Genomic DNA, 123,741 nt, shown 5'->3' with positions numbered 1-123,741 from the left:
GGATGGAATCTTAAATTATCTACATTTCCCAGGAGAACATGGAAAACTCCATTTGCTGTAGAAACTCATGAGATAGGATCCAAAGGTTAAAATTAAGTTCACAATAACACTGGATCCCTTCCTGTTGATGGCCCCTCCCACACATATGATTGACATTTGTTTTCTGATGTGAACAATCTGTTTAGAAACTGGGATACAGCTGTATAACTCTCCCAGAGAACACAAAAAAGACAAGAGCAGCATCATTGATGTTCCGACTTCATGGCTCATGATGCAGGACGTGTAAGGCAATTGTGTTTTCCCCCTACAGCTGGATGACGTTGTTTTACTCCAGTTAACACTGCAGACTTACTGTAGCCCAGGATACAGAAACTTGAGCCGGAAGTTTGTGCCGGATACAAGCAATGAACTGATGCATCCAATGAACTTTCTGAGGCTAAAACTAACATGTGACTCAAAAAGGTATGTCGATATAATGACATGTAAAATGTACAATAATATGACAGTTTACAAAATTAAGGAAAAGTAAATAATTATTTATCATGCATTTCTTTTCTATCACTAATTTTGGGAATGTTATGCATAATTGATAGCAGAAGATGGTAGGTATTAAAGATCTTGGGGACGCTGTTACCCACGTTTACTGCTGGTTGAGCCACAGAGTTTGGATTTTCACCCGTGTCTGCAGGTTTCTTTTATTCAGGTACTGCAGCTTCCTCCCACAGTCCACCGACTAGTGATTTATACGTCGAGGGGAGCTGAAGCCAATCCCTGCAGACGTTGGTCTTGAGGTGAATTACATCCTGGACAGGTGGCCAGTGTATCGCAGTGTAACCCTCACTGTTCGCACTCATGTTCACATGCACATTCAAGCTGAAAATCAATTATCCAATTAACCTAACGCCAACCTGCAAGTCAGTCAGGTTATTGGAAACTTTAAATAGTCCGTAGGTCTGAACGTCAGCAGGAATCTAATGGCGACCTCTCTTCTCTGTTTCGATCCTTGCATGAGAACTGCAGTATGTAAAGTGTTTGGAGCAAACATTATATTTAGGGAAGTGGAGGAGGGCAGTTGGGATGAGGGGATGGGAGACAGGATTAGGGGCGTGGAAGGATGGGAGAGGTGAAGGGGGTTAACAGGGTGAAGGGAGGTGAGCAGTTGTCTTTCTCTTCTCCTTCTTCGCCTCCTTCTCTCTTTGCTTTTTCTCTCTCTTCTCCTGCTCCTTCTTCTCTTTCAGCTCCTTCTTCAGTCTCTTTTCTTCCTCCTTCTGAGCTTTTCTTTCATCCTTTCTTCTTCTGGCCTTGTCGCTGTCTGACATGAGGGCCAGCTCCTGAAAAGACAGAGATGACACGTGTTTCATTATTTTCACTCTCAAAGTCTAAATCTGAAACAAACTCACAATCCAACAAGGTATTGTTCAAATAAAACTGAGCTGATCAGGTCACTTACCTGAAGCTTAATAGTCTTCACAATGAGGAACTTGATATCCTCATCCATCTTCTGAGATTTGATTTGTGAGTCTTCCTGCAAATTGAGCAACTTCTTCTCCGTGGCTTTAACCAGACTCTTCAGCTCCTTGATTTTTTGAAGGCAGGTCTCTTGCTCCACCTGCTCACTCCTGAGCTGATCCTCCAGAGTGTTGACTTTAAGGTCCCAGTCAGACTTAAGCTGATGGATCTGAGTCTGCATGGCCGTCAGTTTTTCCGTGAACTCAACATTCTTTTGCAAGTCCTCCTGCATGTTGAGCCACTTCTTCTCTGTGGTTTCTACCAGACCCTCCAGCTCCTTTATTCTTTGAACGCAGACGTCTTTCTCCAACTGCTCACTCCCTAGCTGATTCTCCAAAGCGTTGACTTTGAGGTTACAGTCAGTCTCGCTCTGGAGGATCTGAGTCTGTGTGGTCTTCAGTTTGGCCATGAGCTCATCATTCTTATCGCCCAGCGCGGTCTTTTCACTTTGGAAAGTGGCAATTACTTCATCTTTTTCCCTGTCGACATCCTCAACCTTCTGCTTGTACTCACGTAACTCCTCTGTTATCCTCTGAATGACAGCCTGTGGCTCTTCGGGGGGATTGTTTAGGAACTGTATATCTTTGTCCTTCACGATCAACCTCTTGTTCATTTCCCTCAGCTCGGACTCTAGTCCTCTCTGTACCAACTTGGCATTCTTCAATTTACTCTCCAATGACGCAATCCCAGCCTGCATCCGTGTCTTGTCCTTATTCCATTCACTGTCCTTGCTGTTCATCAGCACCTTAAGAGCTTTGTTCTCCAGCGACAGCTTCATATTCTTTAACTCTGAGACTTCCAGTTGTTGCAGGAGGCCTTCCATTGTTTTCTCTGAGTTTGGCTCTGTGTTGCTGTTGGAGCAGTTGTCTTGTAGACTTATGATTCTCTCAGCTGTTGACTGATCGAGTTTTCGTTGTGGTCTCGGTGTCGGACTTGTAGAGCAGTCTTGATCTTTTGTTCTGTTGCACTCTTTGATCCAACTGATAAGTGTCTTTTCAGTTGTCAGTTAAGTAGCCTGCTGATTAAAGTTGGCTTTAATGTCTTTGATCTCACTATTCAACAACAAAGGACTCTGTGTTTTACTGTGTTGCTGTTGCCTGGAAACATTAACCAAAATTGTCACACAACTCATGTGACATACTCCCTTCAAGTCTTTTTATATTAATATATTATTAAACTATATTATTATAACATTTAATCTAATAATAAACTATATAACTAAATAATGTTTTTATTCCAACCATTGACACAACTAAAAGTTATACAGATTTTTACAGATTACATGAATGCCTCAAAAATATATATTTCTGAAAACAAGTACGTCTCAGACCTCAGCAAATGATCCTGCCCATTCCCCAACACTCCAAATGGAACCATAATTAACAAAATGTACATCAGGCTGATATGTGAATCGTTTTTCAGTGATTTCAATATTTGTATTGATTATTATTTTAAGTGAGGACACATACAAGTTTGTGTGGAGTGGGGGGTAGGGAAGTGGAGGAGGGCAGTTGGGATGAGGGGATGGGAGACAGGATTAGGGGCGTGGAAGGATGGGAGAGGTGAAGGGGGTTAATAGGGTGAAGGGAGGTGAGAAGTTGTCTTTCTCTTCTCCTTCTTCGCCTCCTTCTCTCTTTGCTTTTTCTCTCTCTTCTCCTGCTCCTTCTTCTCTTTCAGCTCCTTCAATCCCATCCCATCCTTCCACGCCCCAACCTCTTGTTCATTTCCCTCAGCTCGGACTCTAGTCCTCTGTACCACCTTGGCATTCTTCAATTTACTCTCCAATGACGCAATCCCAGCCTGCATCCGTGTCTTGTCCTTATTCCATTTGCTGTCCTTGCTGTTCATCAGCACCTTAAGAGCTTTGTTCTCCAGCGACAGCTTCATATTCTTTAACTCTGAGACTTCCAGTTGTTGCAGGAGGCCTTCCATTGTTTTCTCTGAGTTTGGCTCTGTGTTGCTGTTGGAGCAGTTGTCTTGTAGACTTATGATTCTCTCAGCTGTTGACTGATCGAGTTTTCGTTGTGGTCTCTGTGTCGGACTTGTAGAGCAGTCTTGATCTTTTGTTCTGTTGCACTCTTTGATCCAACTGATAAGTGTCTTTTCAGTTGTCAGTTAAGTAGCCTGCTGATTAAAGTTGGCTTTAATGTCTTTGATCTCACTATTCAACAACAAAGGACTCTGTGTTTTATTATTAGGGCCCGAGCACCGAACAGAGTGGGAGGCCGTATTGAAATTGTAAGGATTATTATTATTTTTTTTTTTTCAGGCAAATTAATTGGCTTTTTGAGGGCTTTAACATGCTCAAATTCATACCAAAATTTGCAGAAAATTAGAAAGTGGTGAAAATCTACGTATTCTGGAGTAATTTTAAATGGGCGTGGCAAAATGGCTCAACAGCGCCCTCTGGAACGCAGCCCCTAGGTTTCCCTTTGACCGATCTTCACAAAAATCGTAGCCCAGGTGTATCATGACCAGACAAACAAAAAAGTCTCAAGGGGCATTATGGAAAACGCAACAGGAAGCCCGCCATTTTGCATTTAGTGGCCATTTTGGCCATATTCCACATTTTTACTTTGAGGTACTTGTACCAGGGCTTACATCAGATCAACTTCAAATTGAGATTAGTGTCATCTCAACAAGATGGAGATATAAACTTTCAATAATCACATTCATTTCGTATGATTTTTTTCTACGATACCTGAAATAATAGCTCGACAACTTCACACATTAGTATTAAAAAGACAGCATCACTCATCAAGTCAATCAATCAAAGTTTATTTGCATTGCTCAAATTCACAAATGTGATTTCTCTCTGTGGGGTTTACAAATCTTTCTTAAAGGACAAACATATTCACATAATACACCACTCACAACACAAATTTGGCTGTAAAACTTTCTGACACTTGTCTACTACAAAATCAGTAGTATCTGAGTAGACATAGTGATAGTGATGTGTAGGTTGAAACTCTCTCTCCATCTCAGCGTCCGCACCAGATGAATCCTTCACTGTCCCCAGCTCCACCGCTTGTCAATTCCCAGGGCACTCCCTTGCCCAAGGTCCAATTTTGCCACATTTGTAACAGGCGTCAGTTCTTCCCCGTCCCCTTCCTCTCCATCCGTGACCATTCCCTTCCCCGCTAACTTGGTTTTGATTCGCCGCCAGCTGTGCCATTTGCAGTTTCTCTGTCAATTGCGCACTCCTTCTCTTTTTCTTGTTGTTCAAGAGTTTTTCAGCACGGATAGCATGTAATTCAACTGTCCCAAGATTTGCAGACTCCCAAGCAATGCAGCTTGCTTGCACCATCTCACTGATCTCCATCTTCATCAGCAGTCTCTGCAGTTCAGAAAAGCTTCAAATTGCCCTGCTTTCTGCACTCGCCCCACTCAACACTTGTGAATGTGTGAACAATTCACGTGTGAATGATTCTTCCTTATCAGTGAATGTCAATGTTCTGCAAATCTGCTGAGTTGTTTCATCTTGGTTGTATTTAGGCCATGAATTGTCCTTTTTCCATTTTGCCGTGGAATATGGGCTGCCACATATGGAGTGGTGTATGCTGGAAGCCTGTCCACATCCTCCGCTGCAACAAGGTCGGAGTCTGGATAGAGGTTAGGGACGGCTGGAGCTGCTGCCTGCGCCCTCTGCTGCGGTAGCAGCTGAGTGTCCGACTGGTCACATCAGGCTGCACCACTGCTGGTTATGGTTGTTCTCTTGGTGGAGCTGAGTCCAGATCAGGGTGTAGTCGGAGACACTGAGACTTGGAGATTAGTTCAGTCCCTGATATTCACTTCAGTTAAACAACATTCATACGCTCCCCAATCCGGCACATTGCAGTTTAGTTTTGAGTTGCTATATCTGATTTAAACTCAGACTTCCCATGCTCGGAAAAACCACAGTCATCCTCTCTATTCTTAAACCTATTTTCTCAAATAGGTTGTCTCAGCAGTTGTGAACCCGACTCTTATTTTTTATCAATTTAAACTCTGGTTTGTTCAGCAGAATACGAAATTTGGGGAATAAATTTCTGCTGATATGGGAAAAGAACTTAAATGTTTCTTAAAACTTCTATTTTTAACCAATTCTTTTCTATTTCTTAAAATGTCTATTTTAGAATTAGTTTTCAGGTTGTTATTTTTACTTTTGCTATTAGCCTCAATGCAAACACCTACAGCTGTTCTAAACCAATGTCCCTGTCTATCGAGCTAGATGTAAAAGAACATTCAATCCCCTCCTGGTCACTAAAATATGTTGGCGAAACTACAGTTTCTATGTCATAACATGTTATTTTTATATAGATATGGTCAATTAATTCACCATCTTCTCAGTTGTTGCTTGAGTGACATATTGGATATATCCTTTGTCTGCCATAAAGTTAGAAGTATTAGAAGATTTGAAAATATTATCATTGAAATCTCCTATTACAGCAACTGTGGTACTTATCGGATCTAACCAATCAATTAACTTGGTCAGATTGTCTTTGAATTGAGACATAGGATATGATGGCAGCCGATAAATGACTGCTATCAGTATCCTGGATGTTGTGTAGTTGTACACTAAACATTCCAAACTCAAATGTGGTACTTTGATGACCTCATATGGTGAACTATCTAAACTATACATGCCAACTCCACCATGTTGTTGTTCTTGTATGTTTGCCAATGTGTGGTTACTGCTACTATAAGATGAAGTACGTGGCTGGTTTTGAAAGCTGTAACCTTGAATCTTTACAGATTCGCTTGAGAAAGCTTCTGGCAGCCATGTTTCTGTAACAGCAATACAGTTAAACTGCAAATGCTTTGTACATGACACCAAATCTGTAATATGTCGGCTTAAATTTTGTACATTCATCAAAAACAATGTGAAACTATGTGTGTTTGCATTTGTAAAGCTTGGCCTTGAAATACTTTCGACCAAGAAGGGAGGCATATTTATAATTGCATCTTTGATGTCATCCTTGCAATATATGACCCTGTCTTCAAAATCCTGTATAACCAACCCTGACAAACTTGTAACACGGCTTAATGCCACATATGCCTGTCCAGGTGCAAAGATTATTTTGAGACACACTACAGCCTCATCAACAGTTAAACCCTGTACTTTATGTACAGTACAAGCCCAAGCAAGTTTCAGTGGAAATTGCCGGCGCAAACCGCCCTTATTGGTTACTCTTTCCTCCTCTGGTCTAATACCAGTAGAGCCCATCTCAACTGCTACAGAATATGCACAACATTTCCTAATCTCTGCACCGACTTCATTGTCATCAAACTTGACATACACTGTGTCAGGAAACCTTTTATTATTACTCGGGTAAACAATATGTGTTACAATGCCACATACTCCATTTACCAGACCGTCTGCTACATCTACATTCTTAATAAGCATAACACGAGCATCAATACCCAAAGCCAGTGATTCATCCAAACACGTATTCTGTACTCGTGAATGATGACCACTCATCAACTTCAACTTGCCTGTTCTCTTACAATTTACAAAATCTTGAGCCTTTATCTCAACAAAATCAGGACCAGTCTTTGCAAGTTGGACAACATTATGCTCATTTACCTGTTTGTTAGTAGAAAATATGTGTAAAGCTGAGCTGACTTCACCAGTTTCACACCATTTCAAAATCTCAATGTCACCAGCTAACATTGGGGTCCCTTTTGAACGAGTTCTAACTCTGTTCAACAACTGGGCAAACGCGTCATCTTTTTGCCTTATAACTGTTTTTAACTCTACAACCTTAAATATAGTAGACCACAAATCAATACCTACATTATCTATATACAGCGGTTTCCCTCTAACAGGAGGCAACTGAAAAAAATCTCCAACCACAACAACACTCACATTACCAAATGGAGCAAAATCACGACTTTGTTTTATCTGACGTAATCTTCCATGGATATAAGCCAACAGGTTATGACTCACCATGGAAATGTCATCAATGATCAAAATCTTCAAACTACTATATTTAGTTTGTTGTTGAATCCTTTGATGCTGATAATGCAGGAGTGGAGTTGTTTGTTGACGGCTCAGCATCAAAGGATTCATGGTCCATGTATGTCCGAGATACAGAACCTCGTGTTTTGATGGCGTGTAATCAAACCTTGACGCCACGCCACGCACCGCGGTCACACCGTGTGACGAAAAATCGATCTTTGAGGTAGTTTTTATCTCTATCTTGTTTAGATGACATCTCAATTTGAAGTTGATCTGATGAAAGCCCTGGGACAAGTTCGCCAAAGTAAAAATGTGAAAAATGCAAAATGGCGGGCTTCCTGTTGCTTTTTTCAAAGTGCACCTCTAGAGTTTTTTGTTTGTCTGGTCATGATACACCTGTGTATCGATTTTTGTCAAGATCGGTCAATGTGAACGCGTTCCAGGGGGCGCGGGGGGCGCTGTTGAGCCATTTTGCCACGCCCATTTAAAATTACTCCAGAATATGTACATTTTCACCACTTTCAAATTTTCTGCAAACTTTGGTAATTATTTGAGCATGTTAAAGCCCTCAAAAAGCCAATTCATTTGCCTGAAAAAAAAAAAATAATCCTTACAATTTCAATAGGGCCTCCCACTCTGTTCGGTGCTCGGGCCCTAATAATAAAACACAGAGTCCTTTGTTGTTGAATAGTGAGATCAAAGACATTAAAGCCAACTTTTATCAGCAGGCTACTTAACTGACAACTGAAAAGACACTTATCAGTTGGATCAAAGAGTGCAACAGAACAAAAGATCAAGACTGCTCTACAAGTCCGACACAGAGACCACAACGAAAACTTGATCAGTCAACAGCTGAGAGAATCATAAGTCTACAAGACAAGTCTCCTACAAGTCTCCTACTGTTCGGTGCTCGGGCCCTAATTAACAAATTGCATTGTATTTCCTCAGCATACTGGCTTTAATTGTTTTTTTAAAATATAATTTTTTCTGTTTTAGATTCTTTGGTTTCTTTGTTGAGATTGTTCCATAAACTGTATATCTGTATGAATATCATGTTCAATTTAAGAAATTGAATCGAGTAAACAACATTTCTTCTTTAATGCTCTATTTTTAATTTTCTGGCAAAAACGCAACCCTGGAGTCAAACGACCCTCTCCTCTTGCCGTAGTGACGTCGCACCCAAACAAGCCCCAGTCAGCTGGTGGTTTCTGTCGGATGGTGCGAACCAGCTGGATTCTCTCATCCTAAACCACCTTTATCACAATGTCTCAGGATCTGTGGTACGTGCTGAGTTAAACGGCTGTGATACAGAAACTCGACTGTCATATGTGCGACTTAAAAAGACGTTCACAGCCCTGGTAGCTACTCTTTCTGTCGCCTGTTAGCAAGCAGGAGCTAGCTCTTCCCCATAGACATTAACGCTAACGTTAGCCTAATACAACGACTTCCAGCTTCAACAAGACATGACACACTCATCTTTGTATGTGTTGTAATGGACCGGGGCAAAGGGAAGCTTTTATTTCTTCTCTTCGTGTTCAAACTTAGTAACGTTACTAGAGTCGAAGGAGAATAATGGAGCAATGCTACAACTGTCACATGATGAATGGGACGCAACATTATCTCTCCGGTGCTTAAGGAAGTGTTGCTTAACAAAATGGAGCTAGAGGGGATTTACAGCATTAGGTTCAAGATGAAATACATTTCTGGTATTTATAGGTTGCACAGTATTAGGCAACACACACGTCTTCCCCTTATACAAATCCATTGGCCAGAGATTCACTCCTTTGTTTTCTTCATCGCCACATGAATCACCTTCTTGCCTCCTGAGTTATTATTGTGTTTGCTTGTCAGACAGCGATGGCTCTGTTTTCACGACCCCTCTGGCCCTTTCATTCACTTGTAGGTTACAGAACTACGATGCCACTTGTCGCCTGGCGCAGGAAATCGCAGAAAACATCCATGAGCGGAACAGGCAACAGAGAACAGGGGGAAACCCCGCAAAGGTGAGGTGTTTCGTTCACAGACAAAGTTCAACTGAAAATACCATTGTCTTCAAATTTCTCCTGAAATAGTCAGGTTTGTCATTAAGCCAGTCAGTGTCAATGTCTTGTCTTTGCAGATCAACATGACGCTACGGGCGTCACTGCAGAAGCTGAAACAGAATATTGCCCAGCTCAAAGAGGGCTTGTTGCGAGCTTCCTCATCTCGACGCATGTATCCTTTTTTCTAAAAAAGTGGTGGAGGTCATGAGACCATGGCTGCAGAATGGCTTATTTTGCTGAGGAAGTTTTCTGACCCAGTGAAATGACCCCAGAGTTATTTAAGTCACAGCCATGATTAAAGCTGGTTGAAATCTTTAAATGATAAGGAAAGAAGCTTCAATGCTTCATATCTTATAACTATTAGCATAGGATACACTGGATCATCCTTAATAAAAGCAAAGGAGAACATTCCTTTAAAATTTAAGGGAATGCACTATTTTACTTTCAGCAGGGAAGATGCAGTCCAACTATACTTGTGACATGACTCCAAAACTGATGAAATTGGCTGAGCTTTCCACAATTATCTACAAATATAGATTTATTCTCATGTAATCAGTTGAAAACAAGCATATTTAATTTCTTGTTCATCATTACCATAACAACAATATAGAGGCTACATATATATTGTGTCACTCTCACAATCTCCATATTGTGGAATGGAAAAAAAAATTCAGTACCTAACAAATGTCTTAGAAAGGTAAAAAACACCCATGCCAGGAGACTCAGTATACTTATGTTTGAATATAGTTTCATACAGTATTCGAATTAGTCTTTTTTATTTCATTCTTATTTTAATGGCTTGACTTGATCTACTTGTTTATTTCTTTAATGTTATTATATTATTTCAACATCTTAATCCTGTTTGGTTGTTTTGTTCTATTTTATTGTCAACAATCTTTCTTTCCCGGTATGTAATTAATGGTAAAGGCTTCCTTTTGACTTGGGAGGTGTGATTCTGTTTTGGCCAGTCAACCTTGACATTGAATTTAGGCCTTCAGCATTAAGTGTTATAGATAAACTGATTTTAAAGCAAAGAGATTTTATTAGCGCTGCAGTTGTCATCTCCTAGATTCTTTAAAATTCTCCTTTATATGTTTCTTTGACCTCTTGACTTTTTCTTTCGAGGTCAATTTGGTAAGGAAGAAAGATTCTCTGACTTTTCAACTGCAGACCATAATTACATGTTGGGATGGAGGTTTCTCTCACTTGCAGTAGCAGTTGTATTCCTATAGAGTGCATCAGAGTGTTTTAGAACATGTCTACACCCCAACACCTGAACAGTTTCCTCTTAGGAAGGTTTTGTAAGTGATGTTGACCCTTTGCATGACCTTAACACGACCTCTTCAGAATGCAGTCAGAAGCTGACAGGAGGCAGAACCTCGTCGATGACCTGCTAACCAGAGAGAAGCAGGTCAATGCCACCTTCAAGGGAGACATCGCAGAGCCAGAACCTTCCAGGTATTTAAATATAGGCAGAACATTTTATCTTAAATAAGAGGAACAACCAGTATGTACAGATCTCACAAAGCATTATCTGCTGTTATGATTCAGATTGCACCAAGGACTATATTTTTTCATTTAAACAGTTTGAAAAGTTTAAATCTCAACATAATTATCAATGTAGCACTTGACTTTCAATTCATACTCATAGTTCGCTTTTCCATCTCCTTGTAGAAGGTAGGAACTTGGTGAGTTATGCACAGAAACCAAGCCAAGCCAAGTTGCAGTCTGAAATTGTGCACATAGACAGAAGTTTGTCAAAAAAAGCAATGGGCTTTAATGACAAGCTTTTTGTTTAATTGGCCCATATATGTCACTGTTGAACAGTATTTCCTGTCTGAGATCTTCTTTTAAAATTTTTAAATCTAGCACTGATTGCCCAATTAAAAATAATGAATCCTCATTCTCTTGTCTATCTCCTTGACCAGAAAGGTCATAGGCTTTGTTTTCTGCCAGTGTTCACCAACTTCGTGTGAAAGTCTTTGCACATCCGGTCTGACCCATGTGCCATGACCTCTCCCTGTGCTATCACTTGGAAGGAAGTCTGTCTGTCTGCCATTTTGACAAGGCGCTTAACTTCATAGCTAATTCTTCATGAAGAGATTTGTTCGCTTTGCACTGTTGATCACACATTTGGCCCCTACACACCAACACACACACACACACACACAGACACACCACATGCACGTGCGCATATTTATGTCAATGTAAATTACTCATGTTGTGGGGAGTCTGTAGTCAAATTTTCCACCCTAAGCAAGTCTCCATAACTTAAACTGTTAAGTTTCAAATGGAGACATATAGTTTGACACAAGTTTGGACTTAGGTTAACTTGAGTTATAGTTTGGTTTAGGCAAGTTGTAGTCATAGTTAAGGCCAGAGTTAGTCTCCTGGAAATAAATATAACTCAACGTAATGCTTTCTGAAGTCATGGAGCCATGACTCTTTGTATGTGTGCTAATGAACAGGGATGGAAGGAGTGATTTTACAGTTTGTATCTCTCCCCTGAGCATTTGTTCTATAGAACCTGTTGACCAATGACTGTATATAAAGAAGGACGACGCGTCTCCACTTCCTTCCACTGTATAAAAACGAAGCCAAAATGTCTTGAATACGGGTGCTGCCACCTTGCACTGGTGATGTCATTTTTACTCCGTGCAGTAATGGTCATGAAGTGGAGCCACATTATTAAGGTGACACGGATGCACATGTTCAAATCAAACTCTGCTGTTAATCATGAATTCTCAGCCCCTTTTTATTGCATCAAATAACAAATTAGAAATCAAACATAAAGAATAAACACTTGTCTGTACATCAGTGTGATAAGAATGACCTACAATGACAGAAACCTTTTTTAAAAAAAATTGTATTACACGTGCAATAATGGCCCTTGTCCAAACTGATAACTTGGAGGAGGCAGGGTTTATGACATTAACCGCAGCCAGCCGCCTAAGGGTGATTGAGATGTTTGGCTTCAATTTTGGGATCTGTCATGTCATCCATCTTTATATACAGTCATTGTTATAGATGTGACCAAGGAGCTGGATGCCACAACTGTAACCCTCCTCATCATGTTATGATTGTTATGATTGGGTACCAGCTTTAAAGAACCTCTGGCAGCAGACAATCATTACTTTGTGTGTGGTTTGACCGTGAGCTGGCTAGGTGATATTTGTTTAGACAGGAAGAGGAAATGATGTCATGTTTTTTACTTTAAATCTTACTCTGGGTTACTATGCCTGTTTCCTGCTATAAATGAGTGTAAAGTTTTTTCAATGCAGAGACAGAAAAACCTGCTTCATGGCCATAGATTATTTTAAAGCAGTAACTGAAATGACAGTAGAACTACACCAAGCGGTTTGATCCGATCAGCCGAGTGTAGTGCACCACTTTCATTGAGGCCTTGAAACGAGACTGCCTTCCTGATATCTTTCACGAGCTTTGGTTTTGGGATTGATCTGCTTAGCTGTGTTTTGCACAGACTTTCATCTTTTTACAGACCACACACCCGATTACATAAAAGGCTCTTTAGAAAGAAAAAAAAAATCTCAGATGATATCTGCTAATAAATTAGCTTGGCACACTGTAATTATGTGGTCGTATGGTTTTTAGTTTGCTCATTGTGACCTAAATTTAATATTGATATGTGGTGGGTAATTTAGATTTGTGGGTAGGACCCATTCCCACTGTGTGGTCTTTGTGTGCTCTGTTTTTGACAGAATGCTTGATGGGGGTGGATTGGCCATGCTTGGATAATCTAAGCTGCTCTCTTATTTTGTGAGGAAAAGAGATGGAGGTAGCAGAGGGGACTTTAATCTAACCTGAAAACAATGTGTTTTAAGCATCTCCATTTCAGATTAAGTAAAATGAACATGGCGCCGAGATTTGAAGGCTCCGTTCACCCTGTCGCTCCTCTGACCAACCTTTCCTCAGTTATTCACTAACCTATCCTTTGTATTTGATTGCAGTGAAAATAGTTGTAATTAGTTAAATCTCGCCTGTCCAAGTCACTCAGTCAGGACCCGGCTGCTCAGGCTCCGGTGGCGGCAGTCTAGTGCTTTGTGGCTGCCAAGAGATGTGCCTGACTGGTTTTGGCACTCCCCACTCACTGGTTAATTGGATCTTCACACACTGGGAACTTGCATAGAGGAAGTGGAGGCCTGGCACACAGCGTCATAGTAATCAAACATGTCAGAGAGATTACACCGAACGCCTTGTACACCTACTCCTCTGATGGTATCAGGCTCAGCCAGCTTTGTGCATGGTTTCACAATGCTTTACTGACCACTTCAAAAGCAGCGTGAAGTAGTATTCACACTGTGAGATGCAGGAGTTGGGCTGAGCTAAAAGTTGTATCATGCAAAAAAAGACAGGAGCTAAGCAAAAGAACAACATTCAAAAGCTTTTAGGTTTTCAATTTGAAGTAGTGTGTTTTATATCACTGATCTATGCAAGCTGGATATTGTAACTCAAGCAACCTACTTAAAGTAGTGTTATTTAATGTTATTTCTAGGGTAGCAGGTTTGCATGTTCTCCTGTGTTATCTATATACTGCTGCTTCCTTCCACAGTCCAAGGACAGGCAGGTTAGATTAACTGGTGACTTCAAATTGCCTGTAGGCAGTAGGCGATTAGTTCATTCCTACCGGGGGGGGGTGGGGAGTGGTTCCCGAAGATACAGATTGGAGCTGATGGGTTGGGGGTGTGGGGGTGCTGAATCCTGACTGCCTGCTGAATAGTAAAATCTTTATGGATGGCCACCAACCACCGGCCACTGCTGCGGGTAGGATTTCTCTTGGTGCTGCCGCTGTTCAGTCTGACTGTGACAGACACAGATTTCCTCCCCTCAACCCTCTATAAAGGTTTAAGTGGTAAAGTTAATGGATGAATAAATTGATAATTACTTCGATAGTCACTGATAAGACTTCTGCGGCTCTGGTCACTCTTCCTCCCCTTCCCTCTCAGCCGACATGGTTAAATCCAGCCCTACAGAGAAACCCTGAACTCATCACCGCCAGACAGCCGCAGGAGGGGGTCAGAAGCACAGCTTTAAGCTATTAGGAGAAGAATAGTTTTAAAACCACACAGCAGTGATTAGCACTTCACAGCGCAGTGCAGAGAGTTCTCTGGTCTGTCACTTCGTCAGAGCGAAACCTCCGCAGCAGCCCACGTTCCTGTGACAGATTTACATCCACTGTTTACACTCTGCGCCAGCTAACCTGGTAACTTTCAATCATTCACAAACTTAAAAGACAAAATGAGCAAATAAATAGTTTGTCTGTGATCTGAAGGCATTTGTTGATATAAAAGAGTACAATATTGAAAAAGGGAACATGCTCCATACAGATGTGTTTGCTGTATGAGTTACACAGATGTGTATTTTACCCCAATCGCAGCCAGACATATTGACTGTGTTTACTTCTACAGCCAAATCTAACTGATGCATGATGAGTGTTTTAGACTTGTGCATTGGAATGGTGATTGACAGACAAAGAGAGCACTTTTAAAATCTACTTTCAGCTGCGGTGCACTGTTGGGTGATTTGTCTTTGAAACTTTAACAGCATTTGCTCTGCATTTTAAGTAGGAATAATAATTTCATGCTCTCCAATATAAAGTTAAATTTTAGTCTGTACTTTAGAAAAAATACTTAATGAGCTGTGGGAAACATTTGTGAAACAAAGTCTTGATATGATGATGTTTCAAAGGTCAACGTTGATGGCTGGAGGGGCAGGAGCCAGTGGGGGTGTTACAGCCAACCCCTGGCTGGTCAACGAATCAGAAGAGACCAGAGGGCTGTCGTTTGGGGAAATCAAACATCATCAACAACGAATCATTGAAGGTAATGACAAATTGTTTCATACCAGCCAAAATTTATATTATTTTCTGGCATCTTCCTTAATCAACATTAAACAGCAAATATTTATATGGCAACCATCTATAGCTCTAACATTATCCTGCATCAGTGGGGTAATATTTGTATCCCATATTTGCCCTTAAACAGCATGTATGTCATCAATATATACAGCATAAAAGCCCTATCATAAATGAATGTAACAGATAGAGTATACCACCTTTAAGGGCACATATTCAAGGGGAATTCCAGTATTTTTGTTTCTCAGTAAATTCCCAGAATAACAATGAAAGCCTTTTATTGGACGTACCATGGACTGTCACAGTTGCCCCATAAGATTACATCATAGCCAATGCCGCTGTGTCGCGGCAGCAGCCAGAAGCGTTTTAGTTTTATCACTACCACTCATTTACACACCCACATTTATAAACATAGGGCCCAGGTTGAAAAATACTGGACCTTAAAGACAGATGATGTAAAATAAACCTCACAGGAGGAGTTGATAAGCTACAACAGATATAAATAGTGTCTTGTACACCAGACATGAACTCAGCTGTATTGGCTTTGCAGATCTATGCTAACATATAAAAGGTGATCATCTAGAAGACATACTGTAAGCCCTTGTCTACTTTTTCCTTTTCTCATACTCTGACATGAGTTGAACATCCAGACGTTAGTTCACCTGTCTCCATGTGACACTTCATTGCTATGTCTCCGCTATGACTCTGGTTACTGTCGGTTTGGGATCAGAGATTCCTGTCAAGACAGTGAAACTGAACCACACTGATTTTGAGTCCCCTGTGGGACTTCTGGGGGAGTTGGGTAATGGTGAGTGCCCGGACCTGTGGTCGTAAAAAGATCCTGTGGTAGAGAGTGTGTCAAACTTGGAAACCTACAGACAGAGGCCGCAGCTTTTCTTTTCTCTCCTCTCCTGTTTTTCCTCTCCACCTTGGTCTACCACAGTTATAATAACAGGAGTAAGTCTGAGTGGGGTAAAGTACTGAATGACTCACATGTGGCACTGAGCTGGACCCCAACAGCCTGTCATCCCTATTTCCTAAGTAGTTGCTTCATTATATCACCAGCAGAGTATGCTGTAATTGCTCCCTTCTTGCAGTTGAATAAAAAAAAAAGAGGGTTGCAGCATTACTTACTACTAAATCTTTAACTGATTCTTGTGCAAATAAGTCTTTTGGTCGTCACGTTGACTATTTTCTTTGAATATTTTTCTCTGTGTTGTTTTCTGGCATTACATAATTTCTGTCACTGTGTCCAAGTCAAACGTGTGATTTAAAAAAAAAAAATTTTCCCTCTCTTCTCAGCCCAGGATGCAGGCCTGGATGCACTAGCAGCTGTCATCAGTCGACAGAAGATAATGGGCCAGGAGATTGGCAATGAGCTGGAGGAACAGAATGGTAAAGTTTTAATGTGCATGTGTGTCTGAACACATTGGTCAAAAACATTCCAGACCCATTACATACGGTAGTGTGAAAGCAATCAGACGTTTTTGTCCTGCAATGGAACGTCTTGCCTCATGTAACTTTGCTGAACAGTGATACACCCTCAAACCCTGACAAAATTGGTACCACACACACACACACACACACACACACACACACACACACACACACACACACACACACACACACACACACACACACACACACACACACACACACACACACATTACCATAAGTAGAGCAAGTGACCTCACATTTCTGTCACGACCATGTCCAGTACCAGTTATCCTTTGTCATACTTCCCGCAAAACAAAGTGATACTTCATGCCTCTAAAATTCATGGAATTTTGCAGAGTTAGAGTTTTGTGTTCTGGAAACTGAATCTACTCCGGGCTAATGGCGTTGTGACTTATTTCTGGCTAAATGCCTCTCACTAGTCCATTAATAGCCTCCATCACAGATACAAAGTGCTACATAGAACGCCGTGCATCATTCCAGACGGTTTTCCTGCTCAAAAGGCTGCTACTTGAGACGTTACACTTGTGTACGATCATTTGTCAACCGGTGAACAATTAGATCCTTTAATGCATCGCTCTCAGAAGAGAAGTGAGAGAAAGTGACACATTCACTAAGGTCGGAGGTGTCACTCATTGTCCGCAATGTTAGAGAAAGTCATAGGAAATTCATGGATCTGCCCCTTTGTCAGGATTAGTACCAGAATGTAATTTCCTGTCCCATGTTCCATCCTTCCACCAAGTTTCGTAGAAATCTGTTTTGTAGTTTGAACGTAATTCTGCTGAAAAACAAACAAGCCAACCGACAAATAAATAGATAGGGGTATAAACATGACTTCCTTGCTAGAGGGCAAAGAAGTGGTGAGGCTGACATTAGAGGACTTGTGATGGTTTCACACACGCACTTCAGAATGAGGGGCTAGACGCTACACTTGATATTTCTCCCTCCATGGTCAGTCAACTTCAACCCAGAATACACAGCTCAGAGCTTCAGTCATGAGTGGGCCAATTAAATCTGCTATTCTGAGCGAAAGAGCAACAAAGTTATACATTTCAACAGAGGGATTATTAAAGTGAAAATGGTTTTATTGGCATCGAAACCTCATCTGGATTTTCTCATATACCAGTTATTGTCTGTTTCTATCCTGGCGACCAGCTTCCAGTCGGGAGAAGAAGGTGTTGCACTCTCTTGTAATATCCTGTCTGAGCAGTTGTACCCAACCAAGTCCAGAGGTTGTATAACGGAGCGATCTCGCCGTGGAAACAGACAACCTTCCCTTCTGCTGGGAAAGGACGGCAGATGTTTGATTTTGGTCGACGCCAAGTGGAGAAAGGAGGAGAAAGTGAAGAAAGCTGATTGTTTTAGCCCGCTCTCCTGTTACTGTATTGAACTGGAGACGGATCATTGCTCTAATGCTCCGACCGGCGTGTTTTTCTTCTTGTTTTTTCAGCTTGATGTCAGTGTTTCCAATAATAAGAACCTGAGTGGGTGATGGGAGAACTGTAACTGAGAGTTAGACCAGCCTCACTGCAAGTAAGCAAGAAGGGAAATGATTTTGGCCCTGTCTGTCACTACTCCTCAACTCTTTAGGATAAATCTGATGAGCACACAACACTTTATCTCTATAGTGGCCTTAAACTAAATCTATGCCACCTGTTGTTATTGTAATCGGCTCTATAATTCATAATCTGCAATTTGTGGGTAAGCTTCAGCTTCAATAGACCGACTGACACCAGGTCATGAATCACAGGGCGTACAGGGCTCTTCCACAGCTTGTCTTTACCTCCCTGTCTTATCTCATGCCGTTTTTTCTTCTGTGCCTTTCTTCATCAGTCCTTATTTTTAGAATATCTTTCCTATTTATTTCGTATTCTGTCCCTCTCTATACCCTGTACTGTTGAGTAGTGTCAGAGATATTGGATCCCTAGTGTTTAAAAAGGCAGAAAATAAGGAAATAAAACATGTGCCGGTATAGATTCTTAAACTGCAGATATACCTTTGGCTTAAATGTAGCTGGAAAGCAGAGGCCCTAAACTGAACTATGCAAGCTTTTAATCAACTCTCAAATATTTCTTGTTACTCTTTATAGGGGCCAATCAGGAAATTTATTGAATAACAATTACAAAATAGTAGTAATATTCTTTTTTATATTTCTGTATCAGACTATATTTTTTTAGAGTCTGTTTGTCAGGCGAATGTTATCCTGCCTTGTTTGTTTTTTTCTTTCCAATCCTAAATATAGTCTATTGCTTCAGCTCTGCACTTTCACTGTTGTTTTTCCTACTTTGAAAAATCATATGCCTCAAACACGCTGATAGAACATATTGATTCTTAATATATACTACAGTGAATTACAAATACTTCAAAAATACCAATTAGAAACTGATTTGATTTGACATTTCAGTAAAGAATACTCGTACTATGCCAGTTGTTTTTACTACAAAATGAGACTTTGTGTGATGGATCTGTTTAGGGTCTGCTGCTCTATACACCCAGAAGGTCACCTATGTTCTCTTTTTATTAGTTAATCCAGTTTTTGTGTTTTAAGTTATTGGAGGATATAGTTCTATGAATTGATGTCCTCTGATGATTATTGATTCATACAGCTTTGTATGTGCTTTGTTTCTTACTTGTATTAAATGTCCAAATCTACAAAGTAAAAAGAGGACATTCTAATGTGTGAGTCAGAGAAAAGTTATTAGTTATAAAGCAGGAAAAAATGTTCCTTGCTGACCTTGACAGTTGAAGCGTAACCTTGGCGTCCATCCGCTTTCCGTCTTGCGGGGTTCCTTTTTCCCCCCCGATCACTGTTCTGTAGCGGTGTTTTCCTATAAATAGTTTAAGCTCTTTGTAGTTTGGCTGCTCAAGTGGAGCTCATGACCCAAGTGCAGTGGAGGTTGCAGTCATTTCCTTTTTCGGGAGACAATTCCGGCTGAGGTCAGCAAGGAAGATGACCCTTTTCAGAGGTTTAGAGACGAACCCAAAGCCCCCAGTCACTCCCCTCTCAATCTTAACTGCATCACAATGGACTGAAATGTAGAAATAAGTAAGCAGACCTGGGTTTGCAGTATCTTCCAATCCTACTTGCCAGCGAAAACAAATTCCGCCATTATGGATAAAATTAGCTCGACAATGTTCTGTCATCAGGTTTTTTATAATTCTTACATTATGTTCCCAGAGATTAGTATATTTTCATTTCCACGTTAAATGTTGCAGAAAATACTCCAGCACATACCGACTGAAATGACTTGTATCTGGAGTTTTCTTCCTCCCCACCATGAAAAGTCAACATTATTTCACTTTATTGCTGTTGATATTTCTCAGATTAGAACATGACATCAGTCCATGTCTTGTACTTGTGGGTGACAGACAGCGTCTAGCTTGTTAAAACTGCTTTTGAAAGAGGCGTCAAGAGTTTGAGGCAGATTTTTAAGGGCTTCATCTGAATTGTTGTTGACTTGTTGAATTCTTGGCCGATGTCCTTCCTCCAAGTTTGGTGGAAATCTTTCGAGCAGATTTAGCATAATCCTGCTGATAAACAAACAGACAATGGTGAAAACACAACAGCCTTTGTAGAGGCAAATATGGAATAAATCAGTTTTGTATATCGATGTTCTCACAGCCTCATCAGGTGTGATGTGCTTTGGCGGGATCAATAGAATAAACAAAGTTCAGCAGGAGTTTCTGGATGAACTAAATTAGCTCCTCAGAGTTCATTAACAATTCAAATGACTTAAGACCATTCATTCCATGTCCACATCCAGACCTCTGACAGCTCTAGCAGATGTGTTCTCAGGTGCACTAACACAACTGCGGCCTTTTCCATGTCCTGACCTCTTTTTTCCTATACTTGATAAAAAATACTTCTGGCCGCTTGGTATTTCTCCAATCTTCACGGAGAACACAGTCACAGCCACATAATTTGTATATCCGCGACTGGAGAGAAACAGACCTTCATTGGGATTTGAAACGAGGGTCTGGAACAAATTGTAGATGGATCCAAGAGATGTTTTCATTTAGGGACTGCAACAGGTCTGACCACATGTGCACTCTGGTTTTGTCTGAGACTTGGAGCTCAGAAGAGTGGATCTCTGTTTTTGGTGTGACATTGAATAATAATAATACATTTTATTTCACGGTGCCTTTCACCCAAGGACATTGTACAATGCATCATATGTGAAAACATGAATAACAAAAGTTGCACCAAAGGCTCAAATCAATTCTTATTTTGACAAACTTTACCTCCACTATTATCTAATGTAATACAGCATGAGTGAAAAATACTGTATACACTATGTATATATGCAATAAGTGAAACTTGTACCTATAGTGGTGATTTTCATTCCCATGTGCATACATAGTATCAACAAAAGGCATCTATGAAGTGAAATTAATTGTGATGTTTACCTTCTCTTTAAAGCTAAATGTTTGCTTCTCCCCTATCTCTGCCAATAATAAATAATGACAACAAACTTTATTTAGCATATATATAGAGTTTAAATAAATTTCAATGGGAGCTTCTGTTGCATAAAGGAAAGCCTGATACTTTTATCAGGCTATTTTTTTTCTTCGTAGTTGTCATTTGTGTTGTTTCCATTGTTTTGCTCTTTAGGGATTTAAGGTGTCATTCATGCAGCCTTTATACATGAAAAACTGGCTGTTGCATTGCCTCAGTTAGTGACCTTTTGGTAATGGGAGTGTTTTCACTGCACCTTGTGTTCCAGCCTGATTATTCACAGGTAATTGTGTGTTAGTTGCCAATCATTGTCTGACTTTTTAAGCCAGCTGCTAAAAAAAACAAAATAGGCTTCGCTTCCATAATGGGTCTTCGTTTCTGGTTAATAATTAGATCAGTGATTTGATTCTGCATCAGCGGGGGCCAAGCTGGGCAGCACTAATGACTTCCAAATAAACAGCAGAGCTGAGAGGAGCAGGGCACTTACTGCTGCAACGCAGTGACATCAGCAGTTTCACCGCAGAGCTCAGCCCCCTGCCTGCTGCTGCTTTCAGAAACAGCTCAGTGAGCAAATAAACCGTACTAATGATGACACTCAGCAGAAAGTCAGCGTGGTCGCAGTTGTGGATTGATTTATTGTTTGTTTGATTTGCTCTGTTTGAGATTGAGGCTGGCAGTAGTGAGTAGTGTTTTCCAGAGTCATGATGTGATGTTCAAGTGAGTATTGTGTCACCAGAGGAATGAGACCATCGTCTTGTCGTGTGACCACCAGATTAGCTGAGTGATGTTTGACGTTGTGAATGATTGAGAACGATAGATGATGGAGGGATAACTCCTTACGCTTTCAGTGATGGTCTTTGGTCTTGCTGCTCTTTAAGTAGAGTAAAGGCGATGTTTCCTTAAACCTACTATTTACATATAGGTATGTCATATGTCCTTATCTTTTTGTTTAAGTTTGGCTGCAACTAAAATAAATTTGGTTTTATCAGAAATAAAAAACAGCTGTATGTCAAAAAGTCAGTGAGTCAGACCCAGTTTTTGGTTGGATTTAGCATTTTTCACTTGTGATTATTAACTAAAGTTTAATATGATCAAGGTTTGCTATTCCAGACTCATGTGCACGGTGTTCAGACTGAAATCACAACAGAAATTTTCAGGGTACATTTAAAAAGTGACTTATTAACAGGTGATCATTACTGATGAATGACAGCACAGGACAGAACAGCTTTTTTAAAGATTATTTGGGGGGTATTTTATGGTTTTATTTGAAAGTAACAGGAAGTGTCCCGGGAGTCAGAACCGGGGTCTTGCTGCTCACTGCACTAACCAAGCAACTATCAGGTCGTGGAAGATCAACATCTCTACTTGTTATGGCCCAGCGACTTCTGCTGCATACTATTGATGACATCACGCATTGAAATGAAGATTCTTTTCAACTGCCTGTCAAAACAAAAGTATATTCTCATTTGCATCTACTCTTTAATATTTATTGAATGATTTTATATACAGCACCAGTAATATGTACATTGATTACAGTTCATGCCGTTGCGTTTGAGGTGTACAAAGGCAACTGGACTTGCTTGTGTTTTCTTGAGGACGTTTCACATCTCACCCAAGAGGCTTCTTCAGTTCTGACGTCTTCAGAAAACACAAGAAAGCTGAGTTGCCGACATACACTTTTACTTTTGGAAATACCATGATCTGGATGACTGAGAGTCTTCTCAGACTTAAGGTTATCACAGTTTCATCGACAATATTGACTCATTTCTAGACATTTTTCTGTCTGTTGTGTAAGGGGATATCAGGGTACATTAAGAATCCTCTACCCCACTGCTCAGTGGATCAAATGATCCTGACTCTGCATGTTTGCGGGAGCTTATGTTTCTTTGGGGTGATTTTAGCTCGAAGTGGTAAAGGAGAAAGTTTGATCGACTCAAGTTTTGCCTGTTTAGCACAACATTGGCGCCAACACACGCAAAGCTGTTTTTCTTTTGTTTTTAATCAAGCACCGTTTGCATCTAATTTTCAAGGTGGAAGGCACAGGGTAGTTTTGAAGTTGGTTTTGATGGAGATAGATGGATATTTCCTTGAAAATTCCTGATGTCAGTGTAGCAAAGTCTAAACTGCACCCTTTCTCCTTGAAGTAGCAGCCATGTCATCCTAGAGTGGAAATAGATCAATAATGAATTACATCAAAATAAATGTTTTGAATCCAGAGATAACAATTTTAAGCGATCCTGCTTCGCCAATGACGGGTCGTATAGGAGACGCCTTTGTGAACACACGCACTCGTTCACCCACCGCAGACTATGTGTTTGATAGAGCACCTTGAGAAGTCCAGTATGATGCAGGAGAGAGGTGTGGTCCGTTCTGCTCTGCTCATCTGCAGACCCGGATCACATCCAGATGTCCACCGACAGGGCCGCGCAGAGACTGGGCGAGGTTGTTTCCTTTCCACTCCCTGCGCCACATGTCCTCAACAACATGCATGGCCACCAAACTGGCAGTTTATCACAAGCTATCAATTGAGCAGTATCCCTGAAAATATGTACTCTAATAAGGAGGGGGGAGAAAAATACGGGAAGGTATGATTTCACTGGTTCTTTCCCACCACTGTCTGTAAAGCTAGATGACACAACACTTGGAAACAATCACTTTATAGACTGTGTGTGTTCTTTGAAGGGATTGGTCTTATTACTGTCTTTTATACAGTTATGGGTTTATTAAGGGTTTTTGTGTGATGCTCTCTGACCTCAGATTCCCTAATATCATACAACTTATTATTACCTCCAACAAGGAGGTTATGATTTCGTCTACATTTATTTGTTAGCAGGATTATACAAAAACTACAAATTTTCTACTACTCAGGATTATGCAAAAACTAAGTTTGTGAAAGGTTGGAAGAAGGAAGAACTCATAAAGTTTTGGTGTTTTCATTCTTTCATTAATTTCTTAGAGAATAATTAATGGATTTTGATTTAAAAGAATCCGACTTGTTTAGGGGACTTGTATTTTAGAGTGTGTGAAATTTGGTGCAGATCCAAGTAAAATTCTAGATCTGATGAATTCATATGTGGTTTCATAAGGGGGCTGTTGGGCCTTGGCGGAGCTATACACTCTACTGAGAGCCATTCTAGTTATTAATTGCATTGATCTTTACATAATTACATCATGTTTTTATTGGATGCAAGATATATTGTATATTTAACACTACATAAAGACATTTATTTAAACAAAGGCAAAATGAGTGCCGTAACTAAAGTCAACTATGGAGTCATGAAACTTAATATTTAGTTCATACATGTGCTCCATGTTCTGGTCATTTGTAGCTGCAGCACTTTGCAAGGTGTAAAGCCAAAACCTCATTTAATACAATATATTATATAAATGTCAACTCTAACTATTTTGAAAAACGGTTTATAATTATTATTAACCTTAATATTGTGTGATTACAGTTTTGTCTTCTTTAATGTAAATCCTATGTCATATATTAAATGCTAATAAAGTTTTGTCCTGCAGCTAATAATACATAATGAAATGACAGATGTAGTCATTGAAAGCAGCCTTTTACATAACTCTTACTATGGTCATGCGCATGAGAATTATGTGGAAAATCCTACATTATAACTGTAAAAGGAACAGGAGCACGAGGTGACAGTGTGTAGAAATAGTTCATAAATCATTTGAAGTATCAGCCATTATGTAGCTGTTACTGTGACCACTGTTCAGTATTACCTCACTGGATTACCTGCTCTAAAGGAGGATGTTGAGATTTGTCTACATTTTGTTTGCACAGCCAAGGCGCTGCTATATTTTGGGAGAATGGCCTAGTGCGTGTGGTATGTGTACAATTTAACGGCAAAGTGATGTTGATACTGTGCTGTAATTTTTCCCCAGAGAGCTCTTGTGGGCAGATTGTCCAGGGGAAGCACATTAGCCATATGTGTTGGTGGTATTGGTGGTTGGGAACCTCTGCAATTTCAGCTGCCAGTTCCTTTGGCTCCGGGCGAAGGATTCCCTGCCATTTAATGGTACCTTACACTGACTCAGGCTTGGCTCGGCAGGTTGCTTTTTGGCTAACGCAAGTGACGGCGGGAACAAATCTCCCCCTGTGTTTATTTAATTGCTAACCGCTCCGGTTTGGAGGCCACGTTCAAAGGGCCGACGAGCAGAGAGCTGCCTTGCGTTCCCCTCAGCCTCAGGGTAGCATGGGTCATCCCAAATAATGAGTGGAAGGACTTACTTTACCAAGTCTACCTCAACCCAAATGTGGTTCCCATTTAAGCGCAGGGGGAAGATTGCACCTTCATCCGCTGAGTGTTTTTATGTGTTTATGTGTGTGGACATACATCTGTTCTTTAGCAGCATACACACTAGTCTCAGGGCACGCACACAACTCTGTGTGTGTGTGTGTAAGTGCACCAAAGTGAGTGTGTATATTTGAGAGTGTAAGTGCCTTGTCTGAGTGTGAGATCATTGTGTTTGTACTGAAAGTGTATTCCATATGTCCAGCACATGTTGTCAGGTTGTGATTGGCACACCGGCCACATTTATATCTGCATGAGGAGCATGGAGGCCACTGGCCAGTCTGTGATGGGATGGAGTTTTAGGTTGTCATTAGTGCAGGACCTCACACACACACACACAAACTGACAGAACACACTTTTGTGCTTGAGAGCAGGGTGGGCTAATCTTACAGATGCACTGTACAAAGACAGTTCGGCGAAGGAGGGTAAGATTTCCCAATTTGAGTGAGGGAATGAGACGGAAAGAGGTCGAGGGAAAGAAGTAACGATCTAGAGTCTGAGAAGGTGGGTTAGATAAATGAAAAGTCACTCAACTCACTTATGAGGAACTCAATTAAAGATTTAGAATAAGAATGAACACGTGAAATTGTTAAAGATGGAAATAATATTTATTTATCGACCATTTTTCAACATCCAGGTAATAAAGTGCTTCAGACTTGGCAGCGAATATCATAATTGTCAAGAAAAACTTCAACAGTTTGTGCTGGCTGTGTTTACACATGCATTTGTGTTGATTGTGTTGATTATTATTATTAGCATTGTTTTGACTACATTGACTGTTTTGATTTGTCTGCTTTACACAAGCTGATCTCAGATTACATTTTTTAAAGAGTTTCTTTAATGATAACGCTGGGCTTTTATATATTGATGTTTGTCATTGATGCTTTATACTAAATTATTTGCACAGGCAGCTCTAGACATAACATGTACATTGTTATTACACTGAAGAGGTTTTTAAAGGAAGTGTATTGAAGACATTTCTTGACCTCACCCACCTAACCTTCAAAGTGATTCTGCTGGAAACTGTTGCGAGTCTTTAATCTTGCTGTAAAAACGTGTCACCTTTCAAGTTGGAAATACTTTACACCCGTTCCATTTATTCTGTCATCTGATAACCCAGCATGTGTGCAGTCAGACGCAATCTACAGACCAAACAGAGGATGAGACTCACCCGAGACAAAAGGCGAAAAAACACAAACAACGACCCGGGTTTGACTCACAAGTAAAACAAGAGGCTCTTTATTGGCCTCTTTTTTGTGTAAAATGTTTTATGTGTTATAAGCGCTTCATAGATGAACAAACACGTGCCCCTTAAAAGGCTTTTGATCTGTTATCTAATCATTCTCATCTGTTTCACTCTTGGCTTAATACCAGTCTCCCGTTTGGTTTCCAACCTTCTGTTGTTACACATTTCGGAGGGAATCTGCTCTAAGTGGTTTGACACACACACACACACACACACACACACACACACACACACACACACACACACACACACACACACACACACACACACACACACACACACACACACACACACACACAGTTTATTAAAAATATCTAATATAATTTTGCAGATTTTGTTTTGTATTGTATTATAGAATAAAATGGAATAGAATAGAACTTTATTCTCCACCCAAGTGGAAAATTTTCTTCGTGTACCAATAAACAAACAATTATAAAAACTTTCAACAATGACAAACACAGTCATTAAAACAAGTGACAACATAAAACAACATAATAATAAGAATGGGCAGTCAGTAAATGACAGATGACACATGACAGATCAATGTTTAGTGACCATGTAAACACTATAACCATTCCTTCTTTTAAACCTTCAGCAGTAACACACAAATCTGCAGATGTCCTGCAAGAGATTTATTTTTAAACCTAACATTAGATTAGAAAATTGATCAAATAAATGATAATAACAAAAGCGTTCTTGCTGCTGCTGCACTTAAACATTCGAGTCAATCTCTGTCACAATCTTTTTATATTAAATTCAAATAGGAGGAATCGTAAGTCAGAATCCAGAGCCATCTCTCTCCTTCATGCAGCCCACACATGAAGCCACTAGTGGGCAGTAGAGGCCCTGACCAGTTGTGAACCTCAGTGAAAACACTCATGCTTACAACTACCTAGTGAAATGATTCATGGCTTTGTGCTTTTTCATCTGTGGGATAGATGTGTTGTGGTGGTGGAAAGATGCAAGTTTGCATGGTGGGTAACCAGGAAGTTGTAGGATCTTACACAGGGTTTGTAAATTAGTTTGACTTCCTTTGAGGAGGTTTCTTTTTTCTACCTCCACCGTTCAGCGTCATCTCCTTTTCGCTCATCAGCTGGAGAAGCTGGGCAATTCCATGACGGCTGTAGGTGCAGCTGTTCAAATGGCTGCAGTACATGAGATTTTTGCTGTGCTGTTAGTGTGTGTTATTCATTCATGGGTATTGTCCGTATGCATGTGGTTTTACTCTCTGTGTCGAAGGGTCAGTGCACGTGGCCCAAAGTGGAGCATGTGCTCCCTGCATCATATTTTGGCTGTTTGCTCAGTGCCCTGCACCACTCCTGGCTGTCCACGAGCGATGTGGGAGGCTGTTTCCTCTCAGGATGGGAAGTTGTTTCAGCCGTGCTATTGGCCAAACATTTACTCTGGCCTCCATCTGCAGAGCGAAATTACCCTAAATACACCACATGCTCGCAAAGATTTGCAGCAATTATTTGCATCTCGTCTGTACCCCCCCCCAGGCCTGTCAAGTGTTTCCCACCTCAGTCTTCACTAATTTCTTATTCAGATATGTGTCACTGGTGTTTTCAAGCGTATCGTCATTCTTGTTTTATTATGAGAAAATACGATTGGCGTGGCAGGTACGCAAAATTGTGCACAACTGACAGAGATAAAAACAGTTGTTGGATGCATATGTAATGCTGGGATTTGTATTTACTGCCATGTTCTCTGATTTCAACAATGTGCTTCTTCACATTTCCTACTATGCTATTTCTGTCACTTACAATTACACTATAAGAATAGTTGTCACTGAGAGCCTTGTTTCTTCTTGCTTAGGGACACTTTTACATGTTGCCGTTCAGCTGCAAGTGTTGTAATCTTGTGCGGCTTCAAAACAGTTTGATATCTGCATAAAACTATACTGCCATGCCTTAATGTGATGATTTTCGAATCCATCATAACACTTGAACTTCATTTGAAGCAAGCTTTAAGAGGTTTTAGTGCATCGTGTCGGCGAATGCAAGTGGCCAGAGGCATTATGTTTTCAGGTTGTCTGTCCGTCTGTCACATTTGTGTGAACACAATATCTCAGGAACGCCTTGAGGACATTCAGTTTGACTCAAAGATGAAGATATACGATTTTGGTTCTCAATGGTCACTTGGGTTAGGGTCTCAAAAAACATGTTTTCATTGTGAATGCAATAATCCCAAGAACACCTCTAGGGAATCCTTCTAAATTTGTGACAAACATTCACTTGGAGTCGAAGAGGAATCGGTTTGATTTTGTTGACCAAAGGTCATATGTCAAGGTCATGGTGACCTCATGTTGTTGTTTTCACTAGTACTCAGAGATTAATTGATTATATTTCACTGGTCAAAGGTCACGATGACCTCATATGAATCTCGAAATAAAACGTGTATTTATAGACTGAAACTGCACTGGTTGGCGGAGGCATCATACAACCACAGGATGGTAGTTGTTACACCTGCTTGTTATCTTGCTATAATCTACTCCTTATTGTTTTCAAGCTCCTAATAGACCTCTCTATCAGAGGCACCACTGATTAGGACTTTGAATTTAAGATCCACATTGAAGGAGTCTTCTAAAGGAAGCTCATGCATAGTGCATGATCCAAAGTAAAGTCCAGATTTCATCCCACCTTATCTGAGAATTTTCCAGGCTGAACAACAACATGGTGATGTTTCATGTTCCGTGTCCCCACTGATCTTCAGCAGATAAATACCAGCTGGCCCTGAACTCTGTTTTTCCACAATAAAACATCTGTACCAGGGGTGATACAGCTCTGTATCTGTTCCTGCTCCTGTTCCCCCTCTGAACAGCGCGTGGGTTAACACTGTCTGGGACACAAATGCTTGTCGGAAGCGTGTCATATCCGGGAAGCGTGAGCGTGTGCCTTCCACTATTCGGGGTGTGCCTGTCTGCGTAACGCTCTCAGACCAGAGTGTGTATACATGTGCGTTTGTGTCAGCGTCTGTGCGTGAGAGCATACGTGTCTCCATGCGTGTGAGTGCATTATGAGTGAAACAGGGTCTGGCATGAAGATCAAAGTCCCTCCATAACTCCTTAGTCAGTCAGTCCGCTGGCAGGCCAGCTAACGTGTTGCTGGGAAGCTCCACTCACCACAGGGGAGGTTGAGTTATTAGACTCAGATCATTTCCATTAACACAAAGTTGTTCAGTGACACTATTTTCTTGGTCTCTCTCCTTTTTGTGTTTATGAAAATATGTTTACAGCTTGGTCTTAATTAATGAAACTAATATGTAATATTTTTGAAATATGCCTTTGATACTTAAGTACAAACACAACAGAGTAGATTCAATCTTGCAACGTTAAAGAAAGTGAAAATAGATCCTGGATCTGCCTCCTGACCTGGATCCGAACCAAAGTTTTATCCATTCTTTCTTGACCCATACCTTCCACAGAATTTCGTTGGAAATACAGTTGTTTTTGTGTAATCTTGCTGATAAACCAACAAACATACAAATGGACAGGGCTAAAAACAACCTCCTGGGTGGAGGTAAAAACCTACAATTGTCACTGTCTTACTGAAAAATCATAAATCTGACTTAAAGATTCAGTGTAAGATTTAGGTGAGAGGAATCTATTGGCTGAAATTGTTGCCATCATTTTTACAGTAACCCAAACTGGACAAACTAAACACCTTGTGAGTTTTTATGACAACTGAAGGCTACCGCATGTTCTCTTTCATGGTTGGAAGGGGAGGGTGAGATAACGAGTATTCAGCTGCAAAATGACACTTTACCACTAGATGTCACTAAATTCTGCACACTGAGCCTTTAATATTAATTATACCTTTTATTTATTGGCTGTGCAATCTACGGGTTTGTTTGAGAGAAGTCCTGGTAAAGGTGTATTTTAAACGACTGCAGTTTCCGTTTGCAACCATAAAATCACTCACTGTCATAAAATGAACTGGAAAAAGAAAGAAACTTGAAAATTTACTTTTCTCATCACATGGATGTCTGAAATTACTTTTACCAGACTTTGTGTTGGTACATTACAGATGAAGTCATATTAAAGCAGGTGAAATGCTAATGCTTTGAATGTATTATAATTTAAAGGAGAATGCAATTACCAGATTGCTCAGTACATACAGCGACAACTGTGTGTGAGTCCTGAAAGAACTTAACTGTTCTCACGTTCTATGAACCTCTTTCAATCAAACTTCTTCTGTTTCAGATATTTCATTAGCTCCAAGCATCTCAATATGCCCTCTTGGGTGTCCTTGCTAATGACGTGTGATGGTAGTGATGAAGTGTAACAGCAGCTGGTTTGGAGGTGCTCTGCCAGTGACAGGGTGGTCCCTGCCTCACACTGCTGCCTCCGCCTCTGCCGCAGCCGACACCGCCGTTGCTGCTGCTGCTGCTGCTGCTGCTGCTGCTAATGCTAATGCTGCCGCTGCTGGCACCCTCATGCTCATCATGCACACATTGTTCAGTGGCACCTGGCCATAAGAGGGGAAATGGCAGAAAGCCTAGTGATGATCAGACTTCTCCCCATCACTTCTGTTGCTCTTTGCACTGTTTTTAAACCCTTATCATTAATCCTCAAAATGGCAGATCACATTGCTGATTATGTATTGATTTTTTAATGCAGCGGTATAAGATCAGTACTCGATCAAGTCCAGGTACTGGAATTGGTGTCACGAAGTGAAAAATTAAAAATGGTATCTGAACATCTCATGCACGGCAACGAGCTCATAATTGCAAACCTTATTTCACTCAACACATCTCTAAGAGTCCTGACAACATGTCCTATTCTGCTGATGAGGTTTTGTTTTCATTCAGCCGGTATGATAAAATGACAGCTTGACTCCCTTGTTTTTTCTGTTTATGTGCACAGGGCTGATCATTTCCAGTGTTTGCTGACTTGAAGTATAGCCAGGTTGTTTAAAAGATGATTCAGTGGTGTTGTAGCCATGCTGTTCTCCCGAAAGCCCCAGATTTCCTCTGTTCAAGGATACATTGTGTTGTTCTATTGATGCATCACAGAATGGGCAACTATTGGAAGAAAGGAATATAGAAAATACATAATGAAAAAACAAATACTGTCAAATGACTCCATAGTTATGCAAAATTTGAAGTGATGGAATATAGACAAGCGTCATGTCAGGGTGAAAGAATATGGATAATGTTATTGCTGCCAAGAAGCCTATGTTTTAGTCAGTGTTGTTGTTTAGCAGGATTACACAAAAACTTCTTAACTGATGGAGGGGTATAAGGCATGAACGAAGGAAGAACCCATCAAGCTTTGATGCAGATCTAGTTCAGGGCGTGGATCCAGTATTTCATTTTTCACCTTTAATATTGTGAGATATGCAATTTGAAATTTGGTGCTGATCCAAATAAAAGTCCTGATCTTGTGAATTTAAATTTGGTTTCTTGAGGGGACTATTGGACCTTGATGGAGGTATGCACTCTACAAGGAGCCAGTCTAGTTATTAGTTCATTTTAAGGGAATGACTCTGTTGACTGAGCTTATGCCTTTAAAACCATGTCTAAAATATGTATGTACAAAAAGTGTACACAGAACTTTTGTAGACTGTAATTTACTTATCTTTGTCTCTTAGCCAGTACAACCTCCATTGGCTGTATGTGCTACGATTTGAACGAGTGTAGTTTTTTCTCAATTTTTCTTCAAATAGAGGTTCAGCTTTGAGAAAGTCATTCATCAGCTGGTCATTCTTTTTGGTGTCCATCATTCTCAATGATGGATCTTATAGCAGGGTTATAGAGGTGAAACTCTCTGTGGACACACAGCCGGTTTCAATTTCATAATCGCCACACAAATGGTTAGTATTAAGGCTGGAAATGTGGAGGTCGTATATGTAATGGCTATCAAAGTGGTCAGTCACTACTGTTCCAGCTATTTGATACTGATATCCTTAAAAGCCCTGCTCTGGTTTGGTTTGGATTGTTTTGAGTAATTTGTCATTTTTATACTTGATTCTGATTTGTTGGAGAGTGTGCAGTCAGATATTATAATAACTGCTTTGTTTTGCGGTAACAGCATCAGTTATATTCTAAATGAATATTCAGAGGTGGAAGACTACTTCTTGCAGCTGTCAGTGGGCTAAGACTGCTCCTGCTGGAGTAGTAAAGTTACATTTATTCAACCTTGACAAAGACAGTGCCAACACAAAGTTTTCATTGAAAGAGTGTTTTGCCACACAATATGAATAACAACATTTCGATTCATTTGGATGGACTATGAGATTCATTGGGGCCGGGGGCGGCTGATGATGTCCAGCGGTGAGACTAATCTGTACACATGTGGCTCTGCACTTCAGAAGGCCAGATGTTTGGAGGCTAGATTGCGTGTACGGTGTTGTCCTCACAAACCCCACCAGCACATGTGCACACAAAATACACACAAAACAAGATTGATGCCAAGAAGACACACTACATACTCCAGAGCGAGGTCTATACCATTATTCACATAAAGCATGGATCAGTGTATTGTGAGATGGAGTCCGTGTTTACGTATGCGCTGCCAGTTTGTTCTGATTTTAGGATATTACCTCCTCTATTTCTAAGGGAGTTGTATAAAGTAGGCAATTAAAAGTTTAGCAACATTATTAGCCACATTTCCCATCTTGTTTGGTTCACGTTTTGCATCTCGCCAACAAAAGCCTGTGATTGGCGCTAGATTGGCAGTCGCCAATCCCAATGTATGAGCTCCTCGAAGACGCGATTTGAGTCTTGCATATGCGTCATAGACTCCAATCAAATTTCCAGCCTATTGGAAATCTAGTCGGAGTTGGCGACAGCTCGGGCTAAACCCATTAAATCAGAGTGCAGAAGTGGGAGAAGGTGGTCATGGTACATGTATTGGTGAGATGCCATCTGAACTTTTATGCAGCACATGTCTGTAATTGGGGAAAACAAGCCTTAAACATGCATGTGAGGAACGGGGTGACACCAACTCAGTGCAGCTACATCGGGTTCGGGTCGGGTGCAGACTGTGCTAGGTTTAGACAGAACTGATGGCCACTGGACCGTTTTACCTCTCATCCAGCTTGATTTACCATTCTGTAGGATGTAGGATGACACATAGCAGGAGGATCAGTCAAACTCACAGTATCACTTTCCATGTGTATTTGGAAACCAGACATATGAGTGGGGGGTTTCTCCTGATGTGTAGTATGTGACCCTCACCGCCATTCAATCCTCTCAGAACGACTCAAGACAGCTACAAGTGTGAACTCTGCTTAAGTGAGCTTTTCAGTGCATCATATTCTTTTTGTGTCAGAGAAATGTGACTTAATATTCACTGATTTCTAATGAATCTCATTTTGAGTGGTTGGCCCCTTGTTGAAATGTAGTGGCTTTTTTGAGACTATTGGTGTTGGACACCAGAGAAGAAATCAAGTCATTAACTATCCATCACCAGTGTGAATATTCAAACAACAACAGGAGGCCCAGTGTGAATAAATAAACTGACATTTTTATTGGCATGCTAAAGGAAGAAAGTGGCTGTGTTTATACTCCTCACTCCTAACATATCCGATTGGCCAAAAACATTATTAGGACTGTTTCTATACTCCGGCTTGTCCTTCACAGACAGAAATCACACAGTTCAGTTTCAGAGATTGAAATATTTGTTGGCCTTTGCCCTCAGTTTAAAAACTGGTTTAACTCTACGATTTTGTCTGAAACTCCACCTAATCCTAACTTACCAAAGGCCTTCAGGTTGAGTAACAATAAGCAACTCCGAGCAAATGAAGAAGAAAAAAAGAGAAATAAGTTGAAAGAACCTTTTCCAAGACTGTGCAACTTCTTGTAAATACCATAATTGCCCTGAGTTGTATTATCATGCTGAGTGCCTCTGGGTTCGCCAAGTGAAGTTCCAGTTACATCCAGAGATGTGTGTGTTTTGGTTGGCAACAGAGCACTACCCTCTATACACAGTCAGTCACACCAGCGCCAATTGGTAACAGTTGTGGTCAGCCCCCCTCTGCACTACAACAACGGATAGAAGAGGTGGGTTGTGTGGGGAAAAAACTGTCTGTCTTTACTTTCCTCTTTCTGCATATCCTCGGGAGAAATCATCTCCTGAATAAGCACAACAGAATTAGCCCCACTGAGTCAGATTGCATTTAAATCGCCGAGAGAAAACAAGCATTTTCTCTGTTCACTATGCCCGCTCTGGGAATGAGTCCTACAATAACACACAGAGTTAATACAGCACATCCTGGAGCCACACTGGGGTGTCACTGTTTATGGTAGTGCCTCCACCACATGCGCACATACACACAAACCAAAACCGCCGCTGCTGCAGCCTTTGCAAATACGCCCCAGCAAATCAGAGGCCCGAGGCGGGTATGGATGCGGGATGCGGGAATTTAATAATTAAAATAGAGACCTGCTCCCAAACATCCCAAGTGTCGTATTTGCTGTCTGACTAAGTAAGGTTTTATAATATTATGTGATTTGCTTTGAAATGGATGTTTTTGGACTCTAGCAAGAGTTGATTAGTGAGGATCCTTTACTGTCATGGTTGCGTACTCGCAGAGATTGCAGTGCTGCATGGCTCTGGATCCAGGCTGAATCACTTCCTAAAAGATGAGACCAGAGGAAATTCTACACACGATGCTTCATTTCTGAATCCTTGAACCTCAACCTTGAACGTGCACTCACACACAAGCTCTGTGTTTCTTTCTCTGTTTAGTTCTTTCCCTCTGCATCTTCGCAGGCCTGTCATCACCACTCTCATCTATTTATTGAACGATAATTAAAACCCAATGAGCAACATTCATTCACAAATACTATCTGGGTCTGTTTGTTGTCCGTGCTGTCACCTGACAATTCGTTTTTTTCCATTGCCCTTATCCCCCACTTGACTTTGTCGGTCTGGAAAATGTATTGCAGCTCTGCAGTTCTTTAATGACCTTGGACCTAGCTTGTTTTGTTGTTTGCTAAATTGAATCAGACAACTTACTAAATGCTAAGAGATGTGGATTATGATTATTATAAAGGGTGCTTGGAGGGGATAACACATTCAGATATTAGCACCAGATAGTACATAAACCATAATACTTCAATGATGGCAAAAGGTAAATGAAATAATATTTGAAGTAAATCAAAGATTGACTAAAAACACAGCACTTCTCACTTTCTTTTACGTCACTTTTATTTTCTCAGGCCAAGTATGATAAACAGTGACCTCTTGTCACATTATTTTTGGATATGACCATGACCTACTATATGTAGCAACCGGCAGATATGAATAGCAAGCTTATTGCAAGATGACAGTATTTCTTCCAAATATCTAGCCACACTTTATATTAGTAGTCAGTATATTTTCTGGGGTGGTGGTTTCTATTTTTAAGAGGACTCCGGCTGACCGTCAAACCTCTGGTTCAATTAAAATTCCCTTCTGGTCTGAGATCAGTCTAGTCTGGGTCCTGAGAGTTTGCCCATTTAGTCTGTGGGTGGACTTGAAGAAGGCTTATGACCCTGAGTCATTTGGTCCTTGTATAACGGGAAAGACAGCTGCAGTGACGTCATCTGTAGGAAGTATGCCATAATCTCATTGAACATTGGGCTGTGCTTTGTCATAGATTCTGTAGGTGACTTTTTTTCAATAGAATCTCTGGGTGACGCTGAGATTTCATCTGTCTTTATAGGTGACATGGTTATGATGTCTTTTTCAGACCATAACCTTCATTCCATACTCAATGTAAAACAGAGGGAACCAGAGTCAGAAAATGGTTTATTCCATCCTATGTGTTAGAGGTGAGTCAATGCTCCACGTGAAAGGGAGAAGTATCTTGGGCTTTTGGGCTTACACTACAAAGGGCAATAATTTTGTTGGTTTGTGAACATAGCATTAATCCATGCTGTTAGGGAAATATGAACAATCAAAGTTTAATGTTAAGTTTCAAAACATTAATAAGAGGATATAGAATATAACAATCTCTACGTTATGCTTGAATGCTTGATCACTCATCCCTAGTGAAGAGGGAGCTGAGCCTGAAACACCTCGTTTTACTGGTTTATCATCTTTCCAAACTTCCTGTATGCTCATAAAACTTGGGTAACAACTAAAAGAGAAATATACAAAAAAATTCAAAACAGTGCATTACAAGAGCTAAGCCAAGAAGAGACAGCAGCTGGCAGGGCTATTGTGTCTATGTAGCACATTCAGTCCAACTATGAGGGTGGTGATTGGCCAAGCTATGAACACCCAGAAATGAAGTGAGGATGCTACATCTGCCTGTCTAAGGACGAGTGGTATCCTTAAACCGCATGTGACTCAAAACAAAAAAAACATCCAGTTTGTACCTTGGAAACAAAATAATCAATTAGACTAGACCGTAGCAGTCGATCCTTAGGAAAGTAGGTATCTATGTTTCCGCTGACATGTATGGAAACAGAGCTGTTTGCTAGTCAGCCTCTAGAGAGCAGGATGCTCACAGAGAATGGGGGTTTATATAAAAGCTGCAAAGTATTGGAGCTGAGATGAAATGGCGCTGAGATTACGCAGGAAGATAGCAGCATGAGTAGGTGACGTCATATGAGAGCAACATCTGTCTCCTATTGGTGTGAGCGCTCCAGGGTCCTTGCAGAAGGAACCTGAACACAGAAGTACAAAGAAGGGCATGGTTTTATGCACATTGTTTCTGGTCTGAGTAAAAAGCTCTGCTAGTAATAGAAACACTGAGTAGAGATCTGGTTTTCCTGTCTCTTTCTGCTTAAGTATCCGTATTCTAGCAGAGGATCATGTACCCTGGTAAAAGCTGTTATCTCAGTCTTTCATACTGTGTTGTAGGATGATTATAAAATGTAATTTAAAAGCTAATTGTTGCTTATGACTGCCTGAAGTCTTTGTAGACATCAGTAGACACCTTGTATTTTTCCGGGTGATGCAGCCTCCTTCAGCTCTTGCTTGTTGTGGGGTCTCTTCTTCTCAGTTGGACTCAGATTAAAGCCACTGCCTTGTTTGACAGATGAGTTGGTGGCTTTGGATCATGAACTGTTTCTTTTTTTCTTGAACAATTTCCTCTTATAATTTAATTTTTGTGAAGTCATGGAAGTGGCGAGCATTTTAGAAGTTGTTTCTTCGAGTGATTTTCATTATGTTAGTGTTTCATTTATGTAACACTTACATCATTTTTGCTATTGACATGATATACTCAAAGTTTTTTCAGTAGTGCACGTCAGTCACCAAAATATAATGGTGGCCATGAAAATAATCAAAACTTTATTCTCAACATTTCAAAATAATCAGGACTTGTAAATTAGCATTTAAAGGGAGGGAACATATTGTCCATTGTGCAATACAGGGAAAATATGCTCATTGAAATGCATCCCAATGCAACAGGCAAACAGGAAAAATGAAATGTTTGTGTGTCTTTGAAGGGTTATCCAGTGTAATAGCATTATAAATAAACAATTCTTGCCTGGAACAGGCCCTTCTTTGTGGTCTGGCAGATCCAAGCCAGGGCCAGCAGCTGTCACACATGAAAACAAAAGTGGGAAATTGGAAATTATTTTGTTAGAAATATAACATGATAACAAGGGGACTTTAATGACTATTGATGTGAAAAGACTACAATTCCTAAAAAATTATTCAGCATTTCATTGCAGCTCTACTCAAAGCTCACGTCGAGCACTGCCGCATTTCGGCATGGTTGGGAATTCCTCAATGAATTGAATGCAGGGTCAGACCTGATTCTAGAAACCAAAAACATCCTTTATAACTATAGTTGGCACCAATGGTTGTGTCTACACCCGTCCCCTGCCAGCGAAGGACTTTCATCCTTCTAAATCGTTGCCTGATGCATAGATGGTGATGTGGGAGTCTCCGAGGTCTCTGTAAATACGGCCCTCTCACGTCTCCCATCTCCTTGTCCTCTCAAACTCTGGCCCTCCAAACTGACTCGTTTTACTTTCTTTCCTGGAATTATTCATGCAACTTAATTATCTTGTCAAGCAGTGATGGCTCTAAGTTGAGGAAACAGGTTTTCCCACCATTCCAATTGGAAGGCAACACGAGCTGAAGACAGTGGCGCTCACAAAGACAAAAACTTGAAACGACCCCAATCGCCGACCTGTGGGAATCTGGTCACATAACCGATTACTTTGAGAGCCGCCCCAAAAAAAATCTCTCACAGATTTTATTTTATTTGACCATATTGCAGAAGCAAGAAGAAATAAAAGGTACCACCCTCATTTTCCACTCTTTGCAAAACTTGTCAGAGGCTGATAAGAGTCTGTGAGGAGTTCCCTTTTCTTTGACTCTGTCCTGGCTTCTGTTTCACTGGCTTTTTTTTATCGTTCAGCCACTTTATTCGGTTTTGTTTCGTCTTTTTCAGTTGAAAAGGAAATTGGACAGGACCTATAACTCCTGTTTGAGTCGGAAAAAAGGCCTAAAAAGAGACACATCGAGGAAAATAAGATATTTTCTGTCAAAGGTTGTGTTATGCCTACCTTGATGTGCTTGTGAAGACTGTGTAAGTCATGGGTTGCCATTTGCCTTTTGTGACTGGGCTTTGATTCAAAGCTTAAATTCTATTTCAATACAATCTCTACCCAGCATCACTTTGTAATGCCTTAATAAATCAAGAGTTGGGAAATCTTTCAGCAGTTATCTGTTTTTGTTGTTGGGCCAGACCTCTGGAGATGACATGTCAACACAGTTGCTTGTACTAACAAATCACACAGGCTTCCATCTGGACAACCTTCAAGTCAGGAACTCCTGCAGAAGGACCTCAGCCACAGTGCCAGACACACACATCACACACATACACACACACACACTCACAAAACACACACTTTCTTTCTTTGGACTCCCAGGCATAGTCCCTGAAGCCTGGGCCTTCGTCTTTAAAACACATGAACAATAAGGACCTGATTAAATCCAGAATGGATTCAGGAAGTAGTGAAACCATTTGAAAGGGGCGAGGAGGGTTTTCACACAGCCCACTCCCTTCATCACCGCCACTCATGTCTGTGTGTTGGCTGCCTCTGCCGTTTGAAGTTGTTGACTGCTCTGATGTCAGGTTCTGCACAATTTCTGTCACTTTATAATTTAGTGTAATTTATTCCGCAAAACATATTGGGAGGTCTTTTATGTAAGAAAATGAAAGAGAAAAAACACAATGAAGTCTTAATAATGGCAGATAACAACATAATACAAAGCAGAAATTAACTCTATTGACCTTCTCTTCCCTCCCTTTTTCTTTCTCTTTCTTCGTCTCTCAGAAATCATCGATGACGTTGCTAATCTCGTGGACAAAACAGACGACAGGATTCGAAATGAGACGCGAAGGGTGAAGCTGGTGGAGACAAAGTCAGCTTCCTGTGGTGAGACTTCTTTGTTTTTCTTTACCATCCACCATAGTGGGACCAAATCAGATCAACTGAATGAATGAATGATTTCCAAGCATCAGGGTTTTTTTTCCTTTCTGCAGGTCACAGAGCAGGTGGTAATAGACTACTTGGTTTTTAGAGGGGGAATCTCTGTGATAAGATTACATGTTATTTGGGTGCATCGAATTTATAGCTATACAAAGTCATCATTTGCCATCCAAAAATCTGAAGTAACATTCAGCAACGTTGGAGCTATTGCTGCCTCGAACTTCATCTCCAGATAGAATGGGTCTTCTATGGTGATGTGGACAAGCCACTTTGGCACAGATCATGTGGGAGTTGAATGGTGGGTGGATTGGCTCACGCCTGATAACATGCATTTTAAATCTCTCGTACTAGTCCTTTGAGGAATCTTCAAACGTCTGGAGAGGGATGCAAATCTGTCCCCAAGTCATCATTCTCTGTTGTCTCAGCTTCACATTTACGTGAGTTGAGTCCCTGAAAGGCTTAAGGAAATGCGTGACCCTCCCTCGCCATTACCACAGATCTGTGTGTTTAACTTTAGTTTTTTTATTGATGAAAAGATTGGGCTTCTCTTTTCTTCTCAGTGGGTATTGCTTTTTCTGAGGAACATGACTGCCATGAGAGGCGGGGCAGCTGGCTCAAGCCAACCTATGGAATGTGGGAGCGTGAGCCAGGCTGAGTTCGCCCAGTGAATTGCCAGACAAAATTGCTATGGCAAAGTCTGTATTGTTGTGCTTAGGAGACCCATTTAACAGGCGGTTGTGGACAGAGGCAGAGCAGGCAGTGGGGAGGTCAGCCCCCCAGAATACTTCCTTCTGTTGGTTGTGTCCCCATGGTGCCCGAGCGTGAGTTTGTTTGAAGATCCCAGAGCTTATATTGTGTAGGAATCAGGACTCCTTCTTTCTGTCGGTCTTTTTTGTTTAACGTCTTTTGCCAACATACCTCCCTCCTCCCTCACCTCAGTTCCAGGCTGAAGAATATTCATGTTGCATGAGTGTGTATCTGTTCGTGAGCAGTCAGGTGATACTGTGTGCACCTGTGTATGTGCAACTGTGCATGGTGCATGTATTTTGGAAGGCATCTGTCAATTTTAAATTAATGCATTATTTGCAAAGTATGTTCTTGTGCGTATGTGTGTGTGTGTGCCCTAACCCCACACACACACACACACACACACACACACACACACACACACACACACACACACACACACACACACACACACACACACACACAAGATGGAAAATTCCCTTATGGTCCTCTTCACTCTCACCTCAATGCTCTCTTTCTTTTTTTTCCATTCCTCTCTGTCATCTCCCTGTTCGTCTCCCCAGTTGTTTGACACTCGTCTTTGTGTCAAGCAGAGAAAGAATTGAAAATACTACATGCCACAAATTGTTTGGAGGTGCTTTTCCTCTTTCTCCATGGCAGTGTGTTTGCAATTCCTCAGCTTTAAGGCTTTATTTATTTTGAAACCACGTCTCATCCAAAGCCGGCATTTGATGTTATGTCTTAGCCGGGTCCTTGTTCAGTTAGGAACGTCTGGCTTCTGCCAGCCGAGAGCATACTTCACATAACTTGTAGAAGAGGCATCTTAATACTTACAAAACAAAGTTGTACTAAAAACTGGAAACTTTTCCAGAAATGTGAAAAATCTCTGACAATGTAAAACGATCAATATTAATCATCAGTCATCTGAACTCTTGAGTTAGGGGCAAAACCAGAGATCTCAATAAGCCGTTGAAAGTTGGAAAAAGAGAAATTTGAGCTACAAGAAGGGTCAACTTGAACGTGGTTCCTGTGGCATAATGAGCGTAACTGGTGCCTGTAGTGTTGTGAAACATCTATTGTGTAGAATCATACTGGATTCAAGTACCAGATGTTTGTCTTCTACTTGAGTAATTTGCCTCAATTAAAGGAGTTGCCAAGTTGAAATGCCACATTACTTTATACTTGGCAATAGTAACAAAGGCTCTTATAAAAAATATGATTTTATATCTTTTAGTGGGGATGAACTGGGCAGAAGGTGAAAGCAAAACAAACACCAAACTTATGTTGCAATTTCTCCAACAGTGAAAGGACAAAAGGTCTGATTCCTTTTTTAATAATAACAAATATTTCTTTGTTCTATGCATTAATATCATTTTAAACCAACTAAATGTATTCTATTTCTACATACATATACATTCATTTATACAGTATATACATTTTGCACACATGTATATAGTGGGATCCAAGTGGGGAAGTGGTCTTAGACTTTTGACCCACTAGACTATAAAGATGGATAACATGACGGCTCTCATATAGTGGAGCCAAAGCATGTTGTTCACCTGCTGGTGGCTGGCTGCAGTGCAGATCATAACCCCCACCTCCTCCCTGTTTGTGGATGGGACATGGACCAAATCAATTTTTTTTTTTTTCATCAAGGATGGTTTCTGTCATTTTAGGTGGTTCTTCTCAATTTGGTGTTTGTTCAAGTGGTAAGTTTTGTTTTAATTAGTTATTTAATGCTATAAATCAGCAAGTTGGCGGCTTTGGTATCTGGGGTATAAATATATATATATATATATATTAATATACAAACATAGTTTTTATGTTGCTTCAATGCTATGACTAAAATCAGATAAACTTGATTCACAAGTCAATTCCAGTGAATGCAGCTGATGTTGATGGGAATTGAGGAGTAGAGGCTTTTAGTTTGGTTGGATTAGTACAGCAGATTATTCTTCGGGACCAAAGCGTCTCTTGAGGAGTAAGTGTGAATTCCCTACCAGGCGTCAGTGCTCTTCTCATCAGAACTACGTTTGTTGAGGGCCACTTGAGGGCTCGCTTCTCAAGTAGGTTTGAACTGTTTGGACTAGAGGAGGCCTCTACAGGGAGTGTGGGTGATGGGAAGCATTTGACAGTGAGAAGAAGAGCATGCACAGAGTCTCTAATTGTAACTTGGGAGTTGTCAAGGAAATGCTAATTTTGCTTATTATGGAAGTCTAACTTTTAATAAGCTGTCTAGTTAAATCAAGAGAACTTTGATTTCAATTGTTGTTGTTTTTTATTGCCCTGACGTGGTGTACTGTTGGAAACCAGAAATGGAAATTGAATATGTTTCACATGGTCGTTTAAATTATATGTCGTGCTAATGATATTTCCTCGAATCCTTTTTATTGAGTGGCAAATTATATTAAACTATACCTCGAGAAATCTATAAATATCTGAAACACTTCTTAAAACCTTGTTTCTGCCAGACTTTGAACAATATAGTCCCAGTTATTATGCTCACACCCTAAAATGACACTATGGCACATATGGTTTCATCTACCAGCTGAATATGTGACGAGAGAATATTCGAGAATATTACAAAAAATATAAATTAACGAACATGAACCCTGGTTCATTGATCTGTCCAGACTGAAATATCTCATCAAATACTGGATGGATGGATTGCCATGAAATTCAATATGGACGTTCATGGTCCCCAGGGAATGAATCCTGATGACTTTGGTGATCCACTGAATTTTCCTCTCATGCCACCAGTCGGTCAAATTTTTTACTTATCTTAGGAAACATCTTAAAGTTTAGAAGATGGATTGATTTTGGTCCCTATTTATGAGTCCTGCTGAATCTGGTTATGTAGTCGTATCAGCACTAATTAAGAAATATGTATGTTTATATTTGTATCTTATCTGGGTGTACTAATATGTTCAACTAGCTTGAATCTACTGATACTAAAAACCACTTAAAGTTTTGTCTCGTCCTCCTCATGCTGTGAGAAAAATGATGAGCTTCATACCAGCCTTGTTAACATTTTTGCCCCTTGTTTCTTCGGAGGTCATCGTTGCCTTTTGTGGTCCAAAAATGGTCTTTGAACCATAAGCAGGGGCCAAGACGGAAGTAGTGAGGGACACTCAGGGGTTGTCTCTGTCTGCAGCGTTCTCACCAATTAATTCATTCTCTCTGTAATTTGTCTTACTGATGTGTCTGAAAATCGCTAAGATGGGATGAACCCAGACTCTGGCCTCCTGAGCTCCTGGGTGGTCAGTCTGTCAGCAGACACCGGCTACCCCCCACCACCCCACTACCCCCCCACCCCTCAGCATCAGTGTCACCGCAGAACCTTAATCTATTTGGCAAGCAAACGCCATTATTGTCATTAGTCTCCGGAGGCCTCCCGGGGGTCAGGAGTAGCTTGTTTAGTTACTGAGGCAGACAGGGACGGTCCAGAGAGAACAGGAAGGGTGAGGGTCAGCACGGGGGTCCGATGTGGCTTCATGACTGGCTGTTACATTGAAGGAATAGTGTTGTCAGACAGATGATTGACCAGACTGAATTAAATTCTGATGTCTAAGTTTCGTGTTGACTGGGTATTGCTTCAGTTTCATTCTCACCCAAACAAAGATGATTGCTGGAAGTGTGTGTGTGTGTGTGTGTGTGTGTGTGTGTGTGTGTGTGTGTGTGTCTGTGTGTCTGTCTGTCTGTCTGTTTCTGACTCTGTTTCTGTTTCTGCTTTGACAGTTATATTTTGTTCACATGTGTAAGTTATCAGGAGGAGAGGTCCTGTTGAGACCTGACATGCTTGTCCTATGAACCTATGTGAACTCCTACCGCGCAAACATAATGTTTTCAAAGAATGCACTTTAAGCAGAGAATGATACGATCGGCCATAAATACACAAGGAACACGAGAGAGACGACGACGACGACGAGTGGCACATTGAGTCGAAAAGGTGCAAAGACATCTGGACCCCTTACAGCCGCACACCCCCATACCCTGGCAAAGAAACCAGCATCAGCCGAACATTTCATCAGACCACCAGTACCACCGCAAGCAATTAGTTCAGCATGGCTTATATCTCGCCCTGTCTCTCTCCCTGTGGGAAAGACAACCAATTAGGACGCGGAGGGGAACACTGGGGGAGAGAGAGCCAAAGAATGAGAGAAATGTAAACCCAAAGTGAAAGGCTGGGGGAAAATACCGGCCGCATGCTAAATAACAATGGCCAACTTGAGTCAGAGAGGGGACTGTCGACAGGCCTCAGACCCGCCAGAGATGCAGTTGTTTGAAATCTTCACTCCTGTGCCGTTCTTTACAGGCAGAAGAAGGAAGGAACTAGTGGATGAATGTGTCCTTGGAGAAAGATTTCCATATCAAATGTGTGTGGCATGGTTTGTGGTCTAGGCCATAGAATACATACTATACAGAGGGAAAGACCTCCACATCCTAAAGGCATTGAAATGTTTATGATGCGCATGATAGAAACCACCCACCCTTACGTCTCTCTAGTGTGTCCTTAAGGACTTTTAGGGAATATAGAGAATTTGATCTGCTGAGCTGTATAAATATTTGTTTATATTAATAACTAATAACTTAATCACTTTTAAAGCTCAGCACATCCTGGCACCCAGAAACATTACGGAGCTACTAACTGCGCTCTAAACCGTAATCTAAGATCTTCCAACCTACACTTATAGTTCCTAAATGGAGGTGGGTAACTAAGGCTTGTAACTAAGGCCGGTAACTAAGGCTGGTAACTAAGGATGACCGGGCTTTTGCCATCAGGACCCCGAGGCTCTAGAACTCCTTGCCTGAGGAGATTAGACTTGCCGGCTGTTTACCTGTTTTTAAATCATTGCTTGAAACATATTTTTATAGGAAGGCCTTTTAATGCCTGATTTTTAACTGTGTTGTTTGTTCTTAAATATTTTCTTTTGTTATCTTTATTTTTTGTCTTGTTTTGTTCTGTGTTGTTTTATTGCCATGTAAAGCACTTTGTAATGTTATTTAGATAAGTGCTATAGAAATAACGTTTTATTTAGTTTTTTATATATTTAGTATAAAACCTTACCAGATATAATTTTAATAGTGGCATTACCATTACAAATGTAGATTTTCCTGGTTTTAGTTTCCATTGTCAGTTCAGTTCCTGTTTCACTTACAGCCTGACTTATGCTGGATGTTAAAGGCCGGTGCTGGTATTGATATGAGAGAATAAAAAAAAAATCTGGTTACAATATAAATTGACGGGTAAAGAAATTTAGGTATTTTTAAAGTACAGCAAACAAACAGCATCTTCAGCATTTCTGTGCTGCAAGACGATGTTCCTCACTGTATTTGCTGACATGCAGTCTAATACAACAGATCTGCCGTCAGTTAACATCTGGAAAATATACCGGCCCGGTGATTTATCACTCAGGCTCGAGACTCACTTCCAAGTTGGTAACATTAACTAAAATTTGAATATAATTCATCTGTCATCCAATCAATTATCCTTTCACTAATAATTGGCTTAAAAATCATCCAAGTAATTTGTCTTTTTCACAGCAGATAATTTGACCTGTCACAGTGGGAAAAGCCCAGGTGTTAAAACCATCAACAACAGCTCTGTTCTGTTTAGCATGCTGAAACCCAATGGAATCCAGCCAGTGTTCATTTTATTATTTACACCCGTGCTTTTCTTAGCATGTCAAAATGTCCTTCATAAACAGAGGCCTGTCGTTTATACAGCCTTTACTCAAAGGATGACAATTCCACCTGTAATAGATTTTACAAGAGTTTTTTTTCTTTTTTTCTGGGTGGTGACTACAATAAAACCCCTAATATTTTCAGGACCTGGGGCTAAAGCACTTTGATGAAGTGTGAGTGAGCTGTTGCACATTTTTTCTCTGCTTCCATAGTATCAGTGAAAAACAATGATTATCCTCTCAGGGCGGAATCAGAAACATATGCCTATCACAGTGTGCAGTCTGAGGCAATAAAGCTTTTGCGGCTGTCGAATGCATGTAAATTGCATTAAGTCATCAAGCGGAGAACGGTGATACGCTGCAAGGGCATAAGCACTTGGGACTCGCGTCAGATCAAGGACTTTGTAAATTAGTTGTGAGGTATGTAGGTTTCTTACCTCTTCTAAGTATATTCCCTTGTGTCTGCTGCTTTCTCCTCCTCCTCTCCGAGTCTGTCTCAAATCATGAGTTCCTCGGCTGTTTGACGTTCACTTTTTCAACGTTAAAGTTGCAGGGAATACAAAGGTTTTATCACAAAGGGCTGGAGTAGAAAAATGAAACAAAACATTTTATGATCAAATATGACCTTAGTTACATCTTAAAATAATTAACCGCTCTGTATTCTACCTCTGAAGCCACTCAAGTCTTGAAAGGGGACATATTTAGAGTCATTCAAAAAAAAAACTTGTACCTATTTTATACTGTTTTTCACAAAATACAAAACGTTCTCCTCAACAGGCTACAGATATAGCTGGTCAGAATTTTAGTAAGCATTAAGACACTTCGTTTTTAAGGCTATCTAGCTTATCACATACCTAAAGAATTAGTTTAACATTATTCTACATTTTTCTTAGTTTGAGCAAACACCATTTAAGGACAAAAAGCAACAACACCCTTTTCCCTCTCTTAATACTTTCTAACTTCCCCACTCTTTCTGTGGACACAATCCTATTTGTTCCTGCTGAAGACATTGAAAAATGGCAAACACATTTTCTAAGACACTTGTAGCTTTTATCAGATGTTACTCAGGGTAAACTGGAAACTATTTCCCCCTGTGGATTAGTACTCATTTGGTCCTTTGGTGATTACTTACAGAGACAGTTTTTTTTATAAATTACTTCGATATAAACTACGGTGCCTGTATTTACATATCGTAATGGTATTCATACAGATGAATAAATACACAAACAATGCATCAATAGGATTGATTATTTAATGGTTTTGATATTTTCCACAGGATTTGTTGACAGTTAGAAAACTATAGAATATCATGCAGCCTTGACCTATTTCTTCTTCCTCCCTCTTCCTCCTCCAGGGATGCTGGTGGTGATCGTGCTGCTTCTCATAGCCATCGTAGTGATCGCTGTGTGGCCCGTGTAGGTGACGAGGACGGCGGTGATCGTGGAACCTTTGCTGGACGAGCACTACAGTGACAGTTGGGTGCAGAATGCCACTCTGCATACACCTGGTGCACATTGACTCGACACCCATTTAAACATTATCTGTCATCAGATTTTATTTTCTTATTCCTGCTCAGGGTCAATCAATGCCCAATCAATGAGAAAAGAAGAGAATGACTGTTACAGTAATGTTCTTCTCTACAGTGAGTTGTTGCTTGGGCGAAGGCCATCTGTAACCCTGGAATAGCAGAAATTTAGTGGTTGTACATTGTCCTCTTTAATAGTTGTCCATGTGTCTGGCTCATTAAATCAACAATTCATTAAACAGTTAATTATTTAAAGGTTACAGGTATTTTTGAAATATGTTTTTGACTTGGTGAATATTGAGCCAACAGTAGGACCTCCCACCGGCAGCAGGAGCGTTTCTTCCCTAAGTCTTAGTCTGAGGTCTGGTCTGACGCTCACACTGGGTACAGTTATTCCACGAGCTTTGCAATATTCACACTTACTTCTATTTACCCATGCATTACTGTAGCTGTGTAATGTTATCATCTGTCTTGGGATTTTACAATGTTTATAGAGTAGCTCTCAGCCAAAACTAACAGCTTGGCTGTGGTACTAACATGGCTGTTTTCCCTCCTTGTAAATCAATTCAGCTTGTAATTTCTAATAAATGACATTTCCAGTTTTAAAGTCCCTGGACTCCTGTGTGTGTGCGTCCATGTCCAGGGCTCACTCCTGAGGATTACAGTGTTTTGTCACATGATATTTAGCTGGGGTCAGACCTTTGACAGAGCTTCAACACACTAGTACACTTACATATTTCCATTTTGAAATTTGCACAGTATTGTTTTTGTACAGGATGCAGCTAACTACTATTTAGCTTAGTGTCAAATTCATAGTAAATCAATAAAAACTATAATTTAAAGCAACGGAGGCAAATGATTTTTCAATGTAACAAGAGTTTATTTCAACTGAAAATCCGAATTTAGTTCTACCAGGTTGGTGTGTTCAGTAGTTATTATTTCCTTCTTTAATGGCAACGATCTAAACAACCACAAGTAAAAAAAAAAGTTGATAAAGACAATAATATCCACAATGTCTTGTGTCATTAAATATATTCATATAATAACCATAATATATTAGTACGCATTGAAAAACAACATTGCAAAACAAAAAAATAAAGGTCTTTGCAATGGTGACAACTAAACAACATTTACAATTCATAGTATGAACACAAAGCGATGCTTTGACAGGTATGTGTGGAGCGTTTCATCAGGAAGTTTGTCAAACCATTGCTCGGGAGGCGGATATAAAAAATGTACAGCATGAGGCTTCAGAGACGAGAGAGGTGCGATTACAGATTACATTGTGCCCAACGGAAAAAAACAAACGTGATGTTATGTTGTAGTATTTACATGAATGAAAGGCAGGAACATGTAAATATGGACAAGCCGCCGGCTCGTAGCGCCATGTCGGACTGAAATCACAATCATTTGATTGATAGTACATTAACAAAAACGACAAACTCCATCAAAACCCAAATGTAAATACTGAGAGGTTCTTCAGCAACTTGATCATCTGTACTTTGCATCTTTCAGCGTAACTCAGGTGGTTTTGTTTTTGTCATCATCGAGGAGGAATTTCAGTCCATTCTCCAAAAAAATAAAAAATAACTCCCTGGGCAAATCAGTCAGTTTTTGAGATAGTGGAATCATTTAAAACAAAGGAAGTCCATTTGATTGAAACCATGTGTCTTGAAATGATCTTCAAATACTTTTTACAGTTACTTGTGCTGTGGAACATATTAAAACTGTGCCATAGTAAATGTGATTTTTTTATAAAGCAACAAATACCAGCAACATCCAAAATGTTGCATGGTTTGTTTCGGGACGGACTGAAAGCAAAACCCTAGTTTAAGATGCATCAGATACACTGTGGGCGTATTTTTTCTTTTTTTGTATCTTTACAAACCTGAGCAGTGTTTCTACCACACATTCCAAACTGAACTGCACACAAATAAATGAGCAATGTGGTTTGAATCAAGCAGCGTCAAGTGATTGCGATCCCTTCCCCCAACCCCCCCACCCCCCCCTAGTTCTCCCTGTGCAAGTGTAGGAGTGCAGAGAATTAACGTGACAGGTCAATGGGAGACTGCAGCTTCTTTAGTGAATGTATAGTCATGCATTGTGTTTGCAGAAGAATGTTTGGATGGTAAAAAAAAAAAAAAGTCGTTATCTACGATCTCATAGTAGCGTAGGAATTACTCCAGATGAATTTGCGTCGGTGGGTGGTGGATTTTATAAATTCGTCTTGATTCGTGATTTCAAATAAGTGTTGAGTGCTTTTCTTTTTGAGTTTTCATTTTTCTGTTTTGCGTTAGGCTAACTTTCTGCACGATATGAGGTAAGGAAACTATTTATATTTTCACGAGGCCTATTCTCATAGCCGCCTACAATCTGCATTGATTACGTTTAAATTAATATTTTACTCATGTTCCACATTAAAGTACACCTTCTCAGATTTAGTGTTTGACAAGCATCCACATTCTATCTCCTTAGTGAGAGGCAGAGGTCAGTTAAAAGGATACTGATCCTACTTTGTCTTTAAAGATGCTTTTTTACACATAGTAAGCTGGTATAAAAAAAATACACTTAACAGACTAATCATACAAACATCTGCACTGTTGCACTTGTGACGCACTCTGTGCACGTCTTTGTCTCTACTGTCAGCACCGAGGACGTGCACCACCTGCAGCTGCAGCTCAGCGTTCCACCGGAACAATTCCAATGCGGCATTCACATCCACAGTGGCCTACCTGGTGTAACGTTCACAGCTCTTGTCTTTTTGTGGTAAAACAAGGAAAATATTCACCCTATAATAAAAAATACTATATTTTTTGTGGCCACATAAGAAAAATTCTTTGTATTATTATTATTATTATTAGTTTCTATTAGATCTACCCATGAACAACTCATTATTTTGTGATGTTCTATAGTATTTTTGTGATGATCAATTTGGCCTGTTTTGCGTTTGTAAGTTGTGAAATAAAAAAATGAAATACCACATTTATTTTAAGGAATTAAGTTGAAATCAGTGATTTTAAATACATTTTGTCCTCCAAAAATAGCATCATTTTTATATAAGTAACATCAGTGGCACCAGTCAGAGAACTGGTTGTTACAGTCTCAAATTAAAAAGCATTCACATGCAGGGTTTTCAAAATACCGAACCACTAAAAATTAACCAGTGACATCTGAAGGGGGGAAAATAAAAGATTAGAAATATCTTTAAAATCAGTCAGTTCATATATGCTTTAGTCAATACTATGTTTTTTTCTTTTTTTTTTTTTCTGTCACCTCCAAATTCTAAAATTGTTTTGACAAATAAAAACCTACAGCAACAGAATATTTCTTGTTTCTTCAGTTGCTGATGTACCTGAATTCAAAGGGAATCAAATTAACAGCTAAAATGATTCTACCCATCACTGCTACAATCGTCCTTATGGCACAGTTCTGAGAAATAGTTCTGCCTCATTTAGCTCAGTGAAGACTTAAGATTAAACAAGCTGCTTCTTAGCTAAAGATACAAGGAGAAAACCACGCAGAGGCAAATCTGCAGTGGTTATTAAGTGTTTTTTTTTTTTCGTGTGTCATTTTTGCACCAGCAGAAAATGTCCATAAAATTAAAAACATAAAATATAATGATTTCATACCGAGATAACGAAATAAAAAAAACAAACACAAAATAACTTTATATACTGGTAATAGGTGCAAATTCGGCAAATCCACAAGAGAGACAAATCTCAAAGTAAAATAAACCATAAAACCAAATCTGCAAGGTGAGCTCCTTCAACAAAAGTTCACTAGGAAAAGACAAATCATCCTAAATAATTCTCTTCATGCTTCTACACAAAAAAGCAGCAACATAATCAGTCTCTTCTCTGTCCGTGGTCCTCTGTCCGTCTCTTCTTTTGCGTCTTTTCATTTTATTTTATTCTTAAATCACCTGCTTAGATTTTCTCTTGAATTTCTCGTTCCTCTCCCAACATTTTGCCGCCTATGGCTTCTTGCACTTGCCTTTCTTCTCCCGCTGCTGGAACTTCCTGAGCCTGCGCGCCCACGTGTCCCTCCACTGGATGACCAGGCTGCCTTTGTCCGCCACCACGCCGCTCTGGCCGGGGGAGTCCTCGTCATTCCCCAGCAGCAGGTACTTCTTCCCCGGCTTGATCTTGGGACACTTGCAGGCCACGTCCTTGGCACGGACCCACAGGAACTGGTCCCCGCGTCGGATGCGGCTCTCGCCCTGCTTGTAGACGGAGATGATGTTGACGGTGAACTTCCACCACTCTCCGGCCTTGTCCGCCTTCAGGATGTGCACCTGGACGGCTGCAGAGGGAAGAGAAGACACAAAAATCACTTGATGTGCGAGCTCTTTTCCTAACATGCAATCTAGAGCATGTCAGTGGTAAAGGTTAGAACTCCCCAAAAGCCTCTAAGTACATTGCATTCGCCCACAAAGTGATGTGGTTGCGTGCTTCATGTTGTGCAGCTTTCTCATTTCAATGATGTCTCCATGTCTTACCATGGTAATACAGGCAAATACACTCCTAGCTCTCTGAGCCAAAGCTTTCTCTTACAACAGTGAATTTTCTTTGTCATTGGATATTTATTGTGGTAATAACCACCACTCCCCTACATGGAGATATGCAGCTGTTTTTATTCTTTTAATAACCACCTGCTTTTCTGCTTCAAAGATCTCCGTCACAATGGAAGGAAAGCGATTCCTTTCCCTCCAGGCACACTGGCGCTTTTTTCCAACTGTGGCCATTAATCAAACATCAGCTCACCAAGAGTTGGCAGCTGGAGTCCCACACAGCGCAGTGTGGAGAGATGGAGGCCCGCAGCGAGTGCCACCTTCACAGAGGACCTGGCTTCAATATCCCAGAAACATTTTCTAAAAAGTAATACTTGCTTCACTGTATAGATTTGTCACATATAAAGCAAGTTGGCTATTCCTCTGATATTTAAGGGGCTGTATGTGAGAATGAAAATGTCTGTGTTAGTTGCTCTGGACATTTTCCGTAATTTTGCCTGCCAGCCGAAGGGTAAAAATGCCTGAGTCTAGCTGGAACATTTCCCTGCGAGAGCACGTTGGTGTCGTTTCTAACACTTGACGGTCGCAAAACTGGAGGAATCTAGATATCTCAGAATGCAAAAGAGGAGCCACATAAAAGACCTAGACAAAGATTTGGAAAGACAACAAGCGTAGAGAGTTTTTGGCAATGAGGCCCTATGCCGGTGTCGATGTGCTGGAGACAACAACACTGTGGAATGTATATATCATGTCCTGCCTCTCGCGCAAACCCTCGCCTTAATGTTGTTCCTGTTGTTGTGAACGCATCTGACCCGAACATTCTCCTGCTGCGTTCTGCATGTGTGAAAGGCAAACTCCAGAAAATGTCCGGAGCCAATTTTCAGAAAACAGCTTAAGAAAAGAAATACACGTAACATGAATAAAAGATAATGATTATAACAGGAACTGGAATTAGAAACAGCCAGTTATGAACGCTGAAATTATCAAAGTGGTGAGATCACAGAAAAAAAATCTATATGCTTACGTCAAGTAAAATACATTTTTTTTACTGCTGGTATATGATCCTATTATAACATATAGCCGCACATGCATTATGTCCATTACTACTGACAGTGCAGTGTGATTTGTAATGTGATTAGGAAGCGGGGTAGTGCTATTAGAAACGTCAGCTGGAAAGACACTCAGTGATATCACATGATGAATGAACGGTACGGTCCTCAGAGAGAGAGAGAGAGAGAGAGAGAGAGAGGGGAGCACGAGGAAAGAGTGAGGAAGAGGAGGGAAGAGAGGTCTGCCTCTCATGGATCCCACCCCAGGAGATATCAATATGCATTAAACTGACCAGATCTCTATTAGGCTCTGTAATAGTCCTCCTGTGCTTATGGGATGGCTTTTTGAAATGAAACCAGCGTGTTCCAGGGTCACTGGTTTCACCTTGAGCGTGGAGCTAATGCAGCTGAACATCCGAATGTAAGAGTGTACGTCCTGTATTCAGGTCACGTACTGAACCGTGCGTTTTGGATCACTTCCTCTGGAGTCGCACTCAGTGAACGGTGGAAATCTAAAAAGGCTTCCATAGTAACCTTCTGTCTTGCAAGACTGAAAACACACCAGAGTATGATTTTATTTCCCAGTGCTTCTGTGTATAATATTTTGGGTGATATGCTTTCATATGCTTACCTTAGCTCAGCATCAAGACTTGATACAAAGGGAAATGACTGGTCTGGCTCTGTCTTGTTTGTTTAATCAGTACAAAAGGTGTAAAAACTGTAAGTCTGGTTTTAACGGTTTTACGTTAACATATCTTATTTCTTGGCCGGGTGCAGTAACCATCTGTAGTGTTTGTGGGCCTCTAAGCAGCGAGGAAGGACTCTGAGAAGTCACTGCTCCTGTCCAACAAATGGTCAGTTTATTCATAACTTGTCCAATTTACACTTAGATGTTTGCACAGATTAAACAAGCAAATGTAATATGTGTTAATTTACGAGATATAAATGTGCAGGAGGAAAAATCTCAGACTTTTGAAGATAGCCTGGCTCCCTTTTGTTTGTTGTCTATTTTGTTAATGCTAAGCTAACCATGCTCCGGCCTCATATTAAATGGACGAATAAATTCAGGGGTATAGATATTTTCTCATATAACTATGACAGCAGATCAGTACATTTCAATAATGTGTCTTTATAGTCATTGTATTTAGACTCTCACTGTTCTAGAGGAGCCTCTGAATCACTGAGTAGTTTGACTTTGTGCTTGAGGGAGCAGCACTCTGACATTGTCAACACACATTTTATTGCTTACTTCTGCAAGTGGATCATTTTCACAATCGTTTTATTTCCCCCTGAAGTCCTCATGGCACTTGCCTGAAATGTGACCAGTTTCCACCTGATGCTATCTTCTCCGTTTGTATTCGGCCACCATTTACAAGTGTGAGCACTGTGGACACTGAGACTACATCCATACTAATATGTTGAAGCTTTAAATGGTGGTGAACTAAAACAACGAAGTGGAACCGCGTTTACAAAGTTTTTCCTTCACCGCTGGTAGAGTTGTAGCTGATAAGAACCAATCAGGAAGCGGATTCAGGTGACTGCATGATCATTCCCAAATGGCTCAGTATCTTACCAGCCTTATACTACAACACAGCTGCAGTGTTTCCAGACTTCTCCATTAGAGGCGCTTGCAAACTCTGGTAAAGTTTGGGTGGCAGTTGTGAACATAGCCATAGTGATGTGTTTTAAAACACGTATAGTGTGGATGCAGCCTGAAATGTGCAGTTATCCCTGGCATTTTTCTGACATCAGACATGTTCACCCCCCCTCCATGCACCCCGCTCCCTCCTGTGATTCTTTATGTGCGTCTGTATATCGACCACAGAAACATGTAGCGTCGTCTCCCGAGGCAGCGTGCGGCGCAGCTCCCCTGCTGATCTTTTCAGAACGGTCCAAATCTATGGCTCCCTCGACTTATCCTGTAGATTTACATGGTTTTTGACTTTTCGATTGGCTTCGCTAAGCTTGCGTGTGGTTACCACTGTGCAGGCGTCTTGTTCTGGTTTACTACGAACCATGAATATACTGTTGCAAAGTATAGATGGATATGACAAGGAGGCTTAGTGGTTCTCATGTATGTCGCCAGCACAAAGCCCCTCTGGTGAAGGGCACGGAGAAAGTGGATTACACACTGGGTGATGTAGCATTTGAAACTAATGGTGGACACATTGATTGAATGAAACAAAATACAATAACCTGATCATAGAAATTGTGAAAGCCTTCAAAGGTTTGAATGAAGTAATTCAACTGTATATGTTATAAAAAAGGAATTTCCTTAGACTGTAACAGTGCTAATTATTTGTTCTGTGTATGAATACATTCAATTTGTTTCTATAGATGTTAACAATATAAACTAGAATGTCTCTCAGTAGGACACATACCTCCACCAAGGCCCAACAGTCCCCTTAAATTCAAACTGCAACAAGTTGCACACACTTGTAGAAACCAGTCCCCTAAATCTGCCTGAGGATTTAAAAAAGTAAAAAAGTAAATCTGGGATAAGTCCCCTGAACTAGATCCGCACCAAAATTGAAAGAGTTCTTCCCCGACCCACACACCGCACCTTCCACCAAGTTTTGTGGTCATTTTGGCAAAATCATGCTTACAAACAAACTAACCAACAAAAAAACGGATAAGGGCGAAAACAAAACATCCTCCCAGGAGGTAATGAAATGAATCTTCTTCCCCATTCTAAAAATAAAAAAAAAATCTTCTATGTCCACCCCCTTAAATTCTCTGCCCCCATTTAAAAACATCCTGCACCTACACACAATAACACTCACGCAGAAAGAGAACTTCTATTTGTTTTCACCCGGCATTATCTCACACATCGGTACCAGCAGATTCCCTACACTTCACACCCACACACACAAAAGTCGAATCAGTTGTTAGGCTCTTGGCAGATATGAGGGTACTCAGTATCGGGTTGAGTGATGTTTTCTCCAGCAGGAAATCCTGATGTCTCTTTTTACCTCCACACCTCTCCACCCTCAAATGGATTCCGACAGTTGTTATCAGTCGGAGTTACATGGCTGCTGACACAAACGTTCCGCTGATGAAATGACTGTTTGCTATCTACGACTGTAGATCTTAGATGAGTAAAGCTTTTCGGCCAAACTGGAGAAATGAGCCTCAGCCATCGAGCTGACGTACTCCAGAGACGCGGCTCTTCTCACGACATCAGCGGCGAGGTGGGCATTGGTGGAAAGAAGAGGTGTCTATAAGCTGACCCCACTAACTCCTCCAAATCCCCGCAGAACAAAAGCTCAGGCCTGTCTGTCAAGCTGCTGAGGTATGCTGCAGGATGCCGCTGCTTGGTTGAGCGCCTCAGAAGCCTGACTTCAATCGGGGTAGGGGACAGAGGGGAGAGGTCATACGTCTTATCCACACCTTGAATAGCGTGGCGGACGGACGCCCACAGGAATGCGGCGAGAAACACGTTGGCTGTGGGGGAAGTGGGCTGCCTTAATGAGGATCTCTTAGAGCGCACCCACTGTCCGTCACACTGCCTCCGCTTTATCCGCTCGGGCCTTTAAATGCCTGCTCAGAAACAACCCTTCCCACATGCACATGCACACACACACACACACACACACACACACACACACACACACACACACACCTCAGCGCAATTCTTTATCCTGTCCTTTTCTCTCCTTCTGTTTGTCTGCTTCTCCCTTCCTCCTTTAAGACCTGCAGTCTTCTGTTTGATCCTTTGTCTCTGTCCGCAGAGAGCTGGAGTAAGCCATCAGTAAAATGCCTCCCCTGTAAACTACAGCAGTTCCCCAGCAACGTATACACGAGCGCGTCAGAGAGAATCAGAGGGAGAACATGTTGCACAGTCAGATCAGTGCTCCTGTAAAGTTTTTTTATTTTTTTATTCTTATTTTCTTTGGAGAACTATAAACAAACTTTGTTTTCTATCTGGAGGAAAGTCAGTGAACTGTTTCTTCCATCGGAGCACATGTTTCTACGATTTCCCGTTCAAATGGCCGTTAATCAAAGTCATTAAATGTCTGTCGTCTGTTGACTCACCGTAATCTTTCTTGCAGTACTTCTTCATGTTGATTTTCAGTTTGCCTTTAGATGCCTTGCAATAAGAGTCACAGTCTGCAAGAAGAAAAAGGGAAGAAAAACATACAGTTAGGAGGCAGGAGGGTGAAAACAAACAATGAATACGTTTTGTAGGAATGCGGTTGTTGTTTTAGGCTTTTTGTGAATTTACATTTTACTATTTATTAATGACAGGAACCTTAAAAACCTTAAGCATTTTTCATGGGCCTGCAGCATTGGGTTAGTTGCAAAGCCATAACATGCTGGGCTGATTTGTTTGTATTCCTTCTCATAAATAATGTGTATTCTTCTGTCATAATACAAAATAAATTACAAATTCATAAAAGAATATTCACATATGTTTTAAACAAATACACTTTGAATTTCTGAAATAATTATATTTGCATGTGGAGAGAGGGTAAACAAGTTAAAATGACTATGAGCTGGGAATTTAATGAACCGTTTGAAAACAAATCCACAGTGAACCCTGAGTTTGAAGCGTATGAAATATGTTGGATATTTCTCGCTAATTCTGTAATTTTTTTAAAGAAGACATTCTTTTGCATTTTCTTTCTTTTTAAAAAAGTTTTAGGAAAAGTAAGAGACACATTTTGATTATGTTGTCTGATGGGACTTTAATGGGCCATGGAAGAGGCACTTTACCCTGGGACCATTTCCACAACCTACATGTGAGGACCTCTGTATGGAGCAGATGAGACCAGCAGCGGTTTTGGAGAAATACAAATTACCACCGCCCTCTACCAACTTACTCCCTGTCAGACTGTGGGAATGAGTCAGACTCCAGCAGACCACCCTTTACCCACGTCAACCCCCACCTCCCAACAAATCTCACCTCGCTTGTCACCTCAGCCCCCCCGACCCCACCCGGCCTCCCGAAGAAAATAACCCCGGGATCACTTCAAGGCCCCATGGAGGACCATGTCAAGCTTTTTGCATTTATTGCAGCGTGGACTAGGGGGAAAGAGCACAGAGGACTGGCAGCTATTTGAGGGAGTAGAGGGTGGGGGGTGTGAAGCAGGTCAATGCCACACAAAGGGAGGTCAGGAAGGGAAAACTAGCCATCCATGAAGCGTTAGGCAGAGGACCCTCTCTGGTGAAGGAGGAGGGGGCGCATGTCCACTCCGGACAGGGTGAACAAATACCTCACGCAGGCAGAAGGGTCACCCACTTGTATATGCATCTACAAACTCCTTACGATGGTTCTTTAAGTTGATTTCAGCTTCATTTACTTTCTGGACATCAAAATCAAGCAGTTTATATATTTGCTGGACATTTCCTGTGCATGAAAACCACATATAAACTCAAGTGAAGTTTGCAAATTGCTTGCATGATTGACGATAGGGAACCTTAGAGTATACTCCCTTATTCAAAACAAGAAAACCGTATGTGGGGAGAAACAGGGTCACAGGCAGCTTTTTCAAATAGATCCACGATCTGCGGATACATTCACTTTTATGACATGAGGTGAAGAAGGCCCTGCAGCCTCCCTCCACTTTACAGGCCTCTACAATCCAAAGAGTACATAACCTCAGTGATCAACCCACGCTGTACAGGGAGGGCCATATCATGGAAAAAAGTAATTTCCCCATTTTCTCTGCTTCTTCAGCCCTCTCCCGGCTTGCATAAATTGAATCCAGTGTACTGAATTGGTTTACACGTCTGTGCTGCAAGATGGAATGAGTGTAGTAAAAGAAAAGAGGGCAGGAAGGAGGTTGGAAAAGATAGATGGACAGCAAGTAGTGGAGGAGAGTGATGGGCTGGTGGAAGAAGGACTGGAGCTTTCAGGCTGCCTGAATATGAACAAACTTCATTGTTGGGACCAGATCTTTGCTCCATGCCTTTACTCTCCTTTATGCTCCGCTTGAATGAGGTTGCCTGGGGAACTCCGCGACAAGAAAAAATGCACCCGAAAAAAAGAGAAGGAGGCGGGAGGATTGATACTGGTAGAGAGCGAAGGGGTGGAGAGGTTGACAAAAAAAAGAAGACAGGAGTGAAGTTTATCAGGGGGGTGTGAAGAAGAGGCAAAAGAGGAGGACCGTGATTTTGAATAAAACCCCAAAATAGACTGAAAAAAATCCGGCTGGTAGCCTCACAAGCGGGTTAGCAAGGCCACAAAGCTGAAGCCAGTGGTAGTAAATAAAGAGAGTAACAGAAACAGGCAAAGGAAATGAAACAGAGGAGTCTAGTATATGAGCTTCACCTGATTACCATGTAAATGATGGAGGGGGGAGCTGTGGAAAGGAGGCTTTGTTTTCTCATAACCCCCCTTGATGCCATCATGATACTTCCCTTTGATAGCCTTTCGTTCCCCATTAGTGTACCCCTGAGACACAGCTCCAGGCCCCGCTGAGAGCACCCCGAGACCCCCATTTAGGGCCAGGCAGTCCCCTACCGTGAGGACAAATGTTCCCTTTGTGAGTGCGTTACAAGCAGGGGAAGTGGGAGCAGTCCTGTAGCACCGCGCTCAAATCTGCTTTGGGTGTTCTGAGTACACGCAGTTAGTACAGCGCTTTGTCTCCTGCTTTTCAGAGCCCCAAGGAGCACGTAACTGAGAGGTGGACCTTTGCCCCTTCTGTCAAAGTGCTGTACAAGTCTTCGAGCTAATCGTTTTCATTCGGAATGCTTGTTCCTAAAGCTGCCACGCAACTGGATACAGTAGTGTTCAATTTAGCTGGGCCTATAGATGGAAGCAAAGCCAGGCCTGGGGCAGGTTCAGTCGCGGGTGTTCGATAGGTTTTACAGTAGGAGTAAGTAAAACTTGCCCCTCAGTATTAACAGAGTAGAATACAGTGGTGCACAAGCTTGTGTATATTCAATGCAGGTTCGTTGACTGATCCTAATCATCAGTTGGGATGTTTGGGGCAGGTACTGCAAAGGAAACACAGGTAGCTGTTACGTGTCCTCACTGACGAGCTTCATGGCGACTGTCGAGAATAGAAAAGTAGAATGTCACCCTTTCCAAGAGAAAGGGACACGGTGATGAAAAAGGTCAATGTCGAGCATTCTTCCAGCTGGAAAGTTGCAAGAACAAATGTGTTTTGATGAAGTTAATCCTTTTCTGCGAAGTTCGTGTGCCCGACGAGCAGCTTTCACAACACCACATTCTGGCAGAGCTTATGTTACACAGACGAGTTGAGCGAGCTAATAGGTTAGACGCTGTACCCACATTCAGGAGGGAGACTTTGTGAAGGAGCCTTGTTGCAACTGCGGAGCTGCGAGAACTGGACAAATTCAAACTATTCCAAAGTGTCAGTTTGACAGAACTGTTGCCGAGCAGATTACTGATGTGGCGCAAGATATTGGATGAACATCTCTGAAGCTGAATGATGTCTGAATTTGCTGGACCCTTGAGGCATTGGGTGAAAGGTTCCAAACAAAAGGAACTGAGCATTTTTGCTGCATTGTTTAATGTTGATCCAGCTGATGAGCCCACAAAGGGATATCATTGAGCTGTTACAACAGCCTCCCTCTGCTCGAGCTCTACTGCATCTGTTTGGGACAAGCTACTGAGTCTGCAGCTCTTCTCAAAACTAGCTGCCGTCAGACATGCGCTGAATGTGCAGCAAATCTCTAAGTGAGAATACAGCAGGATAATGTCTGGAAAATTCACTACGAGCAAACAGCATGGATGCAAAGCTGAAAATAAACCAAAAAGAATATGCTACAAATAGCTCAGGATGAAGAAGGGGTGTCGTACACCTTTCACCAGTTTCCAGAAAACTTCCATCACAGAAGACACCAAAAAAGATTACAAGATAAGATTCATGAGCTTTTGGTGATAAGGGCTGACACTGGTGTCGATGTCTTGTGAAACTAAAACACATGAATTCCACAACGGAATTTATACCTTATGTCCTGCCCTCTGCATGCTCTACCCAGATGCCGCCATGTTCTGGAGAAGTTTCTGGCCCAATTGTCCGGACATTTAAAACTGACAGACCGAAACCTGGAAAACCAGCTGCTTCTGGTGTCATCATCATCACTTCCATCGTACATCGGACGTCTCATCAAAGAGAAACAATTCCATCCATTGGAGGTTGGTGATCATGTGTTCAAATATTTAGCATGACCCTCAAAGGAAGAAATGGCCCTTGAATGGAAAAAAGTTCCCCACCGCTGTAGACTCTGGCTCCTCCAACACATTTGTCATGATTCAAGCAAAAGAGGAAAGAAGACACATTTCTTCAGGGTACATCAAGCAAACATTATTCCGAGTCAAAGTGGTCTGCAACATTCAGGTTCAGTTCTACCAGGGAATATACTTTTACAGTTTACAGAAAGACTTATTCAAACCAACTTCAGCCTTCTGTGAGACAATGCAGCCCCTGCATTTATTTGAATTGGCGACCTTCAAAATAAACTGTGGCCCAATCCGTGCGACATAGTGGGGATGCCAACACAAGGGCGAAAAAACACAGACTCTTCCAGCAAAAACTTTCACCAGGGAATTTGGCCGCAATGTGATGCCATCCGAACTGCGGTGGTGAATCATATACGCTCAAGGGCAAATTCCTTGTGGATTTCTTTGCTATTTTGCTTCTGTTTAACATACAATTGTGGCAACAAATGATAAAAGAGTATATGCAGGATGTTAGTGTTGGAAACTGTGAAAAACACTGATCCTGGATCTTATGTGTTTGTCTCACGTTGTATAGTGAGGACAGAACATCCCCTTGACTAATTGATGTGACTGCTATAAAAAGGTTTTGATGGTCCAAGTTTTGAGGTAACCACCACCTCCACCACTTCTTTAGCAGTATTGCTGAATACAAATATGTAGAGTACTTTGTGGAGTCCATGCAGCGGCTCACACAGATAAAATCAAATGCAGCAAGGCGACTGAAATCTGATGGAAACCGGTCTCTGTGGTCGAAGCCAGGTGTGAACGGCAATGTGTATCGGTGAGATCCAGACACACTTTGGATTCATCTCGATACAAGACAGTGTGAACGTGGCGGCAGCGGCGGCGGGGCAGTTAGACATGGACGTGCAAATGATGGCTCGGGAGGAGGGCTTTCTCCTCCAACCACACTGATTGAGAAACAAATTGCAGCAAATAAAGCATGTAATTAGATTATGGAGCCCAGTGTGCTGCCCCTGTGCTGATCAGAGCTGTGAGTTTGGGTCCTGGCCAACAAAAGACAGAGAGAAAAAGAGAGAGTGAAAGAAAAGAGCCCCCCCCTCCTCCACCACCACCTCTTCTTCTTTGTATTGTCATTGTAAAAGATGGTTTTTTTCAGGCAAAGAGGCTGTTGGAGTTCTTGACCTGATTTGCGATTTTCCTTTCAGATGTTGTGCGATGAGATGAGTCGGATCCAGACGAGTCAGCGGGGACTCCTGTTGGTTATCACCCAAACCTTCGACACGCAGAGAGGAAATAGCGCTGCCAAGGTCTTCAAGTCATTAAGACGTAAATTCCATGCAAAAATTATTACACTGATGATGAGAACTCGATACTGCGCTTTTCTATTTTTGGCCCAGCGTATCGTAAAATGTGTCCTTCACAATTATGTCTCCTCTAACTCTCTCATACAATTAAGAGCGTAACAAGATCCCATGCTGACATGACTGTAAAGCGCGGTGGAGCTGGTGAGCACTGAACTGGGTGTGTAAGGCAAGACTCATGTCCAAAAAATCCAAGGAGGGGTCCGACACAAATTGTGATCACTTCCAGCCTCAGACAACACACACACACACACACACACACAAGTGTATGACTGAACCTTGTTTCCCTTACGAGCCTCATCATCGTCACTCCAATCCCTCCTTCTCCTCATCATCATCAGTTACTTTCACATCCTGTGTATCCTGACAGGGCCGGGGCGGCCATCACAGGTCATCAGTGGTTAATCTCCTCCACATTTCGTTGCCGTGCAGACGTCTCTGTCATGACCCGTGGGAGTGGCGACTCACACCATCCGTGACCTACCCGCACAATGTGTGTTTTGTCTGGGCCACACCATCGGAGGTATTCTCCATGCATTCCAGCCCTCCGTGTGGTCGGAAGGGGGAGAGTCCTGCTGCGGGAGACAAATTAATATCCACTCCGTTTTCCCTCACACCCTCCGCTCCAACCCCCAAAACCACCAACCCCACCCATCCACCCACCCTTGTTGGACTGAGGCGTAACGAGACACCTGCCTCACAGCTGTCGGCTGAACACCCTCTGTAATATCTCACACGCACATTCATCACGCACACGTATGTTCCCTTCCTCATATATTCCTAATTGATCGCTGAATTCTTCCTCATTTCTTCAGCATCCTCTTCCTCTCATCTTTTTTTTTTCCAAACCATTTTCTTCTCCACCTCAATCGTCCATCTTTCGAATTTCTCTCTTGTGGTTTTCAGATTTTTCATCTTTGGCTTTCGTAAAAGATAATGGATTTAATGTGTATTACCAAAATGTATTAGTTTGTTTTTGTGAAATAATTTGTTTTTGTATTTTCTGTCAAGCTACAAAATAATTCGAAACGTAATTGTTATTTAACTCCTTCTTCTACTTCTACTACTGATAATAAAATAATAATGATAATAATAATTGTAATGATACTGTGTATTCCTGCAGGTACTACTGGTCCAATGAGGCAGTAAACGTTGTGTTATGGTTTAATCAAATGATACAATGACCACATCTGTTTTCCATCACGTACTGTATTAGGTGATATCATAGCCTGTTTGAATACCAGGCCGAGCAGAAGTGCGTTTGCTCCACGACCTTCTGAGGAGGCCGAGATGTAATGTATGCATCCTCTGGGCCTCATGCCCGGGTGGTCCGGTGGGACCCTCAGCTTCTCATGACTCTGACATGAGCAGCGCAGGACTTCCATCAAGGTGCTCCACCTTGCAATGTGCTTATTTTCAACGGACCCCTGCCCGTAATACATATGAGAGGGGATTCCCAGGACACTCAGCGGTGATTAGATTATCTGCAGCTTCGTACTCGCTCTCCTTCACGTTGTGTTTACATTTGTTCAATGACACGGTTTAATCAATTGGATTATGACAGGAAGATTTTTACAAGATGTTGCTACAGGCAAAGATTTCACAACAGTGAACTGAGGAAGAGGGTTTCATACAAAATATTTGTGTATTTAAAAATCTCACTGTTGGAATGCTAACAGAGAAATATGCAGATCAACCTTGTGCCTTTATTTAAGCTGATAAAATAATACGGGTCCCCCTCGCACTTCTTCAGTAATCCCTCAATGAGGTGAAGAAAAAATTTCCTCCACTCCAAAAGTGGACAGATTCCTGACAAGGGGGCCCAGAGAAACTCCAGATAGTCTCGCTCGGCACCACCCACAGTGTTATGTGAAGACAAAGCGTGAAACAGAGGGAGACGAAGGAGGTGGAGGAGAGCAGAAGAGACTGAAAGAGGAAAAATAGTGGAGGAGGGTTGGGGACCAGCGATATCCTGACCGTGCTGTCAATCTGAGCTGTCCGGGGAAGCCTGGGGACCACGGAGGGTCCAGCAACAGCTGCAGGAGCCTCTTACACACACACTCACATATGCGTGGACCTCGGGCCTCCTGCCACTTCATGGGTGATACATGAAGCAAACTCGCTGAGAGCCATATGACTCAACTTTTTCCACCGTGCAGGACAAAACACGGAACTTATTTCAACAGGACCTATCTGTTAGGGCTGTGTTATTGTGTTTCATAGTTTCAACTCACACCATGAACTGTGCAACTGCAAGAAATTAAAAAGTTAAATTATCAATTATAGCATAAAATCACATAGAATTATCAGCAGTATGAATCACTTACTACTCTGTTTAATCATATCACAGTTCTGAACAATCTCATGTAACCCCTTACATTCAATTAAGCTGCACCCAATTTCACACATTAGATATCAGTCCCCTAAATATGCCAGATTTTTTTCTCCATCAAGATCCATTACTCATTTCTTGGGAAATCTATTAAAATGTCCCAAAAAAAACACACCTCACAGTGTTAAAGAAAGTGAAAAAATTCCTGGATCCGCCCATTTGTCCATATCCGTTCCAAATTTGAATGGGTTCTTTCTTGGCCCATGTCCCGTCCTCACACCACGTTTGGAGGAAATCCATTCTGTATTTCTAATCTTGCTTAGAATCGAACAAGCCCAATTTGTTTTTCTTTAAAAACCATGAATTCTTATGAAAAATGCCCTCTGATGTCGCATTGGAAAAAAGGATTCCTGCAGCCGCCCCCTGATCCCGATCAACGCCAAAATCTGACTCACACCACATCCTTCCACCAAGTTTCTTAGAAATCTGTTGAGTTGTTTCTGTGTGATCTTGCTTACAAACAAACACACAAACCAATCAGCAAACTAACGGGTGAAAACATAACCTCAGTGGCAGAGTCAACAACATATCACCAGAAATTTAACAAATGTTTAAATGTATATTCCAGTTCATAATATTTAGGTTTAATACCACATTTAAAAAATCTGAAGAGAGCTGGCTCATGCACTGATGCATTAAACAACAATAACATTTAACGTTCTTGAACCCTTTTTGACAATATATTGTGATATGGATTCTGGGTCATATCATCCAGCTCTAGTATCTTATGTACCGTGACTAATCCTGACATCATCCTTAAAGATAAGACAATATCTTATCTCATCAGAATACATAACAAGATCCACTTTACAAGATCCACTTCCCCGTCTCGCACTTCACTGCATCGGACTGGGAGAGAGGGAGTTGGGGAGATGTGAAAAAAAAAACTCAAATCAAACAAACTGCCAGCCCCAAATGCTGTTCACTAGACCAACACCCCACGGTGCCGCAGTTAGACTGATTAATTGTGAAAGTGTGGGAGATTAAAGGGGGCACATCCCAGGGTTGCTGCTAATGGATTTAATATTCATGAAGCTCAAGGAAGGAGGGGAAAGGCAAGAGGGATCCAATTTATCCTGCAGTCAGTTTTTTTTTACACAAATATTGGGTTGAAGAAATCGCATTAATCTCATACTCATTTATATACCTCCGTCTTATTCCCATCATCCTTCCCTGCAGGCCTCATGTGTTCATGTGGATATGTAGCAGCAGTCATAGATAGATATAAAACTTGACTCACCTGACGGCTCCTCTACGCTGCTGGACGGAGTCGTAGGAGGTGCGACCGGGATCTCTTCTCCCAGGGGAAACATAAACACAGAGAAAGATCAGTATCACTGTTGGTTCACATTGTACCTTACATGTCTGGTTGTCTTTGTGTGCATGTTGGCACGATGTGTGAATGTGTCTATTTAATGAGAAAGGATTCAGTTTAAAAAGTATAAAGGAAATAAAATATGTCAGTGTTCAGGCTATGAGGTGGTCTGCAATTACATTTTTTTCAACAGACAAGATTCTTAGCGGAAACTGTTTATTAATGCAGGCTGCAAATGTACTTAACCTGATTCTTATTATCAAATTGACTATAAGCAGTGAATGCAATATCAATAACCAATTTAAAGTATTTGTAACGCTGGTTCCACTTCGGCCTACAAAAATAAATCCCTGGTCGTATTTTTCATTATTAGTTTCTTTGTTTTTTGTAGCATTAAACCAGCTGCAGATAAGTTTACACCGGTATGCTCAATGGTGAATGGTCATGTGAAATAAGTTTTCAAGTTACTACGGATGGAGATCATACAGGGATTAAATGCTCCTGGCTCCACCCTCTAATTTGTTGTGGACATAGCCTGAGTTTGACCAGGGACAGTTGTCCTTCCCCTCCCTTTAACTCTGTGTAAACTCTCTACAGTGTTAAGGAAAGGTGTAATATTCAAAAGGAATGCATCATTTGTATAATCTAAAGGGTCAAAGTGCAAAAGTATCTATTTTAAGCTCATGTGAAGATCATTATCTTTCCCCGAACATCTGCACCTTTGTTTAATTTATCCCTTATCACTCAGGGATCTCAGTGATCTCATCTTTTTCCACTCCAATTCTCTACCTTCGGCAACTGTCAAAGCTGCTCAATTACAAATTGAATCAACAATTCCTGCAGCAATGAATAAACATGGTCCTCTACAAACCAGTTGGATGTTGTTAAGGAGTGGCTGCAGGATTTAGGCACCAGCATGAACCACCATTTACAGACAGGGATCATTGTTACATGTCACTCCCCATCTCTCTCTATGTCTCTGCTGTTTTTATTTAACTCTATTTAAATAAAAACATGTCATCGTCTACCTGCTGGCTGTTTCACCAGCAGCAACTGGAGTCCTTAATGAAGTTTAACCTCCAAATGATTTGTCATTGCTAGTTTAATTCATGTTAAATGTTGTTAATAACTTTAAATGGATCTTCTGTTGTTTAGTTGGTATTTCTCTGTTTCATCCTGCACCCTGGCACCGTGCTGCAGTGTTAAAATACAACAGCACTGTTGGTATTTTGGACGTCCAAAGACTTGATTCTCTCGGGCCTCCTTCATACTGTAGGAAGTTGACACCGAGAGAAACCATGCATTGAGAACGTTCCTCAAGGATGGCATCAGAAGGTATAAAACACATATGATTGCTTTGTTATTATGTGAATCAGGGAGACGAGGGGCTCGTCAAAAAGTCTGTACACAGCAAACAGGGGGTATACAAGGACAAAAGGCAAAGCCATGTATCAAGGACGCGTGCAAAGAAAAGGGAAAGAAGTGCAAATCACTGGTGATTTCAGCTGTGTGAAGGTGAAGAGGTTGTCTGTGAAGGAAGAAAGAAAGAATCAAGTCTTTCGATGGAGTAAAATCCGCTGGGGTTGAGGAAACCTGCCTCCGTCTCTCTGAATGCGCACAACACGTAAGTCAATCGTGCACCACACATCTAACGCGTGGAACGAGGTGCACGCCTGTTGTTGACTTGTGTACACGATGAGGTCTGCTCCCGTGACGAATTGGTCGACATTACGACAAGAAAAACAATCAGCTCGCCTGAAGCCCGGAGGCCCCCTGCTGCTGCCGGTGTTGATCAGAACTTCTTCCATCTGTATTCAGTCACCACGCGTGCCAGTTTAAATAATGAGCCTGGTTCTAGTAATTGACTCGTGTAGATTCATGGCTGACAGCTCTGGAAGGACGTCAAAGATATAATGTGACCTGTCTATTTAAATGAAGCTTAGCAAACGCCATCGCTAAATCTAACCGGAGGCGTTTACAGATTAAACGAGATTACATAGGGATCATCATAGAGGCGCTTTGACTTTACCTTCCCAAGAATTAGAGATATAAGTTGAGTTAATTTATTCCTTTATTGGAATTATAATTTATGGAACATATAGAGATTTATTCCTCATAGGAATGTAATTCATTTTTCCTCATTATAATGACCAGAGCCCCAATTAAAATGTGTTGTTTGAAACAGAAGAGCCAGTCGATGGCCATGAATGGTTATTACCTATGGGACGTCTTTAAGTCCTAAAGAACAGGCCTTATGGGCAATACTTAAATAAAACCAAGGCTGGAAGCTGAGAACAGAATCAGTTTTATAAGTCAACCCAAGTCTTTCTACACTTTCTACTCTTTTTGAGCGTTAGCAGCTCTGTGGTTTCACTCAGATTTATGGAGACCAATGAGCCATAACCCTGAGGTCCGGTTTAATGGTGTGTTTATTTAAGATAGCAGATTTAGTGGTCAGAAAACCAACAGTCAGAGACACTGAGAACTTGTCTGAAGAAAAGATGAGAGGATTTAAGCAGTGTAGGAGTGTCTGCTGTTACTGTGCGTGATTTATACATGCACGTGTGTGTTTCCCATCACAGATTGTGGTGTCAGGTGTGTCCCTTCCACATTTGTCCTACGGTGAGGCAGATGTGGTAAAGACTGGTTCCACGTACTTATGCAGGGGGCAATGGGCGAGCGGCTCTGCTGGTAGCCTTTAGCACAGCGGTTGCACGTGATACCAGTCACGCCGTCTTTACAGGGACATTGTCCTGTGGTTTGGTTACAGGTTTTGCCAGCGGCACCCACGGGATGGCAATCACATGCTGTGAGGAAACAGAGGAAGAAAGAGAGGCACAGTGAGTGGTCTCACACACACACACACACACACATGTGGGGAGATACAAACATATGCTATCTATAGAGAGTGCAGGTGGGTACACAGCAGCAGTGGTGGTGAGAGACAGGTGGGGACGTGCACAGACAGACAAACCTTACTCAGGTTCAACACCTCAACGCTCTTTTTGCAGCGAGTGCGGCGTCACGACTGAAGAGCAACACATCGTCTATCGTCTGCAGACATTTCTTGTGATTTTTGCGCTTTTTGCTGATTGGCTAATTAGCATACAGTCTTCACATCTACCATTATTAAAAACTGCTAAGCTACAGAATCAGCAAAATCTCAAATCGACAATGTGTCTCTCCGTGTTGTGAGTGTGTTGTTCGTCTTTGGTGTGTGTAGCTGTTTTCAGACAGACCATTTTCCACACTTCTCTTTTCACATAAGAAGAATGTAGTTGGAGCTTGTCCGGGTCAGATGTGTTCGCAACAACAGGAAATTTACCTGCATGCAGAGGGAAGGCCATGACGTATAGAATGTTGCAGAAACCACACGTTTTTGTTTACATTGACACCAGCGTCAGCCCTTATCCTCAAAAGCTCTCGAATCTTGTTGTGTTTCCAAGTCTACGTCTTTGTTCTTTCACATGTATCGTACCTCTTTTTAATCTTGAATTAATTGTATTATATTCTTTTTTTTCAGTTTTCAACTGTCACCGACACGCCCAATAGCTTGGGGTTAACTTCTATGGACTACTTCCTGTTTTATTCTCACATGTGCTCAATCGGACATCTTACCAGGGGGGTGGGAGGAAACCCTCAGAAACTCCTGACTCGGATGTTTGCGCTCCGACATACAGCTCCTTTGGAAAATGTCAGTAAAATGTCCGGAGTTCAGCGCGCGCCTGAAAGCAGTTTATGCCAGTATGTGAGCGATCTGTGGGACCACAGCTGTGCATGTGAGGTAAAGAGAATGGGTTGTGCATGTTTACCAAATGATAAAATAATGGAGGATAATCCTAATTCCCTGTTTCCGATTAACGCCGAGCTTTGAACGAGAGCCCGAAACGTGTGTCACCCTTCCTCCCAGACTGGGGGGTCTATCAAACACATATGCTTCGGGAATGTAACCGTTTTCCAATTGCTTGCCCCCAGCCCTTCACTTACATCACGGCCAAACCCCTGTCAGGTCTGAAGTCGCTGTTGAATAATAGTCGTCTGAGACGTCGTCTTGTTTCTTTTCATCTGTTTCTGGATATAAATAGTTGTGACTCTGGCAAAGAGAGGTGGTTGAACGAATGATCTTCTACAAAAGTCCTTACAGTAAATCCAGACAGTCTAATCCACACCAGGGCGGTCATGATAATCTGTCATCATGTCTTTACTACCTACAAAACCCAAATCACTGTTTGTCACCAGACTCTCACCACTATATTCCTCATCCAGTCCATGCTATATTTTCTGTTTATGTCCTATATGGAAAACCAGTGATGTTGACTTTTAATCCTCGGGGTTTGGTCGGCTCTGCTCCTTCGCTGCGCCTCCCTGAAGGTTTTTTTCCCCCTGTGTTGTGTCACTTGTCACTATGAAAGCCTTCAGAGACGCGGATGAATTATGCACTTTGAGGTTTGTGGGAGTATTTAGTGGTTTGGCCCGTTCTGTTCGTAACCACACAGACTGTTCAGCCCACAGTACAAAACAATCTGCTCATGTCAGCCCATTACAATGCAATTAGGTTTTAATGTGTGCGATTTCAAAGGCAGTTTTTTAATTAATAGAGACGCTTTATGCAAACATCACACCCACAGGTTTCTACTGTATGTTTATCTAAGTAATGGCCCAGCCGATCCCGATGCTCTGTTTCTAGAGCGGTTTTCAGACATGAACTCCAGAAAATGTCTAAAAAAAATTGGGTCCGGACGTTTTGCAGAGTATGGAGAACACAGCAGGAGATTGTGCGGGTCAGATACATTCACAAACAACAGGAGGCAGGAAATGATGTATAAATTCTGCAGTGGAAAGCACAGTGTTTTCATTTAGAGCTCATCGACACCTGGGTCGAGCCTTATCGCCCCAAAACTCCCAAATCTGGTTGCGCTTCCAAGTTGACATTAGCCTCGTCTACAATGTGGTATCTCTTTTTCCTCCTGCATCCGCTGCATGTTCCTGTGATAATTGTACTCTTTTTGTTTTTTTTTCAGTTTTGTGTCCGTCGCGTGTTAGAAGCTCGGACATTTTCCGGATATTTTATTCAGGGAAAAGTTCTGGAAAATGTCCAGAGCAACTGACTCGGACATTTGATAGCAGCTTATGTGAATTTTATTTATCTTAAACTGCAACATGGTCTTTACCTTTTTTGAGTGTCGCTATAGTTGTTATTCTGTGAGAGAGACAAGCTTTCTAGGAGATCCATAATCCACCGAGCCTCAGGGGAAAAGACTGCTTCAACTGGTAATGTGATACCGTGTAGTTGTTGTTAGATATTTGGACAAGTACAAAAAGACCATTCTATCCTCCAGGTTAAGTTCAGAATTTATTTGGAGGCTGCACATTTCAGCAGGTCACTCTATCACACTCTCTCTCTCTCACTTTTATCTATATTAGCTGTTTCCTGTGATTCAGCTTCTGTTGCTGCTCTTATCTCACTCTCTGTGTGTGTGTGTGTGTGTGTGTGTGTGTGTGTGTGTGTGTGTGTGTGTGTGTGTGTGTGTGTGTGTGTGTGTGTGTGTGAACATATGCCGCTACTTGTCCTTCCTTATCAGACACAGAAAGCCTCCTTAAAAGTGTGTGTTTCTATTATCACCTTTATCAGACCAATCTGTCAGCGCTTTCATTGCTTAGCCGTGTCTAGCTCAGTGGGAGAAACGGCACACACACACACACACACACACACACACACACACACACACACACACACACACACACACACACACACACACACACACACACACACACACACACACACACACGTGCAGTCTCAGGAAGCCCAGTAAACAGGCTGGAGGCCTGCCCAGCACGTCCGCAGGCCTGTACATTTTCGGAGTAGGTCAGGGGGAGTTTGAGGTGCAGGAGGGCAAAGTGCATTTCTGCTCGGAGCTTCAGAAAGCTCGGGTTATATTTTTAAGAGCATCTGCCCGTAACCACAGCTCAGAGGCTCGAAGCCTGCCAGTAAATCAAGGTGCACGGCACATGGTGTACAGGTGGGAAGCCTCCCTCTCGTCCTCGTCCTCCTCTTCGACCTGCAGGGCCAGCGACTGACTCACTGTCCGGTCAGATGACATTGGTTGACTTTCTGGCTGGATGACCCACCTGCTGGCTAAAGTAGTGGTTTACTTGGGAGGTGGGGGGGGGGCCAGAGTTTCTGGTTGAAGTGTGTGTCCACTTAGCGGTTAAGTGGCTGTGTGCTGTGCTTCATGGCTACTCCAGATGGTTCGGGGAGATATAGGGACTAGAGAGCAAGAGGCCCTTTTCGTCCCAACATGTCCAGCAAGGAAAACTGACAATAGTTTATAATAACAAGTGTCATTGTGGGTATATAAGGAGGAGGGGGCTGTTGTCTTTCCCCAACTAGATAGATCTGAATCCTAAGTATTCATCATGTATAACTGTCAGAATCTCTCGGTGCTTGAATAATGTCTTTCTGCCTTTTCACAGACAGACAGTCGGGCTCGAGTGTGAGATTGCACAATTTGAGAATTTTGAACTCTGCCACTCTGCCAATCATTTACCATAAAGCTGTTGTTTGAAGTCTGCACTCCGTTCAACCCCCCCCACCCACCCACCCACACATTTGGTTTGAGCGCTGTGTGCCAGTAAGGAGTTGGTCCTGGAGTGAAGCCAAGCTCCGCTCCAGTCTGTCTTCTATTATAATTAGGTTTGTGCTGCTGCACGAGTGTCTTTGCAGAGCAGAGAGAGACAACATTATAGGGCTGTTGCTCTATACATAAACAGCTCCTCTAAAGGACGTGTTTATCGAACGGGGGGCGTGCGTCTTGATCGGCGTAATGGGCTGCAAAGGCCCGGACGCTTGTGTTCTTGGCCACCGGCAGCGCCTGAAAATGTTGGATGTGAGTTTGTTATTTTGCGAAGGATGTTTGATGCACAACACAGCACATAGACGTGTGTGTGTGTGTGTGTGTGTGTGTGTGTGTGTGTGTGTGTGTGTGTGTGTGTGTGTGTGTGTGTGTGTGTGTGTGTGTTCTAATTGAAAACACGCTGAAATCGGCGCACCCTTGAGGAATCCAAAGCTAAAAAGTGAAGTCATGAAAAACAATATTTTATAATTCCTGAGCATTTTATATGTGGTCAATAAAAAAAAGACCCTACTGTGTCAATGGAAGACATATGTTGGGGTTGAGGGGAGGGATTTTTTTCGCATGTTATTCTGATTGAAACAGACCGTCGCTCAATCAAAGCCTAATTTCCCTCTGTATGCAAAATATGTTCCTCATCATCCCACTCGCCGATGTAATTATACGATGGTTAAAGTTCAGATTCGAATGTGATGGCCTGAATTTGATCCATCAGTCACAGGACCAGTGCCAATCAAGCTTGACTTTATTAAGTTTAGATGAGGAGGAGTAATCGAGCGCAGCGTTCAATAGAGTCCTAAGATCTCATGTGTAGTTATTGTTGCCTTCACATCAACATGGGCTCTTAAGAAAGTCACGTAATGTTTTGCTTCGGTTTCTCTTCATGAACTGAGCTCTGCAAATGTGAGAGGCTGCGGATTCTCCTGCCAGCCCCCCCTAGTAGAAACAGCAGCAGGAGATTTACTGCAAGTGAGTGGGCGTGTTGATGACGTTTCGAACATGTGAAGGACGCAAAACTGAGAAAAAAAACAGCACCACGTCTCGCGTGAACTCTCAGGAGGTTTCTGTGCTGCTGTGAACGCATCTGAACGGAGAATCTCTTGCTGTTTTGGTCATATGTGAAAGGAAAAAAATGTTTGCACAGTTGGGTCTGGACTTTCTCAGGCATTTATGTCTGGAAATGGCTTTTCTAGGATTCAAACAGGGGCAGATTTAGTGTTTGGGGCCTGGGGGCACTTGTTAACAGTAGATATGACAATTTGAAAAAAAGAAAATGGGCCTGAACATTGAACAATTTTTCAAAATATATTCAATGATGTAGAGCTAATAGTAAACAAATTTACTGAATTGGGAATTGTATATAGATGTTGGACATATAACTGGCCCCTCTGTTTAAATGGCAGCCCCCTTTTGGCCCCTAATTTAATAAAAACCCTAAATCCACCACTGCTTTACCAATCCGCACCAGGGTGCCAAACAGGCACGACACTCAGCTGATCAAACTCTACCTGGTGATCAGTGCAGAGCGACATTTGTTATCTCAGATACACGTCAGGAGTAGTGAAAGACCACCTGGTCTGCTGCGTCTAAATCTCACCACCTCTTCAAGTAAAACTCACGCTATTCTTCATCAAACAAACTCAAACAGTTCAACATATAAACGAGCCGCCTGCGACGTATATACTGTGTTTACACTCTTTACTCAATGAGTGGTGAAGTTATAAATGTGTAAATGCAGCCACCGGGCCCGGCCTCCTCTGCGGTGGATGAGCCGCTGCACTCTTTCACTCGTAATGGCCCCTATGGAAATGAGCTGCTCTCGTGGAGGATTGTATTACACGTATAAAAGCAAACTCTTGTGCTCCTCGACCTGCTCGCGCTCAGACAGCGCACAGCGAAAGGCCTCTCTCTCTCTTTTGAATTCAATAAATAACCGAACCTCTTTAATTGTCGTCCCTGCAGTGCAGTGCTCACGTCGCCTGGGGAGCGGACAGACATTGGTTCTGAGAGTTTAGGTTTCACTGAATGATCTTGACTTATGATGTGATAAAACGGAGAGAATCTGGCAGTGAGAGTTATCGCTTAAAGGTGTTTGTGTGGTAACTTTAAGTTCATGAAATACGATGACACGCAACCCTGAAGTCGTCACCTGTAACTTTCCAAATATAGTTTGCAAAAATGTTTTAATTGGCTAAAGAAACAGTCCATGCTTTGTATCATTTGTCATCTTGGGGGTAATTACCACAAGCCTTTATTGTAGCTGTGTTTTGATGTAACTGAATCCCTCAGTAGAACTTGGACGGCGATCGCTCTGCGGCCTGCGAGAGCTGCGTGAAAACTCTGGCAAATTTCACAGATTAAATTGAACAAAAACCTTTGGGTGAGCTGACAATTTCATAAATGATAATGAAACGTGTTTAAACTTCAGCTGGTCGGGAGGCAGCAGAGAACCTGAGGGAGTCAGAAGTGAGTCTCTGGTGTGGTTGAGATGATTCTGTTTATGAATACACTCCTGCTATGAGCCCGCGGCGCTGTAATTATCAAATAACAATAAGACTATTGTCATCTGATTGTTATGAGATTATATTCAGGGTCTATGGAGCTGATGTAACACACTGACATTGTTTTTACTAATCAGAGAAATGATTAAAGCTGCAACTAATCACTATTTTCTTTATTTATAACGCTAGCGAGTATTTATTAAATTGGTCTAAATGATGCCATATTGAAAAAATGGCAAATTTTTCAACCAACAGTCCAGAAGAAAAATTAGTATAAACCAGTTAGACATCATATTTATAAAGCTGGAAACTGAAAATATTCTCACCTCGATATTAAATATATGCTCCAAAGTGACTGAACATTGCATGACACTGAGCTCTTTTGTTTTACGCCCTGTCGCCCTCGTGCAGATATTTAGCAAAACAAACTTTTCCCTTTGAGTTGGGTTAGGGTTAGCTAACGCTTCTAACACGCGACAGACGCCAAAATGAAAAGATTTGTAGCTGCTGTGAAGGCGTGAACCTCGCGCTGTGTTGTGCGCGTGTGAAAGGCAGACTCTGGGTAAACTCCATAGCCAATTCTCCAGAATTTATCCGGAGGTCATGTCTGAAAACGGCTTAAGTTTGGTTAACACTGCAACGTCTAAGTACAGTTGTCTACCTCGCTCAATATTATATGGAGCACAGCATTCTTCTCTGGTATTTGATGGATCGTAGATGTAGAATTTATGGCCACCTACTGGCCCGGCATGCTCGTTTCAGCGTTTGTCGTTTTATGTTCTCGTCTGGACGGAGATATTTTGTAAAACGAAAGTCGTGTGGGCCGAGAAAAAAAAAAGATGCAAACACTTGCTGTAGTTACACATCTTACTAATTAGGGATTGTGTTTCTGTGTTCTGCAATAATATTTTGTCATCTGTATCCTTTGTCTGCAAATGCAAAGAAACAGATATCGCTAATGTCTATAGAGAAATGCACAGCAGGACGTTGAGGCATCGAACTTTTCCACGGTGAGAAACTAACCCCCATGAAGGTGAGTTATGAGATGCTGAAAGAATCAAGTCTTGGACACATGAGAAGGGCTGAACAACAACAAAAAAGGAAAGAGGTTAAATCTCCACGATTAACTCAGACACAGCAGAGGATAAGGGTTAATGATACACAACGCTCCGGCGTGATGAATGTCTGTTTGCATTCCTGCTCGACAGGAGAATGGGCCCAAAGCCACGGAAAGGTGTTAATGTCAGTTTAGGAGTATCACTCATGAGCGGGCTGCAGGGGCGAACAAGTGGGATGCATTTGTCGAGGGGGTTTGTTATGGATTTGCGTGCATGCAGAGAACGAGACTGGAAATGGTTGCTGGACGTCTGGAATTTAATGAGAGTCAATGCAACGTGTGTGAGTTTCTTTCTGACAAATGTTTTTGCTACGGCGCCACTCGGTGTGGCATCATGGGAAAGAACTTTACTTTTCCAAGCGAGGGAAAGGGGGAAAACAAACTGATGGATTAGCTTCTCATCTCTTTCCTTTTGCAGATGTGTGACTCCTCAGACGTGTCTTCAGTCAAACTGACTGATTGGTCAGTTTCTTTATTTACTACCTGGTGAATGATGTGAGAAAACTCGGGCCCCGCCTGTCAGCAGGAAGCTAATATTTTCTCGTGCACTGCCTTTTGGAAGTGGGCACTCATACACCCTCAATCAGGTCGGCATGCATGTATGTGTGTGTGTGTGTGTGTGTGTGTGTGTGTGTGTGTGTGTGTGTGTGTGTGTGTGTGTGTGTGTGTGTGTGTGTGTGTGTCTGTGTGTGTGTGTGGAGCGACATTCTGAGGTGTCTCCGGGCTTGTTTGCACAGGGATTCAGCTCCTGTTATCTTTTCCCTGCAGCGGTAGAATGAGGTGAGAAAACATACCCTCTTTTCTATCGCCCCGCTCCCCCCCTCTACACCTCCTCCTCCTCTTCCTCCCCTCTTTCTTTGACCCTCACCAGTATACGGTGAGGGCTGATGGCAGGCAATGGCGAGCACCGAGCACACCTGCGTGGGGGCGTGTTCCCCTTGTCCCTCCTGTTTCCTCCCCTTCTCTCTCCCCCTCCCCTTTTCTCTCTCTCAACCTGACTATGCCTCCTCTCCTCCTTTCCTCTGCAGCCCCCTGCAACCGCTCTTCGTCTCTGACCTGCCAAAGGCGGGGATCACTTCACACCTCGGCTCTGTTTGTTTTGCTTGTCCTGTCATTCCTTAACCCGCCCGAATGAAGCCAAATAACTGGAGTGTCGATGAGGGAACGCCCGGCCCAAAGCCGCCCCATACCGCCGCGACCTCCACAATCCCAACAGACCAACTCATCTCTGCTGACAGAGGGAGACGACGGTGAGACGGGCTCAGGAATGTTGAAGCTGCCCCCCCCCCTCACACACACACTTCCTGTAATTCATCTAAAACTGTTTTGTTTCAGACCTAAATAATGTAGTGGCTTGTAATGAGTGAGCAAGACTTGTGTGTATGTCTCTCTATATTCCGAGGATTTTTTTGAAAAGCGGTAAATGTTAAACCACACATACGTAGAATAATACAGTTTTTCTTATATGGCTTCTTGCAAAACACGTATTTAAAAAGTTTTCTCGGTATCGCTTGATTTCAACTTCTGTAAAAGCCACCTGAAATGATCACAAAACATGAAGGAGGTGGCCAAAAAAACACAAAGAACACAAAGCACTGTACCTTTGCAGGCCTTCCTGTGTGAGATGGGTTTGGACAGGTCTCTGTAGTAGCCCTCCTTGCAGTAGTGGCAGTGGCGACCGGCCGTGTTGTGGCGACAGTTGAGGCAGACTCCTCCGCTCTTCCTCCCCGACAGCTTGTACAGCTCCATGTTGAAACGGCACCTCCGGGCGTGAAGGTTACAGTTGCAGGCTGCGGAGGAAACAGAGGAGGATGCAAAACGTTTAAATCAGTTTTAATAAAAATAGGCAAAATCGGAATTCATTGTTTATCGACAAACAAGCGTATGTGGTTGTTGATTTGTGATGATTGTTTTACTGGATCTGCGTTATTGACTTATTGACTTAAAACGGACTAAAAGAACCACTAATAGATACGAAGGGAAGACAAGAGAGTTTGAACTTGTCTCAGAACGAGAATGAGGTCCAACAATGTTGCCTTTTCCCGTCCCTTTCTCTCTTCACCTCTCTCCTGTCGTCTTTTTTCTGTGTCGTACTATATTGCTTCCCTGCTCCTTTCACTGTTTCTCCTCTCCTGCTCTCCAGAGTCCGTATACTGTACTCGCCAGAAAGCGAAGGCCTGGTATTACCAATTCCTCCCTTTCTGCCAAGTCCCTCTGAGCGTGTGCGAGAGCCCTCCATCGCTGCCGCTTGTTTACTGATGAGTACAGTTGCCGGAGCTGAGTTTAATTAGCCGGCTGATGTTTATTCATGACTCTCTCGCAGCGGAGTGAGGCAGACACGCTCAACTTCATTAAAGCTCGCTGTCCGAGACACCGGTCCTCCACCACCACCACAGACACACTCATGCATTATTAACAGCAACACTTCTAATACAGTTTGTGGCTGTGTGTGTGTGTGTGTAGGTGCATACTGTACTGTATGTGTGTGTGGATGCACGTATGGAAATGGGGGTTATCTGGGTCCAACTGGGGCTCCCTGGTTCATCTGTCCATGTTTTCTGCACCTCCTCTTCACAGTCTTTCATCATCTGCCCATCATAGGGGCAGCTTCTACTTTCCCCCCAGCATCCCTGAACCTGGCCTCTCACTGGTGTGTGCGCTTGTGTGCATTTAGTGTTCGAGCTTCAGTGTGTGTGTGTGTGTGTGTGTGTGTGTGTGTGTGTGTGTGTGTGTGTGTGTGTGTGTGTGTGTGTTTTCTGGGTGTGTGTCTGTTTTGGGACCCCGAGACTCCTTCTCTCCACTCCAAGGACCTAATTACAATATCTTTTCTAAAATACACATACAGTATAAGGACACACACACACACACACAGACACACACACACACACACACACTTGAATATCTGTGCCTTATCAGCAGTGACTTGGTTTCCCGGCTGTTTCTCTTTCCTGCAGAGCAGCAGGGGTTTAATTAGCGATATGTCTCTCTGCTTGTTCTCCCTCCCTGTGGCAGACTGTTGGTCCTAAGACCCTGATTCGCTCTTGCGCTAAAAACTATATATTTTTAAAACCATGAGACCAAAAGATGATATTGAGATATTTTGAGTGAAAATAAGAACACTTCCTGTGGATTTCGGTCAAAGCGACCCTCTCTACTCCTTTGTCCTGTGGACCTAACCTGTCTGGATTTAGAACAATTTATTTTTTTACTTTAAAGTGACACAGATCCGATGTTTTCATTGTTGTCTTTATCTAGATATACACGTTTGCATGAGTCATGTTTTTTAGTCTTTTAGACAACAGAGCAGGTAATTGCTTCACTGGAAACCCCCCCGCCCCCTCCGAGGCCCACGGACAGCCACAACCTGATAGTGTGTCTCTGCAAAGAGCTGTTGATTTATAAAGACGGTGTTAAGATAAAAGTGCAGAAGACTTTCTTTACATGTAGTTTGTGATTTTTAGTGTTGTGTTTTTTTCAACACAATGTATGAAATGTGTCCCTGTTCTCAAACAATCTGTGTCAGTGTGTCAGGAAAACCGGAGCCGGCTCTGTCATCCCAGCTGTGGGCCCCGGCCGGTGAAAGCTATCTGTGAGCTTTGCCCGCAGGTAACAGGGATCAGTATAATGGAGGATTAAAGCTGCTGCAGGATCAGTGCATGGCCTCAGACCTGCAGCCATGTCTCTGTTACACTGCAATGATTGTTTCACACCCACCTAAAAGTAAAGACAGGGGGAATTCTAGCCCACCAGACTCAAACGGCTCTGGTGAGAAGAATACTATTGTTACCCGGGAGGCATTTTGGTTATTGTAGAGAAAGAATACGACCTGGATGTGAAGGTGTGGGGCAGGAGGCCACATTGTGTTTGAAGGCAGGATATTATCTCAGATAATGGAGACGAGTGAGAAACACTTTATCTAACCTGGCTGACACCAGGCATGATGTCAGCTCGTTCACACAGGACCCGTCACTCTGTTGGGAGCGAGGGAATCACAGGAAACTGTTATTGTTGGCACGGGGACTGTTTTAAAAATGAAATCACCGCTGCTTCGTTCAAATTAAGGCACATTTAATTAAAAACAACAGATTTGTAAATCGATATGTGATTCATCAGCTTTACTGCAGCGCTGTTCAACACCTGCTTGTCACTCAGACACGATGTCATCCATTCACGTGGAGTTACTACTTTCCTTTCGTTATTGTCTATCACGCTAATAATTAACTTCAAGATAATTATGACTCTTTGCTATTTGCTACAACAAATTTAGCATTTAATTGTTTTTTTCAGATTCAGCCAAAACCAGTTAATCTCCCAAATATTTAACTGTTGTATTTTGCACAGGATTAATTAGATTGTTGCATCTAATTCTGTTACGGCTCAGTACAGTGTACACAATTAAAACTCATGTATCACAAAGCAAAATTCAACTGGACCACAGTGATAGGGAACACGTCAGTCACAAGCCACAGCTGAGATCATTCCTTGTGGAAACTGAAAAATAAACCTGAGCATTTAGTTAAAACTAGTCCATCACATCCAAAACAGCAGAGAACTAAATATGTGGTACGAGTTTTATTTTTTTTATTTTTTCCTTGCATTTTATAAAAAACCCTGATCACGTGGCACTACATTAGTCACACGTCTAAAAGTGAAGACAGGGGAACAGTAGGAGACACACCTGAGGAAACACTGCGCTCAGTTACCTGCCTTCTCTTTACAAGAGAACCACTATAATAACACTGCTTAAATAGACTGGCACTCAGTCGAGCACAAACCTCCACCAAAGCCCAATGGTCACATTAAATTCTATTAAGCTGCACCAAATTCCACACCCTCATAGATATCAGTCGCCTAAATATGCCTTTTCGACAAGATCCATGAATTAATCCTGGGAAATGGATACAAATGTCCCAAAACAAAAGAAGGTTTTTGTGTAATTCTGTTGACAAACTATCTAACCAACAAACACACAGACCGGGGGTGAAACCATTTCTACCTTGGTTGAGGTAATAGTAGCAAAGAGGAACATTGTGCACACACACACACACACACACATTAGCACACATGCACACACGCTTGAAATCAGAATGACATAAGAATTCTAATCACTACAAATATCAGCAAAAAGAGGGGGGGAAATATTCAAACCTGAAACTTTATCCAGCACAATATGGAAAGCTGAGTTATCATGTGCTGACCTTTTATTTTGATAATTAATGTGAAGACAGACTTCAGTTTTCCACCCTCATCAGTTTGGCCTGTTTTTGATGAAGTGAGCTGCTTCAGGCCGGATTAGTGAGTCGCCTGTTAACTGCCCCCAGGTGAGCAGTAAAAACAAGTGTGAAGTGATACCTTTAAAACGAGTGTAATTGAATTAGCGGGATGGAGCCGAGCTTACCCACAGCTTTTCAACACCCCTGTAATTTGGACCCCAACTGTGTGAAATGACAAAAAATGCATTCAACCTCCAGCTGCAGAATTTAACAGGAATCTGATTTGTTTGTCGGCCGTCGCTGTTTCCCGCATATCCTCGGAAACGCGGGCGCCTCAGCTCTGCGTCTGTGTGAGTGTGTTTTAATTGGTTTCTCTGAATGTTTCCCAGCTCCTATGGACTGACCTCAGCCTCGCGTAGCGGCGCAAAGGCGGCCTTCCCTCGGCTAATTAGAGGGAAAATCCAACCAACGGAGCAGGAGGTTGAGGTTAAGCCCGACATACTCACGATAAGCCCGGTAATTGAGCAATGTCGGTCACAGCCTCGATTTGTTCTAAAGAGACACTTGAGCAACTGATCTCTGCCACTTTCGCTCCAAATCCACACGCTGGGTTTGTTCTAGCTGCCGCCGCTTCACTCCCCCGGTGATAAAGACACAGATAAGGAAAATAGAGCTTTGCAAATGATCTGAAAACGAAGACCCATCGTGCTTTCCGACAACAGCAGGGAATATGCTGAATATCTAACCCCCAGTGACAAATGACTGTCACCATCGTCGACAGTTCCATCAAATAGAAATGTCCTGTCTATTGTAGGGTCAGTGGAGGTCACATGCTCTGACATAGAGACTGTTATCGTTCCAGAACTCTCAGGAGATTTCAGCCGTCACCTCCGGCGCTCGCCCAAACAGGACAGAACCGTCACAACCTCTCTGTCTCCTTCTTTTAAACAAACACCACAGGGAGTCTACACGAGAAGAGTTTACTTTTAAACCAAAAGTAATCAGATTAACTTCCAAAGCCACAAGAGAAAAGGAAAAAATATATATTATTAGGTGTCCCCTGCCTTCACTGTGTTTGGGGTTGTAGAGAGTTTAAGTGAGTGAAAGAAAGAAAAACGTATTTCTGCAAGTGTTTCCTTAAAACATGCCGCAAATGATCTGGAACAACACACTCCCGTAATGTGTGGTTGCGTTAATTAGATGATGCAAACACACACATACTCACACACACACACACACATACACAGCAGCTGGATGTACGGTGCCTGGATGATCTGTCCTCTGGCCTGATAACCTGCAGACAGCTGCTCGCTCGTCCTCCCAGTTTGGGGCTCGGGCCGGCAGGAAGAAACGTGACACACACACACCGGGAAGGTTTGGGAGCTTTGCTGCTCGTCAGGGTCCAACCCGCGATCGGATGTGTGTCGAACATTAAAAGCCCACATGGGTCCATTTCAGGGATTTTTGCAGACGCTGCTGTGCAACAATTCGGTCCACATGTAAGAGTCAGCTGCTGATCGAAAAAACATTTCTGTAAATTAATATATGACAGAACTACTTTAATATTTACTTGCTTTTGCTCATTTTTAAGATAAGACCAGGCACTAATGTGTACTACCAGTGCATTTATGTTACCTGTCAAGATATAAAAGCATATACACAGTCATGTATATATTCCTGTGTTAACCAGAGAGTATCACTGTTGTCATCAGACTGTTTAATACAGTATCTCAAAAGTAGTCAATGCAGATAAATTCCCATATGTGTGACAGTAATATTAGGCAGAATAATTGTAGTTTTTTAAGGTGGAATTAATTTTGTAAAACCATTCCATGTATTGTTGTGTAATTTCCTCTTATCATAAATGGAGGAATCTTTATCTTTTTGCCTGAATTCCAAATTTCTCAGCAACAGCTAATCCGATCTACTTTAAATCTTGCAGGTGTGTTGCTGTGGACCTGAGAATCAGTGGTAAATGTTTCTTTTCTTCTTATTATAAGGAAGGTTTTGGGCAGTAGGCTTTTATTGTTAGGACAGTTAGGGGGAGAGAGAGCAGAGGAGACTTGCAGCAAAGGGCCGTGTCGGAACTGAACCTGCGGCCGCTGCAGTAAGGTCTCCAGTGACTGATCTATGAGCCTGTGTGACATTAATAGATTTTTAATAATGACATCGGGATAAAGAGCTCAACTTTTTTTTATCTGATGCACAAAATATGTTTATTTCTCAGATTTTCTTAATTAGAAATGATTTTCTTTAATTCCCTTCAGACCTAGTTTCAATGAAATAATCTTAAAAACAAAACATATTCACTGGTGCTTGAGGCTCAGGCCAGAAAATGTGAGATATGATCAAGTCTAAGTTTTACTTAGATAAATATACTTTTACTCCAGCACTGTTGTTAGGAGGCAGTGGGACATGATTTTGATAATATTAATGTAAAAAAAATCTCTAAGAGTGACAATAAAATGATACAGTTTATTTTTTTTATTCAATAAAAGACTGGATGGTGGTAAATGAGAGCTCAGATATCTGTGTGCACAGACAGCTGCTGGAGACATGTAAGTGTATAAGCCCGGGGAGGTTTCATCTCTGACATCTCTTCTCCTCCAGCACAGACATCACAAAGGATCTTTCTGAGGACAAATTAAGTCCCTGTTGATATTTCCTCAGCGAGGAGTGATCTGCCTCATATCCCACTGATGTCGGAGCAGACCAGTGACAAGACCAGTGACTGCGACAATTCACTATGAAGAAATATACACACATCCCTGATAACGACTGTTTCTCCCAAAACAGATGAAGAAGTTCCCCTTTTTTTTTTAAAGCCTCCACTGAAGAAATCACAGACATATTTACACTGACTCTGTTCCCAAGATGTACTGAACATTCCACCCTCTGTTAAATATCAACTTCTAAATCTGTTTTGTGTCAACAATTAATTTAATTGCGTCCTGTTTCCTCCACTGTTTATTTAACGGCTTGTGAATTAAAACAATACGTGTTTTATCTTGTGTCTGTTGATGCAGACACCAGCCAGATAAAGACAGGAATTTCTAAATAATGTATAATTTCCACAGAGCTAATTTGTGGCATTTGAGGGAATGTGATGACAGATGAAAGTCAGTGTTTTGTGTTGGATGTTCTCTTACATTTAAAGCTTGACATAAGTGTCATGTACCATTATTAGCTCAGTTCATCTTTTTAAACAAGCTAATTATAGTTCAGTGCATTCAATATTTCATTGCTGAACAAAAGGATTAACATTCATTTTTAAGATGCTTTAAATTGCAAATTTTCCACATGGGCGTTATCGGTCCCATTCTTAATTCAACAGTAAAATATAATATTAAGCAAAGAGAAAAATAAGACTCATATGATAAAGCTAATATATTTGCATCATGCTTAAAAAACCAACCAACTTTGAAGATTTCCGAGACTTTTGCAAGATTGAATAAATGGAAAACCAAAACAGACAAACATAACATTTTTAAACCAGCAGTATGAACAAATAGTCCACAATACGAGCAAGTCGACCAGAAATCGGAATTAATTCTTAAAAATACATTCTCAAAACAAACAAACCTTTTCGCCTCATTTATATTTTTCATTCCCACATTTTTGCTGCAACAGTTACACAAAGCAAAGAGAGAGTCTAACGAATAAGAAGGGTACGGTGAGGTGGAGGATGAATGGGGAGTCTGGGGTCAATCGTAATGTGTGTGTGTGTGTGTGTGTGTGTGTGTGTGTGTGTGTGTGTGTGTGTGTGTGTGTGTGTGTGTGTGTGTGTGTGTGTGTGTGTGTGTGTGTGTGTTGGGCGAGCACCCTGGGAACGCCATAAAACTCCGGGGTGATGAAGCGAGGGTGTAAGCGAGTGGGAAGAAGAGGGAAGGCAAAACAGGATGAGGCGCCCGCTGCACAGATTAAGTCGGGCTAATTTAATTCCTTTATTGCAGCCAATTAGCCGCAGCACTTTAGCCCCCTGTGAGCCCCCTGTGAGCCCTGGAGCACCTCTCCACTCGCTCTCTAATGACCCAAGCTAAACTCTGGATCCCAGCTGCCCCCATAGAAGGCCAGGTTTCACACACCACTGTACTTTTAACAAGGAGTTCGTCTCGTCGACCAAGGATCTCAACGAGAGGGAGCGAAATAAAGAGAGGAACAAAAAATCTGGGTGAAGGATGGTGGACAGAGGGAGGGAATGAGATCAGTGTGCTGCTTGTTAAATCCCCAGCATGACTGCAGGAGACTAATTGAGATCAAGTCATAGAGAATATTTATCCGTCCTGCAGGGTTTTCAAAGGCAGATTAATCATGTAGTGTAGACTGATTTCCACTGGACAGATTCCGTATGCAGCCTTGACTCTCTTGTCTGACGCTGTTTATTTATCTCCCCTCTCTCTCTCTTTACTTCATAATTTAACACTCGGATGTTTTCTCATATTTTCTTGGCAATTTATGCAATTCCCAGTGCCGGCAGTGAGCGGAGCCCTGTGGTGCACGTTCCGTCAGTGGGTGATAAAACGTAGTCTGATCATCAGGCCGACACAATTACAGAGCTGTGAGAACCGCCTCAGTTCAGCACGAGCAGGGATCCCTCATGAAGCTATTAGCAGCGGAGCGAAGGTTAACGTTAAGCGTTGGATTTACAGTAGACTGCAGAGTAAATACCAACTAGATCTATTCTATACAGTCACATCGGAGCACTGTATTTAAACTATGAGAACCATGTCAGGATCCATACCAGCTCCTCGAGTCCAATACATGTAAAATAAAACTGTACCTGTGATTAGAAACCTTCTGATTATATTCTAATCAGTGACTTATTATTTATTACTATTTTATGTCTGTTTTTATTTATTTTAACTACTATACTGTACTAATGCTGAATCACAGTGTGTCTGTCTACAATGATGAAAAATTGAGCTTTTATGTATTTATTGTACAATAATTTTCTGGAAGTATACTATGTTGTGGGCTATTGTTTAAGAATAATAATAATTGTTAAAGGAAATCTTCCTGCTTCTTTTTTCATTAATTTAATGTGTATATGTGTATTCATGTTTTCTTTTGTACTTTTACTGAAATGAACGACTAAACTCAACTCAACTAAAACAAACTAAACTAAATAATTGGGCCACTAATGTTTACACAAGGCAAATAATTTCTAAAGGCATAAATTTCTAAAGGCATAAATTTCCTCTTTATTTGGTCTTTAATACTCATAAAACTAATCCACAAATTTGTAAAAACCGTGCGTCTTAATCCGAAGTGGAAAAAAAAAGTTTCTAGGAATACTGTGTGTGCTCAGGTGTCGTTGTGTGATACATTTTTAAGACTCTAAGCTTCCTTGTGTCTAATTATTCAATTCCCTGCTCTGAAAATGGCGGAAATCCCTTTGATATCAGTGACAGAAAGCTGCTGACTTTAGTGTCCATTAGAGGAGATAAAACACAAATTAACAATATTTTTTCTTCCGTCTTTGTGTTTCAGAAAACCGACAAACCTTTCAAAATAAAAGCACAAATGTGACAGGGAAGCCTCCGACATCTCGAACCATATTAAATTCACCCACTGCACAGTTGCGTGCACACCACCCTTCAGTGTGCAGCAGGCCCCGGCAGCAGCAGCCTCCCTGCTCCACGCTGAGTTAAATGGCCCATATATCCACTCTCTGTCCTCGTGTGGGGGCTAATAAGGCCTTTCCCTTTTTCAAGAGTCTAACTAGCCACACAGAGGCAAAACAACAAAGAAAGGTCTAATGGCCTCCAATTTCCCGCATTAGTGCCCATTTAATGGCTGACCTGCCCTCTCGTTAGGCTGCGCAGCATGGGAGCACTTCTCAGCCTCGCTGCTTGTGCGAGTACACACACACACACACATAGAGCACTTCAGCCCTCCACAGGCACACTGCCTAGGGCCCCTGCAACACTTCCACCCCACGCTGAGAGCGCATAATAGGCCAGTTTGTAAACGGGCTGGCCTGTGATCAGTGGTGCATCCATTTGCTGAGTAATCAAGGGTCCTTTGTATGAGGGGAGTGTATAGAGTAGTGTGTGTGTGTGTGTGTGTGTGTGTGTGAGAAGGTGTGTGTACGTTTGTGAAACAAAATGTGCGTGTGTATGAGTGTGAGAGAGAGAGAGGGAAGAGGACAGATTCACTGCCCATCTGTCTTAAAGTTGTGTATCTCCATGTGAGCGTTGGCGTAATCCTGTGATAAAGTGACCCTGCCTCGAAAAAGATCTCCTCCGGGTTCAATTCTATGGGAAAAAGAAACAGCTGACATACAGTGCCGGAATAAAGGGAGCCACGGAGGGGCTGACGAGGGTGCGTCATGTGTATGTCAGCTATGCCATAAAAATGCCATGGGTGGAGGATGACGTTGGCAGGTCCTATTCAGGGGCTGTCGCGGTGAAAGGGTCTTTAGGGTGAATAAAGATTCCTCAGGGCCTGTCAGGTCCCAGCAGCTCCCCACCGAACAATACCCACAGAGAGCAGCTGTCTTAATAGCGTGAGGGACTGACAGCTTTAGGAGCGATGTGGGCAGCATCTGCACAAACTTTCCCAAACAATGCTCCGCTGTGTGACAACATAATACAGCCTAACAGGGCCGTGCGGTGTTTGCCAGGCAGTTCAGACGGTGAATGCAGCCTGTACGTTTCTATTACACATAGATCTTTTAAAGGAGGCTGACCTGACAGCGTTGGCAGAGACGCATCACCTCGACGTTCGGTGACCTCGTGTGTGAACGGATGTAGTGTAGAGATGCTTCCAGAGCGTGATGCTGATTGGAACCAATTGGATTCACAGTTCCCAAAGCAGAGAGACCCAAAATCTCTTGCTTTCCCTTATGGGTTTCTTATTGGAGAGCGAGAGGAGTGGGAACGGTGTATAAATGTATTGTGTTTGACTGATGGAGCAATGTTTCCTTTACAAAGTAAGGGCGGATTACTGAAACAAGTGGCTGACGTTTCTTCCTGCCATCAGTGTCTGATCTGATAATCACAGAGCGATCTATGGGAGACTTGGCTCCTCCTCCTCCCCTTCCTCGAGTAGCTGTAAATCAATTGTGCAATGGTTTTCAGCCGCGGCGCAGCACCCTGCCATCAAACCAGGCTGTCAGAGCCAGCTATAATAACCCCTCTCCACAGTCTGTGCTCTCTATTGTCTTACATCCAGCCATTACCTAACCCCGTCTCCTCTGCCTGCAGACCGTCCACAAACATCGCTCGGGCTTTCGCTGAGAAGAAGATGCACGTCGGAAACACTCGAGACAGATCCTCCAAATCTCCCCGAAAACACGGGCTCCCCCCGCTCCTGTCAAACATCACCCCCAGTCTATTTACCCGCCGAGTTTGGTTTCTATGGGACTAGCGAATTCGCTGTGTTTTGGGTTTCACGCAACTTCTGGCAGGTCGCCGTGTGCGTTTGCCGGCCCTGAGGCTGGCAGGGATGGGCCGGGGCGCTGTCAGTGCGAGACAATGAGACGGAGCTTTACGCTGTAGCTAATTAACGCTCCTCCGCATATAGCTGTGATTCATGCTAATCCCACGGCCTGTGCAATTAAGGCAATCACTCTGCTCCGACATCGTTAACCAAAGATTTTAAACCCGGCATATTTAAGGAGAATTGCAGTCGGCCAGCACTGATTGGCGGCTGCGAGCTGAGAAAATAAACAGAGTCGGAAGATTAGATGATTAGAAGATTAGATGAGTTAATTCGTCCCTTTAGGCAGGAAAAAGACAGCGAGTGTTTCCTCCTGCGTGAGACAAAGGAGAGACACATGGATATCTTCATCAGCCATCATAATGCCTCATCTCTCTCTTCCTCCGCTCGCTTGTTTTCTTTTCAAACACTTTCTCTACCTCCACTCTGTGAATAAGAGCCCTGTGGGACGGGGCACTCCCTACCTTGCTTCGGTAAGTGTTTCCATATTGAACTGACTCAGCCTTGAGGGTAAGCAGATGAGTCTTGGATTAGGGATGAGACAGAGACGCTCACTTGGATTTATTTCAACATTTATGCTTTCCACTCCCTAATAAAATGCACTTTGCATAAGTCAATCTGGATACATTTTTCTCAGAAGTGTCAAAGATATGATGGAAATTACAGATACAGATAGTTGTCTGGAAACTCCTCCCTTTCAACTAGACCGTGTCCTGAATGTGTATTTTGTGACAAAGCAGTTGAAAGAAACGTGGGTATTCTGGAGCTTTTGATCAAACATCATGATCTTCAACAGCAGATGAAGATGCATAGCTCCATCTAGATATTACAATTTCCATTTTTACCTCTGCAAAAGAGTTTATGTTTGTCTGTGAGCAGGATCACACGCTTGGTGAGGATGGGACATGGGCAAAGACAGAACCCACTACATGTTGGTGCGCATCCAAACAAAGAGGCGGATACAGGAATATTTTTTACTTCAAAGATTTTTGACATTTTTACAAACGTACCAATAAGCAATAATTCATTTGTCTTGATTTAAAAAAAATCCGGCATATTTACCGAGTGCCTGGCGAACATGGTGATGCTCATGATCAGAGAAAAAAATACATAGACAGAGACACTGACCTCAATGGGCTTTAAATTCAAATCCATGTTATTGAAGGCTCATTAGCAACCACAGCAACATGGCCATGCTAAGCAGGTGGGAAAACTTTGACCTCCACACACACACACACACACACACACACACACACACACACACACACACACACACACACACACACACACACACACACACACACACACACACACACACACACACACACACACACCCCATACATTCCTTTTTCAAGTCCCCATTACCAAGATACTACTCCCACAAAATGGGCCATGACCTTATTCCTCCTCCTCTTCTCCTTTTTATTCGAGGAAAATAATGGGCCTCCCCTGATGCAGATATCATTAGAGAGGAGAGGAGAGGAGAGAGGAGAGGAGAGGAGGAGACATAAGATGACTTAGTTAAAAAGGGGGATGGAGGAGTGGAGAGATGGAACGGAAAAGAAATAAATCTCAAAACTGACTCTTTAAAAAAAACCTCTGCTCTTCCTCCTGCTTTCATCCCTCTCCTTCTTCTGCGTCCGTCCCTCCTGATGGATCTCACCATGAATTGAAGTTACACTATACCTGACCTCTTGTGGCTCTTTAACAAATAAACATATCATGTCAACATCATCTGATTTCTGTGACTTCAGTGAAAATGGTGGTTTTAGTGTTGATAAGCAGTGGTGGTTTCACACGTGCTTGCTCATACATGACTTTGCAGGATTTCTCCAAACTGTCCTGATGAATGACAGTCTCCCAATCATGAGACAAAAGGCTTTGAACACATATAAGCTGGCGGAAATCAAAAACTGACCTACCCCCACACAAAAGACAAAAAAAGACCTTCAAAAGTATTTTTTTTAAATACTGGAGGAATCATGAAGCATTCTCCTCTGCACACTCTGCAGCTCTAAATGTACAGCATCATAAAGCCCCTATAGGATGGGGTTTGTACGGCCAAAGTATACGAACGTAAAAGCCGTCCATGAATAAATAAGTTACCGTGCACTTTAGGAGCGGTGTGTGATTGTCCAGCTACAGTATAAGTCAGAGTGTAAACACACGCTGAGGCTGGGTTGTCAGTGCGTGCAACCTGAGACATTTAAATTTGCGCCAGCCGAGATAAATCAGAACCTGGAGTCACTCATCATCTCGGCGCATATCGCACTTCTACTGAATCTGGGCCTTAAAGGCTTTATACAGACAGCAGCATGTGGGGGAATGATGAAGCTGAAGAGGTCAGTGTGTGAGTGTGTGTGTGTGTGTGTGTGTGTGTGCGTGTGTGTGTGTGTGTGTGCCTTGTACATTTTTGACTCCTTGCCACCAAGTCAAGCACAGTCTACAGAGCAGGGAGTGAGCAGGAAGCTGCTGGAAGCCATAAATCTAAAACCCCACAGCACCGCTCCTTCACTTCTGTGACACATTTATTGTCCTCTGTTCATTTTTTCCCTTTCTCTTTTTATTGTCCTCTGCTCTCATCCATTTTTAAAACTGCACATCTTCAACTTTAACCTGAATTCCTGAATGTCCTACGCTCGTTCTTTTTTGCTAAACCACACAGTGTGTTTGGAAGCAGGTGAGGAATCAGCTTGTTTTTTTACTCCCTTCATGTTCTGGACTTTAAAAGTGGACGCTCTGGGTCACATATGGAGTGTGTGGGCCTGCAGCAGGCAGCGCTTCTGACACCGCTCAGACGATTTTCTTGAAAGAGGGAGCAGAGAGTGCACCGAGCTGCATGTGGAGGGATGAGCTCACCAGAAACGCACACTTTGCCAGCCTGTGGCAGAAAAAAGCCAATGTCCAAAATATACAGGGAACGAGAACAAGACGATCTGTGCACATTATTGGACCGAGGGAGAAGCATGACTGGGGAACACCAGTGACTGACAACATGAACTCAGCAGATACCTATGTGCTGCGGGATGTGATTAATGATGGGTCCAAAAGCAATAATCGGCAATTTTTTGGCGACTTGATCGTAATCTCTTACGATCTCTCAGATCAACTGGTAAAGTACAGACTTTAATCCTGAGCTTAATATAAACATGGCTGAAGCTCTGTGGGGAAAGTGAGCGCGCGCTCAGTTACACCGAGGAGCAGAGAGGCCAAATAATGAAACGCACTTCCAAGAGAAGGAGAGGATCAAAAGGATCAAAACGTGGCCAGAGTCTGTGCATGCATATGCATCACTTTTATGGAACATGTTGTCTTTGGGCTCTGAAAAGAAGTAAGTCCTGCGATTTCAAACTCAGATCATGAGTCATAATCCAGAACCATCAGGAGAAAGATGCTGCAAGTGCAAATCAAACAGGGTCTTTTTCCAGAGCAGCTCACAAGCATAACAATGATAGGTTCACTCCCCAGTCTCAATGTCCTTAAATGAGTCTTTTAATTCACTTTCCATGTATATAACCACAGTAATGACATATGATCAGTGGTTGTACTGAAAGTTCAACTGCAACGAGGCAGACAGTACGTCTAGAGTGAGGGTTAGAAAAGCAAGGTGGAAGTGTGCTGTCCATTGAGTTATAGTTGTTCTGCAGTGATATCTTAAAAAATGATTCACTTGTCACTTCACTATTATTTTGTCATTATTACTATATAGATACTAATATAATATAATATTATAATTTACCATATTAGCACCAGTTCATAGTTTTTTATAAGAAGCTTCCTTTACGAATAAGAGTGTGCCAATCCCTGTGTAAAGTGTGATTCGTTGTTAGTGTAAAGACGGGAGCGTGCCGTCCTGCAGCAGCTGCAGCAGACAGGGCTCAGTGTAATATGGCGGACGCTGTGGCTGCTGGTTTGGTCCACGCAGATTGTTTCTGACACTGATGGAGCAGTGATGTTGTTACTGTACTGCCTCCAGAACCACATTTACTGACGTGGCATAGTGCCTACCGCTCCGTACGAGTCCGGCCCTCGTGCACACTGGTACATATGCACACTGCACCTACACACACACACACACGTTTATATACGTTCACTTCTCTGGTTGCAGTGTTGGAACAGTAGCCCTACAAGATGTTTTTTTTTCAAGAGGAATTCATATCTTCTGTAACCAAATGTGACACTTGTGACTCTGGCAGGAAGGATACAGTTGGGGAAGTGGAGATGGAGGAAAAGAGACCCCTCTGATCCCGAAACCCAAAACCTCATTGTAATTTAGTCATCGGTAGAAGGCAATTAGCGAGGGGAGGACTGGTCTTTGCCAGAGCAAGCAAACGGCTGACACACACTGAGCGAAAGCACAATTTCCCTGCACTAATAATCTGACAGGAGACAATGGTTGTTATTTTTCAGATAATAGCGAGTGCGAGTGGAAACTTCGACAGAGGGAGCAAAGAAAGATTTATCTCGGCTGAAAGGAAAGTAAACAGAAGGCTAACAGCGCTTTCTGAATAAAACGACCACGATACATTGCTAACAGTGTCAGGGGAAAGGAGTGGAGGATTTATTGATGCTCCCTCTCACATGGAAGATGAAATGAAGGGGGGTGGGGGGGTGGAGGGGCACCTCCTTATTTGTCTCTTGTCTCATTTCAAATGAGGATTTATTCAGACAAGCATCTTTTGGTTTTAATGTCTCCGTAATTAGTTGCTATTATTTGTGTCCATCTGGGCCTGTCCATGTTTGCCTGTTGGGCCTCTCTACATGTCAGACCCATCACTGTCACCTCAGCCGTCACAGTTTGCCACCCAGTTGCCACCTTGTTTGTGTTTTCCAGGGCGGTCTTCAGTACATGGTTCATTCTGAGGACAAGCCCAAGCTGTTTTACCCGTCAACGTTTGATCTCTAACACCACATTCTGGCTCTAACATGACGTCTGCAACTTCAATTTCCACCTCACTGCAACAGGGCTAACTCATTTCCACAGTTACGCAAATGGTGAGGGGCAGAATCTTCTAATATGGACATAATTACAAGAGATGCTGCTTGGCTGGAGGAGGAGGATTCAACAAATCCTCAGTCTGAGGATGTTGTGTTGAGAGACTATATCTTGTATCAGCTCCTATCGTAAGCTCACTGGCTGAGGAAAAACTGCGCTTTTCAGGGAAATGTAAGTGGTTGTGTAATTTATGTCAAGAATAATATTACCCACAGTATGTTATTGATTGTGCAGATATTGCCTTATATTTGCTCTGGCAGGAGACTGGCTCTCAGTTACAGGATGATTGCGCTGCTCAGTGAGCCAGGAAAATAGACTGTAATTATCAAATAGGCCACTTAAACTTAATCTAATGAAAATGGCTTCAGAAAACACTTTGACCCCCTTCGGCGCAGGTTTTTCTTTTTTGTCGTAACGCCTCGCAGCTGATTTTACTCAGCAGTAGAGGGCTGATCCACAACTATGACACAGATCAACTTGATCATGGAGCCAGGATTTATCAAGTTTTTAGGGTTGCACATTGACAAAAGAAAAAAAAACTTATTTCGAATACCAAAAAAAAGAATCTACAATGTTGTGTCTAAAACCCTGAAGTCCTGTGTGGGCAGGAGAGGTGTCATTTCCGATGAGGTCACTGGCGGAGGCAGCAACCCAAACACTAACGACTGTTATTCTTCTCCTTAAATCCCTCTCTTGTGTTTCTTTTTTCTCTCTATCTTTGTTTGTGATCGCTTCACTCTTTATTTTCTCACTGACCTTGTTTGTTATTGAGGCTCTGTGTTGATTTCATTTCCCGCCCACTGCCATGGAAACCCCTCTCAGAAACCAGACACTGTCTTTCTTTCTAAAAGTGGAAGCTGTGCTGCTGTAAGTCTCTGTGTAGTGAAGAGGTGGCTGTCACGGGAAAAAACGATAAATGTCTCAGGCTTTTAAAGACGAAATTGTTGAAGTGAGCTTTATTTTCTCTCGAGTGGATTGTCTGACAATGTTGTTGGCAAACATTCTGATGAGGCAATCGAAATTTTCTAGTCTCAAAAAAAGTTACTGGAAATGCCCAATGATGGTAAACTTAACCATATTTTTAACCATATTACAAATCCTCATCACATTAATGCACTCATGACTAAGTCATCTGTTTAAGAGTCATACGTTTGAAAACTCCAAAGCAAGCAAGTGGATCTTAAAGGGGCAATGTAAGAAGTTCAATTTATTTGAAAACATTCAAAAATATATTAGATTATCAAGAATGTGAGAAATAACAGTTTGGAAGTTATGTCGAAGTCGTCCATGTATTTTGTAGAAGAAATATCTAAAGTTAGCATGCCAACTTGCTAGCCCCTGACTGTCCTGACTCGTAATACCACTTTGTACCTCAAGAGGTGATAATGAGTCACTGTATTGTCCTCAGCTGTGAGTAACTATGATTAAGCTATAAACCTGAGACTCAGTCATCTTCTCCAATCCACGTAGCTTTGGCAACATGTTAACAACTGTTCTATTCTGAGGTTAGATTTATTGAAGCTAATGTTAGCACAGTGTGAGGATTGAAACTTAGTTCTCTAATTTACACCCTGAATGACAGGTACACTCAGGGGGCTGGTAACAACTTTGTGGATTGTTTTACAACCCACTGATGTGTCAGGCCAACAGGATACATCAAGGTATGTGCAATACCTAGTCTAGCTATGAGGAGCATTTCCTTGTTTATACAACAGGCATGATAAACCCAACTTAAATATGCTGCCCCCGATTTGTTTTGAGTATGAATTTGACAGTTGTTCAATTCTTTCAAATGATCCCTATTAGCGGAGAGTATTATACTTGCTATTATTGCAAACACAGATTTACTTCCTAATACACAACAAAAAGTTCCAAAATAATTACATATCAAACTTACAGTAAACATGCTAAAAGGGAGATACCTGCAATATTTTCCTTGTGTCAAGGTTCTGCTGTTAATATTAAAAGTGACACTCCATTGGAAACAAATTAATAACCAGCAGCAACTCATTTAAAACAACCAGCTGCTGTTGACCTAGTACGTCTATATCTGTTAACCTACATGGATCACTGAGAAACTATTCTGGAAAACAAATGATATTTAATAATTAGAATTGCAGTGGATTTAAACAACTTTGATTGGACCTCAAATAACTAAGGGCAGGGTCTGTGTCGGCTACTGTTAATGCGCCCACAGCTCTGAAGGACCAGGGGAAGGATAAGGTGGAAGGAGGAGAGCATTGGGAGCAAGCCACCTCTTCACAGCTACCTCTGGCTGAGCTCCATCCCCTCATTCCATCCACCTCTTTCTTCACCCCAGTCTTCATGTCTTCCTCAGAAACATAGAGAGACAGGAGAATCATCTCCCAACAGCCAAATCCGTCACGCTCCAACTCAACTTTCATCTGCAACCAACGACCTGTCCTGGCTGCACGAGAGAAAAATACGAGAACCAACCAAAACAAAATTAATTCTCCAGGCTCTTTTTTTTTTTTTTACATCTGGATATCTACAGAGACCTGGTGCGTAATCATTTCAGTATCTGCGAGTGTCTCTTGAGGTTAGAGAGCAAGAGACAGACAGAGAGGACGAGAGACTGAGGCCAAGCTTTTCTTTTTCTTCTCTGTGTTTTAAAGGTCCAGCACTTTGCTTGAGAGAAAACACGAGAGGGGCCCCTTTTGGAAATGAATTTTCACCACAAATTATCATCTCATAACAAAAATATTACCGTTAATGACTCAATTTCCTTGTAATTTCCTTATCGACCCCCCTAATTAGGCCCATTTGTTTGCTTTGTCATCCTCTAGTGATATGAGCCTTTTGTTATTGAAAGCAGAGTGGGAACTTGCACGGGGACCTGATGACTTAGTCAGCTACACCCACACACCCACACACACACACACACACACACACACACACACACACACACACACACACACACACACACACACACACACACACACACACACACACACACACACACACACACACACACACACACACACACACACACACACACACACACACACACACACACACACACACACACACACACACACACACACACACACACACACACACACGCACACACACATGCCTTTATTCTGCAACCCCCAGTGCCCAGCAGCAGCAGCAGTGGAAGCTATCTAAATAGCACTACTGGTAGTCTTTATCTCTCTCCCAACTCTTTTTTCTTTTGCTCACTCCCCTTCACTCTCTCGCTATATCTCTCTCTATCCCCTCTATAGTCTCTCGTCCTCCTCCCCCCGCCTCTCTCTCCATAATGGACCTTCTGCAGAGGAGCTGAATCAGCTGAGGCCGCTGCTTGCTGAGCTTCTCACTCTGCTCTCCGCAGTAATTGGCTGCATTGTCCCAGAGGGAGCAGAGCCGGGGGTTACAAAGGAAGAATAAAGTGTTGTGGCATGGCTTCAGTCTACATGTTCTCTATGTCTTGGGAGAACATTGTGTATTCTTGAGTGATGAGAAAGCCAGGCAAAGAGAAAGTGTGGACTTGTAGCCCCTCACCCCACTAATGTGTCTTATCTGTGAGAGCTAATGAGTGATGGATTAACCCGGGATCACCCCTGGCAAATTGAGATGACCCCGCAAACTTTCCCCCCGAGTGCCCCCTCATAAGTCTGCATTCCACTTCACACGAGCAAACAAATACACACTCACACACACACACACACACACCAGTCACCACTGAAATGGAATGTCTGAATGTGTGAAAATACAGGAGTACATTTGAGCACCTGTTGAAATATTTAATTTGGGATTGTCATGATTTTATTGTCAGTGTTTTACAGCCAAGACCCTAACGGCAAGAATGATGCCACGCTGCCAAATCTGATTCCCAGCAACAAGCTCTGAGCCTTCAATTAAAAATCACACACATCAACCTACGAGGGAGAACTGCATGCTGGGTATCTTTTCCTCAGGTTTATTGTAAATCTGTCCACTTTGTGCTGACCTCTGCTGACTGAGATCACTCTGTGCAACCGTGTCAACCTGCTGCCTGTGAACGGAGCTTTATTCTCCATCTTGTTTGGTCCGACAGGCGGCCTCCTCCGTGAGAAGAGCAAAGATACAGAACTGGTGTTTGACTCTCGGCTGCCTGTATTACTGTTGGTTATTTAAACAATCAGCACCCCCCCTTACACACACACACACGCACAGACACACACACTTACACACCTACACAATTGTGACTTGCTGGCATCCATGACGACCGTGGCTACAAACCCCTGGTGACCTGCTGGCTGCCACACACACACACACACACACACACACACACACACACACACACACACACACACACACACACACACACACACACACACACACACACACACACACACACACACACACACACACACACACAGTCTGTGCCATGACTTATATGGCAAAGACAAAGACATTGGTGATAAATCACCTTCAGCTATTTAACAGCGCACACATACACAAGACGAATTCCAGAAGGTTTTTTCTTTGGCAGTGTGTGAGCATATTTGACGCACAATGAAAATTATTTGACTGCTTGATCTGTCACAGGTGCTTTCTGTGACTGTGAGTGTGTGAGTGTGTGTGAGTGTGAGAGAGAGAGAGGGCGTCACGCAGAAAAAGACATAAATTAACACATTCAAGTTTAATCCTCTCCATCCAATATTAGTTAAGAGTAATTGTGGGTCTGTGGCTTCATTTGCATCTTCAGTCTGAAAATTAATCACTGCAGACACTTTGCTCCTGAGAGGCAGATTCCAGCTGGTTGCAGTTCTCTCAGATGACGACAGTGCGCCACAGGAACAGCGGGGGCGCTCTGATCTACGCAGCAGGCTGCTGTGCAGGGGTGTAACTTCATCCCGCTATTAATCGTCGATAGCTGTGAGTGTTAAGGACCCCTGCTTCGGGCCCGATGTGCTCACGCTCGTGCTAGGTGGTCCTGTCGGCAAGCGGTGTGACTGTCAGCAGGCAGGTTTTGGCCAGGATTTTTCACCTTGAGCTGCGGCAAATACAAAAGCCTCCTTCTCTTTTATTTCTCCCTCACACAGACAGATGCGAGTGTCTGTTTTTCATTGTTGTTGTTGTTGATGCCGTCGTGGTGCTATCAGCTAAAGCGGGAATTTGTTGTAACAAGCTTTGCCAAGGCTTTCATTCTAAAGTGTGAACAGACTTTGGGAATTGCAGCGTAATGTCGCAGCACACGTTGCGAGCTTCAGAGCTTGTTGTGATGTCTTTGTGAAAGTACGAGAAGGAATGAAACATGCAAAGGTTTTACTGTTAGTCTCATGAATATGAATCCACTTCACGAAATCAGTGCAAGACGCAGCCCAGTGCACAGAGCAGGAGAACGCCATTCTCCTCTTAAAATCACTTTCTCTCTTTCTTGCTACCTTTCTGGCTCGTTCTGTCGTTGCCTCCAAACTTGAGTTTGCTTTGGCACTCGCCCTCCTCTTGTGCAGTAACCTGCCGCCACACAGAGGTGCTGAGGTCATCAGCCCTGATGCTCTACAGCACCGCTGGCCTCGGGATCAGGTCTCACATACACCTACACACACACTCACTGCTTTAATGCCAGCGCACTCATCACCTCACACACATGCACGTAATCATGCACTCTCTCTGTCTCTCTCTCTCTCTCTCTCTCTCTCTCTCTATTTCTCTCTCACACACGCACATTAACACTGTGTTTTCCGACCCTGCTTGCCGGTCCCTTTATGGCCCCCTGTTAACAAGAGCGAACACTCTGCTCTGTTTATGACAGCAGTGACTCAGGATCGTGATAACGGCGTGTTTCAGACCTGATGACTGCATGAACGAGTGATGCTAGCTCGTGCATAAACTGGTGGAACCAATTTTACATATCAAAGTCTGTTTAGGTCTTGGGGGGTGCGACTGCACATGTGAAGAAAGTCAGACGAAGCCTCGGAGGGAGTCTGAAGTCTGACAGATTGCCTCGAGTGATGTCACTTCGAATAGCTCAAATAACTGATTGTGCCTTCAACGTAAGACAATGTTTGAAATTTCCAAATGATTCTGGCTTTTTCGTTTTTTTCACTTTCCTGCTGTATGCAGTAAAGTTAGGTTTTCTTTAGCATTTTCACATTTACAGCAAAAAATTATGAATGTTATATTTACAACTTATTATGACGCAACCCGCAAACTTCCAGGAATCGACAGAAACCTGACATGAAAACTTTTTCTGCTGTTCATTTTCAGTACAATCTGACAAACTGTGTCCTGCCTGATAAGCCTCCCTCCCCCCGTGTGACAGGGTTTGCTCTACGTTGTGTAAATGTGGCAGCTCCATATATACGAGACACAGGCAGGCTGTGTTTTATAGAGCCGACGAGTGATGCACTGGAGTGTGTTGTGTCTAATGTGTGAACATACGCTGATGTTGTCTGGCGTGGGTTTTAATTACCCCTAATCATCTGGTCCCCACTCAAGCCAAACCTTTCCATTACACACAAAACACCTCTTTCTCTCTCTCTGTCTCGCTCTGTCTCTCTCTCACACTCATCCCGCGGTTGATGCCAAACCCACAGATCCTCCCTCAGCTTTCACTGCGGCATCAAGTCACTAATTAATTCATTAACAGATGTCTCCCCAGGCACCGAATAGCTGCTCACATCTTGGACAGAATTACTGTTTGGGTAAACAACCACTGGTAGACAAGATGAAGAGACACATAGACACACACAGACACACACACACACACACACACGCACATGCACACACACACACGCAGCAATAGAGAGAAATACAGTGTGAAGGCCCACTGCCAGCGAAGACAGACACAATGGAGACAGGTCTCCATTCAGACTGAAGGTAGCATCTTGTGTCTATCTGTTGCTGTGGGAGTTAAACATGACGGGCAACTTGTTGAGTTGTGTGTCTGATTCGCCCCTCCTGACTCCTGTCAGTAGTTTTTCTTTATGATAATTAGACTTTTTATCTTCTAAGCTTTTTTTGAAGTACACAATATGTGCTTGAACAAGGAAGATGTGTGGCTTTGCTCAATTGTAAACGAGGAATGACTTTAATGTGCATCTTTATGGCCCCTGATTTAGAAAAATCCTAGATCCGCCAGTGAGCAGTATGTAATGGAAATAATTCTGATTATAATAAATATGAGGATGATGATACCGGTGATGATCTGAGTTTCTGGACTTAGACATTGACATTGTGATAATGTTCTGACAAAGTTCTGACGTTATGATAAAGTCGAGTTCAAGCACCAGTGAGGGTGACAAGAGGAAGTGAGCGCAGGCCAGAGGCCAAAAGAGCAACGCAATATGGCTTCCTACCAAACCGTTTCTCAACAACCAAGGGTGAGGTTCCACTCCTGGTGCGAGACCTGCACGCACACACACACACACATTCATGATGCTGGCTAAAAATGCGGATTCGCGCTGTGAGCGGGATCTGTGTTGCATTACACGTCGTAGCCAAAGCAATGTAATGAAACCGTGGCCACAGAAATGTTCACTTTGCCCAAAGGACCCTGAACTGAACAACAGACTCACAGGCTGTGAAATTTCAGGAGGGATTTTAGTCTTTTTCTGACAACCGAACACATTTCATCACCCCGAGAAGGGAAACCTGAGCGTCATCAAAAGGCAGTAAAATGGATCGGAATGAAAATGATCTTGTTCCACTTGAGACTACTACTGGACAATATGCACACTTACAGATCTAGTGTGGATTAGCTGTATGAATGGTTGCAGCTCTGCTTGTATTTCTCTCTCAGCTCAAATCCAGACGCAGACATTACAACCTGCCTGTATATTATCCTGAGACATTTTCTTTTTTACATATATAAACTCATTCCCGCACTTCAAAGGCCTGTCAGGATTTATAATCTGTGCAAAACTGAAATTCCATGAAAAATGAAATGTTTCTTGAGCAGGCGTCACGACAAGAAACAACTAGCTCCAAAATTCCATCTCACAATGAGCCGCTGCCAAACACTTTGACATTAATGGCTTCAAGATCTCCCACGCTTCAACACTATCTGCATTATGTGTCACATGTATTGCTTCCATCAAGTGCTGTGATTGTGAATGATCTCACTGCCGTGATTTCACTGCATCTGGCCGCAGAAGTGCTCAAAGCCGGAGTTTTATTAAAGTCCTTTATATGTAATGGTTTTATTGTCCACTTACGCAGACTTATAGACTATTTCTGGTCCAAGAGGACTGTTTTATTCTATTTGCAGCCAATCACCCTTTAAGCTAGGGTTGGTAATAGTGGGGAAGCTAGCAAGAGCAGGCTACACTTAGAAAACTTGGATTTCAGGATAAAAAGTGCTTCAGAAACAAATTACCAACCCTATGTTAAAACACTGTTTTATTATCAGTGGATGTACAGCTCATGAACTGTGCTGGAGCCCCCTCAGTATGAACACTGGCCTATTGGAAGGGTCCTTTAGCACGGTGACAGCTGTGAATATTAACCCAGGCTGAAAGTTTAAACTTCCAATTGCTTCAATTTTAAATGCAACCACCTTTGAAATACCTGGCACACGCTCACAAAAACAACCCATGCTCCAAGTTTTCATGAGACCGCAGGGGCACCGGCTACATGTGGACATTTCAGCACACGTACCGAAATAAATAGGCTCCTGTGATCAACAACATGCTTCATAATTTCTCCCTCCTCACTGTACGTTCTCATGTATCTGTGTATCTCTTCTGTGCGTCTTGTGTTTGCTTACAGTTATTTTTTAGCCTTGCTTACAGTATGTGCTGGTATGATGGTCATGTTTGAGAGATATAACAGGCATCTGAAACAGAAGAGTGAGCCGGTCGTCTGGACCATGCACAACTTATTTTTGCAGCGGTTTATAAAATGAGTCATAAATACTGATAAGAGCTCAGGAAAAGCGGTTCTTGTTAAGAGAGAAAGGCCATTACTCCCTGTTGGAACTTGTGACCGAAGAGCGGAAGCAATACGAGCGTGTGTGTGTGTGTGTGTGTGTGTGTGTGTGTGTGTGTGTGTGTGTGTGTGTGTGTGTGTGTGCGTGTGCGTGCTGTGCGTGCGTGCGTGCGTGCGCACATGCCCACAGGTGTGTATGGCAGTGGAACGAGCGCTCACTCAAGAAGTGAAGGTGAGGAGTAGTGAGACAGTGCAAAGTGCAAATCTGCTCAGTCAGTTTATTCCCAGCTTTGTTTGCCGTGACCGGGACCAACAATACATCCTGCCGGCACCTTTGAAGATGAAAGGAGCACGGTGAGCAGCTCAACCATTAACCAGACCCTTCAGTCGTGTCTGGGAGGAACCAAACAAACATGACAGCGAGGAGACACCTGACGAGAGGCCGTAGAACATCTCGGTTTTTCCATCGGACTTCATGCAGTTGGAAATAAAGGCACCACTTCTGTGTTCAAACAAAGCTGGAAGGATACACATGTGACGAGTACGATTACAGGTGCTGTCATTATCAACACACCTCCGAACACAGAAACAAAGAGAGCTCCACTAATCTGAGAGGAAAAATCCACGCTCTACAAAATGTGAGAGAACATGTGGCCCAGCCATAAATCAAAGGTTGTTGAACAGAAACATATCTTCACAGTTTTCTATCTGTGGCAGACTGGGCCACCTCTATAGCTGCTATCAGACCGAAGTTCAGACAATTTCCTGAAATTTTTCGGAGGGGCTGCGTGTGAGAGTGCAAATGTCCGAGTCAGTTGCTCTGAACATCCCCCGAGTCAAATGTCTGAGTGATTCCATGGGAGAATGCTGCAGGAAAATGTACACGCAGAAGATGCAGACCAAGATGTCAACTTCGAAAGAAAACGAGTGCTTTTGGTGATAATGGTCGCGCTGGTTTCAATGTGCCACGAACAAAAAAACACATTTATACGTCACAAATGTATAAGTCCTGCCTCCTGCAGACTCTACCCAGGCCCCGCCCCTCACCTGAATGTTCTGTAAATGTTCCGGTTGTGTCCGGTGTCTGACCTGGACAATCTCCTGCTGCATTCTTCCCATGTGAAAGGCAACGGCTGAGTTCATGTCTGCAAACAGCTCATACAACAAGTGTAAAGCACATGTGACCGAAGGCCTTCAGGTCTATTACATTTCTACCGTCTCTACTGCAGGATCTCTCCTTGTAAATAGACGGGACGTTGGTGCACATGTGGTTAGCAACACATTTTCTTTTACATTCTGTTCGGGAAACTTAAAATCTACTGTTGCTGCTATCAAACTCCACTGGAGTAGTTCTGGTATGATCTGAAACCTCATTAAGGTTTGGGCCGTAATCCACGAGAATAAGAAAAACACACCACCAAACCTCAGTATGTCGGCACATCTGCTTTTAAGTGTTTGCATATGTTCGCTGGAACATTTTGTTTGAGTTAATATTTACGTCTTATCAAGGCATTCAGAAAACCTATTCTGGAAAAAAAAAAATGTATATAGGAATTTTTACTCCCAACGATTTCACATTGGAAACACACCCACATGTCACAATTCGTGAAAAGTACTTTTAATATTTTTTCGATACAAGTGTTTGTGGCTTTATATCTCAATTATTTTAATGGGTTTCAAATCAACCATGTCAGCGTTTTCTGCGCTGCGTGTTTACTCCTGTCAGTCAGACGCCTGTGAACGGCACCTGGGAGCGTTTGAGCGCGCTCCGTGCTCCCTGCTGCGTAGATTGTGATATAATGAGGCAAAACAAGCAGCAGATCTTTACACATCGTGTCAAAACAGGTATGGCAGGTTGGGGAGAATTTCGCAGGAAGTTACTTACAGTAAAAATGAATTCTGAACGATAGGAAGAAAAGGTTCCTTCCTTTCTCAGCAGGCCAATAAGTGACACTTTGAAAAAAAAGAGATAATTGTAGAAATCCTGAGCTGGCCCACAGGCCATGGAAGTGTCACTCTCCTGCCCCTTTATCACCCCAATCGTCTCTCTCTCACACACATTTTCCTCATCGTGCCCCCACACTTACGTGCGTCTCTTTCATTTTCACTATTGTCGCCCTGCTCCATCTCCAGCCCCTCCCTCCCTCCCCAGGCCTCTCTCGGCAGCACAGTGCCGGTCCTCTCGTTCTGCATGCCTTCAAGCTGTCTTCCTAATCTTCCTGAATTATTCAAGACACTTTCACCTCTTTTACTTTCACCCAACACACCCAGCAAACTGCACAAGCCTGAAACTGGGTGACCGAGAGGATATGAAAAAAAAATGACGTTTATGGTTCATTTGCATGGAACGAACTCACTCGCTGACTGACGGCCTGTACTCATCATACTGTCGGTGAAACCCCGAGTGCGCTCACACTGACAAGTATTGCAAGATGCACTATATGTACCAACATCGAACACTAAAAACTTTGAAAAACTTACTGTGAGAGGCCGGACACTTCTCACCCCCAACGTTCGCCATCTTGGCTACGCAGCAGAAAAGGAGGGGACCCCCAGAGTAGTGTCAAACTTGTGAAAATGGCGGCAAAGGAAGGAGGAAGGTGCAGTATCCACTGTTGTGTGTAGCAAGAGATACATGCCAGAAAGTAAAATGTTCATTATTAAGTCAAGTTTAGTTTTTTGGCAGTCAACAGTAACAGTCAAATATTGCAATTGGCATTTATGGTAAGTGCACAGCGTCCATGTTTGACTTGAGGCAACATTACACCAGTGAGGCATTCTGACAGGCCATTGTGCTTCCATAAACAACCACAGCTCCTTCTAGCTTTGCTGCAAACTCCGATTACCACCTCTAAACTGACACTGAGACACGTTTGTGCCTGTGGCGCTGCAACTATTTGAATTAGAAGCTTTCCCTTGGCTGCGGGGAGTCAATAACCCAAATGGACTGAGGTACACACACTCAGGAGCATGAGCGACCTTTAATATCCAGATGGAAGTAATCGGGAAAGTGCACTTCAACATAAAAACAGAGACAGGTCTGAGGTTTTTTTTCCCTTGTTGTTTTTCAGTAGAAATGGAGAATAAAGGAATATCCAAGGAGTCTGCAGCTCGCGTCAGTTCCCTTCGCATTGCCAGACCTTTTATTGAACACTTTTCTGATGACTGCATCCTTATGAGAGTCCAGTGACATGGAGGGTGCTGTATTTAAGGTGGGGTGCCGTAACACACACTCAGATTTCAGTCTGATCACTAAACTCGACCCGCTCGCAACCCGCTCGTCGTTCACTGTCACTAAAACTGTGATTCACACACATTTCCAACATTTCCATAACCTGCACAATGTCATGAACTGAGTTTCTTCCTGACAACAGCATGGAAGTGACTTTTGAGGCTCCTGTGTGAGACGTACAAAATGAGAGCTGGTCTGGTTAAACGCTTACGTGTCAGAGATGCTTGTAAAAGTCAGTTCATTTATATGAATTTAAGAGTTGAGCCTAAACAGCGTTTTTTCAAACATTAATTCTAAAAAATAAAAAGCGTCTTTCTTTCCCTTGCATTCTTTCCGTGAAGGAGTTTGAATTTTTTTATACAGCTACATAAAATCGATGAATTGTATATTAGGGGATCAACTACATGTGACTTGTTTTAAAATAAAAGCTGAATAATGAGGAGAGAGATCAATCAGTACGGTTGAATGGCCTCCGTACGAAACAAGCAGGCAGTCAATTTGTTACCTGAGGATAAGCACAATTTACAGGGTATAAAAAACTCACTGTTGGTTTCATTGCTTTCTTTAGCAGCACATTGGGCCTCTCCAGTCACACAGTATAGAATGTAGATATTTTCCACCGAACCGCTCCTGTTGATTTAGCAGCACATTCACATCTGCCAGTCAGAACGTCTCTGAGCCTTTAGAAACAGGCAACACCGGCAAACAAAAACCTTTTCAACAGCTGCTACGTGTCAAAGTGGCTGACATGTGCTGCGACTGTCAAACAATACAGAGCCTCGCTCCCTGCAGACCTGCAGCAACATGGAAAAAAACAGAATAGGGGATCTGAATTGATTTCTGCAGGATGACCGTGTCTGTGATTGTCACTGAGGTTTGAGCTTCAGCCTCTGTACCATCAACATCTCACCGTCTCTCCTCCTGTTTCTCTAAACTGTTGTACACCTTGTCAGCAGGAGCCGCGTAAACATCAAATTACTGCAGCCCAGTGTTATTCTGCAACGTGGAGGAAGGAACCTCTCCAAGGCCTTCAGCCCAAAAAGTATAATAAAAGAAAGATGAGAAGAACACTAAAATATAGAATGCAACCAGGGGCTCTGGAGCACTTTGCAAAGACTTTTCAACAAAACTCCCAATCTCACTTTCGTCCAAATCTCAGTGCAAAATTTACAGCAAACATAATTCCGTAATTTCATTAATCTGTCAGTCTGGTCCGGTTTCTGTATGACTAGTGGCTCTGTGTTGTGCCGTGTGTGTGTTTAAGTGTGTGTGTGTGTGTGTGTGTGTAATCTGCAGCCAATATAATCTTTATGTGCCAAGTGGTAATAAAACAAACCACTGACACTACTTTGATCACTGCACAGTTGGATAAACGTACCGGTTATCACGCACATAGTTCAGCAACATAAGTAGACTACGTTCAAAAAATGTGCAGATGTTTGACTTTAAAATTATTTTCACACCTATTTTATTTAGAGCAGAAAATACTATATTTTACATGAATGTGTGTCCATGTGTGTCCATGTGTGTCCATGTCTCTGACTGTGTTCCACTTATTCTTGCCTTGGCCTGATCATCAGCCCATTTACGTTAGTTTATAAGAATATCCACATTTTAATTATTAATCATATTTAATTAACAGGCCTTAAAGCCTAATTAATGCATTACTGGAGTCATTTTTGTCATTTTTCTAATTTGAATATTTAAGAATATAATAACAAATAGAAAACAAATTACAAATTGCAATAATACATAAAACAAAAAATATTTCTAATTGTATTATCAGTGAAATTGTAATATTTCTATTTGACTATTTCAATGATAAAAATTGTAATCATGAATACGATATGAAATAAACTGCAAATAAAGGAAGGTATGGTTTTAATGGAGCTCTACGAGAAACCTTCCTGTGAATGATTAGACTCTGTGGTCTCGTTGGATGTGGTTTTAAACGCCTCCATCGTGGCCTGCACCAAACTAAATTGCATCGACCAAACCAAACACTCTTTAAATTGCATCTTCATTTTCAAAATTGCGCCACAATATCAGGGGGAAAATGGGGCTTTGCTGCGGTTCGGTTTAAGGGGAAAGTTTGAGTTTAATGAGAGGAATTAGTAAAATGACTCCCAGATTAGTCATGAAACCTAACTGTATTATTATTATAATTATTCACAATTATAGAGTATAATTATTGTCTTTCTCTTTCGCATCCAAAAGACCTTTAAAAGGATGTTTCTGTCTCGCCAAATTTGACATCATCCTGCGTCTTTCCACCGAACAACGCTTCGTTTTGTTTTTCAAATATTTCACAGTTTATCAACAAGAACAAATAAATTGCATCCTGGGTGCCAGGCGGCTCAGCTCGGGGAGACAGCCGCTCCAGGACGAGGGGGACACAGTGGATGGACTTACCGACACACTCGTTGGCCTCCCGGGCTGTGGCTCTCTGCCACGGTCGGTCGTAGTGGAAAGGTTTGCACCTGTCGCACTCCGGCCCGGCCGTGTTGTGCTTGCACTCGCACACCAGGCTCCCGTCCCTGTCCTTTACGCACCGGGACGCGTGCCCGTTGCACTTGCACCTCCCGCCGACCTGCAGGTCCGACACGGCGTAGAAGTACGAGTCCCGGGCCAGCTCCGAGTCGTCCTCGTTCTCGTCGCCGAACGTGTGCAGCCGGCTGAAGATGACCTTGATGTCCGTGGCCGTCACCCAGTCCTGCAGCACCGGGGAGTTGTCGAAGTCGTGCGCTGACGGCCTCCCGTCCAGCGTGCTGAAGGCGATGAGCCCGCCGGTCAGGGGGTACATGTCGGTGTGGGAGTCCGTGCACACGGCCTCCTGCTCGTTCTGCTTCGTGATCACGGCCCTGTTGGGCTTGTTGTACATCTTCCTGCACTGGGTCGAGTAAAACTGGAAGGGCACCCACGTTTTACCGTAATCCATGGACTTGAAAATGGCCATGGATTCGGGTCGGGGCGAGCAGAACTGCAGGCTCACGTAGGTGACCTCAAACTTCTTCCCGAGGGACAGAGTGAGGCTGACGTTCAGCGGAAACTGGATGAAGTTCTCGGACTGCCAGCAGGTGAGGTTGTGCGGGTTGTTGAGGTCCGTCAGGTACGCCGGAGGATGGTACTTCTTGGGGTCCGAGGCGTCGCAGGAGTGACAGTTCCTGGTCCTCTCGTCTCCCTTCTCCGCGGATGTGACCACGCAGTAGCGGCCGGGCGTCTTCCCGCAGGTGCTGGACACCTTCACCTCCTTCCCGAAGGCGGAGTTGACGAAGTCCGGGATGCAGCGGCGCGGGTTGCCGTGCTCGTCGTAGCAGGGGTCCGGCGGGGAGGTCTGCGCCGCGAACAGGCTCATCCCGTAGCCGCCGAGGACGCACCGGCACGACAGCGCCAGGATGAGCAGCGCAGACAGCGCAACATCCGCAGCCTTTCTCATGGTGTAGGTCCCTCTGTGTCCAAAGTGCCTCTGCCTGCTGGAGGAAGAGGAGAGGGTGAGCATGAGGGAAGAGAGAGAGAGAGAGAATGCTTGTTGATCCTGTCAATTCAGAAACATGCTCCAAACAAAGAAGGGGCAAAGGTTTTTACGCATGCCTTTTTGTCATTGATATATTCTAAGGATCGTCCACACAAACGTCAGGTTTTGTAAAAAATAATCTATAAAACCATTTTTTTTACCCGAGAAGAAATAAAAAAAGGTGGAAGTCTACTTTTCTCTATCACTGCTCCTCCTGTTTTTGTTTGTTTCTTCAAATCTCCTGCGTAAAAAAGGAGGAGCGGCTGGATTTAAGAGTCGCTGGTGTCCTAATAGCAAGTCCCACTCCTCCTGCCGCTCTTTTCACAACCTCTCTCTCTCTCTCTCTCTCTCTCTCTCTCTCTCTCTCTCCCTCTCCTCCCTCCTCGGATCAGATCTCGCTTGGCACCGCTTTAGGTCAGCTCATCTTGAAGAGGAGGTGACACCATGGGGCGGAACGACGACATCCACTGGTGGCGAATCGGTGTGAAGATTGGCGCGCCAGGGGGGAGAAGCAAATGAGGCCCAGTCGTGTAACAAAAAAGAGACACAACCACAAACGTGCAGTTTCATTCTCCAGCATTCGAACAGAACATGAAGCAAAAACTAGTATTTGGTGTATTACAGAACAATGTTAATTAGAGCAGTTTTAATGGTTGGCTTATTAAATGATGTGGTGGTAGGTATCCAATGGGCTACAGCTGCGATGAGGAAGAAGGTTTTGCAGCATCCTGGTGATAAATGTGAAACTATGACACTGTCACTCTTCAGTAAGACTGTTATTTGGAATATACAGGGGCCACTAAACTTAACTGCACGGGCCTCTCAGAGGACAATGTAAAAATGTGACCTATATACCAACCACAAGTTTAAACCAAAGGGATGTTATCTAAAAATGGAGGTTGTCATTAGAGCAACATAAACAATATAAGTAGACCTACTGTCCATCTGCTAATATAGGCTATGATGGGATCCTTTAAAATCTGATTATCATAGACAAGTCAATGTGGAGTTTATTTACTCAAAAGGCAAATTAAGTGAGAACTATCACATCTTAAGCAATTCTGTGTCCAATCGGGAAAAAACAAAAAGTGCAAGATAGTTTTAGGATTTATTCTATTAGAGGCCGGTGAAATGAAAATAAACCCAAAGCTTTAAACTCACATGCAGAAGACACCAAGACGTGAACATTAAAACATTTGCGCACCACATGACTTCGCTCCTCTGCGGGACTCATCCCTCATCCCCATCCTGGCGCAGCTGCCGCTCCAGCAGACCTGTTGCTTGCTGGCAGCACGAGTAACAGCGCCATCTTGTGTCCATGGGGGGAAAAGCCAGCTCAGTGAAGTGCAGAGAGCAGCGTCCTGTTACTGTGGGGCCTACAGTAAAAGGACGCTGCCCTACAGTGTAGGCTATATTCTCCCGGGCGGTGGAGGCATTACGACATTTATTCAATGAGAATGAAGACGATTGTCTTCTACAAGTGTAAATAATAGAAAACTATCTCTAGATCTGGCCGCTTAGATCAATTCTGACATTTCCACTGAGAGGAGAGAAGGAGATGTTTGTGACCTATATATGTTTATTTCCTCTACTCAGTCTGATACACTAATCACAATATAGTAATTTGTAGAATTTGTAGAATATACTTAAATAGTTTAATATTAAAATGTTACGCACCAGAATAGAGTGGCACTCATAATTTCATTGTATAAAGACAAATTTCTATTCAATTCTTTTCTTTTCTATTTCAGATAAGGGCGTACTGGTATGTGTGAGCAGTGAGGGTGAGAGCTGGTTTGTATTATGGTTAAACAACTACCGTCACATGTTTTTAACAAAAACTAAAGTCTTTCTTAAATCATAAATAGCAATAATACATTTCATTTCAAAGAGCCTTTCTATATGCCAAAGGATGCCTGTGCAAAGCAATCCGGAAGTCACAGTCACTCTTAGAAACTCTTATGAAAAACAATGATCATCATCTTTTGTTATTATCAGTCCTTCAGCCACTGCTCTGTTCCTCTTCTCTGTTTCTGTGTTATGTGCTTTATATCTGCTCTTACACAGAAAGAAGAATGAAAACAGTTTTATCTGTGTGGAGATACACTGCTTATACATGTCGGTGTTTAGGTGAATAAACTGTACAGGGTGGAGTTAAGGGCAAGCGGAGAGGGCTGATGTTAACAAATGACCTAACCTGCTGCAAAACCATACAAACACAGCAGTTGCTATGGTCTAATCTAATTTTATGAAATGCCATGACTTCCCTTATCTAGAAATCATCTAGTAGAGGAAATCAAATTAGAGAAGTGAAATTAGAAAATAAAATCAATCTGCGTGGAATCTTTACAACAAAAGAAGCAGCTTTTGGACCATCAGCTGGTTTCTGCAGTCCCTGCAGCCCTTTCAGAAATCGTGGGGAGACGTGTAGAAAACATGTCTATATATAGTAAAGCTCCATCTTGTCAAACAAAGACAGGACATTTATGATCTGTTTATTTACCCCTCAATTTTCTCTGGTTCTTTTAATCTCACGCAGTCTGGTTTTTTAAATCAGATTTGCAACTCTGAACATTTGTTTTCTTTGTCCACCTTTGTCTATGGTCCTGTTCTTTGTTAACCTCGTCCCTAACTTCCGTATCAAACTCACTCTGCTTGTGTTTTACCTCAGTTTCATTCTGGTGTTCCTCTTATTCAGTCAAGGAAAAACAAACAAACTGATGATGCCTCTGGACTCAGCAGGAGCCAATAAGAAACAACTACGGAGAGAAAACTCAAAAACAGAGAGGAAGACGTTCGCTCTGAGAAACTCTGCATGTCCAGCAGGTGGAGACAGAAGGGGTCACTGCTCCTGGAAAGAAGAGGAAGACAGAATCAACCAGACCTGGGAGAGAGAGACAAAGGTCATCACATTCACCTCTGGAAAAATGTGACTATGATAAGAGCAACAAGGCCGTTGAGGTGAAGACTTTGGACGACATTGCCAAGCTGAGCCAGAAAGATGGGGCGATCATCCAGAGCCAGGATGAGTGGACAATCAAACCGTACAGCTCTGCAAGATCAGCGTGAGCTGTCAGCGAAGGAGACGGGCGTCAAGAGGAAACAGGAGCTCCAAAGAAAGACCCTCATGAAACAGAAACATCGAATGAAACAACTGAACTTGGAGCTTCAGTCACCTGATCATTTTGATCTGGATTTGTTGGATTGTAACAACTTGTTCAAGTTGGAAGTTTAGCGTATAACAAGGAAATATACCGAATAAACATTCTCTGTCTTTTTTCAGGAGCTTGTCCAAAAGAGAAGGCAAAGATGAGAAAAGATGAACAAAAAAGAAAGGAGGCAGAAAAGTGATTGAAGAAAAAGATGAGAGGAAAGAGAAAGAGGTAAATGAAATAAGAAAGAAAGCATAAATAGAGAAAGGAAAGAAAAGGAGGAGAGAGAGAGAGAGAGAGAGAGAAAGAGAGAGAGGTGATAAAAGAAAGAAAAAAACATCCTTTCTCTTCTTCAACTAAACCTAAACACAAAGTTTGTGTGACTTTTGCATTTCTTAAAAAATCTAAATCAAACATAGGATATCAAGATTACATTAAAGACTTATTAAGATCCCCTTGAAGCACTGTGGAATTATATCGTCATTTAGAAACCACAATGTAAATGTGACCATTCAAACCAGTTCTGTAAAGGTTTAATATAAGTAAGCAGGTTGGAGTGTTGTCTGAGCTGATACACTGCTCGTGTTGACTGTCACTGTTGTTTATAGCTTGGCACCACATGTCCCTCCCTTCATGATGAGAAGGGGAATTCACAGTCACAAGTGTATGAAATGTAAATCACAGGCAAAGCAGGAGGGGGGAAGTAAGGTCAGTGTTTCCTTTACAGAGGGGGCTGCAGGCGGAGCAAATAGATGTAGATGTAGATATCACAAACACCACAGGAAATTAAGACAAAGGATGACTTTATTCTTGGATAAGTAAATACTTTATCGCTCCAGAGAGAAGTTTAGAAAATTGTATGTGTACGCACAGATTAATATTAACACACAGATAGCATACGAATGTGGGCCACTGCAGGCAATGATGTGGCAATTCTGGCCTTTTTGTGGCCTAGAAAAAATGGATGTGAGCCCACTGCAACAGTTAGCTATTTACAGTAATACACTGGATGCATTTACAATCATTCGCTACATTAATGGGACTTGAAAGTTTTATGTTTTAGCTGAATACAAATATTAGAAAACAATTATTGACACTGATTTAGAAATATTGATGAGTCCCAGTTAAGGAAAAACAAAAGAGAATGCAGTGGACCTGAGGCTGGGGAATAAACCAACAGGCCTATCAATAATTATCACAATATACTGTAAATTGATCAATAGCATTTAATAATATAATTTTTGATTATATAAGTGGCACCAACGATAATAAACAAAGCCACAGCATCTAATTCTAAACAAACACACTTTACTCACGCATGTGAAAATAAACATGTCAAACAGATGACTTCCTTTTAGGGGCAATCATCCCTTCAAAATCCACATGCAGCCTCTCCAAACACGCACGCAGAAACACTTCCCACCTACGTGCGCACGCACGCACCCACGCACACCAGCAGCCTCCCTCTTTCTGCTCACATGCACTTCTCTCATACACTTCCTGTTTGTGAGCGGCTGTGATGTGCGCAGCGCAGACGTGTTTGTGCGCAACAGAAGCTTCAACGAGCAGAGACTGCAGATGATGTCAACTCTGCTGCGCCCAGGATGTGGCTTCGTCTGTTAAACCGTGATGTGCGCGGTGAATGAATGAATGGATGAATGGATGGATGAACAGATAACTGGATGAATGGCACAAGCACCCAGCCGGAGACGCGTTTTTGGCCTTGGACTCTTTAGACTTTGGAGACGCGCATAGGGAGAGCATGGATGTTGGCCAGTGAACTGCAGGTAAGAGGAGGAAGGCAGTTAACAGGTGCATTTTATTTTGAAGGGTATGTGTGTGCGTGTGTGTGTCAGAGAGAGAGTTATCTGCGGAAAGTTTGCTTTCTTCGATTCTGTTTCATAAATGTCTATCAGTAAGTAAAGTTTATCCATGCAACACTTTTCACAGAAAAGGGTACTACAAAGTGCTTTTCAGGGCAAAATAAATTAAAAACAGAGTTAAATGTTAAAAATAGAAAACAAACTCACACTTAAACACCCTAAAAAATAAGAATCCTGTCCTGTAAAGTGCATAAGAGGCAGACCTGGTGCACATGCATCACCTGGATGTGTGTTTAAACAGATCTCCGGTTTGTAGCCTTGTTTGTGTCTAATATTGCTTTCATATGAAATGTCAGACAGGATATAATGATATTGTCAATGTCCTCCAGCTTCATCTGTCTATCTGATATAGTGGTAAATGTCTATGTCGGGGCACTTTGGTCTTCATAGCTGCTTTAGTCAGAGTCCTCTCTCCGTCTCATGTTGTCTTTTAATGTCCTTTTATAATATCCAAGTTCATTTCTCTGCAATGTGAAAGCTTCTGTCATCAGTCAGCATCACAGTTGGAGCTGGGTGATATGGCCAAACAATATATTAAGATTAAAGTGTCACATTATTGTTTCTGTTACATTTAAACTGATGTTTGTTCCTGATTCCTCCGGAGTAAAGGTTGTTTGAGTCTCTTCTTTATGGACAGACCGTGGACAATCCAGGATATTTCTCAATTAGGAGCGGCCAATTATTTGTCCAACATCCGAGCACAATTCCTGATTCAGTGTAGGTTCAAATTTAAGTCATTCCTTGTTTACTGTTAGCCCTGTAGCTTTGACTCAAAGTCCCACATCATTGAATGTTTTCTGAGAATTGTTCCTTGTTTAAGTACATTGTGTTCCTCAAAAAGGCTTATAAATAAAAAAAAGCATACAAATCATATATCAGAGTGAGTAACTAGTTTATTTTAAATAAAAGACTTCTGACAGGACAGGGGCACCTCAGGGGCCAATCAGATTTTGGGGGATCCGGCTCTGTGGGCAGAAAATGACAAACACTTGATAAACAGCAAAACATTTAGCGGATCTGAAGTACATCAATTATTTGTCACATCTCCTCACTGAACTTGCACTTTATAATAAAGTTAATTTCTCTTCTATGTGAAAACTTCAGGAGTCTTGTTGTTAAGGTGATCGGTCCTTTCAGCGTCACGTGTAAAAGCTGGGCTGTCATGTTGCTAGCAGCCCCCATTTTGGGAACTTCTGCTTTTTCAGAAGCCCTGTATGATTCATGCCTTTAGTAAACTCTGAGGAAGTAGAGAAGAAGAAGCACATGTCAGGCGCCTGGTGGTTCTCTGGCTTTAAATGTGAGCGTGTGTGTGTTTATAAATGGGAACATTGATTGTTATGCGTTGATCTCAGATGTTTGTGTCAGTACCTTAAACGGCACTGTGAGGTTATAAGAGTTCTTACTGTGCTGATTGCAGCCTGTGTGGTTCGTGTTACTGAGCACGTGAGGACAAACAATCCATCAATTATATGTATGATGTCATAATTCAATTTAGTGCAATAAAAATACCATTATTGAATTCATGATTTATTTTTTATAGATACAGAGCCGGCACTGAAATGAGACAAGGAATGCAGGCAAAGATGTCTGACCCAGAAAAACACCTTCAGTTAGACACAGTCGTCTTTGAGGGCTCCACCCAATAGAAACACTGTTGAGCCAACGCCTGTACTCAACATCCTTTTACTGCATGAAGCAACCACATGTCTGCCACATGTGGATTTTCAGGCACAGTATTTATTAAAAGTCACTGTACGTGAAAGAAGAAAAAAAAAAAGCTGGCAGATCATTTTTCAGAGTAGTGACGTAAAAGTAACAAAAAGATGCTAAATCACGATGTCCAGTGACATTCGTGAGACAAACCTCCAACAATATAAAATCAATACAATTGAAGTAACTGGTGACCAAATCTTAAGACGCAATAAAACAACAGAGAAACCATAACATGCCTCCATACTGCTCCTGTGGTGTCATCCAAGTGTCTGCGAGCCCCGACATTCATATTCTTTTTATTACGTCTGGAGATTTGGTCACCAGTTACTTCAGTTGTATTGGATTCTACTATGACGCTGTTTACCCCGGAGACTCCCAAAGTGTTTTGTGGACTCAAACACTTCACCCACCCCGCCATCGGCATAGTGGTGAGGAGATAATGAGTGAATTTTCATTTCTGGTTGAACTATCCCTTCAAGGGCAGAGGATGTCGCACCTTGTTAAGCCCTGTGAGACAAATTGTGATTTGTGAATATGGGCTAACAAATAAAACTTGATTGATTGATTGAAATCCAAAAATCAAACCTCATGTTGAGATAAGTCCAAGTCAAGTCACAAGTGTTAATGAGCAAGTCTCAAGTCTATTGCAAGACAGTCAGGCTTAAGACCTGACTTCCATGTCCCACAGCAGTCTAAATCAAACCTTAGTCTCATGTCTAAAACCTTTACAGTGTGTCTGTTTTGTGTGTCCCCTTCCAAGTCTGGTCCGACACAACAGGCAAGGGGGTGAATGTGTTTGGATTCATGTGAGGATGTGTAGCAGGGTAAATATAGCATTTATTTATACCTCCAGCCCTGCGGTAGTGTTTGTGTTCTATAAGGCACAATAGCACTCTCTGATCAGTGGTTGTTTAAGACCATAACATAAGAAAAAGATCAGGGTTAAACGTAATCGTCACCTCCTGGCTTCATGGTTTTCATCCTCCCTGTCAGATGACGATTGTTCCCATAACAGCACAGAATTTTTTTTACAAATTGATCAATTACACAATCAGTTGGAGTACAGTCATCTCCTGTTGTTGAGAAATATAAACTGCTGGAGATGTGTCGAGCTTGCGATAGAAAAAACAACTGGATTGCACACAGATACCACAGATGTTGGACATGAGGCGTACAGTTACACACTGTCACAATGTGTAGATGGCATCTAGCTGAGGTGATTGAAGTCTCCCGCTCAGCAGTGTGTGTTATTCACAACATCACATCCTGTTTGTCTCTTTAAAGCTGTGGTGTCAGTCAAATCTTCATCTTCATCTTTATGACACATGGTTTGACGCCTACACCCCCCCACCCCCACCCCCCCGTGTGTGTGTGTGTGTGTGTGTATGTGTGTGTGTGTGTGTGTGTGTGTGTGTGTGTGTGTGTGTGTGTGTGTGTGTGTGTGTGTGTGTGTGTGTGTGTGTGTGTGTGTGTGTGTGTGTGTGTGTGTGTGTGTGTGGTGCTCACGTGTACAACACACCTGTTGTTAATGAAATACATATTCGGTAATGTCAGCTTTCTAAGCACCCACACTGTTTTTCTCATATCACACTTGGAAAAATGCAAAGAGATTCAGTTTTTCCACAAAGAGAACATACACATTTTCCATGTTGTTGTTGAACTTAAGGAGACAAAGACTCACAGTCCTGTTTGTGTATCTTGAGCCACCTCTGGCCAATAACCTGATTTAACAACTCATGATATTTGCATCCAATTTAGTTTTTATGAGTGTTTATTGAGGAAGTGAAGACCAAAGGCTGCACAGTAAGGATTTTCAGTGACAAAACAACCCGTGTGTGTTGGTGCTGAAGTTAAATGCAGGGCAAATGGTTGCATCTCAGTGTATTTTTGAAGCTGATACTTCCTGTTTGGGTTTTGAGTCGAACTTACTATACTTGTACTTGAGTATGATGATAAGAAATTGCAGTAAAACAAAAATAGTCTAGATTCATTATGAGAACAGAATTATTTGCAAATACCTTCTAAAAATGAGATTTGTTTTTGTATCTACGCTGAGGAGGTCATGTTTACACCCCTGTCCTTTTGTTTGAGCGTTGGCTTGTTTGTTAGTTAGCACGATTCTGCAAAAACTACAGAACAGATTTTCATGAAGCTCAGTACAGGGTCAGGAAAGGTCCCAATAAGTGTTTGGCGCAGACCTGGACCAGGTGAAGAATGAAGCTCTTGAAGCTCAGATGTGAAGTCAACTTCACTGTTTTGCACAGAGTCACAAAACAACCTGAGGGATTTTATCACACGCACACACACACACACACACACACACGCACGCTTCACCTTAGTTTGTAACAAGAGGTCCCCTCCATCAGACTGAGTTCTCACCGGTAGCGACTGTTTGAACTAAAGGGAAGCACTTAGTTACACCAGAGCTTTGGACTTGGACCAATGTTGTTTCCTAAAGCCATAAGAGACCAGTTCACATCCACAGGGTCAGCAGAGAGAAAGGGAGAGAGGGAATCACAGCTCTGTTGGGCCAGCAGAGGAAGACTGGATGTGAATATCAGACTCTATCAATCAGGGGGTCTGTGAAAAAGACAAGCATCCATATACTGTAGACACACACACACACACGCACGCACGCAACCATGCACGCACGCACAAACACACACACACTCTCCTTACTGGTCTGTGGGAGTGCATCTAAGAGTCTGATCACACCACAACAATAGGGAGGCACCTGCTTCCTCAGCGGAGCAGGGGAGCTATCTTCCTGTTAGGAAGCAGTTGGTTATGGGATCAGTGGGGGAGATGGGAAGCAGCCCGTGAGGATGGAAGGAGAGGAAAAAGAGGACCGCATGAGAAAGAAAAAGAGAGACACACACACACAGGTGGAGGTTTTGTCTGGGAAATGTTGATACTCGTAAAGCTACACGAGGAGCGCAAGAGAGTTGGAGGAAAACACAGATAGAAGCAGCTAAATGATGTGTACTGGGCTTCCTCAGAAACCATTTTGATGTGGAGCCGATACAAAAGTGATTTATAAATAACTATATACCTTGCCATTGTGACAAAATTAAAGCTGACAATACGGTTCATCTCTTCCATTTGCAGCTATGTGTTGATATAACCTATTTGAAAGGTTTCTTTTCCTGTGCATGTCTGTACGATGACCTGACTCAACACTGAAAACCCATGAAAAGCTTGATGGGCTGCCTGTCTGAGCAGCTGGGACCAATATGCTCTGGGTTGAGCTGTGTTCAAAACAGTAACCCATCGACAAACCAATCTGCAATATCATATTCTATAAGGTTTGTGCTTGGTCCCCGTTGGGTAGATGAAAGTAGAAGACATTGGAAAGTTACTGAGAGACAGTGTGGGCTGAAATATTAATATGAATTTGATTTTTACCCAGTGAACCTTTTTGACATTTTCACCAATTTACCAATGGTTATTTGATGGATCTCGATGAAAAAGTGTTGGCATATTGTATAAGACTGATTTATGAGTGTGTGCAATTTGGTCCAGCTTGATTGAATTCAAGGGAACCGTTGGGCCTTGGCGGCGGTGTGCACTCCACTGAGTGCCGTTCTAGTTCGGTGCTCTTCCTGGCAATATGATCAGTGTGATGACTAGATAGTTTTCATGTTGTTTCAGTGGTTTCTCACGGCCCCTTCATTATTGAACATTAGCTCTCGGCTAATTGTAATTTCTGTATGGTAAATTCAGGGATTCTGATTGTTCCACGCAAACTCTGCTTGTTATTGTCTGACTGTTGCAAGTTTTCAAACCGTGAAAAAGTGGAAGTGACCTTGTTGACTCTCAGAGATGTGCTGCATACATCCTCTTATGAAACCCCACAGAATCATGCATTTGCAACATGACTCTCAACTGTACGTAAACAACTATGATGACACTCAGGAGTGAAGTTTGCTGTTTGTTTTTTTTTAACACACTCAAGCATCAGAAGTGTTGTTGCTTGCCGGCACCATTCCCTCTTTAAAAAAACGGTTTTATGAACCCTGGGATAGGTTAGCCCTGAAAAAGGATCTCTCTCTCTCTGGGATGGAAGGATGAATTTGTCAGCAGCATTTGGAGGAGCCTTTGAAATTGGTCTAGTCATGGCGGTTTGACACCATATGCTGTGACGTGTAGCCTATGCAGCCCCTGAATTGAGACACAGCTCTAGTCTCCCTCTGCCTGGTCTTCAGTGCGTCCAGCCTATGACACAACATGTTCACCTCAACCACTTCCCTCAACATCCATTCAGCTTTCCTCTACATCAAATACATTGACTCCCATTAAACCCTTCAAATTACATACTGTAAAGGCGTGGTGTTAGCTCTTAAGAATGCTCCTATACAGGGGTTTTATATACCAAACAAATGACCTGATATCTTCAACAACACTAATACTGTTGGGAGTAATAAACTTTCCCCGCATCGCGCCACCTCATATAAGGTATTCCCCTCTTCATTACATTTGCATGCCTCCATTGAACCCCGTCCTCATGGCGTCTGACTTATTAGTTCCTTCCACTCTCACCGGGCTCTCGTCCAGCTCTGTCCACGCTGGACAATGACCGGAGCCCTCAGCACAAGTGTCCGATATGCTCACCTCCATACACCACCTCAGTGCCTACTCGGTGCACCTCTTCCAACACAATACCTCTCAGGGGAGGAGGGTCCGCTGAGAAAATCAGCTGCATGGATGTGTTTGTTTACTCGTGGAGCTGGTGGTATTGTTGTTGAGAGGTAACTGTAGGAAAAAGAGTAAAGTGCTAGGGGATAATTTGGCCGCTTGAACCTGTAGTTTCCTGCCCCACTCCTCCAAATGGTGTCAATGGTGGGGTCGTTTGTACAGTGAATGTGTGTTTCTACTGTATATCTCATTAGGTATATCTCTTAAGAATATACAGGCAGTCGCCTGTGTAACACATGCAGTCTACAATTCCTCAGTGGTTGTGTGTTGTGTAGCTTATGTTCCCCTTTTGTATATCTTAGAAAGACCATTGTGAGATTTTAATGAGAAACTTGCCTGAGGGTGTTAGAATCAGACTAACAGTACAAACACGTCTTAAGCTGCACGTTATATCCTGTTTGCTTCATTCGTTAAAAGAAACAGTTGTATGAAGTAGTGAATGATTCTGTGGTGAATTTTGACACCTCTGACCAATCACATTAAGAGTGACGCCACGTAGTGAATAAATCACAAAGATGAAAGATTCAAACCACAGAATAAGAAAGAAGAAGAAAGACTTGGGAACACTCAATATTAATGAAGAGAGGAGAAGTTGGTGAGTTTCACTGGAGTTTAAACTGTACCACAGCTGCTTCAGGACGTATTTATTGAGTTTATTGAGTTTATTTTATTTATTATTTTATATTATTTGGTTTAATAATTTCCTTATACAGGAGTTGGGCTGCCTGTTGCTTTATCCTAGCTTCATGTTGATAACATCATGTTATTCTAAGACACAAATAACTATGAGCAATGGCTAAAGACAAATATCTATCAAATCAGTCCAGAAATCTCTGCCTGTCTGTAGGTGGCTCACATTTCGCGAGAACCGTTCATCTTTTTCGGCTTCACACTTGACATGTGAATCAAGGGCACAAGGAAGTGCAGTTTTGAATTTGATGTGATTTGGACACTTTCAATCTTAATAAACTTTGAATAAAGAGTTGACCAGTGCTCCGTAGCAGCGGCGGCTCGGACTCATCAATGTAAGTAACGTTTTCCAGGTCGGGGTTTGTCCGTTTTAGTCGAGCTCCACTGAGCTTTGAATAAACAGATGAACAGCACTTTGTGCAGCAGCGGTGGAGCAGCTTCAGGTTTCTGTGGACTGTGTCCTGCAGTTGGTTGCGGCTCAATGACTACAGGTCACTTTTACAGTTTATATATTACAGTTAATATCAGACCCAGGAGGAAGTTGTTCTCTTTCTACTGCTACAAGATTTGACAACATGCGTTTTGATTTGTTAGACGTGTACATGTTGTATTGGTCCAATATCGCTTTGTAAAAATTTGCATTGATTGTATACAGGTTAGAAAAATGTTAATAACGTGAACGTTTTTCACACAAAAACAAAAACAAAAACCGTGTCTTGTGTGCAAAGTCCTTAAAGTGGCCTGTGTGATGGACCATCTCTTTGGGGCAATGAGGTGAGTGAGTGTGTGAGAGTGAGTCATTTATTGACACTATTCATTTGACAGCTTTCATTTATGGCTTTATATCAGTTGGGGAATTTCTCACAGTCACTGGGGAAATTTGGAGAAAATGTAATCAGACCAAAACAGCTCTGACGTCACTGCTGATTCCTGTCTCAGCTCCGACTTCACTCTGCAAACAACCCTGTGGCAGATTAGTTTAGATAAATGTAAACTCTCTCTTTCAGATGCAGCAGAGCAACTTGTGTTTGATTTCTAGATGTAAAGGAACAATCGATGAAGTGTTTAAAGTTGTTTTCCCAATGTGGTTCACATTAGTAATACTTATAACTAAAGCTCTAACAT

At 42.3% G+C, this 123,741-nt stretch overlaps 3 protein-coding genes across 5 annotated transcripts in view; 2 read left to right on the top strand and 1 right to left on the bottom strand.

The window, feature by feature from the left end:
* Positions 1-8,600: 8,600 nt before the first annotated feature.
* Positions 8,601-48,780, top strand: stx8 (syntaxin 8). The gene is made up of 8 exons (XM_035173882.2): positions 8,601-8,730; positions 9,354-9,453; positions 9,570-9,664; positions 10,840-10,950; positions 15,199-15,332; positions 16,667-16,759; positions 40,059-40,160; positions 48,000-48,780. Exons 1-8 carry the CDS (start codon positions 8,714-8,716, stop codon positions 48,062-48,064), a joined length of 717 nt encoding a protein of 238 aa, XP_035029773.1. The 5' UTR covers positions 8,601-8,713; the 3' UTR covers positions 48,065-48,780.
* A 246-nt stretch (positions 48,781-49,026) lies between these two features.
* Positions 49,027-110,800, bottom strand: ntn1a (netrin 1a). 2 transcript variants are annotated; one of them, XM_035173851.2, is made up of 7 exons: positions 110,645-110,800; positions 109,382-110,442; positions 78,807-78,995; positions 69,613-69,762; positions 66,881-66,937; positions 57,765-57,839; positions 49,027-52,472 (listed from the first exon to the last, which is right to left on the bottom strand). In XM_035173851.2, exons 2-7 carry the CDS (start codon positions 110,403-110,405, stop codon positions 52,144-52,146), a joined length of 1,824 nt encoding a protein of 607 aa, XP_035029742.1. In that variant the 5' UTR covers positions 110,406-110,442; positions 110,645-110,800; the 3' UTR covers positions 49,027-52,143. The 2 variants fall into 2 exon arrangements, with proteins under 2 accessions (XP_035029742.1, XP_035029759.1); XM_035173868.2 differs by having other exon boundaries at positions 66,881-66,934.
* A 4,350-nt stretch (positions 110,801-115,150) lies between these two features.
* pik3r5 (phosphoinositide-3-kinase, regulatory subunit 5) overlaps positions 115,151-123,741 on the top strand; it is a 27,342-nt gene continuing 18,751 nt past the window's right edge. For both annotated transcript variants that reach the window (XM_035184675.2, XM_035184658.2), the window contains exon 1: positions 115,151-115,422. The gene's annotated coding sequence lies outside the window, so the exon portion shown is untranslated. The remainder of the gene's footprint in view (positions 115,423-123,741) is intronic.

The sequence above is a fragment of the Hippoglossus stenolepis genome, chromosome 2 (assembly GCF_022539355.2).
Source record: "Hippoglossus stenolepis isolate QCI-W04-F060 chromosome 2, HSTE1.2, whole genome shotgun sequence".
Taxonomy (NCBI): Eukaryota; Metazoa; Chordata; class Actinopteri; order Pleuronectiformes; family Pleuronectidae; genus Hippoglossus; species Hippoglossus stenolepis.
This window is presented reverse-complemented; position numbering and strand designations above follow the sequence as displayed.

Excerpts from the sequence above, each read along its gene's own strand:
- stx8 (XM_035173882.2), top strand. Across the intron at positions 9,665-10,839 it reads GCTTCCTCATCTCGACGCAT|AATGCAGTCAGAAGCTGACA; the intron begins GTATCCTTTTTT and ends CGACCTCTTCAG. Across the intron at positions 10,951-15,198 it reads GCAGAGCCAGAACCTTCCAG|GTCAACGTTGATGGCTGGAG; the intron begins GTATTTAAATAT and ends GATGTTTCAAAG.
- ntn1a (XM_035173851.2), bottom strand. The coding sequence starts at position 110,405 with ATGAGAAAGGCTGCGGATGTTGCGCTGTCTGCGCTGCTCATCCTGGCG. Across the intron at positions 69,763-78,806 it reads ACACAGGAAGGCCTGCAAAG|CATGTGATTGCCATCCCGTG; the intron begins GTACAGTGCTTT and ends GTTTCCTCACAG. Across the intron at positions 52,473-57,764 it reads GTACTGCAAGAAAGATTACG|CCGTCCAGGTGCACATCCTG; the intron begins GTGAGTCAACAG and ends TTCCCTCTGCAG.